The sequence below is a fragment of the Symphalangus syndactylus genome, chromosome 20 (genome assembly GCF_028878055.3).
Source record: "Symphalangus syndactylus isolate Jambi chromosome 20, NHGRI_mSymSyn1-v2.1_pri, whole genome shotgun sequence".
Classification (NCBI taxonomy): Eukaryota; Metazoa; Chordata; class Mammalia; order Primates; family Hylobatidae; genus Symphalangus; species Symphalangus syndactylus.
Genome location: NC_072442.2, coordinates 68,926,322 through 69,070,500, shown reverse-complemented (window position 1 = coordinate 69,070,500; position 144,179 = coordinate 68,926,322). Strand labels below are relative to the sequence as shown.

Sequence of the window (144,179 nt, the reverse complement as noted above, 5' to 3'; positions counted from 1 at the left end):
TCAGCAGGAATAGTAATTGCTTCCTCAAATCGGTGGGTCTTCTTTGAAAATTCACGTCAGCTACAACTCCTGTCTTTAGCTTAGGTGGACTTAGAGTTTTCATCAGAAAGTTCGGCCAGACGCGGTGGCTCACGCCTGTAATCCTAGCACTTTGGAAGGCCGAGGAGGGTGGATCACGGGGTCAGGGGATCAAGACCATGCTGGCCAAAATGGTGAAACCCTGCCTCTACTAAAAATACAAAAACTTCTCCCGGTATGGCGGTGGGTGCCTGTAGCCCCAACTACTCGTAAGGCTGAGGCAGGAGACTGGCTTGAATCTGGGAGGCAGAGGCTACGGTGAGCCGAGATCACACCACTGCACTCCAGCCTGGGCAACGGGAGCAAAACTCCGTTTCAAAAAACAAAAAACAAAAAGAATCAAGTAAGTTGAAGTCACACTGATGACAGCCAATTGTTGTGAACCAAGGAAGTGTCAATTCAAGAATTAACATAGATTTTGACTTTTGCTACCTCTTCTGTGCCAAGCAAGATACAGGCTCTGGAGAATCAGAAACAACAGAGACTCACTTGTTCCTCTCACAATACTCAGTACTTACTGAGATAAGGACAAAAGAAAATGTCCTGTCTGGAATGCAGGGAAACCGGAACTTCAGGTCAGGGGATATTTCCATTGAACTATATGGAGTTGAAGCTTAAAATAGTAACGAATGTATGGGAGATTCACTTGGCCTTGACTTTCCACAACCATCACAGAGAGATCACGCAGCGGGCACCCACAATAGGTTTCATCATCGCTCGCTTCCATTAGATCACCTAGAAATCAGCTCAGATGAGAGTGCTGAGTCTCAGAGGATGGACATCTCACCGCCTGCCACACACAGAAGTAGAAAGGGTGGTATTCCAAATTCATGGCCAGACTCTAAGTCCCGGGTACTCTACTTCATGGTCTTCCAACTCTCAAAAAGTTGTGGTTTGCGTTTTGCTTTTTGAGACGGAGTCTCGTTCTGTGGCCCAGGCTGGAGTGCAGTGGAGTGATCTCGGCTCACTGCAGCCTCCGCATCCCAGGTTCAAGCTATTCTCCTGCCTCAGCCTGCCGAGCAGCTGAGAGGACAGGCGCCCGCCACTACGCCCGGCTCCTTTTTTTCTATTTTTAGTAGAGATGGGGTTTCCCCGTATTGCCCAGGCTGGTCTCGAACACCTGACCTTGTGATTTGCCTGTCTCAGCCTCCCAAAGTGCTGGGATTAGAGGCATGAGACACCGTGCCCAGCTTCCAAAAGTTGTAAGCAGAGCTCAGAGGTCTTAACCACGGGCACGTCTGAGGAGCATTTTTTGAAACGCTTTCCAGCTTCCTCAGTAGGAATGGAAGCCAAACTCTGAATCAATGACTCCTTTGAGGCAGTCGAGAGCTGTAAGGAGAGCCAGGAACAGGGGCAAGGGAGAGATGCATCCCGAACGATCCTGTGCCCATTCTTTCTGGAACCTTTGATGTGATCTCAGCTGCCCTTTCTCTACTTGACACAGTGATTGTGGCACCCACTGGTCTAGCTGTGGTCTACAAGGAACCCCCAAAGGGAAGGGCACAGTGAGCAGGGGCATTGGCCTGAGTGACAAGGATTTGAGAGGGCAGGTTGGATGCAGGGAGAGGATCGGCCAAATGCCATGTGTCCGGACTTAGACTGCCTGGTTCAAATTGGACTTCACCCTTTTTGACTTCCTGATCTGGTACAAGTCCTATGAAAATGCGTTGCTCCTTCTCTAGTCTGTAAAATCATCATGAAATGTGCACTCGTAACTGGGAAACTATGCAGATGAAATGAAACAAGCTGCATAGAGCACAGAGCTCAGAGCCTAGCCTTTAGGAAGCCCTCAGTAAGGGTTAATGATGCCCTGGTGTCTGTCTTCATCCTCTTTATCCTCATCATCACCTTCATCATCTTTGTTGTTCTTAGGGAATAGTTTAGAGGGACTCATTCCCTGCTATCTTGGGTGAGGTGTCTATGAAAAGGACAACTCAGTGGGGGAGGAAGGCAAAAGTTTGAATAAGATTTCTGAGGCCCCCTCACCACAAGCAAGAACAGAAACTCCACAGTCTGCTGAGCTGACAGGTTGCACCTTGGTCTCCTCCCATCTGCCCACCGCACTGTCCTGTTTGTCCTGAGGATGAGGAAACAAAGTGAGGCTCCCGAACGTCCCTCAGCTGAACTGCCCTTCCCCCCTGCCGGGCCATGACCGCGGAGAACAGGTCCACTGCCCTCCCTGTGTGGTGCACGATGGAGGCTCAGACTCCGTCCTCAAGGCTGGCAAGAAGACAGGGTGAGACATGAGCCTCCTGATACAGGTGATGGGTGTGGAGCCCCCAGGACTGGAACCTCAGACTGCAGGGCTGGAGGCACAGACTGAGTATTGACTATTCTTTGGCCTGGGGGGCTCAAGGCACAGAGCTCCTCATTAGCCAAAGTCGCCCAAGCTCCCCAATCTCTAAAGATTTTCTCATAAGACTGCAGGAAGAAGAAGAGAAAAGGGAGTGTCCGTAGAAGCTTTGGGGCTCTTCCTGTAATCAGGAGGAAGCTTTCGTGTATTCTTCGCTTCTTTCTTTTCTTTCTAAAGATCCAACTGCTTTCATTTTCATCTTTTATTATGGGAAAATATACCACGTATCAATACTAAAAGTTGTAAATAGATATGATTGCATCTAGAATGGCCGGTATAAACATTGACAATTTCCACTATTTTTCAGTTGACAGTTGAATGACATTAAGTACCTTCACATTGTTTAGCAACCATCACCGCCGTCATCTCCAGAACAGTTTTCTTTCAAAATGGAAATGGCACCCATTCACCAAACTCTCCATTCCTCTCTCTCGCCCACCCCGGGGGCCACCATTCTGATTTGCAACTCTATGAGTTTAACTACTCTAGGCACTTGATGGAAGTGGAATCATACCGTGTTGAATTTGTTTTCCTGTTTTTTTTTTTGGTGGGGGGACAGAGTCTTTCTCTGTCGCCCAGGCTGGAGTGCAGTGGCGTGATCTCGGCTCACTGTAACCTCCACATCGTGGGTTCGAGCGATTCTTGTGCCCCAGTCTCCCGAGTAGCTGGGATTACAAGCGTGCGCACGCACGCCCAGCTAATTTTTGTGTTTTTAACAGAGACGAGCTTTCAGCATATTGGCCAGGCTGCTCTCGAACTCCTGACCTTAAGGGATCCGCCTGCCTCAGCCTCCCAAAGCGCTGGGGTTACAGGTGTGAGCCACTGAGCCTGGTCGTGTTTATCCTTTTGGGATTTCTTTATTTCACTGACGATGTCTTCAAGGTTCATCCATGTTGCAGCCTGTGTCAGAAGTGCCTGCCTGGTTTTCTTTTTTTGGTTTTAATTTCGTTTTGTTTTGTGTTTACATGGAGTCTCACTGTCGCACAGGCTGGAGTGCAGTGGCACAATCTGGGCTCACTGCAACCTCCGCTTCCCGGGTTCAAGCGATTCTTGTGCCTCAGCCTCCCAAGTAGCTGGGACTATGGGCACACGCCACCACAGTGGGCTAATTTTTTGCATTTTTTTTTTTTTTTGAGACGGAGTCTTGCTCTGTCGCCAAGGCTGGAGTGCAGTGGCACGATCTTGGCTCACTGCAAGCTCCACCTCCCAGGTTCACGCCATTCTCCTGCCTCAGCCTCCCAAGTAGCTGGGACTACAGCTGCCCGCCACCACGCCCGGCTAATTTTTTGTATTTTTAGTAACACGGGGTTTCACCGTGTTAGCCAGGATGGTCTCGATCTCCTGACCTTGTGATCCGCCAGCCTTGGCCTCCCAAAGTGCTGGGATGACAGACCTGAGCCACCACATCTGGCCAAGATTTTCTTTTGTTCCCACATCTAAGTGAGGACATGTAATATTTGTCATTCTGTGCCTGCCTTACTTCACTTAACATACAGACCCTGCAGTCTCATCCATTTTTTCTGCAGTGGAGAGCATTTTATGCCTTTTTAGGCTGGATAATACCGCATAGTGTGTGTATACCACAGTTTCTTCATTGAAACAAAATTCAAAAAAGCAAATATTTTTAAAATGTCTCGGAATGTGAAACTTTAGGGATACTGTGCCCATTTTATTCTTTTCTATTTCCCATTTTATTTATATGTAAGTGTAGAATAAAGCAGGAATCAATGTGTGTAGAGATCTGTGACTTCAACAAATGTAAAATGAAAATGCTAAGTGGTGGATGGGCACCGTCACTCACGCCTGTAATCCCAGCACTTTAGGAGGCTGAAGCGGGCGGATCACCTGAGGTCGGGAGTTCAAGACCAGCCTGACCAGTATGGAGAAACAAAGTCTCTACTAAAAATACAAAAAAAAAAAAAAGAAAAGAAAACTGAATGGGGCGTGGTAGCACATGCCTGTAATCCCAGCTACTCAGAAGGCTGAGACAGGAGAATTGCCTGAATATGGGAGGCAGAGATTGTAGTGAGCCGAGATCGTGCCATCGCACTCCAGCCTGGGCAACAACAGTGAAACTCTGTCTCAAAAAAAAGAAAAGAAAGAAAGAAAAAGAAAAAGAAAAGAAGAAAAAAAGAAAATATTACTTCCATTATCGCAGGGGGTGTTCAGCCCTGATGATATTGTTTTCTAATATCCAGGGAAGGAGAGTATGATATTACTCCCAGTATCACAGGGGGTGTACACCTTTTTGTGATATTGTGTCTAATATCCAAGGAAACAGAGGATGACATTACTCCCAATATCGCAGAGGGTGGACACCCCCCTGGGATATGGTTCCGAATATCCCAACGGGGAGAGGATGATATTACTCCCCATATCAACCCTGGAGGGTTATCTTCCGCCCCTACTCTTGGCCACCGCTTAGCCGGAGCTGGTCTTCTCTCTTGGCCCGGCTCAGTGAAGAAAAGTCTCCATTCCTCCTCTCCAGGGACCATAAGGCTCATAGTGACTCCCGTTCTGGGTAGCTTTAGCAGCAATGAGCCATGCTCTGTCAAAGAGACAGTGGCTCTCAGCTTGTTAAGCAAGTCCCTCCCCAACAAGAGCAAGGGACAGTCAGGCATGGACAAAAACTGATGAGTCACTGTATGTCCTCCTACAGTGCAAGTCCCAGGCAAGCATAAAGCTTGCTTTGCTGAAACCCCCGTGGCTCCGATGATGTCAATAGTCTTTCTGGAGAAGGGGGTGACCGGGGCGGTTACTAGCGAATGTCCAGCACCGGTATCTACAAGAAAATCAACGCCTCTACCCCCGACTGTCATTCTGACCATAGGCTCTTTGGGGACACTTGAGCCCACTCTCCCTCAGTCCAAGAACCCTTCTGCCAGGTTGAGCAGGGCCCCTTCCTCCTTGTCCGGGGCCTCCTGCTCTGAGTCACCTTGTTTTCTTTTAACTTGAGGGCATTTGTTCTTCCAATGTCGTATTTCTTTACAATAAGCACACTGGCTACGCTGCCAACTCTGACAGCCAAGCTGAGTTTCTTTCCCAGGGCCCCCCTTCCCTTGCCTCTTTGGGGGGAGCCCTCTGATTCCTGAAGCTAACAGGCAGCTCGGTGTCACCGGGCCTGACGTTCATTCTCTGTGCGGTGTTCCTTATGGCTTACTGCATCCCTGTTTACAAACACCTGCTTAGCTCTTTCTAATAATTGTGATGTATTCGTCCCTGCAAGCACAGCCTGTTTCTGCAGTTTTCTTCTCATGTCTTCTGCGCTTTGACGGACTCAAGCCATGTGAAGCATGTGCTGATTTTCAGGGCTATCGGGATCAAAGGGAGTATACATACGATAGGCCTCACACAATCTCTCATAGAATTGTGCTGGACTTGGCCGGGAGCGGTGGCTCAAGCCTGTAATCCTGGCACTTTGGGAGGCTGAGGTGGGCGGATCACAAGGTCAGGAGATCAAGACCATCCTGGCTAACACGGTGAAACCCCGTCTCTACTAAAAACACACAAAAAAATTAGCTGGGCGTGTTGGCGGGTGCCTGTAGTCCCAGCTACTTGGGAGGCTAAGGCAGGAGAATGGTGTGAACCCGGGAGGTGGAGCTTGCAGTGAGCCGAGATCGCGCCACTGCACTCCAGCCTGGTGGACAGAGAAAGACTCCATCTCAAAAAAAAAAAGAATTGTGCTGGTCTTTCTTCTTTTCCCCGAATGACCTCAGAGACCTCAGAGACCTTGTTAACATTTGTGGCCTTCTGAGCTCCCCTCTTGAATGCTTCCAAGAGAGCTTCCCTGTCTCGGTTTAGCCTTTGCATATCCTCTCTTTCATTTGGGTCCCACTGGGGGCCGGTTCCTGGTAACTGGGTCCTTCCATACTCTTGGGGGTTTTGATAATCAGCTGGTGCATGCTCCTCTAGCCACTTAGTTGCTGCTAGGAACACTCTCCGCCTTTCATCTCTGTGAAAGAGGAACATGAGCAACCGGTGGCAATCAGCCCAGGTGGGGTTGTGGGTCTGGATAATAGTTTGGAGCAAATCAATTCGAGCTTGTGGCTTTTCGGTATAGGACGGGGTACGGTTTTTCCAGTTGAGAAGGTCGGCACAGGTGAAGGGCTGGTAGAGAAAAACACGCCTCTCCACCACGTGACCATCCTCATCTATCCCAGTATACCGCTGCTGTCAGGGGCATCTGTATCGCCGTTTTGGGTCATCAACGAGCTGCCAAGGGAGGGGTTTCTCCCGAGGCATCACCTCCTCTCTTGTCTCCTCTGGGTGGCCTACGGATATGCTTGTCTTGCGGAGGCACAAGCACTGAGGGCTCAAGAGTGGGGAGCCTCTTTCCCTGGTAAGGGGAGGGCACCACTGGGATCACTGGTGCCATCTCCTGCAATGGATCTTCTGACGTTGGGTCAAACAGACCTTGAGGAGTTGATTTCCCTGGGCAGGTGGAGCGGGATCCTTCCTTAGCTGTCTGTCCCTTGGCTACTAGTATTGCTGCTGCCTGCCCTCTTAGCCACTGTGGGGGGTCTAGCACCAGCTGTCACCAAGTGTCTATGTATGGGAAGCGGTCTAGGTATCCTTTCCCAGTTACCTTGTGCCACACTTGAGAAACAAGGGACCTGTCCAGGCTTACTTGTGACGGCCAACCCACTTCTAATGTTGGGCAATCTATTTCCCATGAAGTTTGAAGTTCCCAGGTGGTCTGGTGGTTAGGAGTCGGCGCTCTCACCGCCGCGGCCCAGGTTCGATTCCTGGTCATGTGAACCAAAAACTGGAGCAGGACTCGTCGCGGACACAAACCCCTCAGACGCCGGATTCAAGAAGGAAGAGGTTGCTTTTAATCGGCCAGGGGCGTCAGAAGACTCGCGTCTTAAGAGCCGAGCGCCCCGAAGGAAGACAGACTTCCTAGGCGTTTTCTCAGGGCTTACAACTCTAAGAGTTTCCACCTGAAAGGCTCCCGATGGATTCAGAGCACATGTGCTTAGAGTAGGGGAGGGGGGGTTCATATTTTCACCTCAGGCCGCCTCATCAGTGGCAGTGGCTGGTCTTGCCACTGACTTCAATCTTCTTGGTTTTCAACTTTTACTTCCTCCTCCTCTTCAGAGACAGTAGACAGAAAGAGAAATGCCTTCTCTCCTCAGGGCCACAGGATGATATGACTCCCAATAATACTGTGAGGAAGGTCGCAATATTACTTATCAAAATTAATAATATCAATTATTAATTGATATTAATAATTATCAATATTAATAACTGATCGTATAATTTTTAAAATCAATACCGATAATAATGATAATTAATATTGAAGAGTCATACTGACGATAACAATAAATTATTAACTATTAATAACGCCTGATATTAATAACTGGGACTGATCATATTCATTAGAACACAGTAATATTAGCTCCTAATAAATATTAATAACCCGAAAACTTTTCACTAGCAATTATTTCTTAACATTAATATTGGTAATTCATATTAACGTGACTTGTAAATGAGTAACAAGTAATACTAATATGACTCCTAATACCGCAGTGGGTGTACCCCCACCTGCGATAGTGTTCCTAATGTCCAGGGACGGAGAGAGCATGGTATTACTTTCAATATCGCAATAGGTGTACACCCACCTGACGATATTGATCCGAATAGAATCTCCACGGGGTGGAAGACCCCCATCGCAGGGGGACAAGTCGCCCCCCGCGACGCGGTGCGTAAGAGCCAGCCCCTCTGCCCCCCGAGCTCTTAGGACCCCCATCGCACGGGGGCGAGGCGCCCCCCGCAAGGTGGGGCATAAGAGCCAGCCCCTCTGCCCCCAGAATTCTTAGGACCCCCATCGCAGGGGGGGCGAGGCGTAAGAGCCAGCCCCTCTGCAACCCTGGCTCTTAGGACCCGCGGTGGACTCAAAGCCTGTTTACCATATTGTGAGTAATATCATCTACCCCTCTGGAAATTGTCAACTATTGCACAGACGGGTGTACACCAGCATTATACAGAGGACGTACACCTGCCTGTATTTGAGTAATATCATCCTCTTCCTCCCTGAAGATTAAGAACAGTATCACAAGGGGGTTTCTACTCCTTGAGATATTGGGTGTCACGTCCTCCTCTCCCAGGTTGTAATTAGAATGCTAACCCTAACGCTAACCCTAAACCGACCCTACCCTAACCATAACCCTAACCCTTAACCCCAACCCCAACCCTTAACCCTAACCCTAGCCCTAACCCCTAACCCCAACCCCAACCCCAACCAAACCCTAACCCTACCCCAACCGTAACCCTAACACTACCCCCTAACCCTAACCCTAACCCCTAACCCTAACCCCTAATCCTAACCCTAACCCAACCCAAACCCTAACCCTAACCCCTAACCCTAACCCCAACCCCTACCCCTACCCCTAACTCTAACCCAAACTCTAACCCTAACCCCTAACCCTACCCCTAACCCTAACCCCAACTCTAACCCTAACCCCTAGCCCTAACCCTAAGCCCTAACCCTAACCCCTAACCCTAACCCTAACGCTAACCCCAATCCCTAACCCTAACGCTAACCCAACCCTAACCCTAACCCCTAACCCTAACCCCTAACCCTAACCCTAACCCCAACCCCAACCCTAACCCTAACCTGGGCCCTGACGACAACTCTAATCCTAACCCTAGGTTCCTTACTAAGTTTGTATGTACTTTGTTAATGTGGATTATTACGATTACTGTGTGAGGACTGCACAGCAGCATGGGGATTGCCAATCTTACATTAATTTTTTTTATTGAGGCAGTGCATTAGCATTACAGGTGCTTGTGACATGGGTAATGTGGGTGTCATATTTTGGGTGTCATGTCTGCATTAGCAGTGCTGCATTTGTGTTTCGAAGCTGCAGTGTGGACCTGGCACTGTGGCCCCTTGCCTTCGCTCGGGAGAACTTTGGTGGGCAGGATTCAGCGGGGCTTTTGGTTTCCCATTTTGCACACTGAACCCTTCTAACTGGTCTCTGAACTTGATTATTCAGGGCTGCAAACAGGAAGGATTTTACTCACCGTCGATGCTGCCCCGAGTTGTCCCAAAGCGAGGTAGGGCCCCCAACGTCTGTGCTGAGGAGAATGGTGCTCCGCCTTTGCGGTGTCCCCCAGGTCTGTGCTGAGCAGAACGCAGCTCCGCCCTCGCGGTGCCCCTGGCCCGCACGCCCAGGTCTGTGCTGAGAAGAACACTGCTCCGCCTTCGCAGTACACCGGAGTCTGTGCAGAGGAGAATGCAGCTCCGCCCTCGCGATGCCCTCTGGGTCTGTGCTGCGGCGAACGCAGCTCCGTCCTCGCAAAGGCACCGCGCCCGCGCAGGCGCAGAGAAGAGCGGCGGGCCGTCGCTCCGCGGCGCAGGCGCAGAGAGGCGCGGCGGGCCCGCGCCGGCGCAGAGAGGGGCCGCGCGCTGTCGCTCTGCGGCGCAGGTGCAGAGATGCGCGGCAGCCCGGTCCCCGTGGGGAGGCGCGCGCAGGGCAGAGATGCACAGCGGCGCGTCGCCGGTAGGGCGGGTGCGGCGCAGGCGCAGACATGCACGCCGCCGGGCCGGGGGTTGGGGGGAGCGTTGCAGGCACACAGGTGCACATTCACACGCCGCCGGGCTGGGGGGCGCGGGTGGACGCGGTGCAGGCAGAGAGACGCACGTCGCCGGGGGTGCGGCGCAGAGACGGGTGGAACCTCAGTAATCTGAAAAGCCGGGCACTACAGGACCTGCTTGCTCACGGTGCTGTGCCACTGCGCCTCCTGCTGGCGCCTAGGGCAACTGCAGCGCCCTCTTGCTTACACTGGTGGCCAGCGCCCCCTGCTGGCGCCGGGGCACGCAGGGCCCTTTTGCTCACAGTGTAGTGGCGGTATACGCCGCCTGCTGGCAGCTAGGGACGTTGCAGGGCCCTCTTGCTCACAGTGTAGTGGCAGCATGCTCGCGTGCTGGCAGCTGTGGACACTGCTGGGCCCTCCTGCTCCAAGTGTAGTGGCGGCTGACTCCCCTGCTGGCAGCTGGGGACACTGCTGGGCCCTCTTGCTTTTAGTGTAGTGGGGGCACGCCCTCTTCTGGCACCTGCGGACACTACAAGATCCTCTTGCTCCCAGTGTAGTGGCAGCACGCCCCGTGCTGGCAACCAGGGCACTGCAGGGTCCTCTTGCTCATGTTGTGCTGCCCGTGTGCCACCTGCTGGCAGCTAAGGACACTGCAGGGCCCTCTTGCTCACAGTGTAGTCGTCGTGTACCCCTGCTGGCAGCTGGGGACACTGCTAGGCCCTCTTGCTGGCAGTGTCATGGCAGCATGCCACCTGCAGGCAGATGGGGACTATGCAGGGCCCTCTTGCTCCCGGTGTGACGGCTGGGGTCTGCTACTGGCCACCTCCTGCACCACTTAAAGTCAGAGCGCCAGTTATTAAGCCCCATCAGTTCTGTAAATTCAAACTGAAATGGAGCTATTACTGGGGAGAGCTGATGTCCCAGTTCTTGTCTAACTTGGAAGAAAGATTTTCACCAAGAGGCAGTACAAAGATGGCAGATAACTTCATTCAAAAGAAATACAGTGTAAAGAGCTTATTGTAGAAAAATAGGGAGGAGTGGGCTGATCGTGCATGAAAACAGCCTAAGAGTCCTGTGCAGGGAATTTTATTGTAGACTTCTTCACATTCCTGCCTCTGTCTCAAGTCTCTGCCTGTTTTCTTTGTCTGGTTTTCCTGCTACTGCCTTAGGTCCCCGACTTGCCCCACTTAGGCATGTGGGACCTCCTCGCTGTTGGTTGAGGTACATGTGTGGTGATCAATCCAAATCCACTCTGGCACCAGCCTCTTTCCCGCCTCACAGGCCGGCTGACAGCGGTCATCTTTGTACCTACTGCACCTGCCCATCTCTTTTGAATGTCCTTCTCTGCCCTAATCTGTACTTATGGTGCCAGGTTTCTCTTAAGAATGTCCCCTTTGTTGTTCTTATCAGCATGTACCTAGCAATATTCTGACATTTTTATTGCAGAACGAATGATGATTGGGGCATCTTAAGAAGAGTTCTAGGGTGTTTCTTTCTGCATAGGTACCTCTTCTCCCTCCTACCCACAATTGACAAGTGCCCATCCACTCCAGCACTAGAGATGCTACTAACGTGAATTTTTGGTGGTCCCTCCAGGAGAGCCTTCCCAGGCTTTCCCTTTTTCAGGAGCTCCCCCTCCTGTTCATGTCTAGCTATCTATTCTAATGGAGCCCACTATCCTGTGTCCTTCCCAAAAATAGTGAGGGAATGATTAATTGGAAGCCATAAGAAATGACATCCGTGTAGATGAAAACTTTACAACTTACACAAATAGTCACTCAAAATCATCCTTACACTAAAAATCTAAAACTATACCATTTCTAGAAGAAACTATAGAAGAAGAGCTATGTGCCTTTGGGTTTGGTAATGAATTTTAACAACTGACAGAAAAGGTTGATATACACAGAAGAAATGACAATGTGGATTTCTTAATATTCAAAGTTTATACTCTGGAAGAGACATTGTTAAGAGAACAAAAAGAAAAGCCACATATTGAAGAAAATATTTGCAAAATACAGATCTCAGAATTTGTATTCAAAATATATAAAAATTGTTAAAACTAAACAATAAGTTAAACAGCCCAATTAAAAATGCACACAGATCTGAACAGACACCTCACCAAAGAAGATCTACAGATGCCAAGTAAACATACAAAAAGATACTCAACATAATAGAGAACTGAAAACCACAATGAGATAGCACAGCTGGTCTAAATGTCTTAGAACTGCTAAACTCTTTAAAAAATGACAAATTGCTGGAGAAAAAACAAGAACTCTTTTCATTGCTGGTGGAACACAGTGTGTAAGACCAAAATATGCCACCCCAAAATATAATGGTAGGAAACCAGAATATGCAACCCCAATATATGTCCCTTTGGCTTAAGAATTATTCCAAGCTGATTATTTTGAAAAAAAAAATTCTAACAAAGGAAGTTCTGAAAACAAAGTAGAAGTTACACTTGTGTAAGGAAAATTTACATCTATCAAGGAAATCCCCATTTAAAAGCTACCTCTCTGGACACCAAGAAGAGAAGGATAACTAAATCACTAAAGAGTCTTATCAATGGAGAACGCATGGACTTAACTCTGTGTAACAAACCTTACCCTTGTCTACTTGTGCTTTTGCTGGTTAACTCCCCAGTACTGCACCTCAAATCTTCTTTCTTTAAGTTAAAGATACTATTTATGCTTGAATTGAAAGTCACCTGTGGGAGATTTACTCATTTTTCTGTGAGTATCTCCCATGTATCCATAAGGTATACATGTTTTTAAACTTTTCTGTTTTTCTCATTTTAATCTGTCAGTTTTTACAGAGGGTCCCATCTAAGAATTCCAAAAACATAGAAAATTTTTTTCCTCCCCATTACAAGTTGGGCAGTTTTTTCTAAAGCTAAACAAGTCTCACCTTACAATCCAAAAATCACATTCCTAAGTATTTTGACAACTATTTTGATGTTATTTCCAAACAAAAGCTACCACGCAATTACTTACAGAAGCCCTATTCATAATGACCAAAGGAAAAAAAAGGAATCAGAAAGTCTTACAATAGATGACTGTGTGGGAATCCACTCAGACATCAAAAGCTGTTATAAAGATTATGTAAATGAAAACATTTGAGATACCGAAGATAAAGGAAGAAATCTTACCAGAACTTACTTTATCCAATTAAAGCAGAGCTCCCAGAAAAATACAACTGCCATTAACCCCATCCAAGGAGTTTCTTGCAAATTCAGCTGCCATGGAGACAGCACACTCTTTCCCATTAGCACTGACAAATGAAAATGAAATCCTAAGCTCCCAACTGACTGAATAGACCCACTCTTGGCTGAGGGGACCCCAGAGTAACTTTCAAAACTGAGTTCTCAGCTTTGCTAGGATGGGATGATGGGGGTCAGTTACACATCGTTATACCCCCCCTTTGCTAACCATGATGAGGCTCTCTTCCCTAAGGATTTACCAGAAACCAGCCCTTTCAAAGGCTCCACCACTGATGTCAGCCTCTCCTTTCTTGCCTGATAAGAGACCACCCACGACGGAGAGGTTCTGGCCAGTGTACAGAGGACGCACAGAGCGAGTTTTCATGTCCTCTGCTTCACCTTTTAATGTCAGAGGGCTGAAAATTCCACCCTGGGATCATGCTAACACTGCCATTTTTTGTACATGGGACCCATGAAGAAGCAAGAAACTCAATTGCGCATGCATGCATTTCTCCTTCCATAAATATTCATGACTCCTCCTAGAGGTTATTAAATAAATGTATTTGGCCATTCCACTCAGCATAAATTACTATTTCCTTTACCTCCTCCTTGAAGCATCTGTTTCTGGCTTCTGGCTGGAGGCTAGGCTTCCCAGCCTGTCAGAAGGACAACCCTGCAGGCTGCAACCCTTTATAGGAAATACATCTCTCACTGGGTGCGGTGGCTTATGCCTGTAATCCCAGCACTTTGGGAGGCCAAGGCAGGTGGATCACCTGAGGTCAGGAGTTTCAGACCAGCCTGTCCAACATGATGAAACCCTGTCTCTACTAAAAATAGAAAAAATTAGCCTACACTGACTAATTTAAAATTGACTAAATTCTCCATTCTCAAACCTCTGCTGACTATGTGTTCCACCAATATGGAATTAATTCCACTTCCTTTCCTGTTTGGATGACTTTACTAAGAATTATTTCAAACTTCAGTGGCTCCTTTGAGAAAATTTTTGTCTTCAAAATTGCCTCCTTTTAGACCTTTCCTTTCCCAATTGAGTCTCTCAACTCCCTATAATCACTGAAATTTTAGGCACCCTGCTCCACGCCTTGGAGGCTCTCAATGTGCTGAAGAATCTGCAAAAGCAAACACCTGGGGCTGAAAAATAAAATAGAAAAAAAAATTATTTCTCACCCTCCATAAGATTATATGTCAAAACAAACAAAAAAAAAAACCTTAAAAATCTCCAAAAATGCTGGTGAGAGAAAAGCTTTAGCCCTCATATGAAGAAGAAAAAAACTTGTTCCATTTTCCAGATACAGAGTTATAATACAAATGTAAAATGGGGCAAAGATAAAAACCAATTCTTCTATATAAACTAGTGAATTTTGTAGTTATTGTAATCACATTAGTCAGGGTTCTCCAGAAAGGCAGAATCAATAGGATATATGTAGATAGACAGATGAGAGAAGATTCATTAGGGGAATTCATTCACATAATTATGGAGGCTGAGAAGTTCCACAATAGCCTGTCTCAGAGTTGGAGAAGCAGGAAAGCTGGTAGCATGGCTCACTCCAGACACAAAGGACTCAGAATCAGGGAAGCCAGTGGTGTAACTCTGATTCTGAGGCCAAAGGTCTGAGACCCTGAAGTTCTGATGTCAAGGGCAGGAGAAGAAAGATGTTTCCATTTCAGAAGGAGATAATTCACCTTTCCTTTTCCTTGTTGTTCTACCTGGGCTCTCAACCAATTGGATGATGCCTGTATTCATCCATTTTTATACAGCTATGAAGAAATACCTGAGTCTGAGCAATCGATAAAGAATAAAGAGGTTTAATGGGCTGACAGTTCCACATGGCTGCAGGGGCCTCACAATCATGGCAGAAGGGGAAGCAAAGCCGTCCTTCTTCACATGGCAGCAACAAGGAGAAGTGCTGAGCCAAAGGGGAAAAACCCCTTATGAAACCATCAGATCATGAGAACTCACTCACTGTCATGGGAACAGCATGGCAGTAACCACCACCGTGATTCAATCACCTCCCACTGGGTCCCTCCCACGACATGTAGGGATTATAGGAACTACAATTCAAGATGAGATCTGGGTGGGGGCATAGCCAAACCATATCAGTGCCCATCCACATTGGGTCATGGTTATCTCAGTGTCTTCCGGAAACACCCTCACAGATATGCCCAGAAATTGTGTTTTACCAGCTATGTGTGTCTCTTAATCCAATTAAGTAGATGTCTAAAATTAACCATCAGAATATTTATGCCCGATTCATGGCTGAAATTTCAGGATGAAAGCTATGAAATCTCTATTTGTGTTTGTATATCTATTAATGTATGTTATATATATGTGATGTTTTCCTAACTCCAGATAGCATTGCAAAATTCATTTATAAAATCCTCTAAAAGTGCTCTATTCTAACTTGGCTTGGAAAAAAATAAGCATTTATAAAGAAATATTCACCAAACCCTAGAAATATAGGAAATGATCAAATGTGTTTTAAGTTAACACGATTTGGATAAAACTTAGTTAAATAAGATTAATATAATATTTTTGGTGTAATAAAACAATTATGTCTTCAAAGGTATCACTATTGAATATAAAGCAAACATAAATTCCTATTCTGCTTGAGTTCTAATCAAATAAGCTAATATTATACTTACTAGAAATGTAAAATCTTAAAGCTTATAGATTTGATTCTAATTAATTTGTCATTCTTATGAAAAACGTTATTTTCTTATGGTGAAAAGATACACATATATTTAGAGTTAGCCAGCTGGACTCAGTTTAGATGACCCCAATTTTGTTGTGACATCCAAAATATCATAATCAGGAGCCAGTCGAACATATGCCTTCTTCTCTTTATCAGGACAAATGAGGGTGGTGACCTTGGCCACATCACTGTCATAGCGCTTCTTCTTCACAGCCTGTTTGATCTGGCGCTTCTGGCTTTAACATCCACAATGAACACAAGCGTGTTGTTTTCTTCTGTCTTCTTCTGGCTGACTCAGCGGTCAGCGGAAACTTGATGACAGCACAGTGGTCAAGCTTGTTTCTCCTGGGGGTGCTCTTCCGAGGATATCTGGGCTGCCTCTGGAGTCTCAGTGTCTTGGGCTGCCTGAAGGTGAGTGACATGCGGATCTTCTTTTTGGCGTGTGGCTGTGGACACCTTTCAACGCTGCCTTCGTGGCCTTGAAAGCCTTCGCTTTGGCTTCGGCTTTAGGAGGGGCAGGAGCTTCCTTCGCTTTCGGCGCCATCTTGTGAAAAGCGAAAAGCATTATTTCCAAAATAATCTGTTTACAGTAAATCTGCCTAACAGTAGTTTCCAAAGTACTTTTGGTAATTTTTAACCTTAAAGTTAAGGTAAGTAAAAGATTTGCCTTAAATATCTAGACCATTTATAAATAAGATACAATACTAAAACGTTAATTACTGAACATAAATAATTCAAGTTTATATACTTTTGGCTTCCTATTTTTACAGAGAGACTAAAGATATTTTGGCCCATTAATAAATATCTTTCTTTCTGCCGCACTGAGAAATTGTATTATGAGGAAACACATCCCTCTAGATGTTGGGAGATGGTATATTCCTACATTTTCTAACCTACTATAGAATGCTAATATACGACAGTTTATAACTGTCTACTTCATAGTTTTCTCTGGAAAATAAGAGATTACTAAGTATTAAAATTATAATCAATATATGTAAATAAAACTACTAGACATAATAGAATAACTAGAAACAACTCTATGCAAAGCATGCAAGAAAAGTAGGGCATGTTTCACAAGTAGGTTGTATATTTTATAACGAAAATGATACATAAGATACAAATAAAAAGAGATACCTAATCTTCCCTGTGTTATATTTGTATGGGTAAAATGTTATGTTTTCAGAAATTATATAAAATTCCTGGAAATGTGTCAATGTCCTCCTTATCCATGCTATGTGCCAGTATAGAGTAATGAGTCATAATTCCAATTATTATTTTAAATTTTGTGCCAGGTGCACTGGCTCATGCCTGTAATCCCAGCACTTTGGGAGGCTGAGGCGGGTGGATCACAAGGTCAGGAGATCCAGACCATCCTGGCTAACCCGGTGAATCCTCGTCTCTATTAAAAATACAAAAATTAGCCAGGCGTGGTGGCGGGCGCCTGTAGTCCCACTCGGGAGGCTGAGGCAGGAGAATGGCGTGAACCCAGGAGACAGAGCTTGCAGTGAGCCAAGATCGCTCCACTGCACTCCAGCCTGGGTGACAGAGCAAGACTCTGTCTCTAAATAAATAAATAAATGTTGTATGCCACAGAAAAAATCGAATATCCTTGTCAGTTGTGGTATAATGAACTCTCATCAGATCTTTCATCACAGCCATTTCATACTGTATGTTATTTAGATATTACTTCCCCCTGATGCTTTTCTGAAAGCTCCTGCAATCAGCTACAGGTCAGAATGTTCATCTCCAACACAGGACTCCCTCTGAGACTCACGGAAAAGCCCATGACAGGTACTCTGGTTATAGGCTTCTGAAGATATTGCTTAAATAACTTTAAGACCATGCACTTGACTCAGCGAAGATCTCCAGAAGTCTGGTTGAGAAATTGATGGGTTCATGACACTGCTAACCCAAGATCCAGCAAGACTGGAATTGATTACATGGCACTGAATGAACTGATGAAAATTGATTATAATTTTATAGCTTTTTGGAGCACTGCTGGTCCTTTAATGTTCTAGTTTCTGGATATAAGAAATCTCTTTCTCTTAATCTAACTGTAACTTTTACAACAATTTAGTAGATTATACTTTTGTAAACAGAAATGAAGCATTTATCTTTTTTCCCTGCCTGATTTTTCCAGAATTTTGAAATCCTTACTGAATACTCTTATTTTCACAATGATATAGTTGTTAGCAAAAGTCCAGTAAGAATCTATTCGCCTTATAACAGGACATAATTGGAAATTTTGGTTATTTTACTGGAATATCATATTTAGGAAGTGTACCTAAGATCAGTTATGACCAGCAATTTTAAGGAAGTAAGGTTGACTTTTATGGAGACAATGCTTACAAAGCACTGTGAGAAATGGGAAAGTTCTTCCTCAAAGATTATAAAGTCACAGCTATCCACTATTTTTATGTGTGTGTGTGTGTGTGTGTGTGTGTGTTCCAAACCAGTTGTCCTAGCTTGCTCCAGCATGCCTGGACGGAACTAGACAAGCCCCAGCCCGTAGTACATGCTATTCCTTATTTGGAGATGCTTCCTTAACTATCCCTGGGCAACTTCCTTTCCTTTCTTTTTTCTATTCCCCTTACCTAATTAAGAAAGTTTTAAACTAACAGCCAATCAGGTAAAGTGTAAAATGTGAGGTCCTATTCCAGCCAATGGAAACTGGACACAGCACTAGGGTAGACATGTCAGGTTATAAGTAACTCTGTCTCCTTTGTTTGGTGTGCTCTTGTGGCTGGACAGCTATTGAGTAGCAGCCTTTATGCAGAAAGTAAAGCTCGCCTCGCTAAGAGATCATTTGTTTCCATGTTAATTCTTTTTTTTTTTTTTTTTGGAACACCAAAAACTTCATTCCCAACAGCACTCTGAGAAAAGCCAGCCTGATATCTAGATTACAGGGTTCGCAGCCTTACAGGTTAGTAAAGAAGGTCATTTCCTGGTAGGCCCAGGAATTTAGGGATATTTTGGGGGCTTCAAGAGGAGAGGAATTCACACAAAGCTATGAGGACTGCAGCTGAAATCTGATAGCATGTTCTTAGCTTGGCTTTTAGCCTGAATTAGACCCTTAAAAGTCAAATCTGAGATTCTGTATGAAAACTTCCAGCAAAGAAACTTGAAAGCACCTATGTGGTCATCTCCTGTTCTTGCTGCACTTATGTAAATAATCAAGTAAAATCTAACAAAACTAGACTGATTTTTAAAACAAGAATAGTCTTACTTTATGATCAAAAATGATGGTTACTACAGAGAGAAATTTCATGTTTCAATGGAAAACTACAACGTGGCCAGGCATGGCAGCACATGCCTATAATTCCAGCACTTTGGGAGGCCAGGAGTTCAAGACCAGCCTGGGTGAAATGGTGAAACCCCCTCTCTACCAAGAATACAAAACTTAGATGGGCATGATGGCATGTGCCTGTAGTCCCAGCTAACCATGGGGCTGAGGAGGGAGGATCGCTTACACCCAGGAGGTAGAGGTTGCAGTGAGCTGTGATTGCACCTTTGCACTCCAGCCTGGGCGACAGAGCCAGACCCTGTCTCAAAAAACGTTTTTTTAAAAGGAAAACTATAGCTATTGTGGACTATCAGATTCTAGTCTTGTTTCTTGTTTTGGGGCTATTTTTACCTCTTTATAAACTGGATCCTGCCATCTGATGAATTTTGTCCCACAATGATACTTGTGGAATAAGAAGCCAAGAATTGTCTCTCCTACTAATATATCTATTGTCAGTTAATTTGAAGGTCTCCAGCCCTGGAACAAAGTTAGAAGAGGAAGGTTTTGCTCCCCATAATGCATAACCAAATTGTGGTACATTCATGGACTGGAATACTATTTAGCGATAGAAAGGAACAAGCTATCAGCCCACACAAAGACATGAGTGAATCTTGCATGCACATTGCTAAGGGGAAGAAGACAGTCTGAGGAGGATACACACAGTGTGACCTCGTTTAATGAGACACTGGAGAAGCAAACTACACAGATGGGAAGCCATCGGCTTCATGAGGTGGGGGTTGAAGCATTCCATATGATACTTTAATAGTGGGATATCTGCCACAATGCATTTGTCAAAATATGCAGAATTTCATGGCCAAATGGGTAAATCAAACTCTATTCAAATTAAATAAAATTACTCAGGATGTGGAGTATCCCAGGACAGAATACATCATGTGAAAAAGAATTTATGCTACAAATTACTATGGTTTGGATGTAGTTTGTCCCCGCAAAAACTAGTGTTGAAATTTGACCCCCAATGTGGCAGTGTGGGGCTGTGGGGCCTAGTGGACAGTGTTTGGGTCATGGGGACGGATCCTTCATGAATAGATTAATGTCCTCCATGGGGGTGAGTGAGCTCTGCTCTCATAGGAATGGATTAATTCCTGCAGGAGTAGGTAATTAAAAAAAGTCTGGCTTCCTTGGCTTCCCTCTTGCTTTCACTTTTGCTATGTGATCTCTGGTGCACCCCTTGCTCCCCTTCCACTTTCCACAATGAGGTGAAAAAGACTGAGGCCACACCAAATGCAACTGCCCAATCTCAGACTTTCCAGCCACAAGTATTGGGAGCCAAATGAACCTTTTTTACTAATAAATTACCCAGCCTCAGGTATTCTGTTACAGAAGCACAAAATGGACTAAGACACAAATGTAGGTAAAAACTCACTGAAGGTGCAGGGAAAATGGTGTTGACCTAAGTCACTCTGAAAATGAATAGAATCTGTAGGCTGAAGGCAAATGAACTATACTTCATCATTGGATTCCATTTTATAAAGTTCTTTCCAACAGAAGCAATTGTGAACAATTGTAAAACCACAGTGTCTGTATCTGGAATAAAACAATGACTTACATAAGTCGCAGATGGTGGGAACCAGGTTTCTCACTGTTGAAGTGGGAGGTTACAAATTAGCAAGGCGAGAAGGCTAGAATGATCCCTGTGATAGTAGATCAGGGGTGGAGACATCAACGTAAACTTATGTTTAGTTTAATATAGATACACACAGTTCTACATAGAAAACTTTATAATTAGGTGTGTGTAGGTAGGTTAGATACACACATGTACTTCCTAGCATTGCTAATGAGGGACAAGATACAATGTGTTCATTCACCAGCCAGATGTAAGTTTTCCTGCCATTCTGAAAGGAATCAGGCTCTTTGAAGAAATGTCTGACACTAGAACTGGGACAGTAAATATAGGAGCCAGGATAATCTGGAAGTATCAGAAAGAAAGTAAGTACTAAAAAAATTAAAATATATCAAAGAAAAATAAGAGCCAATAAAAACAGCTACCGATGGCCAACACAGGAATGAATTGTGCAACATAATGCTGCAGTGTTGAATAATAACTAAAGCTGAAAGTAATTATCTAGGTGTCTGTATTTGTATACATAGGTGAATGAGCAAATGGAGTTGCATAGAAATCTCCTTTGCAAAAGAATTCCAAATAATTGATGTAGACACTCAGCCATCAAGAAGGTGGAGCCAACTCCTCACTCCGTAAGTGTGGGCTCTGCATAGTGACTTGCTCCAAAAGAACACATGCAGTGTGGACAAGGAGGAAAAATGACTTCACAGTGGAGAAACCTGACAAATGGTAGCTCTGCCAAATGCTCCAAGTGAACATCAAAGCTGACAGTTCACCTTGAGAACATGAAGCGACAATGGGGGACATTCTATAAAATTCCTGACCAATCCTCCCCAGTACTATCAAGGTCATCATGAGATGGAAAGCCTGACACACTGTCACAGCCAGCAAGAGCCTACGTGATGACTACATGTCATGCGGGATCCTGGATGGGATCCTGGGTCAGAGTAAGACAGAACTAAGGGAATCCAAATGAAATATGAACTTCAGTTAACAATAGTCTATCAGTATTGGTTCATTAACTGTGACAAATTATGTAAGATATTAATGAGCCATGTGAGACACACGGATAGGAGATGTTAATTAGAGGAAACTAGCTTGTGGCTACATGGGAAATCTCTGCTCTTTTTTTGGCAATTTCTATGTAAGTAAAAAAAAATATGTAAAATAAAACTTTATTTAAAACTGTTTTTTAACACTTCTTTGTTTAATTATTTATACCATGAATTACTAGTAATTGACACTGTTAACTAGTCCTGTTTTTTTTTTAAATAAGAGCGTTTATGACACAAAAAATTAAACAATGCAGACTGATATATAAATCAAAACATGTTCTTTACATGTTTTCTGTTACAGTAGTAACACATATGTGTTACTTTGTAAAAATATGTTCCAATGGCAAATTGATTCATTGTGATGGGATCACTTATTCCAAAGACTTCTTGTTTTGTTCCCAAATTTTGTTCACAAAATTTATTTTGCTGTATTATAGTTACCTTTTAGCCATAATACAACAGAATCAAATATTGGCCACTGGGAAAAAATATTCAAAGAAAGAAAGAATGTGAACAGAACTTATGACCATGGTGATTCAATGTTTTACCACAATGCTTTCTAAAACAGAAGAGTGAAAAAGGATATTCAAAGTCAATTTCCTCAGCGAGGCTTTGCAGAAAATAAGGAAACTACAAAAACAAAAATGGCAGGACATTCTACGGGTGATTTTAAATGTTGCTATGTTTTATGGGAAAAAAATACTTTACCTTTTAAAGAATCACAAAGAATTATTGGAAACCCAAACTCTGGAATGTTTGCAAATTTAGTTGAGCTTCTATGTAATTATGTCTGTATAGGTAGCCACGAAGTTGATGATTTTTTAAAAATCTGTGCCTTATTTGTGTAATAAAAGACACAATGAATAATTAATGCTCATAGGAAAACCTTATGAAGGGAAAACAAATCTTGGGGACCCATAATCACTAAGCTAAAGGGAAAAGTCAAGCTGGGAACTGCTTAGGGCAAATCTGCCTCCCATTCTATCCAAAGACACCCGTCTGCTCACCGAGATAAATTCATATCTGATTGCCTCATTTGGAGAGGGTAATCAGCAACTCCAAAGAATGAAACTATTTGTCTCTTACCTACCTATGACCTGGAAGCCCCCTCTCTGGCCTTCTCACCTTTCCAGACTGAACCAATGTACATCTTACACATATTGATTGATGTCTCATGTCTCCCTAAAGTGTATAAAACCAAGCTGTGCCCCAACCACCTTGGGCCCATGTTGTCAGGACCTCCTGAGGATGCATCACAGGCACACATCCTCAAGCTTGGCAAAATAAACTTTCTAAAAAATCAGAGAACTGTCTCAGATTTTCAGGGTTCACACATGTAAGGTAGGATGTCAATGTTTATAAAACAGACATTATTCTATCTACTATTAGAAATATGCTGCCAATTAACCTTAGACTTTCTCAACAAACTAAAAAATGTTGATGAGGTACAAATAATATATCTAAGCTTAAATAGTGTTGCTGGTTTTAATATACCCACTTTTCAATTTTTCAATACTATTTTTACTAATTTAACACTGTAAGTAAAATGAGTAATTAAAACATGAATAAAAGTGTTTACAGGGGGTGCACATGTTTCCTCCAGCCTCTGCCTATCCCCAGCTTTCATCCCAACTGTCCTGATGGTGGCTCTAAGCATCTCTCCTTTCTCTATACCAAGATCTCTCCCCAGAAACAAACCCAAATCTTACTATATGTTATGGCACGTTATGATGATGAGCAGCGATGAGCAGCCGAAGCCTCAAGGAAGGGATGCTTTTGTAAAACGAGACTTGTAGAATATAACATATGAAAGTAAAGCCCGTGGCAGAGCTCCCTCCTCAGCACACGGGGAGCAGGCAGGAAGCTTTCGCCTCACCTTCCTCAATGGCCTGCAGCCATGTTGGCATTCATGATAGTCATTGGTGCTGTTCTCCAAATGTTTTCAGTTCATTTTTTATGAATGCATTCTCACTGTTCCATCCCACCTACTTAAATTTTCCCATGGCCACATGACTTTTTTTTTTTTTTTGTCAGTGGAGGTGAGAAGAAATAACATGTGACTTTTTCAGGAGAAATCTCCAAGAAACAGAGTTCCATTCTGCAGGCTTTTTTCTCTTTTCTATAGCAATGGGGATCATATTGATGGTCCCTCCTTCCGTCTGGATTCCTGTGTTAGGATGGCACGGCACAGAGCTACTTCTCACCTGACCCGTGATGAGGTGTAAATAAATGACAAAGATTTTTGAGCCACTGATATTTGGAGGTTGTTTGTCACCACAGTTTAACCTAACCCCCATTGACTGATGCACGGCTGAAGAATGAGTCCGAACTGGATCTGGACAAGACGTGTGAAGAGCGCTCCAGGCTGAGTAACATTCAAGTGTTGTCTCAAAGATAACAGTGAGCACGACATGTTATTGGGGTGGGTGTGGGATAAATAAGGTATATCAGGTGAGAATAATAAGAAATGCAACTTTAAAAGACGGTGCGGATTTGGACTGTGGAGAGATTCAAATGCGCTGTTTAGCATTTAAGATTGTGATGGATGAACAAACTAATTAAAAGCCCAAAATGAAAGCTTGGGATAAATATCTGAGGGTGTCTAATATACCAATTTTTCATCCTAGAATGGGCAGAGTCCTTGACCCCATTCTAGGGAGACTTCCAAAAGAAAAAAGACCTGCATATCTTCAAAAACCCACACTGAAAGACTTGCCTGCACTTTTGACCTGTGGCTAACACTCCTCACCTTCCATTCTGTCATCAGTGTTTCAGGGAAACACCTTTAACTCTCTATGATTTACAGGTTATTAAGTGGCCCTTACAATTCTAATGATGAGGGTGTCTGAGCTCACAGCAGCAAGCAGGCATGTGTGCTCAGCAGCCACGTGGCTCATCTGCTAGGAGCTTACTAAACACGATGTTCTACAACATTGCTTAACACAAGGTGAGACGTTCCTGACTCAGTGTTTAATTGCTCACTTCTTTTTCTGCCCTCTGGGGCTTCTAAGATGAAAAGAACCCAGGGGTGATACAGTGAGTCAAAGGGGTGCCAGCCGCGTCACAGCAAAATAGATTCCTAAAAAATCCCTGGCCTAAGATGACAGCCTTGGCTGGATAAGTTTGAATGTGCTGATAGTGGACACGGTAGAATGAAGGTGGTTGAAATGTTCATATTAAAGAACTTCCACCCGGATTGCAAGAAAAGAGAGAGGAATGGAGATGGCAGCAAGAGTCCCTATAATAAAAGCAGATGTTTTGAGATCAGTTACATTTCTTCTGACAAAAATTAAAGACAGAAACAAAAGTTTAGCCTGAGGCTACAATTAATTGGGCAATAAGCCAGAGGCACATATGGCATAGACAGATTTAAACATTTCTCCCTTATATTAATACAAATACTAAAATTACAAATACTTTGATTCCAAATAAAACAAATATTTAAAAATTTTAATGAATAAACACTGGGGTCTACAGTAGTATTTGAAGGAGATCTCATAAACAGGTTTGTTTCTGAAGGTTAGAACTGATGGTCTAGAGAATTCAGTTCATTCCAGAGAGAGAAAGAGAGGAATTTCTTAGGTTCCTTCAGGAATGTGTCTAGTTTTGCCTCATCTTTGTTTGAACTATGGATACAGCAGAAGAAAACATGAGGATTTCACAGATTTAAGGTGCAAAAAGTCACTGGGTTCTCTAAGAAGTCTGGGATTTTTCTGCTGGAAAAATACGTTTGTTGAGAAAAAATGAGTTGGAGGAGGCTGTTATTGAAGTGAAGCAGAATTGTTTTTACTAATCTGCTTATTACCCACTCTGTAGTGTGGAAACAAATTATTCATACACAAGGTCCTCTTACTGTTCCTAGAATGCAGTGGAAAGAGAACAGATTAGTTTTTCTCCCTCAGAAAACAACCACTAGAAACATCCTACCTCAGATGAGACATTGCCTAATTATTTTAAAAAGACAGTGAAAAATCATGGATGTAAATGTTTGCTGCAAAACAAACACATGCTAGAAACAGAAGCATCTGGTTCACAGCTATATTAGAGCTACCTGTGTTCCCTGTCACAGAGATTAAAACAGAAATGTCCAATACAATCATTCACAGCGTGGGAGAGGGGAAGTTGAAGGATGGAAAGGCCAGGCATAAAAGGATTTCAGAATTTCAGTCCATAAGGACGTGGCTTTGTGCATTGTCTGTTACTGTGAGCAAGGTGAAGTTTGGAGAATGAAAACGTGCAGCAATAAGGGCTCCTTTGTCCATCTCACCTCTCCAGATGCCAAGTTTCACACATGTTGCATTTTAATTGAAAGGTTGATACAATGTTTTTTAAAGAACACTTGCGGTGTTTGAAATGACAAAGGCTGCTGTGACAAAAAAGCAGGGAAAGGGAATTTTTTTTAAAAAAAGCAAACAACAAACAAACAAAAACCCCACAGAAAAGCAAGCAACAAACAAAAAACAGGAAGAAGTCGAACACTCTGGGCTATGACTACTTCCAGGAAGGGGCTACAAGAGGCAGTTGGAAATTCTATTTGCTTTGCAACTGTGGGTTTTCCGGACTGCTTCCTTTCTAAACTGTATTACTCTGTTTTTGGTTCATGAAGTTATCCATTTCTGTTTTCTGGAACAGCTACGTATTTTCTTTATCTATCATCTATCTATCTACCTGCCTATCATCTATCTATCTATTTACTATCTATCTTTTCTACCTTTCGCTATCAAGAGCTTGGGTCAAGCAGGATAGAATTCCAATGTATGTTCACTCTACCATTTAAAACAAGAGCTCTCGTAGGCATTCTCCATCACATCATAAACCTGAGCTTTCTAAAACAGGGTGTGGCAAACTACCATGCATGGACCATGTCTGACAGAGTCTGCGTTTGTAAGTAAAGTTGTAATGGGACACAGCCAATACATGTGTTAGTGAAGCTATGTGAGCCTGGGCCACACTGATGAAGAGTTTTCATTAGTCTAATCTATTTACTTGCTGTATGAGTGCTCATATATTCTCTTTCTTCTTGGCTTTACAATTTGTGTATAGCAGGGAATTTGTTTCTAATTTGTAGTATTTCATACTTCTAGGTTATTTTCAAATTCCAGAGATAAATATTTTAAATATTGAAGTTTAAGACCTAAAAATGTATCACTGACTTCATGGAAGTAGATATTCACTAGGTGATATTTTCTAGGCTCTCTGAAATTACATCAGAAAAATGTGAATTAGAATATAACCCATAAATAATATCTGGCCACATACACAGTAATTGAAGATCAATTTAAATAACTATTGGATTAAGAAATAGAGACTGAGATAAATTTACAGGGTCAGGGAGGATCTAAGGAGGAAGCATTGGCGCTGGAGCCCAAGGACCTGGGATTACAGAACAGATTCTACCAGTGCTAACTTACTGCTCCAGAGAAAACATCAATTCTGTTCATGTGCAGGTACTATTCATCAAGAAAGGGATTACAACTTCAGAAATGTGTTCAAAATGTATCCATACTTTGACGTATTAATGAAGTAATCACATTCTACACATAACTACTCCATATGGAATATTGGGGAGGGGGTGTTCCAAATAAAGAGACTGAGGATTTCAATGTCTGCTAGAAAATATCTAAGTAAAATATTTTACTTATGTGGAAAGTGTGGATGTTTAGGCATCAAAAGTTTCAAGAATCCCTAAAATGTACAATGGAGATGAGGAGAAAATATCAGAATTCCCCAGCACCAGAAATGAGGCAAGAAAAACTTCAGAAGAGTCGTAAATGTGAAAAGCCAATGGCTGGTCCCACAGCAACGTTGATAACCTTGTGCCAGGACAACTGGAATAAATACATAAACATGAAGATTGAAAATATTTACAATATGAGATCTCCCTCATGTGAGAACTGAATTATAAAGATTGAAGCATATAAGAAAATAAGCTACCAGAATTTAAGCTACCAGAATAAATTCGATTACACATAAATTTCTGATATTGAAATTGTCACAAATGTTTGAGTTGCTAGTGGAAGACAAAGGACATATAATCTTGGGAGTCCTAGGGCCTTGCCCACTGCCGGTCCCTCTCCACACTACTACAGCTGATGCTTTCTGGAAAGCGCCACCTCCTGGCAGGAGGCCAACCAGCACAGATAGAGCATTAAACCACCAAAGCTAAGGACCCTCACAGAGTCTATTGCACCCTTCACGACCTCCACTGGAACAGGTGCTGGTATCCATGGCTGAGAGACCCATAGATGGTTCACATCACAGGGCTCTATGCAGACAACCCCTAGCACCAGCCCAAAGCCAGGCAGACCTGCTGGGTGGCTAGACCCAGAAGAGAGACAACAATCAATGCACTTCGGCTCACAGGAAGCCACGCCCATAGGAAAAGGGGGAGAGTATATGTCAAGGGAACACCCCATGGGACAAAAGAGTCTGAACAACAGTCTTCAGCCCTAGACCTTTCCTCTGACAGAGTCTACCAAAATGAGAAGGAACCAGAAAACCAACCCTGGTAATCTGAAAAAACAAGACTCTTCAACACCCCCCAAAAAATCACACCAGTTCATCACCAGTGGATCCAAAGAAGAAACCACTGATTTATCTGAAAAAGATTTCAGGTTAGTTATTAAGCTAATCAGGGAGGGGCCAGAGAAAGATGAAGCCCAATGCAAGAAAATACAAAAACTGATACAATAGGTGAAGGGAGAAATATTCAAGGAAATCAATAGCTTAAATTAAAAAAAAAATAAAAAAATAAGGAAACTTTGGATACACTTTTAGAAATGTGAAATGCTCTGGAAAGTCTCAGCAATAGAATTGAGCAAGTAGAAGAAAGAAATTCAGAATTAGAAGACAAGGACTTTGATTTAACCCAATCCAATAAAGACAAAGAAAAAATAATAAGAAAATATGAGCAAAGACTCCAAGGAGTCTGGCATTCTGTTAAACGATGAAACCTAAGACTAATCGGTGTACCTGAGGAAGAAGTGAATTCTAAAAGCCAGGAAAATGTATTTGGGGGAATAATCAAGGAAAACTTCCCTGGCCTTGTGAGAGACCTAGACATCCAAATACAAGAAGCACAAATAACACCTGGGAAATTCATCACAGAAAGATCTTAGCCTAGGCACATTTTCATTAGGTTATCCAAAGTTAAGACAAAGGAAAGAATCTTAAGAGCTGTGAGACAGAAACACTAGGCAACCTATAAAGGAAAACCTATCAAACTGACAGCAGATTTTGCAGCAGGAACCTTACAAGCTAGATGGGATTGGGGCCCTTTCTTCAGCCTCCTCAAACAGAACAATTATCAGCCAAGAATTTTGATCACATGGATACAAAACTCTTGGCTGATAGTTGTTTTGTTTGAGGAGGCTGAAGAAAGGGCCCCAATTCCATCTAGCTTGTAAGGTTGCACACATATGTTTATTGCGGCACTATTCACAATAGCAAAGACTTGGAACCAACCCAAATGTCCAACAACGATAGACTGGATTAAGAAAATGTGGCACGTGTACACCATGGAATACTATGCAGCCATAAAAAATGATGAGTTCATGTCCTTTGTAGGGACATGGATGAAACTGGAAAACATCATTCTCAGCAAACTATCGCAAGGACAAAAAACCAAACACCTCATGTTCTCACTCATAGGTGGCAATGGAACAATGAGAACACATGGACACAGGAAGGGGAACATCACACTCCGGGAATTGTTGTGGGGTGGGGGAGGGGGGAGGGATAGCATTTGGAGATATATCTAATGCTAAATGATGAGTTAATGGGTGCAGCATACCAACATGGCACATGTATGCATATGTAACAAACCTGCACATTGTGCACATGGACCCTAAAACTTAAAGTATAATAATAATAAAATAAAATAAAGAATTTTGTATCCAGTGAAACTAAGCATCATATACGAAGGAAAGATACAGTCATTTTCAGACAAACAAATGCTAATAGAATTTGCCATTACCAAACCAGCACTGTAAAAACTGCTAAAAGGAGCTCTAAATCATGAAACAAATCCTGGAAACACATCAAAACACAACTTCATTAAAGCATAAATCACACAGGACCTATAAAACAAAAATACGAGTTAAAAAGCAAAAACAAAAAAAAAAACAAAGTACAGAGGCAACAAAGAGCATGATGAAAGCAATGGTACCTCACTTTTTAATACTAACGTTGGTTGTAAATAGCCTAAATGCTCCACTTACAAGATACAGAATCACAGAATGGATAAGAACTCACCAACTAACTATCTGCTGCCTTCAGGAGACTCACCTAACACATAACGACTTACATAAACTTAAGGAAAGTGGTAGAAAAAGGCATTTCATGCAAATGGACACCAAAAGCAAGCAGCGGTAGCTATTCTCCTATGAGACAAAACAAACTTTAAAGCAACAATAGCTAAAAGAGACAAAGAGAGACAGTATACAATGGTAAAAGGTCTCATCCAACAGAAAAATATGACAATCCTAAACATACGTGAAGCTAACACTGGAGCTCCCAGATTTATAAAACAATTACTAGTGGACATAATAAATGAGATAGACAGCAAAACGATAACAGTGGGGGACTTCAATACTCCACTGACAGCACTAGACAGGTCATCAAGATAGAAAGTCAACAAAGAAACAAGGGATTTAAACTATACTTTGGAACAAATGGACTTAACAGGTATATACAGAATATTTCATCCAACAACCACAGAATACACATTCTATTCAACAGCACATGGAATTTTCTCCAAGATAGACCATACGATAGGCCATAAAATGAGTCTCAATAAGTTTAAGAAAATTGAAATTGTATAACGTACTCTCTCAGATCACAGTGGAATAAAACTGAAAATCAACTCCAAAAGGAATCTTCAAAACCATGCAAATACATGGAAATTAAATAACCTGCTCCTGAATGAGCATTGGGTGAAAAACGAAATCAAGATGGAAATGTAAAAAATTTCTTCGAACTGGATGATACAACCTATCAAGACCTCTGAGATACAGCAAAGGCAGTGCTAAGAGGAAAGTTTATAGCCCTAAACACCTACATCAAAAAGTCTGAAAGAGCACAAACAGACAATCTAAGTTCACATCTCCAGGAACTAGAGAAGCAGGAACAAGCCAAACCCAATCCCAGCAAACAAAGGAAATAACCAAGATCAGAGCAGAACTAAATGAAATTGACACAACAACAACAAAAAAAAATACAAAACATAAATAAAACAAAAGGTTGGTTATTTTAAAAGATAAATAAAATTGATAGACCATTAGCAAGATTAACCAAGAAAAGAAGAGAGAAAATCCAAATAACCTCACTAAGAAATGAAACAGGGGATATTACAACTGACACCACTGAAATATTAAAGATTATTCAAGGGTACTATGAACACCTTTTGGCACATAAACTAGAAAACCTAGAAGAGTTGGATAAATTCCTGGAAAAATACAACCCTCCTAGTTTAAATCAGGAAGAATTAGATACCCCAAGCAGACCAACAAAGCAAGCAGCAAGATTGAAACGGTAATTTTAAAATTACCAACAAAAAAGCCGAGGACCAGACAGATTCACAGAATTCTACCAGACATTCAAAGAATGTCTTCTTTCATTCAAAGAAGAAATGATACCAATCCTTTTACACTATTCCACAAGTCAGAGAAAGAAGAAACCCTTCCTGATTCATTCTATGAAGCCAGCATCACCCTAATACAAAAACCATGAAAGGACATAACCAAAAAAGACAACTACAGACCAATATCCTTGACGAACGCAGATGCCAAAATCCTTAACAAAATACTATCTAACTGAATCCAACATCAAATCCAATATCAAAAAGATAATCCACCATGATCAAGTGGGTTTCATACCAGTGATACAGGAATGGTTTAACATATGCAAGTCAATAAATGTGATACACCAAATAAACAGAATTTAAAAAAACTCACATGACCATACCAACAGATGCAGAAAAAGCATTTGACAAAATCTAGCATTGTTTTATGATTAAAACTCTCAGCAAAATAGGCATACAAGGGACATACCTTAATGTAATAAAAGCCATCTATGACAAACCCACAGTCAACATAATACTGAATGGGGAAAAGGTGAAAGCATTCCCTTTGAGAACTGGAACAAGATGAGGAGCCCACTCTCACCACTCCTTTTCAACATAGTACTGGAAGTCCTAGCCAGAGCAATCAGACAAAAGAAGGAAATAGAGGAAATCCAAATTGGTAAAGAGGAAGTCAAACTGTCAGTGGTTGCTGACGATATGATCTTTCACCTTGAAAACCCTACAGACTCCTCTACAAAGCTCCTAGAACTGATAAAAGAATTCAGCAAAGTTTCCAGATACAAGATTAGTGTACGCAAATCAGTAGCTCTTCTATACATCAACAGCTACCAAGCAGAGAATCACATCAAGAACTCAACCCCTTTTACAATAGCTGCAAAAAACAAAAAAGAAAAAAACACAAAACTTAGGAATATACCTAGCAAAGGAATCAAAAGACCTCTACAATGAAAATTACAAAACACTGCTGAAAGAAATCATAATTGGAGCCAAGCATAGTGGCACATGCCTATAATCCCAGCTACTCGGGAAGCTGAGGCAGGAGAATTGCTTGAACCTGAGAGGCAGAAGTTGTAGTGAGCCGAGATCACATCCTTGCACTCCCACCTCAGCAGCAAGAGTGAAACTCCCTCTGAAAAAAAAAAAAGAAAAGAAAAGAAATCATAGATGACACAAACAAAGGGAAACGCATCCCCCTGCTCATGGATGGGTAGAACCAATATTGTGAAAATTGCCATTCTGTCAAAGGCAATCTACATATTCAATTCAATCCCCATCTGAACACCACCATCATTCTTCACAGAATTACGAAAACAATTCTAAAATTAATATGGAACCAAAAGAGAGCCATGTAGCCAAACCAAGGCTAAGCAAAAAGAACAAACCTAGAAGCATCACACTACTTGATTTCAAACTGTACAATAAGGCCATAGTTACCAAAACAGCATGGTACTGGCTTAAAAATAGGCATATAGACTAATGGAACAGAAGAAAGAACCCAGAAAACCCAAATACTTACAGCCAACTGATCTTCAACAAAGTAAGCAAAAACATAAAGTGGTGAAAGGACACCCTTTTCAACACATGATGTTGGGATAATTGTCGAGCCACATGTAGGGGAATAAAACTGGATTCTCATCTCTCACCTTATACAAAAATCTACTCAAGATGGATTAAGAACTTAAACCTAATTCCTGAACTATAAAAATTCTAGAAGATAACACTGGATAAATCCTTCTAAGCATTGGCATAGGCAAGGATTTCATGACCAAGAACCCAAATGCAAATGCAATAAAAACAAAGATAAATAGGTGGGACTTAATTAAACTAAAGAGCTTTTGCATGGCAAAGGGAACAGTCAGCAGAGTAAATAGACAACCCACAGAGTGGGAGAAAATCTTCATAATCTATACATCTGACAGAGGACTAATATCCAGAATCCACAACAAACTCGAACAAATCAGTATGAAAGAAACAAACAACCCCATCAAAAAATGGGCTAAGGATATGAATGGACAGTTCTCAAAAGAAGATATGCAAATGGCAAACAAACATAAATAAAAACACTCAACATCACTAATGATCAGGGAAATGCACATCAAAACCACAATGCAATACCACCTTACCTCCTGCAATCCAAAAATAAAAAAACAGTGGATGTTGCCGTGGATGCAGTGCACAGGGAACACTTCTACACTGCTGGTGGGAATGTAAACTAGCATGCCACTATGGAAAATAATGTGGAGATTCCTTAAATAACTAAAAGTAGGACTACCATTTGATCCAGCAATCCCACTACTAGGTATCTACCCAGAGGAAAATAAATCATTATTCAAAAAAGATACTTGCATGCGCATGTTTATAACAGCACAATTCACAATTGCAAAATAATGGAACCAACCCACGTGCCCATCAGTCAACAAGTGGATAAAGAAACTCTGATATATATATATATAATGGAATACTATGTAGCCATGGAAAGGAATGAATTAACAGCATTTGCTGTGACCTGGACGAGGTTGGAGACTATTGTTCTAAGTGATGTAACCCAGGAATGGAAAATTCAACATCGTATGTTCTCACTGATATGTCGGAGCTAAGCTATGAGGACACAAAGGCATAAGAATGATGCAATGGACTTTGGGGACTTGGGAGGAAGAGTGGGAGGGAGGCGAGCAACAAAAGACTATGAATATGGTGCAGTGTATATGACTTGGGTAATGGGTGCACCGTAATCTCACAAATCACCAATAAGGAACTTACTCATGTAGCCAAATACCATCAGTACCCCAATAACTTATGAAAAAATAAAATAAAAATAATAAATGAAAAATAAGGTCAGGCGCGGTGGCTCACGCCTGTAATCCCAGCACTTTGGGAGGCCGAGGCGGGCGGATCACGAGGTCAGGAGATCGAGACCATTCTGATTAACATGGTGAAACCCCGTCTCTACTAAAAAAATACAAAAAATTAGCTGGGCGTGGTGGCGGGTGCCTGTAGTCCCAGCTACTCGGGGGACCGAGGAAGGAGATGGCATGAACCCGGGAGGCGGAGCATGCAGTGAGCAGAGATTGCGCCACTGCACTCCAGCCTGGGCGAAAGAGCGAGACTCTGTCTCAAAAAAAAAAGAAAAGAAAAATAAAATATAACACACCAAGAAAGTAAAGAGATAACCCACAGAATGGGAAAAAAATTATTGCAAACTATCCATCTGACAAAGGATTAATAACTGCAATATATAAGAAGCTCAAACAACTCTACAAGAAAAAAGTCTAATAACCTGGTCAAAAATGGCCAAAAAGATTTGAAGATCTATTTCTCAAAAGAAGACATACACATGGCAAACAAGCATAGGAAAAGGTGCTCAACATCATTAATAGAGAAATGGAAATCGAAACTGCAGTGCAGTATCATCTCACAGGAGTTAAAATGGCTTATATTCAAAATACAGGAAATAACAAATGCTAGCGAGAATTTGGAGAAAAGAGAACCCGCATTTACTGTTGGTGGGAATGTAAATTAGTGCAACCACTATAAAGAACAGTTTAGAGGCTCCTCAAGAAACTAAAAATTGAGCTACCACATTATCCAACAATCCTACCGTTGGGTATATACCCAAGAGAAAGGAAATCAGTATGTTTAGAATCTGTACTCCTGTGTTTGTTGCAGCACTATCTACAATAGCTAAGATTCAGAAGCGACCTGAGTGTCCATCAAGAATGGATTTAAAAATGTGGTACATATACACAATGGAGTACTATTCAGCCCTAAAAAAGAATGAGAACCAGTCACCTGCAAGACCATGGATGGAACTGGAAATCACTGTGTTAAGTGAAATAGCCAGGCACAGAAAGACAAACATCACATGTTCTCACTTATTTGTGGGATCTCAAAATCAACCCACTTGAACTCATGAACATAGAGAGAAGGATGATTACTAGAGGCTGGGAGGGATAGTGGGGAGCTAGAATGAGGTGGGCATTGATCATGGCTACAAACAATAATTAGAATGAATGAGAGTCGCCATTTGATAGCACAATAGGGTGACAATGGTCAATAATAATGTAATTGTACATTTTAAAATAGTGTAATTAGATTGTTCACAACTCGAAAAATAAATGCTTGAGGGGATGGATGTCCCATTCTTTGTGATGTGATTATTTAACTTTGCATATCTGTATCAAAACATCTCATTTATGTTATAAATATATACACCTATGTACCCACAAAAATTAAAAATTAAAAAATTATAAGACACGACTCAATTTGAATTTTGGGTAGGTAATGTTATTATTTGTATAAATATCTTCCACTACTTGCTTAAATATATTACACACAAATATGCAAATATTGCTTAGCTATACTAAAAAGTTGTTCATTGCTCATCCCAATTTTAAACTTTACTGTGTTCCTTATATTTTCTTTCAGTAAATCTGACACATTGATTTTAGAAGTATCATAGGATTTACAATAACATTGCACAGATGTGAGGAAAAAAGAATAAAATAAAAATCCTTAGAGGTCATATGGGTTGGTAAGAGTATAAAAGAAAACTGAGTCCCATATGATACATTAAAAACATAAATCAGGATGTACATCTCAGCTCCCACCAGGAGACGTGGCAACCAGATTGCCCTTGGGCTGAGGGTGAAGTCCCTGAGCACTCTCAGAGACAGACAATGCAAATCAAGTTCATTCTCATTGTGCTTGCTTGACCTTCAAAATTGTGTAAGTCCCTAAGCATATATATAATCATGAGTAGCTGTAGGGAAAATAACACCATTAAATGTACCAAAAGACTGATCACAAATACTGCAGATGTTTAGATCAGATGTCTGAAGCAAAGAAAGAGTGTAATAAAAAATGATTTAAAGAAAATAGAGCTTGATAAATCTGTTTCTTCATCTTCATAATGTCAAATTTGTTGAGATTTTTTTAAAATGGCATGATTTGTCTACATATCTTTGTACTCTGGCTTAAATTAAATGCATATACAACTTATATAATAAAATACTGGGCTGTTTTATTATTATATTGATAATTTCTTGGTCAACACTATTTTGATCATATTCTATAAATGGCACTGTAAGATCTATGACTGGTTATCAACAACATAAAGTGACTATGAGAATTTCATGTGACAGATGAAGGTTGATTAGTGCAGTGGCAATAGTCAGCAACCTGAGAAACTGAGCTCACAATTTTAGAAAAGTGTTATTCTTTCTAACTAGATATTTCCATGAAAAGAACCTTGTGAAATGCAGAAATGTTGAAAGAATAATTATAATAACCAAATAACTAAAATACGTCTCAATTTCTCTGACAATTTAACTTAATGCAGGGTGCAGCCAGAATCACAATGTTTACTAACATAGACATTTTTGATCTCGAGACATTTAATTCTTAGCTCGTTGAGGAAAAAAGTAGTAGAACTGTTATTGCAGAGATAAAAGACAGAAATCCTGCCTGGTGATAGGTTTTTCTTATCTCATTATTGAAGAATATATGAGCAGGCAGGGCATGGTGGCTCAAACCTGTAATCCCAGCAGTTTGGGAGGCCAATTTTGGAGGATCACTTGGGGCCAGGAGCTCAAGACTAGCCTGGGCAACATAGCAAAACCCTGCCTCTACAATTTCTTTTTAAACTAGCCGACTGTGGCGGCATATGCCTGTAGTCCCAGCCGCTAGGGAGGCTGAGGTGGGAGAATGGCTTGAACTTAGGTGTTTGAATCTGGAATGATCTGTGATTGTGCCACTGCACTCCAGCAAGAATGACAGGGCTAGATCCTGTGTACAAATATACACATATTATATATATTGTCAATGACCAAGTCACAGGTCTTACAATGCTGTTCGTACAATATGGTAAAAATGATGTTGATAAAGAAATTATCACAATAATAATAATAAATGCCCTGTGTGTTATTTTATTATTTAAGTTGTTCATAAATTTAATGTAAATGAGGTAGAGTAATGAAGATCTGCAGACAAATCATGTCATTTTTTTTTTAATCTCAACATAACTTTTTTTTTTTTTGAGAGGGTCTCACTCTGTCACCCAGGCTGGAGTGCAGTGGCTAGATCTCGGCTCAGCTCACTGCAACCTCTACCACCCTGGTTCAAGTGATTCCTCTGCCTCAGCCTCCCGAGTAACTGGGATTACAGGTTCCTGCCACCGTACCTGGCTAATTTTTGTATTTTTAGTAGAGACGGGGTTTCACCATCTTGACTAGGCTGGTCTTAAACTCCTGACCTCGTGATCCACCGGCCTCGGTCTCCCAAAGTGCTGGGATTACAGATGTGAGCCACCGCGCCCGGCCAACATTTCTTTTTTAAAGTGCGCAAGCTCTTTGACCATTATGTCTCTGTGCATCACCGCGATAAGATAACCAGAGCAACTGTTTCCACCGTGGAGTTGGGAGGAGATAAAGACACATCCTTTGTGCTTTGGGTGCTCTTATCAGGATCAGGGAGGACCCTGCACTCTGATTTTATCTCTCTTAAATGTGCAAAGTACAGAGATTTTTATCAAGAATAATTTTAAGAGAAATTAAAAATTCTATAATGTTCAAGGACATGCAGGTTTTCTATTGATCATGTTTCTTCTTGATATTTTTAGGCCCTGGCCAGCCGCAAATGAATAATCTCTATCATCATCATTGTGTTCCTTTGTGTTTTAACCTTTCCTGATTCCATTCTCTCTACCTTTTATTTTGAAGAAGAATTGACACAGAAAACCCTATCCCTACCAAATGCAAAAAAAAAAAAAAACTAAAATTATAAATATTAACATTTACAAGTCACATTTGTGAATATATATTTTAATTAGGAAATTACAATTTTAAACTTTCAGAGGCAATGGTAGTAATATAAAACAGGACATTTTTATAATAAGGAACTCATATTTTGCAAATTATTATTCTCTCATCATCAAATAGTTTTACCTAAAGTAATGTACAACCAATTTAATAAGTTTAGTTTTAAAAAACACAAAATTACAAAACAATTAATACAATATTTGAAATCATGATACATATTGCCTGCCTCTCTTCAGGTAAAGTTCTATTAACTCTACAAAAATTTTATAAATGGCAGATGTTACATTTCCAGATAGCTTTGTGGTAACCAAAAAAGGATTTATTAGCAATTTTTATATCACATTGAGACAAAATATTATTTGTGATAAACATTTTTATGTATTTAAAACATCTCATGTATTAAGAAATCATTCTTTAGATGGGGCCAAGCTGGCCGATTAGAAGCAGCTGTGGCCTGCGGCTCTCACTGAGCGCAGTGAAAACTGCGAGTGAATTCTGCACCTTCAATTGAGGTATCCAGGTTCTTGCATTGGGACTGACTAGGCAGACAGCTTGACCCACAGGGAGTGAGGAAAAGCAAGTGGGGTGATGGCCCACCCAGGTGTGGCACGGAGCTAGCCGAGCCCCTACTCTCAGCCAAGGGAGGCGGTGAGTGATTATGGGACTCTGCCCGGGAGACCATGCTTCTCCCGCGGATCTTTGCAACCTGCAGATCAGGAGGTCCCCTGCTGAGCTCAGCCATGGCCTTGGGTCTGAAGCACAGAGCTGTGTGGAGTCTCGGCGGAGTGCTCGCTGGCTCACTGGGGCACGTGTGGAAACCCGGGAGTTTTGCATCCTCTGCCCCGAGAATTCCAGCAAAGCGAGAGATAAATCCGTGCATTCCCCTAGGAAGGGGGCTGAAGCCAGGGAGCCAAGTGACATCATTCTGAGGCCCACTCCCACAGCACCTCATAAGACCCATTGGCTGGGAATTCCAGCTGGCCAGTGGCAGCAGGCTGGAGACAGCCGGAGATGGGCCAAGTTCCCGGGGGGAGGGCAGCCGCGATGTCTGTGGTTTGAGTTGGCCGCTCTAGCCTGCTGGCACCAGGGACCAGGAGGAGTTCCCCATAACACAGCACAGCTGCTGAGCCTGATCATGGCCAGGCTGCTTCTTTAAGTGAGACCAAAATCCATCCCTCCTCACTGGACAGGGTCTTCCCATCGGGATTTTAGCAACTCCATCCAGAGTTCTATGGACAGAACCCTGATTTCTCCCTGAGATGAAGTCCCCAGGGAGAGGGGTAGCTGCTGTCTCCCCAGTTCAGCCGACTGAGCCTTTCCAGCCTGCTGGCTCTGGAGAGTCCTGGGGATCAGCACAGCACACCTGCTCTGCCAAAGGGCAGCCAGACTGCTTCTTTAAGCAGTCCCTGATCCTGTTCCTCCTGACTGGGCAAGACCTCCCAACAGGGGTCTCCAGACACCTCCTACAGGAGCATTCCAGCTGGCATCAAGCCAGTACCCCCTTGGACTGGTGCTCCCAGAGGAAGGAACAGGCTGCTATCTTTGCTGTTTTGCAGCTTTCACTGGTGATACCTCCAGATGCAGGAGAGACCGAGGTGGCGAGGGTCAAGAGTAGACCCCCAGAAAACCACAGCACACCTAGGGAAGAGTGGTCTGACTCTTAAAAACAAATAGAAAGCAACAACATCAACAAAAAAGACCCCACAAAAGCCCCATTCAAAGGTCAGCAACGTCAAAGATCAAAGGTAGATAAGCCCACAAAGATGAGGAAGCATCAACACAAAAACGGTGAAAACTCAAAAAGGCAGAATGCCTCTTCTCCTCTAAATGAAGACAGCACCTCCCCAGCAAGGGCACAGAACTGACCCCAGGCTGAGATGGCTGAATTGACAAAAGTAGGCTTTAGGAGGTGGGTAATAACAAACCTCACTGAGCTAAAGAAGCACGTTCTAACTTAACGCAAGGAAGCTAAAAATCATAAAAGAAATTACAGAAGCTGATAACCAGAATATTAAGTTTAGAGAGGAACATAACTGACCTGATGGAGGTGAGAAACACAATACAAGAACTTCACAATGCAACCACAAGTATCACTAGCAGAATAGGCCAAGTGGAGGAAAGAACCTCAGAGCTTCAAAACTATCTGTCTAAGACAGGAAGAGAAAAATAGAGAAAAAAGAACAAAAAAGAATGAACAAAACCTTCAAGAAATATGGGATTATGTAAAAAGACTGACCTAAGACTGATAAGGGTACCTTGACCCACCATGATCAAGATGGTTTCATCCCTGGGATAAAAGGTTGGTTCAACACAGGCAAATCTATAAATGTAATTCCTCATATAAACAGAACTAAACACAAAAACAACATGATTATCTCAACAGATGCAGAAAAGGCCTTCAATAAAATTCAACATCCCTTCATGTCAAAAACTCTCAATAAACCAGCTATTGAAGTATCACACCTCAAAATAATAAGAACCATATATGACAAACCCACAGCCAATATCATACTGAATGAGCAAAAGCTGGAAGCATTCCCCTTGAAAACTGGCACAAAACAAGGATGGCCTCTCTCACCACTCCTATTCAACACAGTACTGGAATTCCTGGCCAGGGCAATCAAGCACAAGAAAGAAATAAAGGTATTTAAATAGGAAGAGAGGAAATCAAATTATCTTTGTTTGCAGATGACATGATCCTGTATCTAGAAAACCCCATCATCTCAGCCCAAAAGCTTCTTAAGCTGATGAACCACATCAACAGAATCTCAGGATACAAAATCAATGTGCAAAAATCGCTAGTATTCCTATATACCAACAACAGGCAAGTAGAGAGCCAAATCATGAATGAACTTCATTCACAATTGCTACAAAGAGAATAAAATACATAGGAATACAGCTAACAAGCGAAGTGAAGAACCTCTTCAAGGAGGACTACAAACCACTGCCCAGAGAAATCAGATAGGACACAAACAAATGGAGAAGTATTTCATGCTCATGGATAGGGAATTAATTCATGAAAATGGCCATACTGCCCAAAGTAATTTATAAAAGAATTCAATGCTATGCCCATTAAACTACCAATGACATTCTTCACAGAATTAGAAGAAACTATTTTACAATTCTCATAAACCAAAAAAGAGCCCAAATAGCCAAGACAATTCTAAGCAAAAAGAACAAAGCTGGAGGCATCACACTACCCAACTTCAAACTATACTATATGGCTACAGTAACCAAAACAGCATGGTACTGGTACAAAAACAGACACATAGACCAATGAAACAGAACAGAGAACTCTGAAATAAGACCATACACATACAACCATCTGATCTTTGACAAACCTGACAAACACAAGCAATGGGGAAATGATTCCTTATTTCATAAATCATGTTGGGAAAACTGGCTAACCATATGCAGAAAACTGAAACTAGACATCTTCCTTACACCTTATACAAAAAAGTAACTCAGGATGGAATAAAGATTTAAACATAAGACCTAAAACCATGAAAACCCTGGAAGAAAACCTAGGCAATACCATTCAGGACATAGGCATGGGCGAAGACTTTATGACTAAAACACCAAAAGCAATGGCAACAAAAGCCAAAATTGACAAATGGGATCTAATTAAACTAAAGAGCTTCTGCACAGCAAAATAAACTATCATCAGAGTGAACAGACAACCTACAGATCAGAAGAAAATTTTTGCAATCTGTCTGACAAAGGGCTAATATCCAGAATCTACAAAGAACTTAAACAAATTTACAAGAAAAAAACAACCCCATCGAAAACTGGGCAAAGGAAATGAACAGACACTTCTCAAAAGAAGACATTTATGTGGCCAACAAACATACGAAAAAAAAAGCTCATCGACACTGGTCAGTAGATAAATGCAAATCAAAACCGCAATAAGATACCATCTCACACCTGTTAGAATGGTGATTATTAAAAAGTCAGGAAACAACAGTTGCTGACGAAGCTGTGGAGAAATAGGAAAGCTTTTACACTGTTGGTAGGAGTGTAAATTAGTTCAGTCATTATGGAAGACAGTGTGACAATTCCTCAAGGATCTAGAACCAGAAATACCATTTGACCCAGCAATCCCATTATGGGGTATATACACAAAGCATTATAAATTATTATACTATAAAGACACATGCACTGTATGTTTATTTCAGCACTGTTCACAATAGCAATGACTTGGAACCAACCCAAATGCCCATCAATGATAAATTGAATAAAGAAAATGTGGCACATATACACCATGGAATATTATGCATTTATGTCCTTTCCAGGGACAGGGATGAAGCTGGAAACCATCATTCTCAGCAAACTAACACAAGAAAAGAACACCAGACCAGGAGCAGTGGCTCACACCTATAGTCTCAGAACTTTGGGAGGCCGAGGTGGGCAGATCACCTGAGGTGGGGAGTTTGAGACCAGCCTGACCAACATGGAGAAACCCCGTCTCTACTAAAAATACAAACAATTAGCCAGGCATGTTGGCACATGCCTGTAATCCTAGCTACTTGGGAGGCTGAGGCAGGAGAGTCACTTGAACCCGGGAGGCAGAGGTTGCGGTAACCCAAGATCGTGCCATTGCACTCCAACCTGGGCAAAAAGAGTGAAATTTTGTCTCAAAAAAAAAAAAAAGAAAGAAAAAGAAGAAAAGAAAACCAAACACTGCATGTTCTCACTCATAAGTGGGAGTTGAACAATGAGAACACATGGACACAGGGAGGGGAACATCACACACTGGGGCCTGTCGAGGGGTGGGAGGCTGGGGGAGGAAGAGCATTAGGAGAAATACCTAATGTAGATGACAGGTTGATGGGTGCAGCCAACCACCATGGCACGTGTATACCTATGTAACAAACCTGCATGTTCTGCCCATGTATCCCAGAACTTAAAGTACAACAAAGAAAACTTTACATAAATGCATAAAGTCTAGAACAGCTAACATATTATAATGAAATGTCAACTATAATCCCAGCTCAAAGAGAACACCATAAAATTATGAAGGGCTTTCCACCAATCTCTAAATTTATGTCCTCATAAGATTACATTTCTATTTCTTCTTGAATAATTTCCTTATTTTAGCTATGATTTAGTGATAGTAAGATGGTAATTATGAGGAGAACAGTCTAACACTCCGTTGAGAAAATTCTGCCTCATTTCACCACACACCTGAGTCTTAAGCAGTCACTTCTAATGTAGCTGAATAATAGATACTCACCCAGCTGAGTCTATGAGTTGAATCCATGTATGTGAGATAAGGCCCCCAAGGAGTGGTAATAAGCTGGGAATGCCATCAGCTCATCTTCCTTCAGTGCTATATTTGTCATTGTCACTAGTAGAAGCAGGACAGCCCTGGCATTGGGGTTGTTAGAAACAGAGAGTATCAAAGGGAAAACTGAACTTCCCTAATTTTGGGGAAACAGCAGATTGGAAACAGATGGGCTCCAGCGTTTTCCATGTGTGAGGTCATTATCCCAGGTAGCCTTGCTCAGGACCACATTTCTTGTCAGCAAAACAGAAGTCAAACGATATTTCTACCTTCCAAGAGAGTAGAATATAATGTCAGATTTTCTCATGGATTCCCACAAGTTCAAGAAAGTTTCATGGCCGTATTTAACTGCTTAAGCATTTCAATAAAAAATTATTTGTCTTTCAAATACACAGGAATCTGTTTGGAAAAATTTTAACCAGAAAAAGTCGGAATTCTAAAGTAAAAAATGCATAAGGCCATAAAAATTTTTTACAGCTTTTAATTTAGATGTCAATGGGGAAAAAAGAAAACATTCTCTGAAGTTTGTTTTTATACCATTAAATACTTATTTTTTATTACCAGCAATACAAGGTGACTCATTCAGGTTGAATCTTGAAGGTAAACTTTAACTTAATTTTAAGTTTTGGCTAATTTTTAAGCATTTTTCAGTCACCTACCATGATATCATCTCAGAAACCAAAATCTCAATTTCATTTAGACCTTCAAAATATTAAAACAGAAGGTTAAATGCTTCAAAATAATATTCATGTAGAGGCTTACATATGTGGAGCAGGAATCTCCATGTATTACAAAGTTTATGAGAACATAACAAATGTTGATACACACATTAATTCTGAAATAAAAACTTACAACAAATAAAACTAACAAATTAAGAAAATTTTGTAGGTTACACATTTTATGTCTAAAAATATAGGTATTAAACACTCAAGAATGGATAAAAGAAATCACAAGAGAAAATAGAAAATATCTAGAGACAAATTAAAAATATGAAATACCAAAAGAAATATATCAAAAACAATAGCATAAGGGAAAGATTTATAGCTATAAATGTTGATAAAAAATAAGATACCGAATCAACAACTTTACTTGTAAGGAACTAAAAACAGAGGGAAAAAGAGGGACAACTAAAAGAGGGACAACTGAAAGCTAGCAGAATCTAATAAATGATGAAGACAGCACTGGAAATAAGTGAAATCGAGAACAGAAAAACAACATCAAAAATCAACAAAACCAAGTTTGTTCTCCGAAAAAGATCAAAACTGACAAAATTTCATCTAGATCGACTAAGAAAAAAAGGGAATACTCAAATTACTAAACTCAAAAATAAAATGGGTACATTACTAACAAATTTTTGGAGTAAAAAAAGGATGTAGGAGAGGACCATAAGGAACTATACACTAAAAAATTGAATAACCTAAATAAAATGAACAAATTCCTAGAAACAAAAAGCCTACTAAGACTGAATCAGAAAAGTTGAATAAACCTATTCAGCAAGGAAATTCAGCAGGAAGATTGCATCAGCAATCAGAAACCCAGCAACAAAGAAAAGCCTGGACCAGATGGTTTCACTGTTGAATTCTACCCAACGTTTAAAGCAGAATTAACACCAGTTTTTCTCAAACTTTTTCAAAACGTTGAAGAGGAGGTAACATTTTCTAACTTATTCTATGAGGCCAGTATTACCCTGACACCAAGCCAGACAAAGGCACCATAAGAAAACTACAAACATCCCTTACAAATGCTGATGCAAAAATCCTCAACAAAATACCAGCAATTCCAATTTAGCAGTACATTAAAAGGATTATACCCTACAAATAAGCATAATTGACTCCTGAAATAAAAGTATGTTCCAACACATGAAAATCAGTGTAATATCACATTAATATAAAGGAAAAAACCCTCATGTGATCACCTTAATCAAAGAAGAAAATGCATTTGTCAAAATTTAACCCACATTCATGATAAAATGTTCTTAATAAGCTATAAAAAGGAATAAAGCACCTTAACATAAGGTTATATTAAAAAAAAAACACAGCTAACATTATAATGAAAGACTGAAAGCCTTTACCCTAAGAGCAAAATCAAGGATTCCTGCTTTTACTACTTCTATTTAATACAGTACTGAAGGTTCTAGTTAGTTAAAACAATAAGGCAAGTAAAATAATAAAAGATATTCCAATTTTTAAAAAAGTAAAATTTTCTGTTCACAGACGACATAATCTTATATATTAAAAATCTTTTAGTTTCTGTGAGATAAACTATCAGATGCAATAAATAACATTCAGCAAAACTGCAGGATACAAAATCAACACACAAAAATTGGTTGTATTTCTACAATAACAAACTATCTGAAGAAGAAATCAAGACAACAGTATCACTTATGATAGCACAAAAGAATAAAACACTTAGAAACCAACTTCACCAAGGAAATGAAAAACCTGTACAGCAAAACTATAAACATTGCAGAAAAGTATTAAAGATGACACAAATAAATGAAAAGACATCGTGTGTGTATGGACTGGAAGACAAAACCTTGTCAAGATGCCATTGTTATCTATAGTCATCTACAGATTCAATAAAATCACTACAAAAATTCCAATATTTGCAGAAATAGAAAAACCTATTCTAAAACTCCAATGACATCGCAAAAAACCCCAAGTAGCCAAACCAATCTTAAAAACTAATAAAGTTAGAGGACTAACAACTCCTGGTTTCAAACTTACTGCAGTGCTTCAGTACCCAAAACAAGGCTGTGCCAGCATAGAGACAGACATAAAGACCAATTCAATAGAAATAAAGAACCAAAGAACACAGTCATGATTTTTAAAAAGGGAGTCAACACTATTCAATGGGGAAAGGACAGTATATTTTAAATGGTGTTAAAAATGAATATTTACATGGAACACAATAAAGTTGGACCCTTACTTTACACCGTATAAAAAACTTAATTTAAAATGGACAAAACATCTAATTGTAAGAGCTAAAACTATAAAACCCTTAGAAGAAAACATATGAAAAATGTTTCATAACATAGAATCTGGCAATAACTTCTTGGATATGACAGTGAAAGCACAGACAACAACAACAAAAAAATACATAAAAAGATTCATCAAAGTGCCAAGCTTGTATGTATCTGAAGTTATAATCAATAGATTGAAAATACACTTCACGGAGGGAAAAAAATATTCACCATTATATATTTGATAAGTAATTAATATCCAGGCCACACAAAGACCTCAGCAACAACAACAAAACAATCCAATTTAAACATGAGCAAAGGTTTTAAAATACACGTTTCTTTAAAGAATATATACATATGACCAGTAAGCACAGTATAAGGTGCTGAGCATCACTAATCATGAGAAAAATGTAAATCCAAACCACAATGCAATACCAACTGACACATAAGTATAGCTGCCATCAAAAAAACCGCCACCAGCAAACCAAAGCAACAAAGCCCCCAAGAGCAGCAAATGCTGGATGTGGAGAAGTCAGGACTCCTGCACACTGCTGGTGGGAAAGTAAGATGGCACAGCCACTGTGGAAAACAGTAATCACCGTATGATCCAGCAATTCCACATCTGGGTATATACCCCAAAAAACTGAAAGTGGGAATTTGCACACCCCTGTTTATAGCAGCATTCACGAGAGCCAAAGTGTAGAAAAAGCCCAAATGTCCATCTTCAGATGGATAAGCAAGTATGATCAATACACACAATGATACATTATTCAGCCTTAAAAAGAAATTCTAATACATGCTACAACATAAACCTTGAAAAGGTTAAAACAAAAAAATGCAAATACTCCATGCTTTCCACTTTTATAGCGTACCTAGAGCAGTTAAATTCATAGACACAGAAAGTAGGATGTGGTTTCCAGGGGATGGGGGGAAGGGAAAGGGGAGCTATTGTTCCGTGGATACAGAGTTTCACTTTGGGATGATAAGACAGGTTTGGAAGGGATAGTGGTGATAGTTGCACAACAATGTATTTATACTTAACGTACTTACATTTTCTGTTATACATATTTTACCACAGTAAAAAAAATTAGCAAATATTTAAAAATCTGCATGTTTCTTTGAACTGTTTCTTTACATCCCTTGTCCATTTTTCAATTTGGCTGTTTGTCTTTTAATAATTTAGGATAGCTATATAGATATATATATAGATATATATATAGATATATATCCCAAATTAGCTTTATGTCTGTCATGTATGTTGCAGATCTATTTCCCCAGTCTGTTGACTTTGAGGCATTTTTCTCGCCTATAAAGTGTTAATTTTTATGGAGTCAAATGCATCAGTCTTCTATTCAAAGACTTATTTATGGGTTTGGTGTTTCAGTTTAGGACGATAAAGAAGTTTTAGATATGGATAAAGGAGATGGTTGTACAACACATTATACTGGACACCACTCAACTGTACATTTAAACATGGTTAAAATGGTAAGTTTTACGTTGCGTATATTTTACCACCAAAAAAGGGCCAAGCTTAGATGTTTATATGTTAGGGGTTTGGAGTACCTCTAACATTTATTCCCCTCCAGGGCTCTAATTTATAAAACACCCACACAAGAAAGTAGATACTGACTTCCCAAATCTCCTTACAAGTCCCACAGCAGGGGCTGTCTGGGAAAGCAGAGGTGGAAGCAGTCACATAAACTTGAGGTCAGTGTGAGACCTGCCATCTGCCACCCTGGAATCAGATGAAGGAAGGCATGCTGCAGGCTGAGCTGGAGGATGAGCTGGGCTGGCAGAACAGTCCTCCCACGACCCTAGACCTGAAGTGCTCCCACATGCTCTCATGCATGTGTCAAACCAAGAAAGCAGCTAGGAGGGTAACACAGCTACCTGTATACAGGGAGCTATGAAATATCTGAGCTGCGCAAGTGAGGCACAAGGAGACAGAAGCAGTCTGACCTTTACACAGTGACCTGGCTCAAATTATTTCAGGCTCTCATTAACCAGGCGAGCTCCGCTTTCTCTCTGAGGTAGGTAAACTTGAGGGGGTAAAGTGGGAGTTGGGGAAAATGGAAAAGAAAGCCTGGCAGTATTTCTTCTGTTATAAATAAAAAGTAAAACATCGATGCCGTTTCTCAGGGCCCAAATGTTAGGTGAAAAAATGTTTTTCATCTCAGTCATGTGATGTGGACTTAGCAGAGCAGGACACACATGGTCATTTATCCCTTCCCTCTGCATGTTGTGTGCTTTTTCAGTTTATAATGTACGTGATCCACTTGCCTCATCACGCTAGCTGCAAACAAGGCCACTGAATGTCACAACAGGTGGCCAGCATGTCTGTGAAGGGCAGAAACTGGGGCAGCCAAACAGCTGGCAGAGGCCAGCTAGTAAGTACCCAATCCCACTCCATACAGGACTCCACACTTAAAAGATAAGCAAGTGTCAGGCTGCCTCACTAGTTATCCCCCCAAATGAAAAAATAAAAGTAACCCCTCCAGGGAACATGTGTGTGTACACACAAAAGTACATGCACAGCTACATGCAAAGGGGAAAGGCTGGGAAGGAACCCAATCCACCTCTGAACACCAGTTACTTGTGGGGAAGGGGCAGGTGAAGCCAACTGTCAGCATTACTCACCTTTTCAACTGATGAGCTTGCATCAATTTTGGCAATTTCTCATAAAAAGGCCATTTTCACTCCTTGGGTGATCACCAGGTCCTGCAAAACTGAGCCACCAACAACTACCTGCACCACTTCCCATGAGGCCAAATAATGGCTTCCCTCAAAGCTCAGACCTCCCACCCACCTCCCAGTCCTCTCCCATGCAGGGGGCTACTGGCCTCCTGGGGTGCAGGGGTCCAGGCCAAACCCAACCCACAGATGCTTGGTGAAACCAGCATGTATCCAAGGGACTTTCCCCCACCTGGGCCGTGTGCCCACTACATAGATAGGCCTGTGCTTGCTCCCCTAGGACAATTTCTTCCGTTGGAATGAGGGATGGGGAGATTTGATGGTGTCCTCTACAGGCTGGATGTTAATCTGCTGTGGTGCTCTTGGAGAAGCTTGCCTGAGTTCAGCGCTTTCTCAGCACATGGTGTTTGCTGCCCCTTCAAGCTGCGGGAGTCCCAGAAGGTAAGTGCTACTGCAACCCCCATTTACTGGTGAACAGAGGTCAGGTGATCTGCAGCCGGCCAAGCAGCTGCTAAGTAGCCAACAGGCTGGATCTGCATCTCACTTGCAGAGGCCCTGCCTGGATGCTGGGGCTGCCCTGAGACTCCCTCCTCCTCTTCCCTCCACAGCTCTCCCTGCTTCTATCCACTGCTGTGCTCCAGGTGGGGAACACCTATGGATGCACCAGGGTGCAACTACTCAGAGTCCAGTGTGCAGAAGGGCCCCTGCTCTATGCTGTTTCCATATCCAAGCCCAAGCTTGTCTAGAGCTTCAGCAAATCCAAGCCTCCCTGAATTCCCCGCAAGACCAAACTGAGCCCTACAACCCCCACCACTCTGGTTAGCTGCCAGTCCCAGCTCCTGTTCCCTCCTGGGCCACTGTCTCTACAGTTCTGAAGTCCTACAAGAATGTTAAGATCCTAAGCCGACTCTCACCCAAAGACGTAAACAACCAGGGCCCTCCAGGGGTAGAGAACATACCCAGACAGGTTCTGCTGCCTGTAGGCTTGATGTCCTTCCCCTATAGCACGCCATGCTTGCCAGGCTGGAAGAGCGGCTCCAGAAACTTGGGAAACCTGGGCCTGTAGCTGGCATATGGAAAAGAGGCCTGGAAAAGCACCACTCCTGTCCATGAAGCCCCCACATGGAACCAGGTAATTGGGAAATACATGGGCACCAAGCCTGACCCCCACTCAGACCCAGGTGGGAACTGCAGCAGTGACTTGTCCCCTCTGCCACTCTGGCTGTACCACTACAGGAGGGAGGAACATCTAGCTCCACACGTGAGTGGAGACACTAGGTGTGAGCAGCTTCCAGTGGTTGCTGTAGCTGAACCTTCCCAACCAGGTCCATGCAAGGCCATCTCAGATGGGTGTGCACCTGGGTTGGGCAAGGACACCGCTCAGACAGTGAGCGCCACTGAGGAGGGCTGTCATAGAGGCCCATTTTCCTGCTCCTAGAACAGGTTGGGGGAGTATGGGGGACCTCTCCCACCTCCCAGCTGCTTCCAGGAGCCACTTCTTTCGAGATGAGACACTCTCCTGCCTGCCTGTTCCCATTTGGCTGAAATAGACCATTGCCAACATTTAGAGAATGAAAAGGGGCCTCACCTATTTTCCCTGACAGGTTGGAGGCAGGTGGGCATGCCCAGGGGACCTGGGGTAGATCCTGTACATCTGCCCACCCCCAGGCTATGCTGGCTTCATCTTATCTGTGGGGTGCTGGGGGGGGGCGGGGGGAATTACCAAGAGACCATCACGCAGGCCATGGACAAGTTCTACAAGAGCCAGGGAGAAGAGCACTGTCCGTGCATGCTGCCCAGCACCCAGCTCACAAACACATCTCTCATTTGACTGCTTTCCCAAAGCATACTTTTGCCGTCCAGGCTCCCCAAGAAGCCTGGGGAGGAGACTCTGCCAGGCTGAAGGGCCTGTCCCCAAACATGCCACCCTCACCAGGCTCATCCTGACAATCTTGGATTATTTTTGCCCTGAAGTTTTGGAGTGGCAGACAGGGAGACAGCAGACAGTACACATTAGCCACCTTTCCAGAGAGCATCAATCCTCCAGACTGAGGCAGGTCAGACCTCCACTCAGGCGTTTTTCTCACTGGTTGCCAGTTGGGGGAAACAGCATTTGTGAGCACCGGCCTGTCTCCCCAGGTCCTGTTCAGAAACCCCATCAGTGCCTTTGGAGAGACTGCCCTGAGCACACAGGCCCAGCAACCACCATCTACAGCCCCCAGGACCTAATCCCCTTCTACATAGGGTTCAGTGCATGTTAGCAGACACTGGGCTTGATTCCTGCCTAGTCCCTGCCAGATATCCCATGCCCACCTCATTAAGAGAATGAGGCCACACAAACACACTCAGGCCGTCATGGTGATGGAGTGGCTGGGGTCCCACTTGCCCACCCTTCATTACTGGTCCAGAGCCAGCTGTCTGACCACATTCCTACCCCGAGATGGGACTCTGGGGACATTGTCCACCAGGGTCACTGACCCCTTTTAAAATTCCAGAAACATGGCCGGCTGGTCCCCTAGAATTTGGCACATGGGATAAGCCAAGGCTTGCCTTCAGGAACAGGTTTTTCCACCATGTCGCTGCCCAAGGCCCAGGGCATCCCCAAGTTTGCGTGAAGCCTGCTTGCCACGTCCACAGCCCACGCCGACCCCGCCTGGAGCCACTGGAATGCTTGTTCCTGGGCGTGTGATAAACCCAGACAGCTTCAGCCTTGCAGGACAACTGTGCGCATCTGGCAACAGTAGCCAGAGGGCCCATAGAAAGAAGTTGGAGGGGAAACCAGATGCTGTGAAAATACTTTATTAGGCAAAACTACATACTATAAAAATGCTTTAAAAAATGCAGCAGGAGGAGATGGGAAGACACAAACGAACAAGCGCGTAGTGACACATAGCTGTCAACACAGTAAAGAATCCACACTGCTTCCCCCCCCTTTACCTAGAAAAGGAGAGTTCTAAGCCACCTCCTCCTCAGCATACTCCTCATCCTCCTCCTCCTCCTCGGCCGTGGCATCCTGATATTGCTGATATTCAGACACCAGGTCGTTCATGTTGCTCTCGGCCTCGGTGAATTCCATCTCATCCATGCCCTCGCCCGTGTACCAGTGGAGAAAGGCCTTGCGCCTGAACATTGCTGTGAACTGCTCTGAGACACGCTTGAAGAGTTCCTGGATGGCCGTATTATTCCCAATGAAGGTGGCCGACATTTTTAGCCCCCGGGGTGGGATGTCACAGACGGCTGTTTTTACATTGTTGGGGAGCCAGTCAGCAAAGTAGCTGCTGTTCTTGTCCTGAATGTTGAACATTTGTTCATCCACCTCCCTCATGGGCATGCGACCCCTGAAAATGGCAGCCGCCGTTAGGTAGCGGCCATGGCGGGGGTCGCAAGCGGCCATCATATTCTTAGCATCAAACATCTGCTGGGTAAGCTCAGCCACAGTCAAGGCCCGGTACTGCTGGCTGCCCCGGCTGGTCAGTGGGGCAAAGCCAGGCATGAAGAAATGCAGCCGCGGAAACGGGACCATGTTCACGGCCAGCTTCCGCAGGTCAGCATTCAGCTGGCCGGGGAAGCGCAGGCACGTGGTGACCCCACTCATGGTAGCAGACACCAGGTGGTTCAGGTCACCGTAGGTGGGTGTGGGCAGTTTTAGGGTCCTGGAACATATGTCATATAGCGCTTCGTTATCTATACAAAAGGTCTCGTCCGCATTTTCTATGAGCTGGTGGACTGAGAGGGTGGCGTTGTAGGGCTCCACCACGGTGTCTGACACCTTGGGCGAGGGCAGGATGCTGAATGTGTTTATGATCCTGTCTGGGTACTCCTCCCGGATCTTACTGAGCAGAAGGGTGCCCATCCCAGACCCAGTCCCGCCACCCAGGGAGTGGGTCAGCTGGAAACCCTGCAGGCAGTCGCAGCTCTCAGCCTCCTTTCTGACAACGTCCATCACTGACTCCATCAGCTCCGCGCCTTCTGTGTAGTGTCCCTTGGCCCAGTTGTTTCCGGCCCCACACTGACCTGTAAGACAGTACAGCCAGTCACGCGATGGCCAGGTGTACGGTCATCAGTGGTCACTACCATAATGCAGAAGGCACCAGTGTCACGTGTGAGGTGAGAGCACCATGCGCCCTGCAGGTGGAGCAAATGAAACCCCCTCCCCCGAGTTACAGGACAGCGGCTTCCCCTGTCAGGAATTAAGTCAGGAGTCAAACCTGAAACGGGCTAATAGACCTCGCTGCAGGCGGCTCCTGCCCGTTTTCAGGGAAGGCAGTAGCCACGGCCCCAGCTCAGCTCCCTGCTCCGAGTTTACATCAGCAGCTCCTCACCTTGAGAAGACACACGGGCCTTCCTCCCAAAGCCCGTTTAGGAGAAGCAGATGGAGCGACTCGACTCGGAGAATAGGAGGGGGTTTAGGGGCCCTGGCTCCACAGTGCCCACAGCGATGACCTTGGGGCACTCGTGGATTTTGAGCTGCCCTGACCCCAGTCCTCGCCCGCAGCTCACCGAAGATGAAGTTGTCCGGCCTGAAGATCTGCCCGAAGGGCCCTGAGCGCACAGAGTCCATGGTGCCGGGCTCCAGATCCATGAGCACAGCGCGGGGCACGTACCTGCCACCTGAGAGGGCGGGAGGGCATTAGCAGGGGAGGGCCTCGTTGCCAGGAGGGCGGTGGGGGAAGGACGGGGTCTCACCGCTGGCCTCGTTGTAGTACACGTTGATGCGCTCCAGCTGCAGGTGGCTGTCCCCGTGGTAGGCGCCAGCGGAGTCGATGGCATGTTCATCGGAGATCACCTCCCAGAACTGCCAGAGACGGGAGGGGCCAGACAGGCCAGGGCTGAGTCACGGAGGCGCCCCAGCCGCTCTCCCACCCCCACCCTCATCCGCACCCCCATCCTAGGCCGCCGTGTCCCTGGGGTCCACCCCGGCCGCCTCGCCAGCCGCCCAGTTCCACCGTCCCCGGCAGGGAGCCCAGGGGCCGCAATGCAGGGGCACCGCCCCGCCACTGCCAACATCTTCCCTGGCCACCCGGCAGGCCCGGGCCGGGCCCTCAGAGCCCCGGCTGCCAACCTTGGCGCCGATCTGGTTCCCGCACTGCCCAGCCTGCGTGAGCACAATCTCCCTCATGGCCAAGGCGGGATTAGGGCGGCAGGAGAAAAAGGAGAAGGAGGAGCAGACGCGCAACGACCCAGCTCGCCCTCCGCCAACGCTTAAATAGCCCCGCGCCCACCTCCCTCAGCCTCGGATTGGGCTCCCAGAATAAGCAACAGCTTTACTTCCACACAGGTGCACCCACCTGTGAATCCCTTGGCGTTGAGCGTCTTTTGGAGAGCTCAGGTGTCCTTCCTGTGGTCCTTTCCACGTTGGGGAAAGCTGCTCAGATGGAGAACTTCCTCCCGCGTCTTTAGTGAGACTAGATCCCTAGCTGAGCTGAAACTGAATTTTCCTCCCATGCGGGAGGGGAAGACTCTTGTTTCCATATTCACAGAGTGCCTTTGCTCCTGTCCTAGATTGATGACATATTTTTGTAATGGATGCGTCCCTTCATCTATTAGGAGATCTGTGGTTAGGAAAGGCCTTCCATATGTTAACTCAACGGGACTTAATTATACGTTTTACTTTGGAGCAGTTATAACCTGCAGTAAGCTATGGGTGTTAGAGACAGGCCTCTGATTTAGCTAGGGTCTTCTTTAGAGTAGGATTAGCCCTTTCACCTTTCCCGAGGACTGCGGTCTCCAGCAGAGTGAAGGTGATATTGGATTCTTAAAGCTGAGGATAGGTGATGGGTTACGCCTGCTGTGGAACATGGGCCATTGTCACTTTGCAGGCTTTTAGATTACCCAGACTGAGGAGTTATTTCTTCTAGTAAACATTTTTCAGATGGGGTGGGGAATGCCTCAATCTAACCAGTGACGGTATCAGTAAGCATTAGCAAATATTTGAATCTCCTGCAGGAAGGCATCGGTGTAAATTAGAGTTGCCAGTTCTCACCTGGATAGGTTCCTCAATTTTGGACAGGTTTAACTGGAGAAGGAGAAAATTGCTGGCTGTTTGGGTCATGTCAGGCACAGAGCTCACAGTGCTGTGTCACCTGTTTTACTGTTTTGAAAAGATTTACCCCTATAAACAAATGAGACATTAACGGAAACAAAGAATCCCTTCTAGGGTGAAAAGAATCATGAAAGTGCTGAATTATATCCCTATGATTGGTACTTGGCATTAGTAATTTATTACCATGATTCAGCCAGCCAGAGGGGCCCTGGACTGAAATGCAATCCCTGGCCCATTTTTGTTCTTCTTCAGAGTATTCTGGCCCAGTTCTACGTATGCTGACCAGCACGCCCATAAGCTTCATTGGCCCTTCCAGTGCAGGACCCTTGGCTGCGGCATCTACAAGGGCATTTCCTTTTACACAGTCAGTCTCTCTTTTGATGTCCTCTGCAATTAATTATAGTCACTTTTTGGCAGCAAAGCAGCATTCTAACAAGCTCAAAATCTGAATGATGTATGGAAAAGGCCTTGGGTGTCAGGAGTCCCTACCCATTCCAAATTGCAGCATAAGCATGAAGCACTAAAAAATCATACTTGGAATCAGTGTAAATGTTAACTTTTAAATCCTTTCCCAATTGCAAGGGCCTAGTAAGTTCAATTAACTCAGTTTTTTGAGCTGAGGTTGAGGCCAGCAAGGCTTGCGCCTTGATTCTCTTGTACTGACTAATAATAGCATATCTAGCCCTCCTGTTTTCCTGATGCATAAAACAACTTGCATCTGTTAACCACTCTTCCTTAGGATGGTCAAGGGGCTCATCTCTCTTAAGGCTGGCCTGCTAGAATAAATTTGTTTCATAACCTGTGACATGCTTTGGCTGTGTCCCCAGTCAAATCTTATCTTGAATTGTAGCTCCCCTAATTCCCATATATCGTGGGAGAGACCCAGTGGGAGGCAATCGAATCAGGGGATGGGTCTTTCCCATGCTGTTCTCATGACAGTGAATAAGCTTCATGAGATCTGATGGTTTATTTATTTATTTTTGAGACAGAGTCTTGCTCTGTTCTCAGGCTGGAGTGTGTTATCATGATCTTGGCTCACTGCAACCTCTGACTCCTGGGTCCAAGCGATTCTCCTGTCTCAGCCTCCTGAGTAGCTGGGATTATAGGCGCCCACAACCACGCCTGTCTAATTTTTGTACTTTTAGTATAGACGGGGTTTCACCATGTTGGCCAGGCTGGCCTCGATCTCCTCACCTCAGGTCATCTACTGCCTTGGACTCCCACAGTGCTGGGATTACAGCTGATGGTTTTATAAAGGGGAGTTCCCTACACAAGCTCTTTTGCCTGCTGCCATGTAAGAGATGTGACTTTGTTCGTCATCTGCCTTCTGCTATGAGCGTGAGGCCTCCCTGACCATGTGCAACTGTGAGTCAATTAAACCTCTTTTCTTTACAAATTACCCAGCCTCAGATATGTCTTTATTAGCAGCATGAGAACAGACGAATACAACCTATAGGCCAGAAAGGCTGGGAGCACCTGTGGACTCTGGCGGATAAGTAGCTGGGTTTATGGTTTGGCAGGCTTTAAGGGTTATGTCTGGAGTGTCCAGCAATAAGGCCTGACACTTTCATAAATGTTCTCCTATTATCTACTGGTGCCCTTTAGCTTCTAGGACCACCTTCCCTTGGTGTGGGGTCAAAACCTGTAGGTGCTGTTCTAATGTTAGTTTATTGGCTTTGCCAACTAGAAAAGTGGTAGCAGCAATAGCTCTAAGACATCAAGGCTAAAAGTCAGAGGATCGCTGAGGAAAGTAAAAGCTAAACTGTTTGGGGCCTCTTTCCTGGGGCAGCCTCCAGGCCACTACAAAACGGAGGTGGTGAGCAGAAAGGCAACAACATGCAGAGCACTCAGGTGAGGGAAAAAGAGCACAAGGTGGACAGTCAAAAAAGAGAAAGTGGCAAACATCTTGTTTAGCCAAATCCATTCTTCTCAACATTCCCCAGGGCCTCTAACCCTGTGGGCTTGGCCTCTAATCTGAGTATGACACCCCCAGGTCTCTAACTTTGGGATAAGTCTCTCACCCTAATGTTATACCCTAGGGCCTCTCACTTAAGTAATAGTGGATAATCATTCTTGCCAACCTGAATGCTTCACGACTCTAAAAGACAGCCCACTTGCCAGCTGACTGATTCTATGTGGATTGTTTTCCTTGGAGTAGGGGTCTTTTCTTGGTGTTCCTTCATGGTGTTGCTGACAGATGTTGCTGGAAAAGAGGGTCCTGATACAGACCACAAAGTAGGATTCTTAGATCTTGTGCAGGAAAAAATTTGAGGTGAGTCAGAGAACACAGTGAAAGAAGCAAGTTTATTAGAAATGACTCCATTACAGAGTTGGACACCCTCAGAAAACAAGAGCAGGAATGCATCATCTATTGTTAGTGTCTCCACTCTAACCATAAAGAGAAAGAGTTATAATTAAACTTGGAAGGTGCAGATGTACTCACTAATGTCGGGGCTATTGGTATTAACAATGACCATTAACCCATTGACCTAAGCTAGCTCATTAATATTATCTTTAAGAAAAAATGCTGCACTCTTAGGACATTTATACATTTTTCAGGCTTGGTGGAAGATGTCTTGTATGGCCATAAACATTCTGCAGTTGTAATTTGTGGCCAGTAAAAAAATGTGGCTATTTTCAGACCATAAATATTAACCTTCTAGATGCCCTGTGAGTACCTAGCTACTCATATTAAGATAGAGAATTCTAGTCATGTTTATTAAACCAGGAGCTTGATAACCATGAGTTCCTCTAACACAGCAAGTCTACTCCTCAAGGAGAAAATGTATTTCTCAGGAATTTTGTGCATTTTGTGTGATGGCATTTGGTATGTTTACCAAAATGTCAGAAAAGAGTGAAATTAGTCCTCAAAGATTTCTCAAGATTGGATATAAAGTAAACAAAATGATTATAGTTAATATGCAAGTTGACACAGTTAATATGCAAAAGAAATTTTGTTTGAAACACAATGAGATTTTTATTTATTATTATTATTTTGAGACAGAGTCTTGGTCTGTTGCCCAGGCTGGATTGCAGTGCACCATCTTGGCTCACTGAAACCTCTGCCTCCCAGGTTCAAGTGATTCTCCTGCCTCAGCCTCCCAAGTACCTGGGATTACAGGCATGAATCACCACACTCAGCTAATTTTTGTATCTTTAGTAGAGATGGGGTTTCACTCTGTTGGCCAGGCTGGTCTCAAACCCCTGACAACAAGTGATCTGCCCACCTTGGCCTCCAAAATTGCTGGGATTACAGGCATGAGCCACTGCTCCCAGCCACAATGAGGTTTTTAAGTAATTATGATTTCCTGCTGTTGAGCAGGGAGCTGAGCAAATTCAACAGATCATGGGCCTAAAGTAGGAGAAGACTGAGGACAAACTCTAGAACACATGTGATTAAATTAATTACAATGGAAACCAAATCAAATTTAATAAGGCCATACCTCTTAGTTTCAAGATGTTTCCCCTCGTTTTGAAATGTGGTGTTATTCAGTGGAAAAGAAAAACAGTGTTTATCTCCAGAGTAAAGAACAGGGTTCCCTGCAGGGACTGACTGACAGAGCTATGGCTCAGGATTAAAAATTCTTTTTTCCACTTATAAACTAAAAATTAATTTCTAAGCCCCTATTGACTAAATGGACCACTTTTCTTGGATAAGGACTTTCCAAAGTAACCCTGAAAAGCTAGTTCATGCCGTGGGTCACATCTGCCTCATTATACTCTCCTCCCTTTGGTTTTAATTTTAATTTTAAATTTATTTTTGTGGGTACATGGTGTATATATTTATGGGGGTACATGACATCCTTTGATACATGCATGTAATGAGTAATACATAATAAAAAACAGGGTATGCATCTCCTCAAGCATTGATAGCTTGTGTTATAAACAATCCAATTATACTATTTTAGTTTTTATAAAATGTATAATTATTTTTTACCATAATCACCCTGTTGTGCTATCAAATACGGTCTTATTCTTTCTAACAATTTTTTGTACCCATTTCACATCCCCAATAACCCCCTGTTCCCCCACTGCCCTTCTCAGCCTCTGGTAACCATGCTTATACTCTCTATCTCTATGACATCAATTGTTTCAAATTTTAGCACCCACAAATAGGTAAGAACATGTGACATTTGTCTTTCTGTGCCTATTTCCCTTAACATAAAGACTTTCAGTTCCATTTCTGTTACTGCAAATGACAGACTCTCATTCTTTCTTAGAGCTGAATAGTACTCCATTGTGTATATGTACCACATTTTCTCTATCCAGTCATCTGTTGATGGACATTTAGGTTTCTTCCCAATCTTGGCTATTAGCAACATTTGTTTTTGACGGGCTTCTGGATAAAAGCCACCTTAACTGAGGTGAAGTGATATCTCACTTTGGGTTTGATTTGCATTTCTATGATGATCAGTAATGTGGAGCACCTTTTCATTTGACTGTTTGCCATTTGTATGTCTTCTTTTCATAAATGTTCATTTAAGTTTTTGTCCACTCTTTAATTGATTACATTTTTTTCTTTAGAATGTTTTGAACTCAATATATTGTAGTGTATCAGTCTGTTTCTGCACTGCTATAAAAATACTGAGACTGAGTTATTTATCTATTTATGTATTGAGATGAAGTCTTGCTCTGTCACCCAGGCTGGAGTGCACTGGTATGATCTCGGTCCACTGCAAACTCCACCTCCTGGGTTCAAGCAATTCTCTGCCTCAGCCTCTTGAGTAGCTGGGATTACATGCACCTGACACCATGCCCAGCTAAGTTTTGTATTTTTAGTAGAGATGGGGTTTCACCATCTTGGCCAGGCTGGTCTTGAACTCCTGACCTCATGATCCACCGGCCACAGCCTCCAAAAGTGCTGGGATTACAGGCATGAGCCACTGCACCTGGCGAGACTGGGTAATTTATAAAGGAAATAGGTTTAACTGAGTCACAGTTCCACATGGCTGGCGAGGCCTCAGGAAACTTACAATCATGGCAGACAGGGAAGCAGTCACCTCTTCCACGACAGCAGGTGAGAAAGCATGTATGTGAAGCAAAGGGGGAAGAGCCCCTTATAAAACCGTCAGATCTCATGAGAACTCAATCATTATCAGAAGAACAGCCTGGGGGAACCACCCCCATGATCCAATCACCTTCTACCAGGTCTCTCCCTCAGCACCTGGGGATTACAATCCAGTATGAGGTTTGGGTGGGGACACAAAGCCTAACCATATCATGTAGCTATTAATTGCTTTTCAGATGGGTAATTTACAAATATTTTCTCCCATTCTGTGGGTTTTCTCTTCACTTTGTTTATTGTTTCCTTCACTTTAAAAAAGCTTTCTGACTTGCTGTAATTCCATTTGTCCGTGTTTGCTTTGGTTGCCTGTGCTTATGGGGCATTATTTAAGAAATTTTTGCCCAAACCAATGCCCTAAAGAGTTTCTCCAGTGTTTTCTTGTAAAATTGTGATAGTTTGAGGTGTTAGGTTTAAGTCCTTAATTCATTTTAATTTGATTTTTGTATGTGGCAAGAACTAGGGTTCTAGTTTCATTCTTCTGCCTATGGCTTGCCAGTTTTCCCAGCCCTATTTATTACAGAAACTGTCTTACTTTTTGTTGTATGTTATTGACACTTTTGTTGAAAATAAGTTTTGTTTACCTGTATGAGTTTGTTTCTAAGTTCTCTATTTCATTCCATTTGTCTTTATGTCTTTTTATTCCAGTGTCATGCTGTTTTAATTACTATAGCTTGATAGTATAATTTAAAACCAGGTAACGGGATTCCTCCAGTTTTGGTTTATATACTCAGAATAGCTTTGACTATTATGGTGTTTTGTGGTTCCATATATATTTCAGATTTTTTTTCTATTTCTGTGAGGAATGTCATTGTTATTTTGATAGAGATGGCATGAAATGTATAGCTTGTTTTGGATCATATAGATATTTTTTAAAATACTGATTCTTCCAATCTGTGAACATAGAAATAACTTTCCATTTTTTTGTCTTCTCTTTCATTTCTTTTATCAATGTTTTACATTTTTAATTGTTGAGAACTTTTATTTCTTTGGTAAATTCCCACACATTTTGTTTTATTTGTGGCTATTGCAAATAGGATTATTTTTTTGAATTCTTTTTCAGTTTGTTGACTGTTGGCATATAGAAATCCTACTGATTTGTATATGTTGATTTTGTATTCTGCAAATTTACTCAAGTTATTACTTCTAATAGTTTTTTGATGGATATATTAGGCCATTCTCACATTGCTGTAAAAATAATTGGTGACTGGTTAATTTATAAAGGAAATAGGTTTAATTGGCTCATGGTTCTACAGGCTGTACAGAAAGCATAGCACTGGCTTCTGCTTCTGGTGAAGCCTCTGACAACTGACAATCAAGGTGAAAAACAAATCCGGTGCTTGCACATCACATGGTAAGTGCGAGGGCAGGGGGGAAGGGCTACACACTTGTAGATAACCAGCTCTCATGAAAACTTACTATTGTGAGAATGGCACCAAAGGAAATGATGCCAAAATGTTCATGGAAATCCTGCCCTCATGATTCAATCACCTCCCCACTAGGCCCACTTCCCACATTGAGGATTACATTTCAATATAAGATTCTGGTGGGAACACACACCTAAACTATATCATTTTGCCCCTGGCCATTCCAAATCTCATATCCTTCTCATATTTCAAAATACAATCATGACATTCCAATAATGCCCAAAGTCTTGGCTCATTTCAGCCTTAACTCAAAAGTCAAAAGTCTCATCTAAGACAAAGCTAGTTTATTCCTCCTATAATCCTGTAAAATAAAAAACAAATTAAGTTCTTCCAAGATACAAATGGGGCATAGGCAATGGGTAAATACTCCTATTCTAAAAGGAAAAAATCAGCTAAAAAAAAAAAGGCCACAGGACCCATACAAGTCTGAAGCCCAGAAGGGGAGTTATTGAATTTTAAGGCTCCAAAATAATTATTTTTGACTCTATGTCCCATTTCCAGGGCACACTGATGCCTTGGGACGTTTAGACCTTGTGGCTTTGCATGATTCAGCCCCCACAGCTGCTCTCATGGGCTGGTATTGTGTGCCTCTGGCTGGTTTTGTGTGCTTCTGGCTTTTCCAGGTGCAAAGTGCAAGCTGTAGCTAGATCTACCATTCTGAGGTCTGGAGGACAGTGATCCTCTCCTCACAGATCTACTAGGCCATGCCCCAGTGGGGAACCCACATGGGGACTGTAACCCTACATTTCTTCTCTGCATTGTTTTAGTAGAGGTTCTCCATGAGGGCTCCCTGCAACATGCTTCCGCCTGCACACCCTGGCTTTTTTATACATTCTTTGAAGTAAAGGTGGAGGTTCCCAAGTCTCAACTCTTGCATTTTGTACACTCACAGGCCTAACACCATATGAAAGCTACCAAGGCTTATGGCTTGCACCCTCTGAAGCAGTGACTGGAGTTGTAACTGGGCCAATTTGTGCTACACCTGGAGCTGGAACAGTGGTCAGGATGCAGGGAGCCATGTTCTAAGGCTACCCAAGGCAGCAGTTCCTGGGCCTGATCCCAGAAACTATTTTCTTCTTTTAGGCCTCAGGGCCCGTGATGGGGGGCTGCCTTTTAGATTTCTAAAATGCCTTCAATTCCTCTTTCCCATTGTCTTGGCTATCAACACTTGCTTTTTTTTTTTAAGTTATACAAATATCTCTAACAAGTGATTGCTCCACAGCCTGCTCGAGTTCCTCTCTTGTAAAAGCTTTTTATTTTTCTGCCACATGACTAGGCTGCAAAGTTTTTAAGCTTTTACGCTATGCTTCCCTTGCAAGTAAATATAAATTACAACTTACTTTTTTTTGCTCCAACATGTGAGCATAGGTTGTTAGAAGCAGCCAGCCCACATCTTGAATGCTTTAGTGCTTAGACATTTTTCCAACAGAAACCCTAAATCATCACTTTCAAATTCAAACTTTTATATATCCCTAGGGCATGACAGAAATTCAGCCAACCACTTTGCTAAGACAACATGAATGACCTTTGCTTTGGTCCTAATAACTTTCTAATTTTCATCCGAGACATCCTCAGCTCAGCCTTCACTGTCCAGATCACTATCAGCATTTTGGTCACAGCCATTCAAAGTTAAGAAAATCTCAACTTTCCCTCATTTTTCTGTCTTCTTCTGAGTCCTACAAACTCTTCCAACCTCTGCCTGTTTACCCAGTTACAAAGCTGATTCCACATTTTCAGGTATTCTTATAACAATTTTCCACTCCTTTGTGACAATTTTCTGTTTTAAGCTTTTTTTCCATCACTATAAATACCTGAGACTGGGCAATTTATTTTTTAAAAAGGAGGTTTAAGTGGCTTATGATTCTACAGGCTGTAGAGAAGACACAGCACTGGCATGCACTTCTGGGAAGGCCTCTGGAAGTTTACAGTCATGGCGAAAGTTGAAGCAGAATCTTGCACATCATAGGGCAAAAAGCAGGAGCAAAAAACAGAGGGGTGAGTTGTTACACACTTTTAAATAACCAGGTCTTATGGGAACTCACTCACTATCATGAAGATGGTACTAAATGGGATGGTGATAAGCCATTTATGAGTAATCCACCCCAATGGTTAAATCACCTTTCACCTGGCCCACCTCCAACATTGAGAATTACATTTAAATATGAGATTTGGGAGGGGACACACATTCAAACCCTATCAGAGGGGTCTTTATGTTTTTCCAAATATAAGATTATATCACTGGCAAAAACGATAATTTGACTTCTTTTCCAATTGGGATGCTTTTTATTGCTTTCTCTTGTGATTGCTCCAGATAGGACTTTCAGAATTATGTTGAATAACAGTGGTAAAATTGGATATTCTTGTCATCTTCCAGATTTTAGAGGAAAGGCTTTTAGTTTTTCCCCACTTAGTATGATACTAGCTGTGGGCCTTTTATATATGACTTTTATTATGTTGAGATATGTTCATTCCATACTCAGTTTTCAAAGGGTTTATTATTAAAGAATATTAAATTTTATCAAATACTTTTTTAGCATAATGGAAATGATTATATGGATTTTGTCCTTCATTCTTTTTTTTTTTTTTTTTGAGATGAAGTCTTCCTCTGTCACCCAGGCTGGAGTGCAATGGCATGATCTCAGCTCACTGCAACCTCTGCCTCCAGGGTTCAAGCGATTCTCCTGCCTCAGCCTTCCAAGTAGCTGGGATTACAGGGGCCCACCACTGCACCTGGCTAATTTTTGTATTTTTAGTAGAGATGGAGTTTTGTCGTGTTGACCAGGCTGGTTTTGAACTCCTGAACTCAGGTGATCCCCCTGCTTTGGCCTCCCAAAGTGCTGCGATTACAGGTGTGAGCCACTGTGCCCGGCCCCTTCATTCTGTTTATATGATATATCACATTGATTGATTTGCATGTTGAACCATCCTTGTATCCCTGGGATAAATTCCACTTGGTCATTATGAGTTACCTATTTATGTATTGTTTAATTGAGTTTGCTAGGTTTTTTGCAAATTTTTGCATCAATAGTCTCAAATATGGGCCCATAGTTTGCTTTTTAAATGTGTCTTTGTCTTGTTTTGATATCAGTGTAATACTAGCCTCAAAGAATGAGTCTGGAAATGTTCTTTCGTTCTCTGTTTTTCAGTCTGGCCCTACAGACATTTTTTCATTATGGCTTTAATTTTGTTACTTGTTATTGGTCTGTTCAGGTTTTGGATTTTTTCCTAGTTCACTCTTGGTAAGTTGTGTGTGTCTAAGAATTAATTTCCTCTAGGTTTTCTAATTTGTTGGCATACAATTACTTAGCCACTAATGATGCTTTGATTTTCTGAAACGTTACTTGTAATGTCTCCTTTTTCACCTCTGATTTTATTAATTTGTATCTTCTCTGTTTTTTAGCTAGCCTGTCTAAATATTTGTCGATTGTTTTACTCTTCAAAAAATCAACTTTTTGTTTCATTGATCTTTTGCATTGTTTTCTTCATTTCATGTCTACTCTAATTTTTATTTCTTTTCTTCTAATTTTGAGTTTGGTTTGGCCTTTTTATTCTAGTGAATTAAGATGTATTGTTAGGTTATTTATTTGCAGCTTTTCTGATTTTTATATAGGCACTTACAGTTATGAATTTTCCTTTTATAATAGTACCTCTTTTACTATTACTATATTCCACAGGTTTTGCTATGCTATGTTTCTATTATCATTTGCTTCAAGAAATTTTTCCATTTTCTTTTTAGCATTTTTATTGACCTACTGATCATTCAAGAGCATATTGTTTAATGTCCAAGTGTTTGTATAGTTTCTGAAATTCATTTTTTAATGGATTTCTAGTTTGTTCCATTGTGATCAGAGAAAATGCTTGATATTACTTCAAATTATTTTAATGTTTTTAGACTTGTTACTTAACATATGGTCTATCCTTGAAAATATCCCATGTGCAGAGAAGAAGAATGAGTATTCTGCACTGTTGGATGAAATTTTCTGTATCTATTAGGTTCATTTGTTATACAGTGCAGATTAAGACTGATGTTTCTTTGTTGATTTTCTGTCTGGAAGGTCTATCCAGTGACTACAGTGGGGTGTTGAAATGTCCAGCCATTACTGTATTGATGTCTCTTTCTTTAGCTCTTATAGTATTTGCTTCATTTATCTAGATGCTTTAGTGTTGGGTGCATATATATTTCCCATTATATCCTCTTGAAGAATTGATCTCTTTATTACTACATAATGACCTTCTTAATATCTTCCTATAGTCTTTTGTTGAAATCTATTTTTGTCTAGTATAAGTAAAGCTATTTCTGCTCCTTTTTGGTTTCTATTGGCATGGAATAACTTTTTCCATCATTTTATTTTCGGTCTAAATGTATCTTTATAGGTAAAGTATTTTTTTTTGTAGGTCACAGATTATTGTCTTGCTTCTCTATCCATTCATCCACTATTTGTCTTTTGATTGGAGTATTTAGTTCATGTACATTCAATGTTATTATTGATAAGCACTTACTCCTGCCATTTTGTTACTTGTTTTCTGATTGATTTTTGTCCTCTCATCATTCTTTTCTTTCTTCCTGTCTTCCTTTTAGTGAAGGTGATTTGTCTTTTAATATTATCTAATTTATTGCTTTTTACTTTTTGTACATCTGTGGTACGCTTTTTGATTTAAAATTATACCATGAGGTTTGAATATAATATCTTATAACACATCATTTTAGACTGTGGACAATTTAACATTGATTGCATAAACAAAGAAACAAGCAAAGCAACTAATAAAAACTCTACACTTTAACCCCATTGCCATTCTTTTAAACTTTTTGTTGTTTCTCTTCCTTCCCTATTTTACTGTCTATGTCTTGGAAATATATTGTAGTTATTTTTTATTGGCTTATTGTTTATTCTTTCTATTTGAGATTTTTGCACACCATAATTATCATGTTATAATATTCTGTGTTTTTCCATGTGCTATTACTAGTGAGTTTTGTACCTTCAGATGACTTCTTATTGCTCACTCACTTTTTTTCTTTCAGGCTAAGAACTCCCTTTAGCATTTCTTGTAGGACAGGTCTGGTGTTAATGAAATACCTCAGTTTTTGCTTGTCGGAAAAAGTTCTTATTTCTCTGTCAAGTTTAAAGGACTTTTTGCCAGATACATTATTCTAAAGTAAAAGTCTTTTTTTCTTCAGCTTTTTTAATATGTAATGCCACTCTCTCAGCCTGTAAATTTTCCCCTGAAAAGTCTGCTGTCAGATGTATTTGAGTTCCACTGAATGTTATTTGTGTCTCTTCTCTCGCTGCTTTTAGAATCATTTCTTTATCCTTAACCTTTGGGAGTTCAGTTAAGTGCCTTGAGGTGGTCTTCTTTGGGTTAAATCTGCTTGATGTTCTGTAACTTTCTTGTACTTGAATGTTGATATCAAATGTTGGGGAATTTTTTAATATTATTTAATATGATTTCTTTAAATAAATGTTTAATTTTTTTTTGATGGAGTCTCGCCCTGTAGCCCAGGCTGGAGTGAAATGGCGCTATCTCGGCTCACTGCAAGCTCCCCCTCCTGGATTCACGCCATTCTCCTGCCTCAGCCTCCCAAGGAGCTGGGACTACAGGCACCCAACCCACACTCAGCTAATTTCTTTTTTTATTTTTAGTAGAGACAGGGTTTCACTGTGTTAGCCAGGATGGTCTTGATCTCCTGACCTTGTGATCCACCCGCCTTGGCCTCCCAAAGTGCTGGGATTACAGGCGTGAGCCACTGCACCGGGCCAACAAATGTTTAACTCTTATCTCTTTTTCTACCACCTCTTTAAGGCCAATAACTCTTAGATTCCTATTTTGAGGCTATTCTTTAGATTCTGTAGGCATGCTTTATTTTTTTTTTTTGTCTCCTCTGACTTTGTCTTTTCAAATAGTCTGACGTCAAGTTCACTAAATCTGTCTTCTCCTTGATCAATTTTTTTAAGTAACTCTGACGCATTCTTCAGTATGATAATTGCATTTTAAGTTCAGAATTTCTGCTTTATTATTTTTATTTCAGTCTCACTGTTAAATTTATCTGATAGAATTTTGAATTCCTTCTCTGTGTTATATTGAATTTCTTTGAATTACCTCAACCAGCTATTTTGGATTTCCTGTATGAAAGGTCACATATCTCTATTTTTCCAGGATTTGCCCCTGGTGCCTTATTTAGCTTGTTTGGTAAGGTCATGTTTTCCTGGATGGCCTTGATACTTGTAGATGTTCATCTATATCTGGGCATTGAAGAGTTCAGTCTTTATTGTAGTCTTCACAGTCTGGGCTTGTTTGTGCCCATTATTTTTGGGAACACTTTCCAGGTGTTCAAAGAGACTTAGGTCCCAAGCCCAATAACACAGGAGCAGACACGTAGAGGTACTGCTTTTGTGGCCTTGGATTAACATAAAGAAAAATTATCTTGATTTATCAGTAGAGGTTCTTGTTCTCTTCCCTTTTTTTCTCTGAAACCAGCAGTCTCTCTTTCTGTGCTGAGGCATGTGGAGCAGGAGTTGGGGTAACATAAGCACCCCTGAGGCTACCACCACTGAGACTGTGCTGGTTCACACTTGAAGTAGGCACAGAACTTGGTCTCACCCAAGGCCCATTGTAACCACAACTTGGCTACCATATAAGTTTATTCAAAGCCCTAGCCCTAGCCCTAACCCTAACCCTAACCCCAAACCCTAACCATAGCCCTAGCCTTAGCCCTAACCCTTACCCTAACCCTAACCCTAACCCCTAACCCCAACCTTTAACCCTTAACCATGACCCCTAACCACTGACCCCAACTCCCAACCCTAACCCTTAATCCTAACTCTTAACCCCTAACCCGAACCCTAAAACCCTAACCCCAACCCCAACATTAACCCCTAACCCTCACCCTAACCCTCACCTTCACCCTAACACTAACCATCTAACCCTTCTCCATACCCTAAACCTAACCATTACCCCAACGCTAAATCAAACTCTAAGCAAACCCTAACACACTAGGCACACAAGAACAGAGGTGTGCATATTCATTCTGTCATACTTATGTTTGCAATTCCTCTCACACACACACATCAACACACTCACTTATGCATACCCCCACACATACTGAAATGTCATCTGATTTGTGACCCAAAGAACCCTCAACTAAGAAATAAATGAAAAGTTGCTTACACTGACTAATACTGAAGGAAGTGCCAATTAAAAGAATATTAAAATATCTTTGCCTGCCCGTGTGCAGGCTGGGCGTGGTGGCTCCTGCCTATAATCGCAGCACTTTGGGAGGCAGAAGTGAGTGGATCACTTGAGGCCAGAAGCTTGAGACCAGCCTGGTCAACATGAAGAAACCCCTATCTCCACTAAAAAAAAAAAATAGTTGGGCATGTTGGCACACGCCTGTGTTCTCAGCTACTTGGAAGGCTGAGGCCTAAAAATTGTTTGAACCCAGGAGTCAGAGGTTGCTGTAAGCCAAGACTGCGCCACTGCACTCCACCCTGGGCAACAGAGTGAGAACCTGTCTCAAGAAAAGGACTGATATTTACTGTTGGCAAAGGCTACAGGCGCTCTCTTGCTAACCCTAAACCCGGACTTTGACCCAGACTTCATCATACTCTTCCCTGCAATTCCTCAGGTATGTTTTCTTTCTGCTAATTTTTTTCCCCTAAACTTCTAACACTTAATACACTGAATAGTAAATCAACCCATACCGAACCCCATCCCCAATTTAATACTAAACCACACTAGGACTTGACATCACAAGAATAGAAGTGTACAGATCAATGTCTAGTATAATTATTCAATTAATATTGCTCAAGAGGCGGGGTGCAGTGGCTCATACCTGAAATCCCAGCACTTTGGGAGGCCAAGGTGGACAGATCACCTGAGGTCAGGAGTTTGAGACCAGCCTGGCCAACATGGTGAAACCCCGTCTCTACTAAAAATATAAAAATTAGCCAGGCACGGTGGCGGGAGCCTGTAGTCCGAGCTAATCAGGAGGCTGAGGCAGGAGAATCGCTTGAACCTGGGAGCCAGAGGTTGCAGTGAGCAGAGATCATGCCATTGCACTCCAGCCTGGGCAACAAGAGTGAGACTCTGTCTCAAGAAAATTTAAAAATAATAAAAATAATGCTCAAGAAAATAACTGTAATTTCATACTAGCACGTATTTTGAGGATTACACAACATGATCACTACATCCTTTTCTCACAAAATCAAGCTGGTTTGGCATACTAAAGCCATCGCTGCAAATAAGCATCAAATACACAGAATAAAGAAGAAACCCACATACTAATTTCAATACATGCAGGAAGCACTTTAAACAAAGTCAACACCATTTCATCATAGAAACACCCAACAAACCAGGGGTAGGAATTTTCTAAACACAATAGGACTTCAGCACCATCTCCATTGTCAGGGCCCAGTGCTTTACTCCTAAGATCAGGACCGAGGCACCAATGCTCATTTTCATCACCGTATTCAACACTGTATGGGAAGTTCCATCCACAACAAATAGGAGAGAAAAAGAAGTAAAGAGCACTTATATGTGTTAGGAAGCAGTAAAAACGGCTACTCACAGATCACCGGAGCTATCTTATGTATAGAAATATCATGACAAACCCCCAAAATATTATTAAAACTAGTAAACTACAACACAAAATTACAACACAAAATGTCAATACACAATAATCTGCTGTATTTCCAGATACTAACATCAAACAACATGAGACTGTAATTATGAAAACCATTCCAGGCTGGGGGTGGTGGCTCACACCTGTAATACCAGCACCTTGAGATGCCCAGGTAGGAAGATCTTTTGAACCCAGGAGTTTCAGGCCAGTCTGGCCAACACAGGAAAACACTCTCTTTACAAATAACTTAAAAATTAGCTAGGTATGAGGGTGCATGTCTGTAGTCCTAGTTACTCAGGAGACAGAGGAGGGAGGATTGCTTAAGCCCAGGAGGTTTAGGCTGCAATAAGCCACGTTCACACCACTGCACTCCAACCTGGCCAACAGAGCAAAACCATGCCTTAAAAAAGAAAGAAAAAGAAATTACATTTTTAAAAATCAACAGGCTGGACATGGTAGCTGACACCTGTAATCCTAATGCTTTGGGAGGCCAAGAGAGGAGTATCACTTGAGAACAGGAGTTTGAGGCCAAATTGGGCAGGACAGCAAGACCCTACCTGTATAAAAAATCAAAAAATTAGCCAGATGTGGTGGTGCACACCTGTAGTCCCAGCTACTTAGAGGCTGAGGTGGGAGGATCTCTTGAGCCCCAGAGATACAGGTTGCAGGAGCCATGATTGTGCCACAGCACTCCAGCCTGGGAGACAGAGTGAGACCCTGTCTCAAAAAAATAAAAATGAAGCAATTGCTCATAGAAATATGGGTTTATTTCTCAACTCAAAATTCAGTTCCATTGATCTATTCAATTGATTGTACCAGAATCATGTTGATTTTATTACTGTTGCTTTGTAGTAAGATTTGAAATTTGGAACTGTGAGCCTCTGAGTTGTTTTTTGTTTTTTTTTTTTTTTTTTTTGACACTATTTTGGCTATTCTCCATCCCTTGAAATTTCATATAAATGACAAGATCAGCCTGTTGAGTTCTGCCAAAAGGACATTGGGACTGTAACAGGAATCACCAAGAATCTGTAGATGGCTATGTGTAGTACTGCCACCTTAAGAATTATTAAGTCTTCTAGTATATGAATATGAGGTGTCTTTAAATTTATGTAAGCTTTCTTGAATTTACTTCAGCAATGTTTTGAAATTTTCCATGTACAAGTTATTTTGTTGTTGTTGTTTTGATTTTTCCAGAAACGGAGTCTCACTCTGTCACCCAGGGTGGAGTGCAGTGGTGAGATCTCGGCTCACTGCAACCTCTGCCTCCTGGGTTCAAGCAAGTCTCCTACCTCAGCCTCCCAAGTAGCTAGGATTACATGCACATGGCACCATGCCCAGCTAATGTTTTGTATTTTTAGTACAGACGGGGTTTCACCGTGTAAGCAAGGATGGTATCGATCTCCTGATCTCGTGGATCCACCCAACTTGGCCTCCCAAAGTGCTGGGATTACAGGTGGGAGCCACCATGCTCAGCCTCATATACAAGTCTTGTACCTTGGTTAAATTTATTCCAAAGAATATTATTACTGTTGACTGTTTTTTGAGAGAGTCTCACACTGTCACCCAGGCTGGAATGCAGTGGCACAATCCTAGCTCTTCAGCATCAATCTCCTGGGCTCAAAAGATCCACCCACCCCAACCTCTAGAGTAACTGGAACTACATATGTGTGCAAGCACAGCCAGTTAACTTTTTAATATTTCTGTAGGGACAGTGTCTGGCTATGGTGCCCAGCTTTCATTCTAAAATTTTTAAAAATTCTAAAAGTTTAGCCATGAATCAGGCATAATTACTGTGATGGTTAATTTTAGGTGTCAACTTTACTAGATTAAGGGATACACAGAGAGCTGTTAAAGCACTATGTGTGGGTATGTCTGTGAAGGGGTTTTCAGAAGAGGTATCATACTGGTATAACACATCATGGCATATCGTAATACTGATATGACACCCACAAGACTGCTGTGACACCCGAAAGACTGATGTGAAGCCCACAAGATTCATGACACTCCTAAGACTCATATGACACCCATAATACTGACACGACACCTGTAAGGCTCATATGACATGATGGGACACCTGCAATACTGATATGACACACACAATACAGATAGGACACCCGAAATATTGATATGACACCCACAATACTGCTATCACACCCCTAAGACTCATGTGACACCCTCAATACTGATATTTCAGCCGCAATACGGATACAGCATCCAGACTCTCACGGGGTGCTTGGTACACAGCTTCCACTGACCTGAATTTAGATTGGGTTTGGCCTCTATAGTGAAGCTTGATGTCGTCTCTGCTTTACTGCCATGGTATTACTGTGGTTGTTTATAATTTACTTTACAGTAACTTCATACTTCTAGGAATCTTGCAATAGCAGTGTAAAGTGTAACTTATCCCTCCTCTTAGATTCCTCGGCAGTTACAGCAACTCCACACAAAAGAGTCCAGTGTATTTTACCAAAGCAAAGACAGCCTCCCAGCTAACCACCACATAACCCCCAAATCAGGAAATACAAGGTCTCTACCTGACAATCCAATCCACAGGCCCATTGCACTTCACTGCCTGCCCCAACTGGGAGAAAGGGTCTCTTTCCATTTTGGTTGGGTTTTCCTTTTTCTGGAATGTTCCTGAGCTGTCCCTCAGTTTCACAACTTTGGCAGGTAACTCCAAGCTGGTTCTGCCCCGTGTTTCCTCCTGAGCAGATGCAGACCCTGTGTTCCCAGCGGAAACACCTCAGCCCAATGCTTGCTCTCCTCAGTGCCACCCACCAGAAAGAGCACAATCCACCTGCCCACAACTGCTGATCTCAACTTTATAATGGCAAAACTCTCATTTTCAAACTGAAGGTTCATCATGTCACTCTCTGATTTAACTTTTACAATGGGTTCCCACTGGCCTTAGAACAAGGACCACAGGACCGACCATGACCTCCACACACTGTGTGCTCCTGCATGCTGCGCTTTCCAAGGCATTCAACCCCAATGGCCTGCAGTCTCGTATGCTCTGTCTTACGGGGACACAGCAGCTGCCCTTTCCAAGGCATCCAACCCCAATGGCCTGCAGTCTCGTATGCTCTCTCTTACGGGCACACAGCAGCCTCCTGGGTGTCTCAAGTATTTAATGCATGTTCCCTCAAACCATTCACCCAATGTCCATCCACCCTTAGGAAATTGTCTAAGACACTGTCCAGCAAAATCCTTAAAGTCACAGCAGTTATGGTATCTAACAGTAGTAAATTTAATAATGTGGTTTTTCTAAAAACAAAACAATTATTTCTTAGCTAATCTGCAAGAATCACCCGCAATTTGTAGATCAAGGAAATAATAGTTTAATGGAACCAAAGTCCACGTATGGGATAATTAGGAAAGAAAAACGAAATCTCAGTGTTGAACAAAAGGCAAATGGCATGACTAATTACTGAAATTTAGTAAGAACACACTGGGCCGGGCATGGTGGCGCACGCTTCTAATCCCAGCACTTTGGGGAGGTCTGAGGCCAGCCTGGGCAACACGGCAAAACCTCGTCTCTACAAAAAAAATAAAAAATTAGCTGAGCACGGTTGTATACACCTGTAGTCCCAGCTACTCGGGAGGCTGAAGTGGGAGGATGGCTTGAGCCCAGGAGGATGCAGTGAGCCGAGAAGGTGCCACAGCACTCCAGCCTGGGCAATCGGGCCAGACCTTAGAAACACTCTCCTCTTGACTCTTCAGGGAGCCAGAGAATTCTCTCTTCTGCTGCCTCCTGTGTTTGAATATAAAACACAAAAATAAAAGCTTTGTGAAATAAATTTAACCAAGCCAAACAAAACACCTGAATAAAAGCTTTGTCTGGGAAACTTGCTCATCTTGATGTCAATTTCCATTACTGGAGAGCCAAGAAACTCTGGTCAGTAACAAATACCACTGACAGCTGGTTCCTGCAAAAGGTGTTGCGTTAAGCAGGAATTATTTTAAAATAATTAAAGCTTGTCATTGGGTCATAAGAAATTGTTTAATATAACAATTCCTTCTGGCCAGGCGCGGTGGCTCACGCTTGTAATCCCAGCACTTTGGGAGGCCGAGGCGGGCGGATCACGAGGTCAGAAGATCGAGACCACGGTGAAACCCCGTCTCTACTAAAAATACAAAAAAATTAGCCGGGCATGGTGGCAGGCGCCTGTAGTCCCAGCTACTCGGAGAGGCTGAGGCAGGAGAATGGCATGAACCCGGGAGGCGGAGCTTGCAGTGAGCCGAGATTGCGCCACTGCACTCCAGCCTGGGTGACAGAGCAAGACTCCATCTCAAAAAAAAAAAAAAAAAAAATTCCCTCAATTGAAAACAAGAAAAACTAAGAAGCATATTTTTAAAATATTATTGATGGAAACAAATAGCAGAAATACACAGGATTAAGAATTCTGTTGAAAACTAGAAAGAGATAAATTAGAAGTCAAATAAGAGAAACTTATTGGCCAGGCACGGTGGCTCATGACTGTAATCACAGTACTTTGGGAGGCCGAGGTGAGCGGATCAGCTGAGGTCAGGAGTTTGAGAACGGCATGGCCAACATGGCAAAACCCAGTCTCTACTAAAAATACAATAATCAGCTAGGCATGGTGGTGCAGACCTGTAATCCCAGCTACTCAAGAGGCTGAGGACGAATTGCTTGAACACAGGAGGCGGAGGCTGCAGTCAGCCGAGATCTCCACTGCACCACTGCACTCCAGCATGGGAGACAGAGCAAAACCCTGTCTCAAAAAACGAAAAATAAAAAAAAGGAGAAACTTATTGAATCAAACTGGAAACCGAGAGAAAATGGGTGCTTTCCTAGTAAAAATACACATTAACAAAATGGACTCTAAAATAAGGAAAATTTAAATACACCGATTAGCATAGAAAAGCTTGGAGTGACCCTTAGAGATCCCCATTAAAAAAGGACCCCAGGGGCAGGGCGTGGTGGCTCACACCTGTAATCCCAACACTTTGGGAGGACAAGGCGGGCAGATCACTTGAGGTAAGGAGTTTGAGACCAGCCTTGCCAACACGGTGAAACCCCACCTCTACTAAAAAAAACAAAAACAAAAAATTACCCCGGCATCATGGAACACACTTGTTGTCCCAGCTACTTTGGAGACTGAGGCAGGAGAATCGCTTGAGTCCAGGAAGCGGAGGTTGCAGTGAGCGGATATCGCGCCACTACACCCTAGCCTGGGCAACAGAGTGAGACTGCATCTCAAAAAAAAAGAAAAAGAAAAAAAGAAAAATACCACAGGGCCGGGCACAGTAGCTCACACCTGTATCCCCAGCACTTTGGGGAGGCCAAGGCAGGGGGATCACCTGAGGTCAGGAGTTCGAGACAAGCCTGACCAATATGGTGAAACCCCATCTCTACTAAAAATACAAAATTAGCCACATGCTTGTAATCCCAGCTACTTGGGAGGCTGAGGCAGAAGAATCGTTTGAACCCAGGAGTCAGAGGTTGCAGTGAGCCGAGATCTCACCATTGAACTCCAGCCTGGGAAAAAAGAGTGAAAATCTGTCTCAAAAAAAAAGGTGGGGGAGACCTTAGGCTGGGTGCAGTGGCTCACGCCTGTAATCCCAGCACTTTGGAAGGCTGATGTGTAAGGATCACTTGAGCCCAGGAGTTCAAGACAAACCTGAGCGACGTAAAGATCCTGCTTAAATTAGCAGGGCATGGTGGCTAGTGCCTATAGACCAAGCTACTTGGGAGGCTGAGGCAGGAGGATTGCTGGAGCCCAGGAGGTTGAGGCTGCAGTGAGCCATGATCACACCACTGCATTCCAGCCTGGGTGACACAGCAGGCTCTCTTAAAAAAAAATCAATAAATAAAAATGTAAAGGCTGGATGCAGTGGCTCATGCCTATGATCCCAACAATCTGGGAGGCAGAGGCAGGTGGATCACTTGAGATCAGGAGTTAGAGATCAGCCTGACCAACATGGTGAAACCCCATCTCTACTAAAAATACAAAATTAGCCAGGCATTCTGGTGCACACCTGTATCCCAGCTACTCAGGAGGCTGAGGTAGGAGAACTGCTTGAACCCAGTGTTGTATCCAGGAGAGTTAGTGAGAACGCCACACTTTGAGATGAATTAAGAGTGCTTTATTAAGCTGGCAGCCAAAGAGACGGCTAATGCTCAAAATTCTCTCGGCCATGAGGAAGGGGCTCGATTAACTTTTATACCTAGGTCTAGGAAGGGGAGGAGGACTCAAATGTAATAATTCTACAGAAGTAAAAACATGCAAGAATCAAAAGAATCAAAATGGTTACAAAGTGATAAACAACTTAAAAGACAAATGGTTACAAGAAGAGCAACGGTACCAGGTGCAAGCTTCTAAATCTTTCATTATAATTAGATACAGGGTCTATGCCGGACACAAACTCAAGGTTTTATGTTGTTATCTCTTGGAGAAAATTCCTGGGAACTTCCTACATTGTTGGTGTCAGTACCTTATCAGTTAATTGGGATCCTTTGAAATGCTGAGGATCTGTTTACCCAGGCCAACTCCTCACGGAAGGGGGTTGAGTGAGGAGCCCTAGTGTCTTGTAAATTAAGGGGTAGATTGGAATTTGTCCGGCTTTCCTAGCTAGAGAGAGTCTTATTTACATGAGAAGCAAGGCTAGGTGATTTAAGAGACAAGCAGGACAAAATTCAAAGTAACAAGTTGAAGTAAAAACAAGGTTAGGCATTTCACCGGGAGGCAGAGGTTGCAGTGAGCCAAGATCCGGACATTGCACTTCAGCCTGGGCAACAGGAGCTAAACTCCATCTCAAAAAACAAACAAAAAAATTTTAAAAAAAAAAGCAGCCAGGCATGGTGGCTCAGGACTACCTGCAATCCCAGCACTTTGGGAGGCCAAGGCGGGTGGATTACTTGAGGTCAGGAGTTCGAGACCAGCCTGGCCAACATGGTGAAACCCCACCTCTATTAAAAACACAAAATTAGCCCAGCGTGGTGATGCAGGCCTGTAATCCCAGCTACTCAGGAGGCTGATGCAGGAGAAGTGCTTGAACCCGGGAGGCGGAGGTTGCAGTGAGCTGAGGTCGCGCCACTGCAGTCCAGCCTAGGCAACAAAGTGAGACTCCATGTCAAAGAAAGAGGCTGGGCTCAGTGGCTCACACGTGTAATCCCAAAACTTTGGGAGGCCAAGGCGGGTGGATCACGAGGTCAGAAGATCAAGACCAGCCTGGCCAAGATGGTGAAACCCCATCTCTACTAAAAATACAAAAAAATTAGCTGGGCGTTGTGGCAGGCACCTGTAATCCTAGCTCTTGGGGAGGCTGAGACAGAGAATTGCTTCAACCTGGGAGGTGGAGGTTACAGTGAGCTGAGATCACGCCACTGCACTCCAGCCTGGGAGACAGAGCTAGACTCCATCTCAAAAAAAAAAAAAACACAAGAAAAAAAAAAGATAAGAAAAGGCACTGCAGGGCCATACGGGTTTACAGCTCAGTATTAAGTAACCTTAACGAAATCTGATTTTATTTAAAATGGTCAAGGCCAAGGGAAAAAACAGTAGTGACATTCTTCAATTAATTTTATGGTATCATGTCAAAGCTTGATATAGTTAATACATTTCAACTAACTTAGAATGAGAATGTTTATAAAACAGACGTTATTTTACGTACCATTACAAATACACTGCAAATTAAACAGACTTTCTCAACAAAAGAAAAACTGTTGTTGATGAGTTCACTTCCATTAGACACACACAATGGTTTTTTTGGTTTTTTTTTCATTTGTTTTTGTTTTTTGAGACAAGATCTCGCTCTGTTGCCCAGGGCTTGAGTGCAGTGGGGTGAGCATGATAATGTGCCTACTTTTCCATTTTCCATGTTGTTTCCACATGTTAACAAATGAGCCTGAAAACAAGGAGCACTGACCAGGCCAGGTGGGTCACGCCTGTAATCCCAGCACTTTGGGAGGCCGAGGTGGGTGGATCACCTGATGAGGTTGGGAGTTCGAGACCAGCCTGACCAACATGGAGAAACCCCGTTTCTTTTTTTTTTTTTTTTTTTTTTTTTGAGACGGAGTCTTGCTCTGTCACCCAGGCTGGAGTGCAGTGGCGCAATCTCGGCTCACTGCAAGCTCCGCCTCCCAGGTTCACGCCATTCTCCTGCCTCAGCCTCTCCGAGTAGCTGGGACTACAGGCGCCCGCCACCACGCCCGGCTAACTTTTTTGTATTTTTTTTTTTTTAGTAGAGACAGGGTTTCACCGTGGTCTCGATCTCCTGACCTCGTGATCCGCCCGCCTCGGCCTCCCAAAGTGCTGGGATTACAAGCGTGAGCCACCGCGCCCAGCCTGAGAAACCCCGTTTCTACTAAAAATACAAAATTAGCCGGGCGTGCTGGTGCATGCCTGTAATCCCAGCTACTTGAGAGGCTGAGGCAGGAGAATCGCTTGAACCCGGGAGGCGGAGGTTGTAGTGAGCCGAGATCGCGCCATTGCACTCCAACCTGGGAAACAAGAGTGAAGGTACGTCTCAAAAAACAAAACAAAACAAAATAAAAAAATGAGCACTGATCGGGGGTGCCTGTTTCCTCGACCTCAGGCTGTGGCGCCTGCCAGCCCCCAACATCCCGACCGCCCGACGGCGTCTCCGCGTTCCTCCTCCTCTCCCGGTACCAAGGTCACTCCCCAGAAACAAACTCGCATTCGTAACCGGCATCTTGTCCTGCGCTGGGGGTGACCCGCCCAAGCCGCCATGAAGGGACGCTCGCACGAAGTGAAGTCCAGGAACAAACAGCCCGAGGGGAAACGCGGCCGCGCTCGCTCCGCTGCACTCACAGCGGGGGCAGGAAGCCTTTTCCTCACCTTCGCCTCGGCGGCCCCAGGTGTCCCGGAGCTGCAGCAGCGTCTCCCTGTCCTCACAGCGGACGCGGCCCCAGGTGTCCCAAGCCCCGGCCCCTCCTGGGTGGGTCCTGAGGAGAGGAAGCTCCGTCCTCACAGTGGACCCCCCAGGACGCCGCAGTGCAGATCGGACACGGTTCGCGCGCGCGGCCCTCCGGGTTTGGCAGGGCCGGGCGCCCCCTCGCGGCAGTTCTGGGGAATCTCTGGAAATCAGCGTCTGATTTTTTCCAGGCCGTGATTTTGGAAATTTCAACTGAACTGGAGACCACCATCCCGTGCCTTGACCGGAACGCATGGAGATAGCAATCAAAGAGGATGGCCAGTTCACGCCTGTAATCCCAGCACTTTGGGAGGCCGAGTCGGGCGGATCACTTGAGATCAGGAAATCGAGACCATTCTGGCCAACATAGTAAAACCCCATCTCTACTAAAAATACAAAAATTATCTGGGCGTTGTGGCACAGGCCTGTAGTCCCAGCTACTCGGGAGGCTGAGGCAAGAGAATCCCTTGAACCCGGGAGGCGGAGGTTGCAGTGAGCCGAGATCGCGCCACTGCACTCCAGCCTGGCGACAGAGCGAGACTCAGTATCAAAAAAAAAGAAAAAGAAAAAAATAGAAGAAGGAAGAAAGTAAGGGGAAGGGGAAGGGAGAAGGAAGTTAAGAGGAGACTCCAGGCTAGGTGCAGTGGCTCACACGTGTAATCCCAGTACTGTGGGAGGCTGAGGTGTAAGGATCACTTGAGCCCAGGAGTTCAAGACAAACCTGAGCGACGTAAAGATCCTGTTGTCTGTGCCAAAATTTTGTTTGTTTGTTTTTTTGAGACGGAGTTTCACTCTCATTGCCCAGGCTGGAGTGCAATGGCGTGATCTTGGCTCACTGTAACCTCCACCTCCCGGGTTCAAACAATTCTCCTGCTTCAGCCTCCCGAGTAGCTGGGATTACAGGCACGCGCCACCATGCATGGCTAATTTTTGTATTTTTAGTACAGAACGGGTTTTGCCATGTTGACCAGGCTGGTCTCGAACTTCTGACCTCAGGTGATCCCCCCCCCCCCCCACCAAGGCCTCCCAAAGTCATTCACACCTGGGATTACAGGTGTGAGCCACCGTGCCCGGCCAAATTTTTTTTTTTTAATTAGCTGTGCATGGTGGCTGGTGCCTATACTCCTAACTACTTGGGAGGCTGAGGCCGGAGGATTGCTGAAGCCCAGGAGACCGAGGCTGCACTGAGCTGTGATCACACCACTGCACTCCAGCCTGGGTGATAGAGCAAGACCTTGTCTCTTAAAACAAAACAAAACAAACCAAAAAAAGGCTGGGCGTGGTGGCTCACGCCTGTAACCCCAGCACTTTGGGAGGCAGAGGCGGGTGGATCACCTGAGGTCAGGAGTTCGAGACCAGCCTGGCCCACATGAGGAAACCCCATCCCTACTAAAAATACAAAAATTAGTCAGATGTGGTGGTGGGCGCCTGTAATCCTAGCTACTCAGGAGGCTGAGGCAGGAGAATTGCTTAAACCCAAGAGGCGGAGGTTGCAGTGAGCCAAGATCGCACCACGCACTCCAGCCTGGGCGACAGAGCTACACTCTGTCTCAAAAAAAAAAAAAAGGGAAAAAAGAAGATGGCCAGTAGACAAAACTCAATTTATTTTCTTTCTTTTCTTTTTACTCTTAAAAATGGTCTCGCTCTGTCGCCCAGACTGGAGTTTAGTGCCATGAGCATGATAATGTGCTACTTTTCCATTTTCCTGTGTTGTTTCCACTACATTGACAAATAAGCCTTAAAACACCAAGCACTGGCCAGGCGAGATGGCTCATGCCTGTAATCCCAGCACTTTGCGAGGCTAAGGCGTGTGCATTGCCTGAGGTCAGGAGTTCGAGACCAGCCTGGCCAACATAGTGAAACCCGTCTCTACTAAAAATAGAAAAAATTAGCTGGGCGTGATGGCGGGTCCCTGTAATTCCAGCTACTCAGGAGGCTGAGGCAGAAGAATCGCTTGAACCCGGGAGGCGGAGGTTGCAGTGAGCCGAGATCGCGCCATTGCACTCCAGCCTGGGAAACTGAAGCAAAACTCCGCCTCAAAAAAAAAAAAACGAGCACTGATCAGGGAGCGTCTGTTTCATCGGCCTCAGGCTGTGGCCCCTGCCAGTCCCCAACCTCCCGACCGCCCGACGGCACAACGGCGTCTCCACGTTCTTCCTCTTCTCCCGGGACCAGGGTCTCTCCCCGGAAACAAAATCGCATCCGTAACCGGCATCTTGTCCTGTGCTGGGGGTGAGCCGCCCAAGCCTCCACGAAGGGACCCTCGTACAAAGTGAAGTCCGGATACAAATGGCCATACGGGAAATGCGCCGCGCTCGCTCCGCTGCACTCACAGCGGGGGCAGGAACCCTTTCTCTCACTTTCTCCTCGGCGGCCCCAGGTGTCCCAGAGCGTCTCCCTGTCCTCACAGCGGACGTGGCCCCAGGTGTCCCAAGCCCTGGCCCCTCCTGGGTGGGTGCTGAGAGGATGCTCCGTCCTCACAGTGGACGCCCCAGGACGCCGCCGTGAGGTTCGGACACGGTTCGCGCGCAGCCCTCCGGGTTTGGCAGGGCCGGGCGCCCCCTCACAGCAGCTCTGGAGAATCTCTGAAAATCAGCGTCTGGATTTTTCCAGGCCGAGATTTTGGAAATTTCAACTGAACTGGAGCCCGCCATCCCGTGCCTTGACGGGAATGCATTGAGATAGTAATCAAAGAAGATGGCCAGTTCACGCCTGTAATCCCAGCACTTTGAGAGGCTGAGGTGGGCGGATCACTTGAGGTCAGGTGTTCGAGACCAGCCTGGCCAACGTGGTGAACCCGCGTCTCTACTAAAAATACAAAAATTAGCAGGCATGATGGCGCGTGCCTGTAATCCCAGCTACTCTGGAAGCTGAGGCAGGAGAATCGCTTGAACCCGGGAGGCAGAGGCTGCAGTGAGCTGAGATTGTACCCTGCACTCCAGCCTGGGCAACAGAGCGAGACTCCTTCTCAAAAAAAAAAAAAAAAGAAAGAAAGAAAAAGATGATGGCCAGTAAACCAAACTAAATTGATTTTCTTTCTTTTCTTTTTAAGAGACAGGGTCTCGTTCTGTTACCCAGGCTTGAGGACAGTGGGATTATCACAGCTCCTGGGATCAGCTTCCAACTCCTGGGTTCTAGAGATTCTCCAACCTCAGCCTCCCAAAGCACTGGGATTACAGGTGTGAACCACTGTGCCCAGCCTCACCTGATTTTCTTTTATTTATTTATTTTAATTATTTTATTGTATTTTTTATTGGGAGGGTGGGTCTCACTATATTGCCCAGGCTGGTCTAGAACTCCCAAGCTCAAGTGATCCTCCCAACTCAGCCTCCCAAAGTGCTAGGATTACATGCGTGAGCCACCATGCACTGCCTAACTTTCTTTCTAACAGCAATAATGTATAGGAATAATTTGAACTTGAAATTTAAAAAAAAATACCATTTACAATAGCACCCCCAAAGTTGAATTTATTAAGTATAAATGTAATAAAATACATCCAAATATGCATTCAGAAAACCTTGGATCATGATTGGGAAGAATAAAAAATATATAAATAAATGCAGATACTCCTTCTTTAGGAGCAGTACACTCATGACTGTTAGCTTTAACACAAAGCTAAAGTAATGAAGAGAGTGATATTAATGAAAGAATGGACAAACAGATAAACAGAATAGAATACAGAACCCAAAATACCCAAATAAATATAGTCAACTGCTTTTGTCAAAGGGGCAAATATATTCAATGGGGAAAGAAAAGTCTGTTCCACAGATGGTGACAGAACAATCGGAAACCATAGGGAAAAAAATGAACGTAGATACAAAATTCATAGCTCACCCCTAAAAAATCACTCAAGATAGTCTGTAGACTTAAATTTTCAAACATAAAATTGTAAAAGTTATAGAAGAAAATCCATATGACTTTGGATTGGTGATGAGTCTTTAGATACAATACCAAAAGCCAGTTCATAAAATAAAAAAAAGATAATATGGACTTTATTAAAATTTAAAATGACTACTCTGTGAAACATCCCATTAAGAGAATCAAAAAACAAGCCACAGACTGAGAGAAAATATTTTAAAAACAAACCTGAAAAAGACTTGTGTGCAAAATATACAAACAAATTCTAATAACAAAAAGAAAAACAACCCAATTAAAAGATAGACACCTCACCAAAAAAGATCTACAGACGGCATGCTGGGTGCAGTGGCTCATGTCTGTAATCTCAGCACTTCGGGAAGGGGAGGCAGGCAATCACTTGAGGCCAGGAATTTGAGACCGGACTGGCCAACACGGCAAAATCCTGTATCTACTAAAAATACAAAAATTAGCTGGACGTGGAGGCTCGTGCCTGTAATCCCAGCTACTTGGGAGGTGGCGGCAGGAGAATCACTTGAATCGGGGAGGCAGAGGCTGCAGAGAGCTGAGATCACGCCACTGCACTTCAGCCTGGGCGACAGACCAAGACGCCATCTTAAAAAAAAATAATGGAGTTTTGCTGTCACAAGCCAAGAAACTAACAGAAGCTGAAGAGAGGCCCAAATGGATCCGTCCCTAGTGCCTTCAGAGGGAGCATGGCCCTGCTGAAACAGAGTAGAAATGGGACTCGGCCCACCCCCACTAACGTGTTGTTCCATACGTGCCCACTGACCACCAGACCTTGCAGCACCACCCTCCAGGTGCCATACTCGCTGGCCAGACCTTGCCAACTGTCTGAAATAAACTAAGATAAGCAGCATCTGGCTGTAAGTCCTACTCAAGGGAGTTGACTCTATCACCCACTTGTGCACAAGGCCAGGAGAATGACTGATCCTTACCCCTGGCCTCATTATAATACTAAAGTCCCCACCCAGGTATAGCTTATCTGCTATTTTCTGATCACGCAACGTATGTGTTAGCACAATTCTTTATTGCATCTGAGCACCCTTCACTCCACCCTGTAGGTGTAACGACACTCATCTAACTCATAAATTATGCATGTCACCCTCCTTAAGACACCACAATGCACTCCCCTTGGCGAGCCAGCCAAGAATCCTTCCTCCTGGCCAACCTTTAGGGAATAAGACTTAATATGTCGCTTTTCTGCCCAACCTTTAGGGGCATAAGACTCAATAAAGCCTTGTCTGGGAAACTTGCTTGGCCTTGTATCAACTTCTGTTTCATGGGAGCCTAAGAACATATAGTCGGGAATACTGCCAACATCTTTATTTCCGACTTCTGGACTTCGGAACTGAGACAACAAATCTCTGTGGTTCTGAGCTACCCATTTTGTGGCACTTTGTTACGGCAGCCCTAGGAAACAAATGCAGGCACGTTCTGCTCCATCTGCCGTTCTCTCCAGACCACAGCTCTTCCCCAAGCCCACCCCATGAGAGGCTGAGGACAGAAGCAGGACCCTTCACAGGCCACCATCACTGCTGGATGGTCACTTCCAGCACTGACTGTCTGGGAGTTCCAGCCTCAGCTCTCAGTTTCCAGGAGCAAGTGGGAGGATGAGGACAAGGAGGAATGAGGGCTCTGGCCTCCCAGGAACTGTCCCTGAGCCTCCACCCTGCTGTCCCCAGAGCTGCCCCTGAGCCTCCACCCTGCTGTCCCCAAAACTGTCATTGAGCATCCACCGCGCTGTGCCTAGAGCCCAGAAAGCCTAGGACTGGCCAAACCTCACCCCTCACTCCTCCTCTGGCCCCTCTTCCCAGCCATCAGCACTTTGGAACAGCCATGAAGCCCCTTTTAATCTCTAGAAAGGTGGCTCAGGAAGGCACAGAGAGGTCACAGCAGGTGGTCATGGTGCCTTACCTGTGTCCACTGGGCCCAGGCTGGCCCTTTAAGGGGATGATGGTGGAACAGCTGAGAAACCACCCACCTCTTCTTAGAGAGGCCAGGGAGAAAGAAAAGGGACAGCGGAAGGAGGAACCTGTGGGCAGGATGCGGAGGGTGGAGGTTCCTCCCTACAGGCACTGAGCGGAGGGATCCTTCCTCCCTGAAGCTGCCCCTGAGCCTCCATCCAGACAGGCCCTCCGACCCCTGCTGGGGCCCGTCCTCAGGAGGTTCAGTCCCAGACAAGGGCTCCGGAGACTTCAGTCCATTTTCCCAAAACGGACATGATGCATCTGGCAAGTCAGGGACCGAGAACATCCAGGACTGAGCCTTGCTGAGGACGGAAGGGAGTAACGTGCCCTGGTGGGGACGTGGGGGCCCAGTCCTCCTGTGGCCGATAGGCAAGTGGCTGTGCCCTCCACTCCGTACACCCTGCTGGCAGCACATGCTCTGAGCTCAGGTCCCAGTGCCTTCCTGCTCCTCCTCCAGGCCCCCAGATTTCCAAGGACCCATTGGGCCACAGGTGAGCAGTGCAGTGGCCTCCTGGACGCAGGGCTCTGAGGCTCGTCGGGTGCCAGCACAGTCCTGGCTCAGCAGCACACCAGCCCTGTGGGCCCCCATCCAAGTCTGGAACAGAGTGTGGGAGGAGGGAAGAGCTCGGGTAGCATGTTCAGAACTCATCCGGGGAGCAGCTGCCTCCTTTCTGGCAAGCCCAGCATCCCGCCTCCTCCAGGAAGCCCACCTGAGGTCCACACCCAGAGGCCAAGCAGCACCTGTGTTTTGGACATTCTGTCTTTCCTCCATGTGCCAGTCCATCCTCATCATGGGACCCTGAGTCCCTTCAGGCTCCTCGCCACTCCACCAGCACAGGGCCTAGTGCTCACGGCAGCCTGAACCAAGGTACAGATGGTGATATCTGCCCAGGACAGAGCCAACTCCTGACAGCATGTGCCTCAAGGCCTTTCAGCAGCTGCAGAGACTGGGCATTCCCACCACACATAAACACACACACACACACACACACACACACACGAGTCGCTGTCAGGACTGGTGACTTTCAAAGCACTGGGCTAAGGCTAGCAGACCTGGATCCTTCTATGGGGCCACAGGAGGCCCCCGCCTCCTAAAGGAAACTGTTCCCTTGGTGAGACCAGGAACCTCCATCCTGTGCACAACACACAACACACCCTCCATCACTGCACTGCTCCCTAAACACACAACACACCCTCCATCACTGCACTGCTCCCTAAACACACAACACACCCTCCATCACTGCACTGCTCCCTAAACACACAACACACCCTCCATCACTGCACTGGTCCCTGGAGACAAACCTACGACACCAGATCCCCACCCAAGGGTCTAAATAACCCCTGGCAGGTGCCCTGATTCTCTAGGGAAGGGCTGGTGCCTGCAACAAGATGACAGTCCAGGGGACAGTCATGATCTGTGCCCTGCTCAGCCTTGTACTCGGCTGCCCAGACTCTTGACGGTCACACCTACCACCTTGGGGAAAGGGTGAGACTCTGCCAAGAGCCAGGTGCCCGGTTTATGGTTCAAATTGAACATTTGGACAAAAATCTTGAAAACTAGGCTCCTCATTGAGAGAAAAAAGGATTTTTCTGCATAGTAAGTTGGAGCCACAGTGTGGAAGGGACATCCTTGCCACACAGGGCCCAGGGATGCCCTAACGCACAGGGAGGGAAGATCCTGGAGAAGAGGGGTCAGCTTGGCCCAGAGCCCAGGAAGGGGCCCTCACTGCTTCTTGTCCTTTGCCCAAAGTGAGGAGTCAGAGGGGAATAACCAGAGACCACTCACTGGAGTCCTTCCTTTCCTCGTCCTCCCACCCAGGGGGCATGAACCGCCAGCCCAGCAGGGAGGGGAGGGGCTGATGCAACCCCCAAGTTGCTCTCTGGATCCTGGGCTGTGGGGGCCTAACAGGGCCACAGAGGGGGACTTGCAGAGCCCACTCCACAGCTGTGGTGCCAGCATGTGATCTGTGGGGACCAGGGGACCAGGCAGAGCAGGAGCCCAGAGGCAGTGAGAGCCCCAAGGGCAGCGCACACATCACAGACCCTTCCCCACGGCCACAGGACAGACACCTTCGCAGAAGGAGGAGGTGAGGCACATGGTGCGTGCAGACAGCTGCAAACCAGAGGGGACAGAGATAAGTCATAAGAAATTTACATTTTTCCATCAATAGTGGAACTGGAGACATGAGAACAAAAAGAAATCAGTAATGGAGAATAAAGCTAGTTTTCCCCCACTTGAGACACAGCGTATAAATTGAAATACACTGAATATACGAAAAAGGCTCCAGGCACTGACAAGGTTCCCATACTGGCCGCCAACCCTCATGAAAGCCAACACCTCGGGCAGGCCAGAGCTCTGGGCAACCCCTGCCCCCGACGCCCTGCCGTGGTCTCTGCACACACGTTGAAGTTCCCATTGTGCACACCAGAGAGGGGCTAGAAGAACACCGCTGGAGAGGGCACGTTCTAGTAGAAGGTTCTCTCCACCCTGAGGCCAGGAGAGGCCAGTGGGAACCCAGGTGGCCTGAGGTCACTGCAGAGGCTGAGCTTCCTTCCATCAGCAGGAGGCCCGCCCAGCTCGTCCCCGCCACTGCCTCTCTCCCATCTCATCACATCCCAACCCACTCTCAGGGCAGGACCCAACTGGGCCTCCCTGCCTAACGGCCGCATAGAACTGACTGATACTGAGGCGCGCGTCCTTTACGGCGTGAGCTGCGATGGTGGGTTCAGAACGGGGAGTTACCAGCTAGATCCTCAGCCCACAGAGGGAGCCGCACCTCCAGGAACTCCGTCTTTGCCATCAGCACATCTGTGGCTCCCACCCCACCCAGTGTCTCCCTGAGCACCTGAGTTGCTGCCAAGGATCCCCTGACCCTCCCATAAGGATGTCACCTGGGGCTCCAACCCAACAGGTGCAAAGAGACCTCGCCAACCTCCCCGCAAGGCTGTGCCCCATTTCCCCACCTCAGGGGTCACCACTCAGATCTCATCCAGCCACACGTCCCCTCTATTTCTCCTCCTAAGACCCTGCAATTCCCTCTGCTTTGCTCTATCTCCACTTCTTTCACTGGCTCATGCCAAATCATCTCCCTGTGGGCACCCCACTGGCCCCCACTGGGCCCCAGCAGGTCCCCCATGTCCCCGTTTCCCAGCAACCCATTCCTCAAAACATAAACTAGGTCGTGTTACACAGTTTCACACTTTCCTTTGCTCCAAGGAGAAGCCAAGCACCCTCCTGCTTAGCCCCATCCAACACCTCTCTCCCCACACCCGCAGCCTGACATGGCCCCTGCACCCCCTCTTGTAACCTGACATGTGGTGCATGAGGCATGACGGTTTATTTAAGGAGGGCCCTTGTCCATCTTGTTCTCTAAGGCACCTGCCAGGGTGAGAACAGGGTCCCGAGCACACCAGAGGCCCCAACTGTCCTTTCGTAGAACATGTGAACAAATGAACAAACCAAGCTCCTCCAGAGGCAGGAGACTAGGACCCCGGGCTCTTGATCTCGGTGACTCCGGGTCTGGTCGGGACCAAGCTGCCCTTATCATCAGCCTCTGCCTCAGATCCCCCTTCCCTTCTCTCCCCTGGCAACGTGACAACTCTCTACTGGCCCAGAGCGGAGACTTGAAAAGCCCACCCCATCCAGGACCAGGCAGTGGAGAGGGGACGGGAGGAACCAGACAACACACTCACACATGCACACAGTGACACATCTGCACACACAAACATGTACACTCTTACCCGCTCACACGTGTACACACACACACACACACAGCTACCTACCTGGGTGACAGCTTGAACAGGAGGTAGGTCAGGCCAGTCAGCAGGAGAAAGATGGACACAGCGACAAAGGTGTTGCCTGGCCGCCCCCAGGGTAGGATCAGAGGGCCCGTGGGCAGGAAGGGCCCAGGGCTGTGAGCAGCCTCCGTGCCAGGAGGCTCCCCCAAAACCTACCTGGCAAAAGTGCACCCTTTAGTGCCCTGGGCCAAAGTGGAAGGTTTGTGATGGGCCTTGGAGGTTTGTGTCACCTGCTGAAGGACCTTGTGTGAGCCACACTCCTGGGCCTCACTCTTCCCATCTGCCACACAGTGGGTCATAAGGTCCATGGGCTGTCTCAGCACTGCAGTGTGCAAGGGTCAGCCCAGCCCTCATTAAGGACACTGAGGTCATGTCCAGCCTCCAGGCAGGAGCACCAGCCCTAGTGTGCAGCCCTGCCACCCTCACTGCTAACAGGAGCCACTGACTACGGGTTCCCAGGAAGCCCCAGAGTTGGCAGGTGTTTGTGTCCTCCCTACAGACCTCAGACCTTCAGAGGAAGGGGGTCAACTGGGTCATGGCGGCCTCAGGGAGGGGCTTCCATGAGGCTGAAAGGGTGTGGGGGACACCCAGCCCAGACTCTGGAAGTGCAGCCCAGACTCTGCAAGTGCAACAGCCATAGCAGCGCCCACCTTGTCTCTGGGGAGCCTGGAAGCACACAGGCTGACTCCACTTGCTCCACTGGCCTGTGTAACGCTCTTCCTGTGCCATGTCATCCTCCAGTGTGGCCATCTGGACACACAGCCTGGCCTCATGGATAAAGCCAGGATCCAGCTCAAAGGCTTCCAGTATGAGCCAGGTCACCCCGACAATGTGATCCCTGTGCTGGGCCCACTGTGGGGGTGGGGACAGTTGGCAGGTGCTGAAGGTGGGGCTGGGTCCCTCAGCCCTTGAGAATACACACATGTACACGCTAACACACACATGAACTCACCTGTGTTCACACAGGCACACTCACCATGTTCAAGTGCACACACAGAGAGAAGGCACATTCACACTCACACACAGATACAGCTGCATTTGCCCACAAATACACATATGCACACACAGGCAAACATGTCTACGGGCACACTTTCACACTCATCACGCTTGCATCCACACTCATATACACAAGTATGTGCATGGAAGCACACTCACACACTCATACACAGGCATGCCCATGTGCACACTCACACATACAAACACAAGGCACAGACACACTCCTATGTACACTTACATACAAACACAAACATGGGCACACTTGTATGTGCGCAAACACATGCACACTTACACTTATGTGCACACACTCACAGAGACACAGGCACACTCACCCTATTCACATGCACACACATGAAGCACACACATGTGCATGTCAGCATGTGTGTGTGCACACACACACCTGGCTCCAGTTCCTCCCCTCCTCATCACTCCAAGTTGACCTCGCCTTATGTGGAGTGGGGAGTCTGCCCTGGACTGCTGCTTCCAGGAGAGAGGCCCCAGGAGAGAAGCCAGCCAAATTGTTACCTCCCAGGCCTCTTCCTGCCTCTTGAAGTCCAGCTCATAGTTGAGAAGTGTGGTCATTGACTCCAAGGCAGGACTGGGGCTCCAGGTCAGGATGCAGTGGCCAGAGCTGACCTGCTCTGCAAGTCAGAGAGTGGGTCCAGCTTCACTGGAACAGAGAGAATCCATGTAAGGCTGAAGCCCCATGGGTCTGGGTGTGTCAGTCAGCACACCCAAGACTGGGGATCTGAGAGATTCCCAAGGGGCATGGTCAAGACCCTCTCAGACCAGACACCTCACTGGGAGACTGGTCCAGAAAAGCCCCAGGTGGGACAGGACAGCAGTGACTTCCTCTGGTCACTGCAGTAACCACGTGGACCCTCCCTTCCCAGGGGCCAAGCCTGTCCCCAGCCCTGGATCTCACTTGGCAGGGACTGAGAACACTTACTGGGCCACAGGGGTCACAGGCTGCAGGGCCTTTCTCCCAGCCCCCAGGCAGCCAGGATGTTCTTGCCAAGGGGCCCTGCTCCAGGCCTATAGCTGCTATTCACCATGTCTCCAGGGCAGGTACTACAGGTCCACCAGGCTGACATGATCCCTCCCGGACATGTGGTGGTAGAAAGTGATGATGAAATTGTCGGATGGCACGAGCACTGCCTTGGGCGGCAGCACTACGGTGCACTCACTGCCCTGCCAGATGCACTTCTGTGTGCCACCAGGAGCCTGGTTGCTGAAAAGGGCATGTGTCAGCACCACGGGGCCACTACACTATCCTGGTGCAGCTGCTGTAATCCTCACCCTCATCCCTGTCCAGGTAGGCATGGCCCTCCACCATCACCTGATGAAGGGGAGCCAACGGCAGGAGCCCTGGCCTAGCTCTGGGGCAGACCAGTGGCAGTCAATCCTGAGAATGTTGTTGGCCCAGCTCTGGGGCAGACCAGTGGCAGTCAATCCTGAGAATGTTGTTGGCCCAGCTCTGGGGCAGACCAGTGGCAATCAATCCTGAGAATGTCAGTGAGGCAGGTAAAGGTTCCAGCCCTTGCCCTGGAGACAGTGACGGCTGGGAGCCCACAACGAGTGCTTCCGAAGAGAGCTGAGTTGGGGGGTTGGGGGGATCCGACAGCTGACATCCTAGCAGGGCAGTCACCAGTGAATGATCCCAGAATCTGTCCAGGGAAGCACTGGGAGGCCTGCGAAGTGATGGTCTCTGACCTACATGGGCAAGTCAGAACCAGAAAGGTGTCAAGAGGGTGAAGGAAGGGTTGATCCAGGGACCGGAGGTAGGGAGGTAAAGGAAGGGAGACTAGAGACAGAGGTCAAGGCTGACCCCTAGAGGACATGCCCCAGCACGGTTTGGGCCAAACCTTTCCCTAGGGGCTCGGCATCGGACAACCCAGTCCCCCAAACATACCCTAGTTCTCCACCCACCTCATACAGACACGAGTGCCCAGCCCTCACCTCATCCATCCCCTGAGACAGAGACTCCCAAGCAGACACAGGTGCAGGCCAGGAGCCAGGTGCCCATGTCTCACCTCAGGGCCTCACTCTCCAAGGTCCAGCCTGCAAGGGACTGCTCTGAGGGCCCCATGCGAGCCATCCATCTCTGGAGGGGTGCTCCCCATGAATTGCTCCCCAGCAGAGTGCTCAGTGGGTCTCCATCTGCACTCACACGGTGTCTTGTGAAAGACGCTGGGCACCACTGCCCAGGGTTTACTGACAAGGAACTGAAGCTCAGAAAAGCCGCTTGACCCTGCCAAAGACTCATGATTGCAGGCTGTAAGATGCACCCTCCAACTTAGATCCTGGACTCAGCTAGATCTCCACGTCTGCCAAGAAGGCTCCTCTCTGGGACAGGCATCCTCTGCCAGCCCATCCCCTGTCCCTGGGCGCAGGCCCCACCCTGCAAGGGAGTCGGGATTGGGGAAGCCAGTCACTACCAACAACCACCACAGGTGCATTTTCTACTTTAATTCTCACAACAGCTCTGTAAGGGAGAAGCACTGTCTCCGTTCACAAGCAAGGAGCTGAGTCCCAAGAAGGGAAGGAGGAGAAATCACTTGCCCAGGGTCACATAGACAGCCTCTACGCATTTATTTATTTATTTATTTATTTATTTATTTATTTATTTATTTATTTTTGAGACGGAGTCTCCTTCTGTTGCCCAGGCTGGAGTGCAGTGGCGTGATCTCGGCTCACTGCAACCTCCAACTCCTGGGTTCGAGCAATTCTCCTGCCTCAGCCTCCCAAGTAGCTGGGATTACAGGTGCCCGCTGCCACACCCAGCTAATTTTTTTGTATTTTTAGTAGAGGCAGTTTCACCATGTTGGCCAGGCTGGTCTCGAACTCCTGACCTCAAGTGATCCACCCGCCTCGGCCTTCCAAAGTGCTGGGATTACAGGCATGAGCCAACCTGCCTGGCCTCTATGCATTCTTTCTCCCTTTTGTGTTCTTACATAAAGACCCATCCCAGGATCTGCCCCAGGAAGATGGACAAGGGTGGCAGCAGGGTATATATGCAACAGATGGCACTTCCTGAATTCTATCTGTTGCACCCCTGTTCGAAGGTATCCCCAAAGGAGAGCACCACCAGAAGGACGAAGACCCCCCCCGCTGGAGTGTGAGGCCGGGGTCCCAGGATCTCTGGGGGTGCCAGAGGTTGGCTGGAGATGAGGCGCTGGGTGTCAGGAAGTTCTTGGGTGTGAGAAGGCTACTGATGCCCCATCACCCCATTTGCAGCTCCAGATGATACACCCACAGCCTGTAGGCAGGAAGCAGGGCCAGCCTGGTTACAAAAGGCTGATTAGTGATAAGGAGAAGAAAAAAAACCAGACATACACGCAGGCTACACTCTTAAGGAAAAAAAAACCAGACATACATGCAGGGTGCACACTCTTAAGGAACCCGCACACCCTCAATGGGCATCAGGCACTACTCTAACCCCACCCTGCCCCACTCCCATTAGCCTATCCAGGTACCCATAGGACAGTCCCCTGTTAAGACTGATGATCAGGAATCCTCACCCTTTCTAGAATGGAACATGCAGCCTGGAACCACCAGCCGCAGCATGAAACACCATGGCAAGTTCTCTGCAGCAGTGTCTGTCCCTTCTTGCAGCAGGTACTGGAAAGGTAGGAATGGGGAAGACAGCCTACTCTTGGGATATGTGAGGGTAGGGCTGGAGTGACCACCAGGACCTGGGGAAGCACAGGAACAACAGCCACAGCTGAGAGCTGGCCCAGGCCCCAGAATGGACAACCGCTGCCCTAACAGTGGAGAAACACCCACATCTGTGTAGAATCAGGCCAGGCCAGCCACAAGCTAACCCAGGAGCAGATGGCTTGAGAGCAGGGAATGGGTGGCTCCAAGCTCAGCAGGCCTCATTTCTAGACAGGGAGAAGGGATGATAGGGCAGGACCCACATGTGACACCTGAGAGCTGCAAAGGAGGAGGCCAGGACACCCCCTGGGGAGCACTGGAGAGTTGGGTACAGCAACAAGGCAATATGGCCATCTGAGGGGAAGGTCTCTGCTTTTCCTCTGCACTGAAAACTCACAGCTGTACCTGGTAAGCTGAGCAGGGCAGGGTTACCACCCTCCTACAGATGAAGAAACTGAGGCTCAGAGACCTGGGACCTGCCCAATATCTGGCTCCTGACACCTCTGTTCCTAGTACATTCCCACCAGCTTCTACACAAGCCTGTGAACTTCCCGAGGGCAGTGCCTGCAAGGCACCCTCAGCACATGCCCCAGCAGAAGGCAGCACAGTGCTTTATAAATGGGGTGGAGCTACAGGCAGACCTGCCTTTCCCTATCCTTGACCACAGAGCCAGGCAGCCAGGGCAGGTGCACACACCCCCCACCCACACGCTCCCTGCTCCTGGTTGTCACCAGGGAGGCCTCACCACAGCTCAGACAACACCCAGTCACAGGACAGTTGTGAGAGCAGGAGGGGAAACCAGTGTGTGCCACCTGGGACTGAGCTGCCCCTGACATCCCTAGACCTGCTGGGGAGCCTGGCTGACATCACTGCCTGGCACAGCTTCTCCCACATTGGGTCTGTGGACATAGCCTTCAGCCCATGGTCACTCTGGTCCCTTCTCAGAGCCGCACCTATTCCATGGCCTCAGCATCAAGGCCTGGCCCAGAAGGCACTGGGTCTCATGGCCTGCCTGCCCTGGTTCCCTGGCCCCTGCGAAGCTGTGGGCTGCTCTGCAGCTGGACCCCTGCCTCAGACCACAGGCTCTGCCACACCCACGGGAGGGTCTTCAGACAAGCTCAGCCCTTCCCTCTCCATTAGCCGGGCATGGTGGGCCCACGCCTGCAGTCCCAGCTACTCGGGAGGCTGAGGTGGGAGGACCACCTGAGCCCGGCAGGTTTAGGTTGTGGTGAGCCATTATCACACCAGCTTACTCCAACCTGAGTGACAGTGAGACCCTGTCTCCAAAAAGAAAACCAACAACTGCAGCAAGAATATTCCCAAAGTTGAGAAAACTAATGCAGCAAAACAGGAATCTACTAATACGTGTTAAAACTGGCAGTGGTAAAAGCATGTGTGGATCAGGAACAAGCTTAGGTGGACAAATGTATGAAGATTGTGAAACCACAAAGTGCTTAAGGTGTATGGTTTTTCACTGCATCACCATCATTATTATTATTTTTGGACGGAGTCTCACTCTATCGCCCAGACTGGAGTCCAGCGGCGTGGTTTTGGCTCACTGCAACCTCCACCTCCCAGATTCAAGTGATTCTCCTGCCTCAGCTTCCCAAGTAATGAAGGGGGCCTGCCCCTCCACAGCTGTTGGTATTTCTTGCAAGGTGGAGATGAGAGACTGAGAAAAGGAAGTAAGACACAAAGGCAAAATATAAAGGAAGAAAAGTGGGCCCAGGGGACCGGCGCTCAGCAAGAGAGGACCTGCACCGGTGCTGGTCTCTGAGGTCCCCCAGTATTTATTGATCACCATCTTTACTATCTCAGCGAGGGGGATGTGCCAGGACTATAGAGTAATGGTGGGCAGACGGTCAGCAGGAAAACGTGAGCAAAGGAATCTGTGTCATAAATAAGTTTAAGGAAAGGTGCTGTGCCTGGATGTGCACGTAGGCCAGATTTATGTTTAACTCTACACAAACATCTCAGTGCAGTAAAGAGTAGCAGAGCAGCATTGCCGCCAGCATGTCTCACCTCCAGCCACAGGGCGGTTTTCTCCTATCTCAGTAAATAGAATGTACGGTTGGGTTTTACACCGAGACATTCCATTCCCAGGGATAAGCAGGAGACAGATGCCTTCCTCTTATCTCAACTGCAAAGAGGCCTTCATCTTTCACTAATCCTCCTCAGCACAGACCCTTTATAGGTGTTGAGCTGGGGGACTGTAAGGTCTTTCCCTTCCCACAAGGCCATATCTCAGGCTATCTCAGTGGGGGGAAAACCTGGACAATACCCAGGCTTTCTTGGACAGAGGTCCCTGCAGCTTTCCACAGTGCACTGTGTCTCTGGTTAATCGAGAATGGAGAACGGCAATGTCTTTTACCAAGCATACTGCCTGCAAACACATTTTTAACAAAGCGCATCCTGCCCAGCCCTAAATTCCCTAAACCTTGAGTCAATATAGCTCATGTTTCTGTGAGCACAGGGTTGGGGCTAAGGTTACAGATTAACAGCATCTCAAAGCAGAAGAATTTTTCTTAGTACAGATCAAAATGGAGTTTCTTATGTCTTCCTTTTCTACACAGACACAGTAACAGTCTGATCTCCCTTCCTTTCCCCACAGAGTAGCTGGGATTACAAGCATGCACCACTATGCCCAGCTAATTTTTGTATTTTTAGTAGAGATGAGGTTTCGCCATGTTGGCCAGGCTAGTCTCGAACCTCTGACCTTAGGTGATCCACCCACCTTGGCCTCCCAAAGCGCTAGGATTACAGGCGTGAGCCACCATGCCTGCTTCACTGTATTGTTCATCAGCAAGACCTCTGTGGGAAATATCTGAATCCATTATCAGTGGCAAATCTATTGACTCTTTCAGTGGTGTCAATGTTATACTTCATTTGCTCTCCTGCATGTAACCAGCATTCACAGATGCACATTTGCAATTGATTTCAATGACAGGGAACATTAACTTTGAACCCCAATTAAGCAAAATGGCATCCACTCTTCTAGACCCACATTACAAAAATTAAACTCAATTATTATTACGTTTTGAATTTTGCCTATAATCACATTCTGAGGTTAAATTCAAAAAAATTAAAGAAGAAGTATAACATTTTTTTAAAATTGCCTATAAAAAACATATGGAAGTTGACAGCCTGGGCAACATGGCAAAACCCTGTCTCTACAAAAAAAAAAAAAAAAAAATTAGCTGGGCATGGGGTGCACCTATAGTCCCAGCCACTAGGGAGGCTGAGGTGGAAGGATCACTTGAGCCCAGGAGATCCAGGCTGCAGTAAGCTGAGATCATGCCACTACACTCCAGCCTGGGCAAGAGTCAGACCCTGTCTCAAAGAAAATTAAAAAGTAAGTAATTATACTATTCACCCTCGGACCCTTAAGAAAACAGTTTGCAAACCCCTCAAACAGGTTATTATTATATCCACTTTATAGACGAGGAAATGAGGGCAGAGGTTCTGCAACTTGACCAGGGTTTCATAGCTAAGGTGCAGTCAGGGACGCTGGCTTCAGAGTACATGATGTGTACCACAGATCCATGCAGCCTTCCAACAACAACATTGAACAGAAGAACTGTCGCCTGAGGAAATAAAACTAACAGCATAAGCAGAAGACGTTGCAGATAATGCCCACATGATAAAATCACATTTGGGAAACCAGAACAAACTATTCTGAACTAGAGCCAATTAGAGATAATAGGCTCAGGAACTGGTTAACATGTTCAAACAATACGAAAACAATCATATTAAATGTAAAGATTGGCCAGGGGCAGAGGCTCACGCCTATAATCCCAGCACTTTGGGAGGCCGAGGTGGGTGTTATCACCTGAGGTCGGGAATTCAACACCAGCCTGACCAACATGGAGAAACCCCATCTCTACTAGAAATACAAAATTAGCCAGGTGTGGTGGCACATGCCTGTAATCCCAGCTACTTGGGCGGCTGAGGCATGAGAATCGCTTGAACCTGGGAGGCGGAAGTTGTGGTGAGCCAAGGTTGTGCCATTGCACTCCAGCCTGGGCAACAAGAGCGAAACTCCATTTAAAAAAAAAGAAAGAAAAGAAAGAAAAATAAAGATTATACCATTACTGGGAAAGATACCAAATCTCAAAAGAGTAAAAACTGTGCCAAAAGCAGAAATTTAAGTACCACAATTTCATAAGCAAGAATACACCATTAAAAGATTCGGAGGCCGGGCGTGGTGGCTCACACCTGTAATCCCAGCATTTTGGGAGGCTGAGGCGGGAGGATCGCTTGAGGCCAGGAGTCTGAGACCAGCCTGGCCAACATGGCGAAACCCAGTCTTTACCAAAAATAAAATAATTTGCCTGGCATGGTGGTACATGCCTGTAATCACAGCTACTCAGGAGGCTGAGGCAGGAGAATCGCTTGAACTTGGGAGGCAGAGGTTGCAGTGAGCCAAGATCGTGCCACTGCATTCCAGCCTGGGCAACAGAGCAAAACTCTGCCTCAGAAAAAAAAAAAAAAAAGGATTTGGAGTGGGGAGTGGTGGCAGCTACTTAGAGGCCAAGGCGGTAGGATCACTTGAGCCCAGGTGTTTGAGGCCATCCTGGGCAACATAAACAAGACCCCATCTCTTTCAGAGAGAGAGAGAGAGATTGATTTAGAAAGCAATTAAGACTGGGGCCTTGACCAAGAATCAATTATCAATAACCTAGACCCAGCTAGTCTGAGGTGTCCTTTCTCTTCTGAGAGTTGAATGATTAACACAGAAAATATAAAGTATAAAAACATAGTGCCGGGCACAGTGGCTCATGCCTGTAATCCCAGCACTTTGGGAGGCCAAGGCAGGTGGATCATCTGAGGTCAGGTGTTTGAGACCAGCCTGGCTAACATGGTGAAACCCCATTTCTACTAAAAAGACAAAAAATTAGTTGGGCATGGTGGCATGCACCTGTAGTCCCAGCTGCTTGGGAGGCTGAGGCAAGAGAATCGCTTGAACCAGGGAGGCAGAGGCTGCAGTGAGCCGAGATCATGCCACTGCACTCCAACCTGGGCGGGAGAGCGAGACTGTGTCTCAAAAAAAAAAAAAAAAAATAGAATCTTATACACTTAATACAACCCTAGGAAGCAATCAGGGAAGGTTCAAAAAATGAATAAGGGAGTAAGAATAAGAGTAAAGAAATAAATTGAAATACCAGTGATGAGGATTTTCACAGCCTGTTCAAATCTAAGTATGTAGTCAATTTTGGGATCACTGTGATTTGGGGTTTGCTTTCTACCTAATAAGCTATTTAAAACACTGAGAAGGCAATATTAGAACTTTCATTTTAATGAAATATTCAGAATTTTGATTAAAATAAATACTAAATTAAGTTTACAATAACAGTTCAATATTTAGAGACATTTAATGTACTAAGTTTTGTGAACAGTACAAATATTTAAGAGTGTTGATTGAGGCTGAATGCGGTGGCTCACGCCTGTAATCCCAGCACTTTGGTAGGCTGAGACAGGTGGATCACAAGGTCAGATCGAGAGCATCTTGGCTAACATGGTGAAACCCAGTCTCTACTAAAAATACAAAAAAATTAGCCAGGAGTAGTGGCGGGCGCCTGTAGTCCCAGCTACTTGGGAGGCTGAGGCAGGAGAATGGCGTGAACCCATGAAGCAGAGCTTGCAGTGAGCAGAGATCGTGCCACTGCACTCCAGCCTGAACGACAGAGTGAGACTCTGTCTCAAAATAAAAAAAAAAATAGTGTTGATTGGGAGTAAGGGAATGCCAACTGCCAATAAATGTAGAAGATGAAAGAACAGGACTTTAAACAGCACATACTTAGTTATGGGTCTCCGTCTCCTACCCATACAGAAAAACTCCCCAACATTCATGACTTCATCCACTCTGACTAGCAGATAGGCCACATTTCCTGACACCCTGGCTCTTCACATCAAAAGGTTTATCTTTCCACCACACCAGCAAAGACCCTCAGGATACATGATTCACACTGCCAGCTAAGCATATATCCAAAGGGACAAGGTAAGCACACACTGAAGCAGCTGGGCCATCCTAGTCCTAATCCCTACAGCAGTGTCCACCCTGAGAATTGCAGCACCTGTAGAAGGTGGTCATCAGCTTGTCTGCAGAGCGAGTCTGAAGCTGCATGAAATAAACATGAGGATGTTTCCATTGGAGACAGGGCTCTAGCAATCAGAAAAATGAAGAAGTGATGAACATTTTTTAAAAATGTTGCTCATGACTGTTAAAAGTAGGTATTACTTAATATATATTTTTTTTGAGACAGAATCTCCCACTGTCGCCTGGGCTGGACAGCAGTGGTGCACTCTCAGGTCACTGCAACCTCCGCCTCCCAGGTTCCAGCAATTTTCCTAACCAAAACCCTAGCCCTAACACTACACAAACCCAAACCCAAACCCAAACCCAAACCCAAACCCTAACCCTTAACCCTAACCCCTAATGCTAACCTAACCCTAACCCCTAAAACTAACCCTAACCCTAAATCCTAAACCCTAAAACGAACCCTAACCCTAACCCTCACCCTCACCCTAACCCTAACCCCAACCCAACCCCAACCCCAACCCTAACCCCTAATCCTAACCCTAACCCCAACCCTACCCCTACCCCTACACCTAACCCTAAGCCTAACCCCAACCCCAACCCCAACCCTAACCCTAACCCCTGACCCTGACCCTGACCCTAACCGTATATTTTTGTTACAGAAATTGTAACCTTGGGCATTGTAATTAACATTTGAAGCCGATAAGTCTAATTTGAATAATGCCAACTTTGTTTCCAAAGCATACAATAACTGTGCTCCTATACATCTCTGTCCCTCTCCCTTTATGTTATTATTGTCACAGATTGCATCTTAACTCATTATATGCTCACTAACATAGATTTATAATTATTTCTTTTGCGTATACCTTTTAAGTAATATTAGAAAAGGAGAGAAGGTATAAGCCAAACCACAAATGTAATAATCCTGGCTTTTATATTTACCTATAAAGTTACCTTTACTATTGTTATTTTTTTATTACAGCTTCAAGTTACTGTCTAATGTCCTTTAATTTTAGCTTGAAGGAGCTCCTTTAGCATTGTTTGTTGGGCGGTCCTCCTGGTAATGAACTCCCTCAGCTTTTGTTTATCTGGAAATTTCTTAATTTATCCTTCATTCCTGAAAGGTAGTTTTGCAAAATATAGAATTCATGGTTGACCATTTGGTTTTATTTTCCTTTGGGGACTTTAAAAATGTCATCACACTGCCCTGTGTCCATGTGTTCTCATTGTTCAACTCCCACTTACAAGTGAGAACATGTGGTATTTGGTTTTCCATTCCTGTGTTAGTTTGCTGAGAATGATGGTTTCCAGCTTCATCCATGTCCCTGCAATGGGCATGAACTCATTCTTTTTTATGGCTGCATATTATTCCATGGTGTATATGTGCCACATTTTCTTTATCCAGTCTATCATTAATGGGCATTTGGTTTGGTTCCAAGTCTTTGCAATTGTAAATAGTGCTGCAATAAACACATGTGTGCATGTGTCTTTACAGTAGAATGATTTATAATCTTTTGGGTATATATCCAGTAATGGGATTGCTGGGTCAAATGGTATTTCTGATTCTAGATCCTTGAGGAAGCATTACATTGTCTTCCACAATGGTTGAACTAATTTACACTCCCACCAACAGTGTAGAAGCATTCCTATTTCTCCACAGCCCTGCCAGCATCTGTTGTTTCCTGGTTTTTAAATAATCACCATTCCAACTGGTGTGAGATGGTATCTCATTGTGGTTTTGATTTGGGCTTCTCTAATGACCAGTGATGAGCTTTTTTTCATATGTTTGTGAGCCACATGTCTTCTTTTGAGAAGTGTCTGTTCATATACTTCACCCACTTTTTGATGGGGTTTTTTTTTCTTGTAAATTTAAGTTCCTCATAGATTCAGGATATTAGACCTTTGTCAGATGAGTTGCTTGCAAACATTTTCTCCCATTTTGTAGGTTGCCTGTTCACTCTGATGGTAATTTATTTTGCTGTGCAGAACCTCTTTAGTTTGATTAGATCCCAAATGTCAATTTTGGCTTTTGTTGCAATTGCTTTTGGTGTTTTAGTCATGAAGTCTTTGCCCATGCCTATGTCCTGAATGGTATTGCCTAGGTTTTCTTCTAGGGTTTTTATGGTTTGGGGTTTTACATTTAAGTCTTTAATCCATCTTGAGTTAATTTTTGCATAAGGTGTGAGAAAAGGGTCTAGTTTCTGTTTTCTGCATATGGCTAGCCAGTTTTCCCAGTACCACTTATTAAATAGGAAATCCTTTCCCCATTGCTTGTTTTTCTCAGGTTTGTCAAAGATCACATGGTTGTAGATATGTGGTGTTATTTCTGAGGTCTCTGTTCTGTTCCATTGGTCTATATGTCTGTTTTGCTACCAGTACCATGCTGTTTTGGTTACTGTAGACTTGTAGTATAGTTTGAAGTCAGGTAGTGTGATGCCTCCAGCTTTGTTCTTTTGGCCTAGGGTAGTCTTGGCTATATGGGCTCTTTTTTGGTTCTATATGAAATTTAAAGTAGTTTTTTAATTCTGTGAAGAAAGTCACTGGAAGCTTGATGGGAATAGCATTAATTCTACAAACTAGTTTGGGCAGTATGGCCATTTTCACTATATTGATTTTTCCGATCCATGAGCATGAAATGGTTTTCCATTGTTCTGTGTCCTCTCTTATTTCCTTGAATGGTGGTTTGTAGTTCTCCTTGAAGAGGTCCGTCACATCCCTTGTAAGTTGTATTCGTAGGTATTTTATTCTCTTTGTAGCAATTGTGAATGGGAGTTCACTCATGACTTGGCTCTCCGTTTGTCTGTTACTGGTGTATAAGAATGCTTGTGATTTTTGTACATTGATTTTGTATCCTGAGACTTTGCTGAAGTTGCTTATCAGCTTAAGGAGTTTTTGGGCTGAGACAATGGGGTTTTCTAAATATACAATCATGTCATCTGCAAACAGAGATAATTTGACTTCCTCTCCTCCTATTTGAATATGCTTTATTTCTTTCTCTGATTGCCCTGGCCAGAACTTCCAGTACTATGTTGAATAGGAGTGGTGAGAGAAGGCATCCTGGTCTTGTGCCAGTTTTCAAAGGGAATGCTTCCAGCTTTTGTCCATTTAGTATGATATTGGCTGTGGGTTTGTCATAAATAGCTCTTATTATTTTGAGACACGTTCCATCAATACCTAGTTTATGGAGAGTTTTTAGCATGAAGGGATGTTGAATAATGTTGAGTAACTGAACACCAACATGGCTTCATCTCACTCCAACAGTGAAATTGCTCATATGAAGGTCACCAGTAAGCTCAAAAGGTCCCATCTGCCTTCATTATTTGACCTCTCAGCAACTTTTAAAGTATCAGACCAGGCTCTATGATCAAGACATTTTCCTTTCTCACTTCTTGATGACACCACATAAAACGTTTTCCTCCTTCTTCACAAGCCAACTTTTTGGGTTTCTTTTTTTGTTTGAGACAGGGTCTCACCCTGTAACCAGGTAATACAACCAAAATGATAGACTTGAATAGGAATAGTAACTAAAAGTCCAAGACTTCAGCTCTGTCGGTAGATAATCTTGGACTCAAGCCTGGAATATGTCACTTGCTAACTGGGAATCTAGGCAAGATATTTTATCTTTCTAATTCTGTTTCCTCATGAGTAAAATGTGGGCACTATAGTCATCAGTTGGTAAGGATTAAATGAGCTGGTACAGTAATAGCTTAGTCACATCACACAGTTCTCAGAATATTTTAGTTTAGTTTAATGAATACGGGTCCTTATTGTACAAGGGATTTAACACTCAAAGATAAATTTATAGAATAAATAAATTTTCTAACTGCAACTTCTCACCATCATAGTTTTTAACCTCCATGAGGAATATAAGTTCAACATCTCTATAACTCATAATATAAAATATTGAACTGATGATATGGTTTGGCTCTGTTTCCCTACCCAAATCTCATATGAAATTTTAATCACCACCCTAACCCTAACAATCGTAACCTTATGCTATCCATAACCTAAATGAAAATGATAAGAGCCTAACAGTTCAGTGAATAAATGATGGTTGATCCTAAAGGAATTAATAATTCATCAGAGAATTATTAAAGAATTAAGAATTACTGTTCCACCAACACTCACTGTGTCTCAGTGGTGCTCCTTGGTGCTGCCAGGCTTTGGTTAACCACCCACGCTTAACCTTTGCAGCCACCGCATGGCAGGTCCCAGCACCATCCCCATCTTACAGGTGAGAGGTTTGTGAACCTGCCTAGGGTCACACAGCTGGGCAGTGTCAGGCCTGAATATGAGCAGGCACAGGTGGTGTCAGGAGAGACGCTGATGTCATAACAGTACAAGGAAAAGAAGGAGCAGGAGTGAGCATGGCATGATGGCCAGACATGCCATGGGCTGACCCCACGTGGATCCAGCCTCACAGCTGGCCAGGATACACTTTTCCTGTCCTTACATGAAAACTTCATGTAAGAGTACAGAGTGCAGGGAAAGGGTTCAAACAGCACTGGTACGTACTAGGAACTAGAGATGTTGGCTGTCACTGACTCAGTGAAAAGCAATCAGACAAAATACTAGAAACGAACCACAGGGACAGCTGGCTTTGTCTTTAGGTGTCAGGCCTGCATGTGTTTCCTTCTAAGTCTGTCCCCTCATTCTGCAAAACACATGAACTCAGGTGATGAGTCGGGGAGCAGGAGCAGTGTGGGGTCAGAGGAAGCCCTGGACCCTGGTCCCTGATGTGGGCTCCTTGTTGGTGGCTTCCCCGTCCCTGGGGTCTGACCTTGTCCCCGTGTCGGGGCCCTGGCACCCGCACGCCCACTCCATGCTCCAGTCTCCATCTGAGGAGGGAGAGGAACTGATCACGAGAGCTGGTCCCATGGCCACGGGGTGATAGTACCTGGCAGCCAGTGGCTCTGAAACCGTCTCAGCTCCAGGAAAGTCCAGGGCTAAGACCAGCGGCTCCCACGGTCCTTGGGATGTCTCTGGGGATTGTGGAGGCCCCTTTTCCTCACGTCCCTCTGCAAGTCATGAGATGGGAGGGGAGGCTTAGTGAGGCTCCGTCCAGGTCCCAGTCTCCTTCCCAGCAGGCAAGAGCAGCCCTGCTGGCTGGAAAAGGCTGTTGCCACGGGGCCATCCAAATATTCTTTCTTGGCAGGTCTTTGGTCTGAACCAACAATCCATTACCACCAACCCAAGACACCCCAAATCCTGGTGCCTGGATCACCTCTCAGATATACTCACTGAACCCTTCTCTGGCCACACGATGCCCTCATCTCCAGCTCAGCTCCTGGCCCAGCCACACGGTGACCTCGAAATGCAAAGGGGCAGCCACAGCTCCGTCTTCCAGCCGGGCTGGAGGTTTTGTTGTTTGGGGGCAGGAGGACTTGTCCTTCAGATGAGCTTGACAGCTGAGCAGGTGTGCAACTGGTTTGCCAGTCGCTGGTGGTGCCAAACATCCCCTTCCCGGTGCATGGAGCCAGCCCAGCTTCCATTCTTTGAGCACAGGAGTGCACAGAGGCGGCTCTGACAGCTCATTCCACCGAGAGAGGGAGCGGGAGCCTGGCCGAGCCTCTGTGCGGACAGCGGGGATGGCACTCGGTGCACGGTGCCCTGGAGTCCAGAGCAAGCGCTCGGGGAGGCAGCGAGCGCTCGGCGTGGGCGGGACCCGCAGGCACCGCCTCCCCAGGCTGCCCCCATCCCCGGCCCGCGCGGTGCCGGCGGGGCCGTTTGCGCAGCCGCCCACACACGTCCCGCCGGGCGGGCCCTTGCTCCACCCGGACAAAGCGCCCAGGGCCACCCTGAGTCCCTGCAGGGTCAGGGCCTGCGGAATCGCGCGGCCTTTGCCCCACAAAACCACTGTGTGGCGGAAGAGCGCTTTGGCCGCGTCGCCTCGAAACTGGACCCGCACATCTGAGCCTGCGTTTCCGTTTCCCCCAGAGACCCCGGGCTCCCTCCTCCAGGGACAGGAACGCAACGCACTGGCAGAGCTCGCTGATTGGATGGGGGAGACAAGTGGGCGGAGTGAGCACTAGGAGATCCTGTCATTGGATAAGAAAGAGAAGCGGGCGGGGTGGGCACTGGTAGAGTCTACAGGTTGGATAGGAGCGAGAAGCGGGCGGAGCGAACACTGAGATCCTGCAATTGGACAGGCATGAAGTACGTGGGGCGAGCGCTGAGGAGACCCTGCCAATTGGACAAGAGAGAGAAGTGGGCGGAGTAAGCATTGGTAGAGCCTGCTGATTGGGCAAGAGGCAGGAGTGGTAGGAGCAAGGACTGCGGAGAAGGCTGCTATTGGATGTTACGGAGAAGAGGGCGGAACAAGAAGGTGGAGAGCTCTGCAGATTGGACAGGAAAGATAAGCAGGAGGAGCCAGCAATGAATGGAGCCAGCGGTGAAAAGAGCCCTGACAATTAGACAGGGGAGAGCAGTGGAACCAGAATTAGGGTAATGGTCACGGTGACAGCCAGAAAGGAAATTCCAGCAGGGATGCCCACCGCACCAACCCAAAGCTATGACCCGAGTCCTAACCCACCCTAACTCAGCCAAAACCGAACTCCAAACCCTGACTAAATGCAAAACGCTGACCCGGACCCGGAACTGGACCTAGTGCGAACCCAAGCCTGAACCCTAACCCCTAACCCATAGCCCCTAATCCTGATCCTAGACCCTAACCCCGACCCTAAACCCTGACGCTGACCCTGAGGGGAGACATAGAGGAAAGAGATGGAGAGGTTTGCACATTCAGTGACGTACACTTTCTTCGTTAGTCGATGTTAGAAAGCAAAGGCTTTTATCTCTTGAGAAGTTTCTGACCTAAGAATGATGTACAATAAACTGTATTCAACAACTGATCAACATTTTCTAACAAGGTGGAATGAAAATATAAAGTGTGGAGATTGCTACTAGTCCTCATACACTTATCTGTGGTTAGGAAGGTTTTTTTTTTCCCTCGAAACCTAAGCAGTACATGTCTTAAATTACCTTCCAAAATTTAAGACTCTTGGAGCCTCAGACGGGCTGGCGTTAGAGTCAACGCTGTTTGTTGGATGAGTGGACAACAGCATGGCCACCAGGTCCTGGTGTAAAAAGTCTTGGGCTGCCTCAGTTTGAATCCTGCTTCTACCACCGACCAGCCGTGTGATTCTGTAAAAGTATTTTAACCTCTCTGGGCCTTAGTTTCCCCATCTGTAACTTGAGGGCCTACCTCAAATGCGTTCCTGGTGAAGAGTAACAAGACTATATCCGGAGTAGGTTTCAGTTGCCTTTTCCTCCGTCTTTCCACCCTCCCCTCCAACCCTTCCAAATCTTTTTTTTTTTTTTTTGACAGGGTCTCCCTCTGTTGCCCAGGCTGGAGTGCAGTGGCGTGATCTCGGCTCACTGCAATCCCCACTTTCCAGGCTCAAGAGACCCTCCTCCTCCTACCTCAGCCTCCTGAATAGCTGGGGCTACAGGTGTGTGCCACCATGCTAGGCTGTCACTGCGTGTGTGTGTGTGTGTGTGTGTGTGTACAGATGTGATTTCTCCATGTTGACCAGGCTGGTCTCGAACTCCAGGCCTCAAGCAATTCTCCCACCTCGACCTCCAAAAGTGCTAGGACTTACAAGCGTGAGCCACCGCCCCCACCCCCTTCAAATCTATTAAAAGGTGAGAGTCTCGCCAAGGCAATGAGATCGCAATATGATGTTTCCATTTACTTTGGATTATATGTCATTATAAATATTAACAAATAAGACTTAAAAAGGACACCTTCGGGTAGGTCAAAGTACAAAACCTGTGTGTGGGACTGCAGTTTGAGGACAGTGTCTGCAGCCGTCACATGGCAGCAAAACGGTGTTAAGCAGTGCACGAGAGTCTGCGTCGACGACAGCCAGAGTCCATGCATCGGGAGGTTCACTCGGTTTGCGAAGGAACAACGGGCAGGGCATGCACGGCCCGGGCTCGGCGGGCGGACAGGCCGGGCGCAGTTCCCCGCGCTCGCCACTAGAGGTCAGGAGGTGACCGCTTCGGGGCTGGAAGACGGGCCCGTCGGGGATTGGCGCTGGCGGCGGGCGGGGCGGAGAGCGGGGCGGGGTTGGATGCAGCGCCTGGTTACTGACACCTGGAATGGTTTTTTTTGTTGTTGTTGTTGTTTTTTTTTGGCATCAGATTTCCTGTCTTTGTGGGGCTGATGGACCCGAGTAAAGATGCACATTTGGGGTCAAAGGCAGAGCCGCTTCTGCAGCTTCTCAAAGCGTTTTTTTTTTTTTTTTTTCTGAGACGGAGTCTTGCTCTGTCGCCCAGGCTGGAGTGCAGTGGTGCAATCTCAACTCACTGCAACCTTCACCTCCCAGGTTCAAGCGATTCTCGTGCCTCAGCCTCCCTGAGTAGCTGGGACTACAGGCATGCGCCACCACGCCCGGCTAATTTTTGTATTTTTAGTAGAGACGGGGTTTCGCCATGTTGGCCAGGCGGGTTTCGAACTCCCGACCTCAGGTGATCCGCCAGCCTCGGCCTCCCAAAGTGCTGGGATTACTGGCGTGAGCCATCGCGCCTGGCCTCAAAACGCATTAACAGAAAGACAATCTGCACGGGATCTAGAAGGGTGCTGAGATCCTAGGGAAGGCAAGTTTCCAAACTTCCTGGTGAGTTCCTGCCCGAGTGCCCGTGCCGCCCCTGGGCCGGCCAGTAAACCCGCCTCCCAGCCTGACTGGCCCCATCTTTCGGGCCCAGCCCCATTTGCACAGCCTGGGCAGTAGAGGACCCTGGACTGGGGGGCCGGAGTTCTGGGTTCTTGTCCCAGCTGTGCCCCTTCAGGCCCCTTTCGCCCACTGGGCCCCACATTCCCCAAGTGCCTAATAAGGAAGTCGCGCTAGGTGGAGGGTGCAGCCTCTTCTAGCTTTGCCATTCACTTCTGTCTTCAGAGAGGCTGTCAAGTCTCCTCTCTGAATCAGACCTCCAAAAAGCAAAGCTAAGAAGATACCCAGAGCTCACCTAGACACCAGGCCTTTCAGAAATAGACCACCTCTTACCTTAGGCCCCCAGAGGGTGCCCATTCTGTGTGGAGAAAAGAGGAGCCCTTGCCTCAGCCCCCAGAGGCTAGGGTGGGGTGGCTGGGTTTTGGGGCCGGGTTAGGCACCTCTGGGGAAGCCTGAAGCAGCACGGATGGTTTCAAAGCCAGCAGACGAGGTGGCAGGACAGTGGCAAGACCCCAGGTCTCCATCATGTACCTGAGCTTCCTGAGCCTTCACCTGGGGTCTCCGCTGAGTCTCCGACAGACCAGGAGGGAAGGGACTGCGGGTACCGACCCCCAGGGAGAGAAAGTGGCAGTCAGAGGACCTGGGTTTGAGTCCTGGCTCACCCTTCCTGGCTATGCGGCCTTGGCAAACTACTCAGACTCTGGGAACCTGTTTCACCTGCAAGATGAGGATGAGAATCAAACCCACCTTGCAGGGCTGTGAACATGCGTTCAGGCAAGTGCATGCATAAACCTTCACACAAAAACCCTCCCTAAAGGTGGGGAGACAAGGCTCCATGAGCAGCAGGCGGCCAGGGACTGTGTGGGGGCTGGGGTCCTGTTTTCCCTGCAACCTGGGAAAGGCCTGATGGGCACTTGGTGGGATTCAAATCATGACCCTGGACCTCAGGTGGTGGTGTGCTTTGTGTCGTGCCTGTGAGTCCCTCTATCGGTGTTGAAGGGGTGGGCAGCAGGCGGGTGAGCCCCAGGCTGGCAGCTAGCAGGACCTCTCTTGTGTGAGCTCAGCACGCCAATTCCCCTCAAGTGTGGTGTCCAGCACTCTGGGCTGGGGGTTGTGGATCCTGGTTCCAGCTGTGTGGGGGCTGGAAGACCCTGGGCAGGTCACCTGACCTCTCTGGGCCTCTGTTTCCACCACACACTGATGGGCTGAGCACACTGGGACTCTGGCTGTGCAACTCCTTGGCTCTGCATTTGTTCACCCAGCGTTCCTGAGGGGCCCTTGGTAGGCAGGGAAAGTTTGTGGGCTTCAGGCATGGGCCCCAAGATTCAGATACTCTGAAGCCTCCTGGGGAGTCTCACTCAGGGGAGCAGACAGGACCACCAGGCAGGGTGATTCTTGCTCAGCTCCTGGAGGGTGGAGCCGGCCCCACAGGCCTCGCCAGAGACAAGGCCGTGGACTGCCACCGATTACTCCCAAAAGGGACATCTGTGGCAGTAGTGGGACCAAGATGCCATGAGCAAGCACCCGGAGGCCCCCAGTGTGAGCTAGGGAGGGGCCCCCAGTGTGAGCTAGGCCCCCAGTGGAAGGGAAGGGAAAGGGCAGAGTGAGGACGGGTGGGAATGGGGAAAGGGCAGAGTGAGGATGAGTGGGAATGGGGAAAGAGCAGAGTGAGGACGGGTGGGAATGGGGAAAGGGCAGAGTGAGGATGAGCGGGAATGGGGAAAGAGCAGAGTGAGGACGGGCGGGAATGGGGAAAGGGCAGAGCGAGGACGGGCGGGAATGGGGAAAGGGCAGAGCGAGGACGGGCGGGAATGCTTTTGCTGTTTTTCTAAGCACAAGGGACCCTTTCCTCCATTGCAGCTGACCTGATGCTTATGCCAGGAAGGAGGAGGGGAGGGCTCCATCTTCGAGGTCCCTCAGGAGTAGAAAGAGATGGAAGTGGGAGACTTGGGTCTGAGGTCTGAACTTGACCCTGCACCAGCACCAGTTTCTCCATGCTCCTCCCATCACTTCCCCCACCTCCTGCCTCGAGCCTCACACCTTCCTAACAAACCCTCCCCCGGAGAGGAGACCCTGGGTCCACAGCAGCCCGGCCCCATTGGCTTTCTCTCTCCAGGCCTTTTTAGACCACTCCCACTGCCTGGACTGCTTTTAGATCCCCCCACTCACCCTCCAAGGCCTTACGGAAGCACCGCCTGCTCCAGGAAGCCTTCCCCGACCTCCCGACAGAGTCAGCAGAGCCCACGGTACTTGCAGACTGGCCAAGCTGGTCTCGGTATTTCTCACCCCAGTTGGAATGGTTTGTTCCCAGCTTCCTGACTAGATGGGAACTCCCTGAGGGCAGACCCTGTGTCCCATTCACCCCCAGGCCTTGTGGAATCATTGAGTGAAGCATGTGAGACTCCGGGAACTCTGGCAGACTTTCGGCCGGCAGGCCCGCTTCTTCCGTCTGCCCAGCAGCGAAGGAGATGAGGGATGCAGTCAGCTTTTCTTGGGCCGGAGCAGCCAGTCTTCAAGGTCCCGTCGTCCACCTGTCTGCTCACCACCTCCCTCCTCTGTTCGCACTGTCCCCCAGGGCGCCCCCACACTCTTGTCCTCTCAGCCTGGGCTGGCCTCTAGAAGGGTCTTTGCTCCCAGACGGGCCTGTCCCCTTCCCCTGGGCAGGTGCTGAGGTCTCCTTCCACCACCGGCCTCTTGGGCCCCAGAGGGCTGAGAGCCACCCCCAGCTCCCTGCCCTCCCCATCCCAGAGTGGCTGAACCCTCCACGTCCTCCGAGCGGGGACTGCAGTGGCTCTGTGTCCAAGCAGGGGTTCTGGATCTCCCCCTTTGTGGGGGCCACAGGCCTTGGTGGCTGCTGGGGAAGCCCGGGGCCGGCCGTGCTGGGCGCAGGCGGCGGCAGGGGTAGCGGTGGGGGGCGGGCGTCAGTCACTGAGCACGGCCCCCGGGAGCTCGCTGGTGAGTGTGTGCCAGCGCTCGATGCGTTTGTCCCTGTTCTTCAGGCAGTCAAACCAGTGCTTCAGGCGCTCCCCCTTGGCGTTGATGCCCAGAACCACGCCACCTGCGGGAGGACAGGAGGGGCAGCTGGGGTACCGGGACCCCGACTCCCAGGCGTGGGCTCCAGGGCCAGCCTCTCCCACTGCCCGCTGGGCTCTGAACATGAACAGGACCTGACCTCCATGCCACACTCTGGCCCCGTCAGGGCCCAGCCATCCCGTCTCTCTTCCACCAGGGCAGGGATAGGGGCAGGGTGCAGAGGCAGCATGAGGGGGTCAAGGAATGGGGGCCCGAGGAGGGGAGAAAGGGCCGGGCAGCCCCACTATGCACAGCCAGCAGGCCCACCAGGAATTTGGGGCCTCTAGGGCTCAGAGTCCAGCCCGAGGCACCGAGCGCTGTGTGACCCTCCCAGAACTCCTTCTGTCTCTGGGCCTGTCTCTTCCTGGGGCACAAGGGTCAGGCTGCAGAAGGTCTGAGGCCCCTGACCTGGGGGCAGGTGGTCTGAGGCTCCAGCTTTCCCCAGGGGCCAGGAAGGAGGGGCTATGGCCTGATCCAGGACAGGCACACAGCGAGACGGCGTTCCCACTATGCCCCCTTACCAATGAAATCGTTGGATTTTCCAATGTCGTAATCCCAAACGGTGACCTCCAGGGACTTCTTGGCCAGGTCCCCATGCTTAATCTCATAACAGAACTCCTGCTGGCAAGAAGGGAGTGTTAGGGCTGATGCCACGAGGCCTGGCCCTCGGCCGGGGGCCAGGAGGGGTATGAGGTGTAGGGAAAGAGGAGGGATGGGGGTGAGCAGTGCTCAGGGTGGACGATGGGTGGATGCTCACGTGTCTCGCCCACTTTCCCCTGAGCTCCAGTGGGGTCTTCAGGGCCCCTGTCCCCCCGCCCGCTTGCTCCTTGTCCCTGAGCCTGCTCTCTCCACACCCCAGGAGCCTCCTGACTGCAGAGGCACCGCACGCCCCACAGTCCCTGACATCCTGGGCCTCTCCAGGGCCTGGCTTTGCTGACCCCTCCCTTCTCTGTGGGTGCCTCTTTCTCGCAGGTTCTGGGACCCTCCCTTCCATCCGGGGTTCCCCTCACTCTCTGGAAGCATCTTCTCGACCTCCCCTGCCTGCCTCGGGATCACTGGTGTGGCGTGGGCTCTACCCAAGGCCCCTCTGCTCTTCTTTCCTTCTTGCTCCTTGGGGGGAATCCGCATTTCCAGCTGTACTTGCCGCCTTGGGCTGAAGATCTTCCTGGGGCCCCAGGGTGTCTCGAGTCCCCTTGCCCCACACAGAGCTTCTCCCCGTCTTCCTCACCCCCTCTTTGCCCTGTTGCCTCCATGAGGAACCCCGGACTCCCCTCGACACTTCCCTCCCCCCAAGCCCTACATCCGACAAGTCCTGCCAGGAGCTTTCCAGGGGTCCCCCCCAGCTCCCCTGTGTCTGTGGCTTGGTGCGGCCCCTCCCCACCATCTCTGACCACCCTCCCCATCCCGCCATGACCTTTTGAAAACACAGCCACACCCTGGGGGCAGAGAAGTGGCCTTCATGAAGCTTCACCAGCCCCTCATACCTCATTAAACTCCGGGTTCAGGGTTTTTTTCTTCACCGCTGTCTTATGTTTGGATTTCTTGTCCACATCTGGCCTCAGGTATCTGGAATTACATCCAAGGGACAGGCAGAGGATGGGGACATGCTATGGGGTATAGATCAAGCCAGCAGGTATTCGAAGAGCTTTCTGTCCCTGGAGAGAGATTCCTGGGCCCTTCTTCTGTCCTAATCACTGGATTTTCCCAACGCTATTTTGTGGCAAAGGCGAGACGTTGTTTTCGAGAAGAAAGTGGTCCCTTCATCCACCGCACTTCTGTTCACACACACATTCCTGAAGTTAACCCTGGGGGCGCCCTCCATCCCCCTAGGAAAGGGGTTTTTCCTCGTTTCTGGAAGTCTAATTTTCATAAGGCTCACGTTTCCCATCAGAACAGAGTTTTTAGCAGAGTTGGTCTCTTGTTCAAACTTTTTTTTTTTTTTTGAGATGGCTCACTGCAACCTCCGCCTCCCAGGTTCAAGCGATTCTCCTGCCTCAGCCTCCAGAGTAGCTGGGACTACAGGCACGTGCCACCATGCCCGGCTAATTTTTGTATTTTTAGTAGAGACGGGGTTTCACCATGTTGGCCAGGATGGTCTCAATCTCTTGACTTTGTGATCCACCCACCTCGGTCTCCCAAAGTGCTGAGATTACAGGTGTGAACCACTGCGCCAAGCCTTTTTTTTTTTTTTTTTGAGATGGAGTTTCGCTCTTGTCACCCAGGCTGGAGTGCAGTTGCGTGATCTCGGCTCACTGCAACCTCCACCTCCCGGGTTCAAGTGATTCTTCTGCCTCAGCCTCCCAAGTAGCTGGGATTACAGGTGTGTGCCACCACGCCCGGCTAATTTTTGTATTTTTAGTAGAGATGGGGTTTCACTGTGTAGGCCAGGCTGGTCTCAAGCTCCTGACCTCAGGTGATCCACCTGCCTCGGCCTCCCAAAGTGCTGGGATTACAGGCGTGAGCCACCACCCCCGGCCCCAAGTTTCTTTTATAAAATAGCAGATTTATTGAGATATAATTCACATACCATAAAATCCATCCGTCTGAAGTGTAAAACACAGGAGCCTTTAGTAGACTCCCAGAGTTGTACAACCATCACCACTACCTCCATTGGAGCTTTGAGGAAGGACAAGACCTTTTGTGCAGTAACAGGGAGGCCACCTAGATGTTCTTCCCTCCACAGCCACTAAGGCCTTAGGCGTTGATGCAGAACAGCTGTCTTCCTCTGAGGCTCAGAGAGGTGGAGTGACTTGCCCAAGGTCACACAGCCGGCAAGCACAAGCGTGGTGCTTGGAAGCCAGGCTCAGGCTCCTTTCTCTATGACAGGGAGGTCATATGAAGGCTGGAGAAGGGGACAAGAGGTCCCCAACTTCTTTGCAAAGCTTCTCACCCTGTTCCTGCATAGATAATTGCATGACAATTGCTTGTCCCTGCTGAATGTGCTCTGGGGTCTCTGTGGTCTCACCCACTACCAACTCCCTGGGCCTGGCACCAGGGAGCTTAACAAACATCTGTCCAACGAATACGTGCATCCCTAGAAGTGAAGGCACCACCCAAAGGCACGCCCATGTCCAGCTTATTCTGCCCAGTTCCTCTCCAGAAAGCCTGCCTGGTTGACACACAGTGCCTGCGACGAAGCTGAATGCTATTATTTAAAAAATCCTTGCTGGTTTGAGAGGCAGAAAATGATATCTCACAGTTGCTTCACTTTGCATGTTGTAAAATTGTGACTTTCATGGCATAAATAATACTGGTTTATTACAGAAGCACTAGAAAATGCATGAGGACAAAAGTTGGGATTAGGAGAGAGAAATGAAGACATATGTCCACACAAAAACCTGTTCATTGCAGCTTTCTACCATCACCAAAAATTGCAAACAACTACACGCCCGTCAACTGGGGAGCTCATCAACAACAAACTTGTGGTTTACCCACACAATGGAAGACCACTTAGCAACAAAAAGGACTGAACTCCTGGTACATGCAACTGACAGATGAATCTCAAACGCACTCCTCTGTGTGAAAGAAGCCGGACTCACAGGGCAACACACTATCTGACTGTTTCATGGGAAAGTCTGGAAACGGCAACACTGTTGGGACAGAAAACAGGTGCGTGGTTGCCTGGGGCTGGGGAACTTTCAGGGGTCACATTCTCTGTGTTGACTGTGGTGGAAACAAGACTGTACCAGCCTGGGCGATACAGCGAGACCCCACCTCTACCAAAAAATTACAAACTAGCTGGGCATGTGGTGCATGCCTGTATCCCAGCTATTCCCAAGGCTGAGGTGGGAAGATCGCTTGAGCCCAGGAGTTCAAGGCTGCAATGTGCTATGATTGCACCACTGCCCTTTGGCCTGGACGACAGAGCAAGACCCTGTCTTAAAAAAAAAAAAAAAGAAAAGAAAAACTCACTGGATATGAATGATACAGGTTGAGGATCCATTATCTGAAATGCTTGGACCAGATGTTTTGAATTTGGGGTTTTTTATATTTACCAGTTCGGCATCCCTAGTTCAAAAATTCAAAAATCTGAAACCCCAGATGCTGCAATGAGCATTCCCTTTGAGCGTCACGTCGGTGCCTGGAATGTTTGGGGTTTTGGATTTACGGATTTGGGGCGCTCAACCTGTACCTCAATAAACCTGATTAAAAACAGTTTGGGGGGATTCCCCTAAGCCCGCCACCCGGAGACAGCGGGCTTCCTTAGTTACTTACTACCCTCCTTGGCCATTTCGCTACTTATTGGTATTGTGTCTGCTGTGAATTGTCCTTGGTCTGTTTGGTGATGGGTGAGGAGCAGGGACAGAAGGGTCCCGCATGCCCTGCCTTCAAAAGCCCCTGGAAGGAAAGTTGTTTTGGGATCTCTGTGCCCTCAGCCTGGACAACTTGTGCCCATCTGGTGACCCCTCACTCAGCCACCAGACTTCCAGGACAGGCATCAGCCTCGGCACCTTCAGCCACGGACAGTTCCACCAGCGCTGCCCTCTGTTCTGCTGTTTTCTCTACCAGAAGTGCCCTTCCCTCCTCACCTGACCACCCTGGGGAGATCCCTCAGCACCCTCCCTGAGCACACCCTGCTCTGGCACAAGCCCACCCTGCAAAGCCCCTGAGGCCTGCCCTGTGGCGTCTCTCCCTCCCTTGCTGTGAGGACAGTGGTCCTGGCCACCGGAGCTCATGGAGGCACCCTGTGCCATGTACCTCTGGGCCCTCTGCACAGTGCCTTCTGCTTGCCCGTGGCTTCGAGAAGAAACCCCTTCTGGTTATACATAAGAGAGCAGAGAAGGGAGTTGCCCAGGGTGGCACAGCAAGTTGCTGCCAGTTACTGCCATTTTCGCTGGCATGAAATGGAGATAACAGGAGCGACTGCACAGGCTGCTGGGCGTGTCACAGGCATTCCAGCATTCCAGCCTGGTGACAGAGTGAGTCACTGTCTCAAAAATAAGGAAGAAATAAAGAAAACAAATAAAAATAATAGTGCAGACAAAAGGCCTTGACCCATCTAGCTTTGGCCCTCAGCATCGACCGCTGGACACGTCCCTCCCTCTCTTCCAGGTCTAGGATACAGCTGAGGGGTGCCCCTCTTACCATCTAACCTGTGCCCTTATTTCCTCTGCTTTTAGTGAGGAAGAGGCCCCTGGTCCATGAAGGGGCCTTTCAGAGATGGGGACCCCTGAGGAGACCTGAGCAGCAGCCCTCGTGTCTCACCCACGGAGTCTGCAACAGACGTGGAGGTCTCAGGTGAGGCGTGGCTCAGATACAGGGAGTGGCCCACAGCTCAGCCTGGCTTTGAAAGGCCACGTGACCTGGCCCACGGCTGGCAGGTGGGACCCAGCTGCAGGGATCCAGCAGCACACACAACAGCCACCTGTGGCAGGGAGGAGCCTGTGGTACAGTGGACAGGCCCTGCCCAGATGGCCCCCCGCCTGCCTGTGGAAGCCAACCAGACCATCTGTCAGCTTTCTGGGCAACCCAGCAGGTGACCGTGGAATTCCTGTCCATCTGGCAGGTGGGCATTGAAACTGGTTTAAAAATTTCACACCATAGGCCGGGCACAGTGGCTCACGCCTGTAATCCCAACACTTTGGGAGGCCAGGGTGGGTGGATCACTTGAGGTCAGGAATTCAGGACCAGCCTGGCCAACATGGTGAAACCCCATCTACTAAAAATACAAAAATTAGCCGGGTGTGGTGGCGCATGCCTGTAATCCCAGCTACCTGGGAAGCTGAGGGGCGAGAACTGCTTGAACCCGGGAGGCAGGGGGTGCAGTGAGCTCAGATCACACCACTGCACTCCAGCCTGGGCAACAGAATAAGACTCTGTCTCAAAAAAAAAAAAAAAAAAAATCACACCATTTTGGCTTCAGATTGCACATCCTTCTGCAAGGACGTACACGCGTGAGATTCAAGTCAGTGAAGAAAAACATACGCAAGCCAGTATCCTACTGTGTGTGCTGTTTGGTGTGTTTTCGACAGCTGTCCATGTTATAATAACTCATCTAGTTCTAATTGATTCATTTTTAACTGCATAGTACCACATTCTACACATAGGCCACATTTTATTAATCTATTCCTCTGAGGATGAATGTTTGGCTATTTCCAGTTTATAGCTATTATACGCAATGCTGCGATAAATAGCTACCTGCCTGTGCCCAGGTTTCTAGGAAATAAAGCTGGAAGGAAAGTAACGTGGCCACAGGGCACACACATTTTCCACGTTGACTGGATATTGCCAACTTTCTCTCCAATGGTTATTGTGGGAGCCTCCCGAGTGTCTTCTAAGCATTCACAGAGCTTCCCCCAACACTCGGGTCTACGGTGCACTGGGATACTTTGTTTTGCTAAATTGTTGAGGCTGGGGCCCACTTTAGTGTTTTCCACATAGAAAACCAGTGGTCCCTGCACTCTTTGGGAGACTAACTTCCCCCAAAGATGGAGCAGGTCCTGGGCTCTGCTCCTGGAGCCTGGTGTGATTGGATTTTTTAAAATAACAGATTTTTTTTGAGACATAATACACATACTGTACAATGCACCCTTTTCGGTGTATAATTAGTGTATAACTTTGGTATATTCACAGAATTATGCAGCCAGCATCACAATCAATTTTAGAACATTTTCATCACCCCAGAAGGAAACCTAGGACCCTTCAGCAACCACTGCCCATGTCCCCTCAAGCTTCCCCCGGCTCCTGCAACCACAAATCTACTCTCTGCCTCTGTGGGTTGACCTATTCTGGACACTTCATAGAAATAGAGTCCTGCAATACGTGGCCTTCTGTGTCTGGCTTCTCTCACTTAGCATCTTGCTTTCAAGGTCCTCCCACAGTGTAGCACGCACCTGCTACACTCCTCAGGGCTGATCTTCCACGCACCTGCTCCACTCCTTCTTAGGGCTGATATTCCACGCACCTGCTCCACTCCTTCTTATGACTGATATTCCATGCACCTGCTACACTCCTTCTTAGGGCTGATATTCTACGCACCTGCTACACTCCTTCTTAGGGCTGATATTCCACGCACCTGCAACATTCTTTCTTAGGGCTGATATTCCATGCACCTGCTACACTCCTTCTTACGACTGATATTCCACGCACCTCCTACACCCCTTCTTAGGGCTGATATTCCATGCACCTGTGCTACACTCCTTATGGCTGATATTCCACACACCTGCTACACTCCTTCTTAGGGCTGATATTCCACTGCAGGGACAGACTTCATTTGTGTATCCATTCATCAGTGGATGGACGCTTGGGCTGTTTCCAGTGTTGGCTGTTGTGAATAGTGCTGCTATGAACATTCCTGCACAAGTTTTAGGATGGACATGTTTTTCTTATCTCTTGGGTATATAACTAAAAGTGGAATTGCCACATCAAATGGTGGCTCTGTGTTTAACTTTCTGAGGAACTATTAGCTGCTTCCCAAAGTGGCCATCCCATTATTGTCATATTATTTTTATTTGTTTATTATTATTTTGAGACAGTGTCTCACTCTGTCACCCTGGCTGGAGTGCAGTGGTGCGATCTCGGCTCACTTGCAATCTCCACCTCCCAGGTTGAAGTGATTTTCCTGCCTCAGCCTCCCAAGTAGCTGGGATTACAGGTGCCCGCCACCATGCCCAGCTAATTTTTTTCTTTTTAGTAGAGACGGGTTTCCCCATATTGGCCAAGCTGGTCTCAAACTCCTGACCTCAAGTGATCTGCGCACCTCGGCCTCCCACAGTACTGGGATTATAGGCATGAGCCACTGCACCCGGCCTAATTTATGACTATTTTTAACTGTAGAGACAAGGTCTCAGTATGTTGCCAAGGCTGGTCTGAAATTCCTGGGCTCAAGCAATCCTCTCAAGTAGTTAGGACTACGGGGACACGCCACTATGCCCGGCTAATTTCTAATTTTTTTGTAGAGATGGGGGTCTCACTATGTTGCCCAGGAGGGTCTCAAACTCCTAGCCTCAAGCAATCCTCCTGCCTTGGCCTCCCAAAGTGTTGGGAATGTAAGTGTAAGTCACTGCACCTGCCACATGCAATTTTTAAAGTGACAGAAATGTGATCATGGCCATGTGAATGGTGCCCCTAGAGCTGTGCCACGAGCAGTACTGGCCTCTTCATGGTGCCAAGATGTCCCTGAGGCCTTAGTCACCTGGGTCCTTGGTGTCCCCTAGGTCAGGGCCATCCCTCTGTCATTCCCCCTCCCTGAAGCAGCTGCCCCTCCTTTCTGCTGAACTAAATTCCTCCCCAAGTCTCACTTTTCCAGAGTCTCACTGTGAGCTCACACTCATACCTACCTGGTTTCTGAAGAGCCCCAAGCACTGATGGGAGTCACTGTGGCACCCCTCTCCAAAGGGTCGCCAGCTCCTGCCTGGCTCTCAGAGCTACACAGCCTCTCCTGACCAGGCTCACAGGTCCACAGCTCTGGACCCAGGCCACCTGGCATGGCCCCCTGAGTTAGTGTCTCTCCCCAGGCCCACCATCAGCCCTGTTGGAAGAGCTGGGTGGACTCTTATCCATATCTGTGGCCCCAGTATAGGGCTGGGCACATGTGGGCAGTTGCCAAGGCCTGGCAGAGTTCCTCTGAAGCCTCTCCCAGCCTCCTGGCTACCCCTGGCACTGGCCCCGCCTTCTGTCCCCTCCTCCGACTCATGGCCCTCCTGGGCCCCTCAGTCACAGAGAGGCCTGGAAATAGTATCAGGTGATAACTAATATCTGCATGACCCTGGGAAGCCACTCAGCCTTTCTGGGCCTCAGTTTCCCCATCTGTGAAATGGGCTGGCCATGCTTAACCCCTGGAGTTGCCAAGGTAGCCCATCAGGGAACATGGTGCCCCTGTACCTCAGGTACTCCCTGGGTGCCTGCCACCTGAGACCACGGAGCCGGCACACGGACCCCCGTCCTTGGAAGTGAAGAGGTGGCAGGTGGGCACATGCACGGCACACTCACGTTTTCACGTAGGGGTCCGAGTAGCCATTGGCGTCCATGGCGGCCAGGTGTGCGCACCGCACGATGCCCACCAGCAGGCCCTGCTTCTGCGAGCTGTACTTGAGGGAGATGAGGATGCGGCCCCGCTCCTCCAGGGACTTGTCTTCGGTCTTGTCCACCTGTTGGACGGGACGGTCACTCAGTCCTCACCTGCTCCCACCCCTCTCTTGGCCGTCCTTGGCCTCGTCCACTCCGGCTGCTGCAGCCGGGCCTGGTCAGGGTCCCTGGTGAGTGGTCACACTGTGAACTCACAGACCTTCTGTCATCTCTTCCCTCCCAAGCGTTCTTCCGGGGGTGGATCTGACCCTCACCCTCCCTGTTCTTGGCTGCATGGCCTGCGGTGGCCTTCACAGCCCAGCAAGGGCCAGCCCAGAGCTTGGCAACTGCAGCCCGGGGGCCAGATCAGGCCCAACGCCTGGCTCTGTGTGGGATGTGAGCTAAGAGTGGCTCTTACCCTTATTTTAAACAATTTCTTTTTCAAAAAAATAGAGACGGGGTCTCATTATGTTGCCCAGGCTGATCTCAAACTCCTGGGTTCAAGGGATCTTCCCACCTCGGCCTCCCAAAGTGCTGGGATTACAGCCATGAGCCACCGTGCCCAGCTGGTTCTTACTGTTTGGAATAGCAGAAGGAAAAATGAAATAAAAAACATTTTGTGACACATGAAAATGATATGAAATTCACACTTCAGCTTCCATTAATACCATGTTATTGGAACACAGCCTTGCCGGCTCCCTGATGCTTCCCTATAGCTGCTTTTTCCCTAAGGACAGAGCTGCATGGCAGCCACAGACTGCATGGCACACAGAGCCTGACATTAGCGCTAACCGGCCCTCCACGGGTCTGCAGTCCCCGGCCTGGCGCGCTTGGCTTCTGCAGATGGTCTTCCGCCAGGCCCTCCTCACAGCCTGCCCTGACTTTCTCTGCAGTCCCTGGGCTTTGAAGCTGGGTCCCACCTCCACACCTTTGCACACGCTGAATCCACAGCTCCAGCACCCTCCTCTGACCTCCTCAGTGTTCACCGTTGATAGATTCCTGGTCCTTCTGGGCCTAGGGGGCTTTGCTGACCATCCTCGGTGGGTTGGCCGTCCCCTCTGTGCACCCACTGCCTCGGGTTTATCCGGTCATGGCCCGGTGTGGCCCCCTGCTTCCTCAGGGGTCTGCCCCAGCCTCTAAGTTCCTTGAAGTTGGAACTCTGCCTGTACATTTTGTTTTTGAGACAGAGTCTCACTCTTGTCACCCAGGCTGGAGTGCAGTGGCACGATCTTGGCTCACTACAACCTCCGCCTCCCGGGTTTAAGCGATTCTCCTGCCTCAGCCTCCTGAATATCTGGGACTACAGTCTAATTTTTGTATTTTTTGGTAGAGACAGGGTTTTGCCATGTCTGCCAGGCTGGTCTCGAACTCCTGACCTCAAGTGATCCACCCACCTCAGCCTCCTAAAGTGCTGGGATTACAGGTATGAGCCACCGCATCCAGCTAATACCTGAGTCATCTTTAATACCTCAGGGCTGGGCAAGGGCCTGGCACTAGGGGCCCACTGGAGGCTTGTACTAGTGAAGGCAGGAATGGAGGGACAGATGGTCCCCTGTGCGTTCAACCTCATACAAGCAACTCCAGCCTGGGGGGGTTCAAAGAAAGGCAGAAAGGTCTGCCCATGCCAGTGGAGCCTGGTGGATGGAAAAGGGTCACCCTGGCCCCAGTTCCCTGAAGGTGCTTACTGAGGCCTCTCAGGGTGCTGGATGTGGCTCCCTCAGGAGAACCCTGAAGACAGAGTTCTGGTACGTTCCTTACCCTGGAGAAGCTGGGAGCCAGGTAGGGAGCCCATCCAGTCCCTTCCCCTGCCTCAGCAGCTGCCCGGTGCCTGCCTCTCAGGGCAGATCTCAGCTCCAGGCCTCCCCATCCCCAGCCAGCCTGATGCTTCTCCATTCCTTGCCCTCCCGAGACTACCCAGCTTCTTCCTTCTGGCTGCTGCACACCCCAAACCCTCTCTCCTAGGCCCTCAGCCCACCCAGACGTACCCAGCTTGAGCCCTGTGTCCCCCTGGATCCCCTCAGGACTCTACCGGGCTCCTCTCCTAAGCAGCCCCAGCCACCTCCTTTTACTCGCAACTGTGCCCCCTAAGCAGCCCCAGCCACATCCTTTTGCTCACAACCGTGCCCTGCCTAACACCAAAGTGAGTCCCTCTGGCTACATCTAACCCTTTCTGGAGCTGAGACTCCTGTGAGGTGAGCAGGGATGTCGAGCAGGGAAGACATACATGCCCGACCAGCCATCTTCGCCACCTCCCATGCCCAGAGCAGACATGGCTAATCGATCCTAGCGTTTGCCTTGAGCTCCAATGCCCCCTCAGAATCCTTTTCGACACAGTGCTCAGGCAGCCATTCCTGGTGGATCAGGCCAGGCCTGCGAGATCTCGCTATCTGCCCCTCAGGCCTCGATGCACTGTGCTGCTTGTGTCAGTGTGTGTGGTGTGAAAATTAAACAATATAAACCAGCAGGGGCCGGGCACGGTGGCTCACACCTGTCATCCCAGCACTTTGGGAGGCCAAGGCGGGCAGATCACCTGAGGTCAGGAGTTCAGGACCAGCCTGGCCAACATGGTGAAACCCTGTCTCTACTAAAAATACAAAAACTAGCTGGGTGTGGTGGCAGGCGCCTGTAATCCCAGCTACTGGGAGGCTGAGGCAGGAGAATCACTTGAACCCGGGAGGCAGAGGTTGAAGTAAGCCAAGATCGCGCCACTGCACTCCAGCCTGGGCAACAGAGACTCCATCTCAAAAAAAAAAAAAAAACAAAAACCAACCAGCAGGGATATTTTTAGCTCTTTTTTCAGGGGTGGGATATTGTACTTCGGGTTGTTTCCTATGAAGACCACTGGGTCTTGCTCAGTATCAACTGAGCCTCGCTCTGTCACCCAGGCTGGAGTTCAGGGGCACAATCTCAGCTCACTGCAACCTCCGCCTCTCAGGTTCAAGTGATTCTCCTGCTTCAGCCTCCTGAGTAGCTGGGATTACAGGCATGCACCACCACACCTGGCTAATTTTTGTATTTTTAGTAGAGACGGGGTTTCGCCATGTTGGCCAGGCTGGTCCTGAACTCCTGACCTCGTGACCCACCTGCCTCCTAAGATGTTGCCTTTCTTAAGTGACATAGGTCATGTGGAAAAACTGGGTTACCTGTGGTTAGTGACTAATAATAAAACAGAAAAGGTTATATCCACCACACAAATGTCTGAGTGGGAGAGAATGTGACAAGGGAATAAAATTGGATCAAATTATGCAAAAATAACTGGGATTCTGGGAAGAAGCCCTGGCCACAGGCTGACTCACCCCAGGGCTTGACTTGGGCTAAGCTCGAGGCGAGTCCACGTCCCCGGGCCCCACTGGGGCTGGGTACACTGGGGACGGCCGCTGGGCTTTGTCCTCCTGAACTTGCCCCTTGCCCAGGCCTCTAGGGGGACAACGTGCCAGCGAGGGGACCGTGCCTCTGCCTGTGTCCTGAACACTGGGAGGCTGAGGCCCCAGCATTTCTCTTGACCCCAGTGGCACTGGGGACCCCTGGCTTCACCAGCCCTATGAACCAGGTGAAGGTGAGTCCAGAGACAGGGGAGGATGGGGGAGGGAAGAGGGACACAGAGACCGAGACTCGGGAGGGCGCAGCCGCTGGAGCAGGGCCGGGGGCAAAATCTGTTCTGACAACATTGAGACAAATGCCATGTCTAGGAAGGGACACTCTCCCGTCTCCTCCGTGCATCTCACAGGCACTCAGATCTAACACGTTCCAAGCGTGCTCCCTGCTGCAGTCCTCTGCGCACAGCGAACAGCCCCTCAGGCTTCAGTGGCTCAGGCCCCAAACCTCGGATCTGCCCTTCCCTCACCCAGCGACGTCATATCTGCTGCCTGCACATCCGGTTCAGAATCAAGCCCTCCTGCCGCTGCCAAGGTCAGGCCAGGGCTGCGCCCATCTCTCCCCATCTCCGCAGGCCTCCTGCCCTCTCCTCCCTCTTCTTCAAGCCATCCTAAGCCCAGGCCAGCGAGCCTGGTAAAATGTCATCTCTCGCGCTCCCTCAGCTTAGCACCCTCCCGTGGCCACTCAGAGTGAAAGCCAGAGTCCTTCCTCACCTCCACCCCCTTGACTCTCCACATTCACCTCCCCGGTCTCTCCTCTCACTCTGCCCCTCATTAGCCCCATCGCAGGCAGGAAGTTCCGCCTTCCCAGCACCTGCCACCGAGCCAGGTACACAGCAGGTGCTCAATCAATCCTCTCACCGGCAGCTGCTTCTCCAGGCAGATGCTGAAGGTCTTGGTGTGGTTGGGTTTCAGCTTCTTCAGGGGCACACGTGTCTCCCCGATGAACTCATTGTGCCGGAATTTGTCCTCATCACACACAGAGATCCTAGTGGGGGCGGTGGCGAGAGGCACAGCCAGCGTCTCAGGTGCACTGGGCGTGGTGGGGATGTGCGCAGGTAGGGCCAGCCCTGGCTTGTCCTGCCCCAAGCCCGGCCCTGGTCTGGGGTGGGAGATGCACGAGATGCCTGGGCCCTGACAGGGCCGGAGTGTGGCATGATATCAGGCACTGTCCTCACGGACGAGTGTCCTCAGGTTGGAAGAGGGGACAGGAGAAGGCAGAGCCAGCGCCAGGAGTAGCCAGGGGCTGGGAGAGCTGGTTCTCTGGAGGGAACCACCTCCAGCACCCTGAGAGGCCCCAGGAAGCACCTTCAGGGGACTGGGACCAGGGTGACCCTTTTCCACCCACCATGTTCCATTGGCATGGGCAGACCTTTCTGCCTTTCCTCAAGGTCCCCAGGCTGGAGTTGCTGGCATGAGGTTGAACCCACAGGGGACCATCTGACTCTCCAGTCCTGCCTTCACGAGGACGAGCCGGGTGGGAGTGGGGGTTGGGGAGGGAGCAGGCGGCCCGGGACCCTCACCCACCGCAGGGTCTTTCGGATCATGTCTTCGTCTGTGATCCCATAGTAAGTGAGGGTCTCGTTCCACGTGGGGTTCAGAGTGTTACGGAGAGTTTTTGTTCTGAGCTTATTTGCCTGGAGAAGAGAAAAACGACCTTATTAGCATCAAAGGGTGTGTCAGACAGAACAAGGGCCCCCAGAGATGGCCACGTGCTCATCTTGGGGCCTGTGAATGTGTTACCAACATGGCCAAGGGGACTGAGGCTGCAGGTGGAGTTGGGGCTGGTAACGAGCTGATATTAGAATAGGGAGATTATCCGAGATTGCTGGGTGGCCCAATGTGGTCACGGGCTTCTTAAAAGCAGAAGAATGGGCAGAGAAGAGAGTCAGAGTGAGACGTCACCAAGGAAGGGGGCCAGAGAGATGCAATGGGGCCCGCTGTGAAGGTGGCGGGAGAGTCACGAGCCCAGGAGGGCCGATGGCCTCTAGAAGCTGGAAAGAGCTAGGGAACTGTGGGCTCCCCAGGCTCCAGAAGGAACGCAGCCCTGCGACACCTTGATTTTAGCCCAGAGAACACTGTTGGACTTCTAACCTGCAGAGCCGTCAGAGAGTAAGCGTGCTGCTTTACGCCACGAAGTTTGTGGTCATTTCTTGCAGCAGCCATGGGAGGCTTATCCAAGGAGGACCCCACCTCCAGCCCCTGATGCCACGGGGTAGGTTCTGCAGGAGGCCTGTGTGGAACTGGAGTCTCCTTCCCAGGGCATTCCCCTCTGCCTGGAACCCATCCCGTCCTCGGGCCTGCCTCGGGGGTGGCCTCTCCGGGCTGGAATATTGCCGCCACTCCCTCCTCCTGTGCCAGCGACTCTGAGCTCCTTGTCTGAATCGGTCTGATGCCTGCCACACCCGGCTCAGGCTGGGAGGTCAGACAGCCTGTCTGTGGCAGCATCAGGTTCCCCACTGTGAAAAGGGCACAGGAATCCCTCTCTCCCATTGCTTTCGGGAGCTTGTTTATAAGGAGACTGCTCTTTATAAAAAACACTCAGGAAAGTCCTGGGACTTTCTACAACTCGGCAGCCAGGCACTGCCGGCTCCAGTCCCACAAATGAAGGGTCACTGAGCTCCCGCGTGCGGCATACTTCCCGGGTCACACTCGCCCTCAGCCCTCACATCCCTGAACCCCTGTTGCAGCATAAGCACATCAAGACCTGGCATGGGGAGCCCATCTCTTCCCCAGGAGTAGGTGGTGGGGCACTGCCGTTTCCCCTACAGCCCTGCCTTCCCTAGAGAAGGGGGAAGGGCCCCTTCCGGGGTGGGCCTCCTGGACTGCTGTGGGCCCCAGGCCCACCCATTTAGACCCCCACATAAACTCAGACTCTGCCCCATGAAATTCAAAATAAAACAGCACTGAAGTGTAGGATGCACAGAAGGAAGTCTAATTAAGTTCTGATTTTCCATGGCTCAAGGTCACCTTGATGCTTTTATTTAACAGCAATTTTTCTCCCTCCTCTCCTAGATGCACCTGTTGTGCTGGTGCCCTGAGCACTGTTGTGGTCGGACTCTTGGGTCGTCTGGCGTAGGAATGAGGATCCTGTGGTCAAATATATGGGGCAGATTCCGCCCACTTCATTCCCCTTACGGAGAGTCAAGGAACAGCCCATCAACACATTAAGTGCTCTGATAAGTCCTATGGTACAGAAACCTGTTTAACAATGTTTCCCAATGTTATTTAACCACAGAGTCCTTTTGTTCGCACCTAATAGTAACTTCCAGCTGAGAATGCTTCTCATAAAATGCTGGCCTGGAAATTCTCCGGGGGTTTCCCCAGATCAGCAGGTAGGTAACGCTGACTCGTGAGGTCCCCAGGAGGCAACAGGGTGTGGGGCAGACTGGGTGCTCTGCGTGCAGCTGAATGGCTGAGGTCCCATCAGCTTGCTTGGGCTCTGAGCGGAGTGGCAGCTGTGGGCCTCCCTGGGTGCCCCCAGCCCAGTCCAGGCCCCAAAGCAAAAGGACCAGAATGCGTTGCCTGAGGTGGTGGACGGGTGCAGCTGGTGGGCGGGCCTGGGAGAAACCCCTCACCTTACTGGCTCCCGGCAGCAGGTGCAGCTTGACGTAGGGGTCTGCCAGCCCATTGTGGTCCATCGGCTTCAGGCCCTGGGCAGAGAACAGCAAAGGGTGTGAACTGGAAATCGCGGAGCTGGAACTGACAGGGCCTGCAGGTGCCCTTGTCCGCTGGGTCTCCTAGCTGGGTCCATTCATGGCGCCTTTCTCAGAAGCCCCCGGGCCCCACACCTCCAGAGGGAGGGCGTGAGGATGGCTCAATGCCGGTGCCTTCTCCCCTCCCCAAAACACCCTGGCCCAGGGCAGCTGTCATGCGGCCTCTTGTCAGGACAGACTTTCTCTTTCTCTTCTCCTCATCCTGGAAGCCAGTGGCTCGCCCTCCTCTGAGCCTCCCTCTCCACCCGGCTTTGCTCAGGCCCTTCCATCATCCTGACTCCCCTCCCCCATCTTCCAAGCATGGCCTCCTGAGTGGCCACACCCCTCACTGACCCTAAATCCACATAACCCCGGGACATGGTCCGAGACTAGGCCCCATTTCTGGCCATATTGGCCACAACTCCCAGCCCGTCCACAGAGATCACACAAGCTGACTGGCCACAGAGGGTCCCTCCACAAGATGGCACCCCTCTCTCACTCTGGTTCTTTTAGAAAACCCAGCCACGCGTGCACAGCCAGAGGCACACAGAAGCATGGACAGATAGGGGCTTTCTGACCTCAGCAGGCTCTTGTCTCTGAAAATTGCATTTGTTTCCTTCTAGGATGTGCACAGGGATGCAGGGAGGCAGCTGCAGCATCTGTAGGGGTGCAGCCGGCAACCCCAGGACAGTATTCAAAGGTGCACCACAAGGCTTCCACCCAGCCGGGTCAGGGAGGCAGCGTGGCGGCTCACACCAGGCCCATCTCCAAGGCGAGGCTGGGGCTCTCTCCCAGGCCCAGCCCACCTTGCTTTGACAGAGCTCTGGGGCTTCCAACCACCTACTTCCCTGCCACTGGCAAAGGGCAGAGGTTTGGGGGCCTGGCTGGCTTGGGTTCCAGGCTCAGCTCCTGTGTTCACCAGCTGGGAAGTGGATGAGTTACTTTGCATGCTAAGCCTCAGCTTTATCATCTGTTAAAGGGGTTGGCCGGGTACGGTGGCTCACGCCTGTAATCCCAGCGCTTGAGCCCAGGAGTTCAAGACCAGCCTGGGCAACACAGTAAGACCGTCTCTTCCAAAAACTAAAAAATTAGCTGGGTGGGGTGGCACGTGCCTGTGGTTCCAGCAGCTAGGGAAGCTGAGGTGGGAGGATCGCTTGAACCTGGGACACGGAGGCTGCAGTGAACCATGATCACACCACTGCACTCCAGCCTGGGTGACAGAGTGAGACCCTGTCTCAAATTTAAAAAAAAAAAAAGGGCAGGGATGTAATACTCCCATCTTCTTAGGGCTGGAGTGAGAGGGAGTGAGACCGTGTGGACACAGGGCCTGGCAGGCAGGGTTTGCTCCCTTCCCTGCACGCCAGGCCCCCGTGAGATGCCGGAGAAGTGGTTGAGGTCTGGTGGGTGCATCTGAGCTGTGCCTGCACTGTGGGGCTGCCTCTGGGACAGGGCCTGGCTCAGTGGCCCAACACGTGCTCAAGGGGACAAGGCTGCTCCAAAGCCAACTCCCTCACCCTGGCCTTGCGCCTTTCCCACCAAGTGCCTGAGGCGCAGAGTTCTGGGAATCTGGGGGCCCAGCCTGACCGGGGGTACCTGACCGCTGTGTCTTATTCTTACAGTTCTTATACGCTTGTTTGTTGTAGCTTAAAATGTTTCCATTTGGGCCACGTTTCTTGACACATTTCACTTACAAATCTTTGGGCCACCAGAAGTTCTGGCGTGTCTTTCCAGTGGCCCTGGTGGTCCCACCTCCATACCCCAAGACACCCGTGGGAGCTAGGCTGGGTCGAGAGGCGCTGTCATGCTGGGACAGGAGTGACGCCTGCTCTGTCCTGCAGACCCCGGGACTGTGACGAGGCCCCTGCTGCTGCCTCTCTACTCCTCCACCGGGCAGGTCCCTGAGCACCCTGGGCAGCCACACATTTGGCCAAAAGCAAAAGGACCAGTAGGCACTGCCTGAGGCTGTGTCACTGTGCTGCCACCAGCTTCTGTGCCCAAACAGGCAGCTTCCCTGGCCCCGACCCGGGGTTCCACCAGTGCCTCCACCCTCTGTGGGTGGAGGGAACCTGACCTCTGTCCACGGAAGGGGAAGGGCAGGAGGCTGTTTCCAGGGCAGGGAGCTGTTAGTGGGGCCCCTGTGCACACCCTCCCCACCTTGGGAGTTGGCAAGAGACGTAAACTGATCCCATGGTTCAGGGGTGGGCCTCACGGGAGGTGATGTGGTTTGGCAGTGTCCCCACCCAAATCTCATCTTGAGTTGTACTCCCATAATTCCTACAGGTTGTGGGAAGGACCCAGTGGGAGATAACGGAATCACAGGGGGAGGTTTCTCCCAGACTGTTCTTGTGGTAGTGAATACGTCTCACGAGATCTGATGGTCTGATAAGGGGAAACCCGTTTCCCTTGGCTGTCATTCTCTTGCCACCAAACATGTGAGAAGTGCCTTTCACCTTCTGCCACAATTGTGAGGCCTTCTCAGCCACGTGAAACGACAAGTCCAATAAACCTCTTTCCTTTATAAATTACACAGTCTCAGGTATGTCTTTATCGGCAGCGTGAAAATGGACTAATACAGGGGGGATGGGCGGAGGCGGCCCCTGGGGAGGCCCTGGCTGGTACTGGCACTGAGGGAACAGATGGGGGGTCTGGCTTTGAGAGGACAGCCTCTCCCCAAAACCCTAGCCCTGCCCTGCCCTGGACCTCTCAGAGGCTGTTGCTGGTGAAGTGTTCAGAAGAGGAGCTTTCTAGTCTGAAGTATCATTCAGCCTGAAAAAGAAGTTTTGACACGTGCTGCAATGAGGATGAAGCCTGAAGACATTCTGCAGAGTGAAAGAGGACAGACTCAAAAGGACCGATCCCGGGGACTGCAGACTCAAAAGGACCGATCCCGGGACTGCAGACTCAAAAGGACGGATCCCGGGGACTGCAGACTCAAAAGGACGGATCCCGGGGACTGCAGACTCAAAAGGACCAATCCTGGGGACTGCAGACTCAAAAGGACGGATCCCGGGGACTGCAGACTCAAGAGGACCAATCCCGGGGACTGCAGACTCAAGAGGACGGATCCCGGGGACTGCAGACTCAAAAGGACGGATCCCGGGGACTGCAGACTCAAAAGGACCGATCCCGGGGACTGCAGACTCAAAAGGACCGATCCCGGGGACTGCAGACTCAAGAGGACGGATCCCGGGGACTGCAGACTCAAGAGGACCGATCCCGGGGACTGCAGACTCAAGAGGACCGATCCCGGGGACTGCAGACTCAAAAGGACCGATCCCGGGGACTGCACTTATATGAGGTCCCTAGAATAGTCAAATCCATAGAGAAGGGAGCCAAATGGCAGCCTCCCCAGGGGCCAGGGGAGGAGAAAGGGGGAGCTGTTGTTTAATGGGTCCAGTTTAGTTTTGCAAAAGCTGAAGAGGGCTCTGGAGATGGGTTTCACAGCAGTGTGAAGGTAGAAGGTACTTAGCACAACTGAACTGTACGCTAAAAATGGTTGAGCGCTGAGGGGAGGAGTAAAAAAAAAAATGGTTGAGATGGGAAATTTAGATCTGTGTATTTTACCACAATAAAAAAAAAGTCTCCCAGAACTGGCAGTGCCAGTGGCCACGTGTTAACTCATTTAATGCTCACAACAGCCATGTAGGGCAGGGACAACCAACCCTATTTACAGATGGGCAAACTGAGACTGACCCTTATAAGGGGGAACAAGCAAGGGTACACCCCAGGGTGTCCAGCCCCCACCCTGGCCCTCCAGAGGCCAGCCCTCCTTCAGCTCGCCCACCCTGGGCCCCTCCCCACACCCCAGCCCAGAGCCCCAGCTCTTCCCCAGCCTGCACCACCCCTTCCCTACAGAACTGGGTTTACACAGAGAAGGAACTGGGCCTCCCACCCCCACTTCTGATACCTGAGGGTTACAGCCCAAAGTGGACACACACTTACACGTGTGCATGCACAGTACCCACACGTACACACAGAGACACACATACAGCTATGTACGTGCACACACACACACACCTGGAGCTGGGAAGGGAAGGCCCTGGTGTCTGGCATGGAGAGAGGAAGGGGTGGGCTTTGGCCAGAGTGGCCTGGCAGCCAGCACCTCTCCAGTCCCCAGGCCTGGACCACCTCTGCAAAGTTGGACAGAGGGAAAGGAGGAAGGGTCTAGCTTGGTCTCTACCTTGGCACAGCTGGGGTTTGACAAATGCTCAGTTCTGCTCCTAGGGGTGGGCTGGAGCCCCCGCCAGGCAGGGCTGGACATGCCCCGAGTCATAGCATGGGTGGTTCTAGAGGGGAAGGCAGGGGTGGGATGGAGCGTGCAGGCCTCTCAGTGCCCTACCAGGGCCCTGAGGCTGGTGTGGATGGCACTCACACCTACCCATGGCAGTCCACATGTGGTGGCCCAGGCTGGGCTGGAGGACAGCCTGGGGTGGCACGCAGTAGCCTGTCCTGCTGGGTGGGCATGGTGCCAAGGGCAGACCTCGCTGCCAGGCTGGGAGGAGGGGCAGGGAGCCTGCAGGTTGGGAGGCTGGGTGGGGCCTGGGCCCAGGCAGCTCTGCGGGAAGCCGCTGGATCTGAGCTGGGCTGGCTCAGGCCCTTCCATGGGGCTACTAGAGGGACTCCACTGGCCATGCAGGCCCTTACCTTGCGAGAGAACATCAATTTTGGCACCTTCCTCCCACAGGGAGCGATGGGGTGAGGGGGAAGGGAACAGGACAGTTGAGAACATGGAGCTGACACATGCTGGCTGGAGCGGCAGAGCCAGAGGGCAGCACCAGGGACCAGGCCAGGCTGCAGAGGGGTCCACAGGCACCCACAACCCCAGCCCATGTAGTGAGGCTCAGAGGGCCTCTGGGCTCAGGCCCTGGACGCCCTGCCAGGAGTGGCATCGGCCTCCTCCAGTGGCTCGGCTTCCAGGGTGCAAAGTGGCATCCCCACTCCTCAGGGTGTCTGGGAGGCCTGGAGGCACCAGCACCCAACCCGCCCTCCCTTGGCCTGCAGGGCAGACATCACCCTGCTCCTCTCTTTCCCTCTCAGCAGCCCCTCCGCAGGCTCAGGGGTCCTCGGTCCAGGCCTTCATCTTCCCATTCTCATCTGTTTCTTTGCTCCCCACAATGCCTGACTGTCCAGGGCGTTTCTTGGGGTTGGGTATTCAAGAAGGTTTTAAACAAGAATTCCTTCCTGGCCCCGCACCCCACACAGCGCAGACATCTAAAAGCCTGGACAGGAACCTGGGGGGTGGTGTGGTCTGGCCTCCCTGACCTAGGCCATCTCTTGAGGACCCCAGGGCAGGGAATTTGGGGGCAGGTTGCGGGGCCTACCTTGGCCTTGGTGATGGTGCAGTGGAGGGCGTTGTTCTCCTGGTCGTACAGCAGGCTGAAGTCCAGCGTGCCCAGGGCGGCTGCGGACAGAGGAGGGCACGGGTCCCACCCTGGCCGCATCTTGGAGAGGCTTCTCCTGCCCCTGTGAGGCCGGATGAGCCTGGCCTGGGCAGGTGCCACCATTCCATGGCGGCTGCCGCCAACCAAGCAGCTGCTGTGTGCCAGCCCCTCACCGACCCTCCCAGTCCCATCCAACCCTGGGAAGTCACAATATTCTCCCCACTTTCCAGAGGAGGAGCTGAGACTCAGAGAGGTCAGGTGGGTCACTCCAGTTCCCTGTCTGGCCCAGTGTGTGGCCCACCTGAGCTGGGCACCCAGCCAAAGGACTTCCTGCCCTCCTGGTACAACTGCCAGTCTGGGCCCCGTGCCTCAGTTTCCCTCACCTGTGAAATGTCACGAGGATCACATGAGAAAGCAGAGGAGATGAGGCTTTGAGAGGGACAGGCCCTGGCCAGGAAGATCAGCTGATTTGCTCACCAGTCCCCCGGCCAACACACAGGACTGCGGCTCCTCCATCTCTCTGGCCCCTTGGGGACCCCGAGCAGGCTGTGAGGAGCCAGCTGGGTCCTCATACTGCTGCCCCCAAGTCTCTCAATGGCAGTGGTAACTCCCAAAAGCCAGGGGGGAGGGTGCAGCCATAATTGGGTGCAGCTGCCTCCCTCCCCGGGGGCAATCATTCACAGCAGCTGTGGCTTTCCATGCAGACGCGGCTCCCAGCATGAAGGCCGAGGTGATGGTGGGGGGCAGAGCTTGGGGGCAGTCCCCAGACAGCAAGATGCACATTCACAGATGGCTTCAGAAGCCCAGAGCCTGCTCCCAGGCTGCAGGGCCGGTCAACTGGTGTCACATTCCTTCATTATTTACCAAGTGTTTATGACATGCCAGACTCTAAGGGATGGACATCTGTGAGGCAGCGTCCCTACCCCAAGGAAAGTACAGCTTAAGGCGAGGAACAAACGGAAATAATTTGCTGCAGTAGAGTCTGGTGAGCCAGGAGCCATGGGGAGCCCGTGTGAATTGGGACCATCAGGGAAGGCTTCCTGGAGGAGGTCATGCTTCACCTGAGCCATGAGGGACGAGTAGGAGTTGGCCAATGGCACAGAGGGGCTGGGGGAGGTGACGATTCCAACCACAGGCCAACCAGCAGGTGCGGACTTAGCGGCTGGTGTGATCCTGGGATAAGGGAAAGCCAAACTTGAAAGACGTTATTCTTCAGGCTCTGACCTACGCTCCCAACATGGATCTAGATCCAACTGTGGCCACACCTGACCGGGCCCATCATTTACATCTTGTCTGCGGCTGCTTTCCTGCTTCAGAAGCAGACCACACGGTCTGCACAGCTGAAAATATTTACTATCCGGCCCTTTATAGAACAAGTTTGCAGATCTCTGGGCGAGTGCTGGGCCCAGGCATAACAAAGTTTCTTGGGTCTGCAGGGAAATTGGCTAATGAAAGGCCACGAGTGTGGAGTGTCCTTTATTCTGAGCTGGTGATGGGAGTGGCGTTTGTCTAGATCATCCCCTTCTAACACGAATCAGGCATATGTCTCTGTCTTTGCAGCAGTGTGGGGTGCAAGACCTGCCCTCTGACATCAGTCTCCTCGGTTCAAATCCCAGCGTGCCCTTCCCTGCTGTGTGACCAGCTTATCTAACGTCTTTATGCCTCAGTTTATTCATCTGTAAAATGGAGACAACAATAGTATCCACCTCGCAGCACACAGTGTGGCTGGGGTGTGGGAGGAGCTCAGTAGATCATTAGAGAAGGAGCAGATCCCTATGGTGGGTTTTCTAGCTAACGGTACTGGCTTCTATGAGACCCATTCTGGAATGAAACTGTCCTAAACTGGATCATTTCCCTCCCTGCCTTTGGGAGCAGAACATACAACTGGTCACTTAAACTTGCAAACAAATGGTCCAGATGCAAAAGGGGACATGAAGCAACCCCTCCACCAGAGGGTCCCGGGTGGCCCTCTTTTCGGTTTTCTTCATTTTTCTGCCTCTTCCTTTGACATCGGCCTGAAACTCCTATTAGATTACTTGTCTGTGGTGGTGCAGACAGCTCTCGCCTATTCAACAATTGTTTCTCCCATGAGACCAGGTGATGATACTTGTTGGAACTGTGTGCAAACTAAGAGCCAACAGGTCTTCAGTGGCTGGTGTGGTGCTCATGCCTGTCATCTCAGCACTTTGGGAGGCTGAGGCGGGTGGATCACTTGAGCCCAGGAGTTCGAGACCAGCCTGGCCAACATGGCAACACCCGTCTCTACAAAAAATACAAAAATAGCCAGGCATGGTGGCACATGCCTGTGGTCCCAGCTACTCGGGAGGCTGAGGTGGGAGGACCACTTGAGCCCAGGAGGTTGAGGCTACAGTGAGCGTGATTGTACCACTGCATCCAACCTGGGCGACACTGCGAGATCCTGTCTCAAAAAAATAAATAAATACTAGGTCTTGAGTGAAGCCTGGGGCGCGTTCTCCTGAGCAGGGTATGTGTGCCGCAGCAATAGCAATAGCTGCCTGCATGCTAGCTGCCATCTCCACACCAGGCAAGTGAGGCTGCTGGAAGGGAGGTATATCCCACTGCTCCTGCAACAGTGAACACAGCCACAGTCCAAGACGCACCAATCTGTGCTTTTGTAACAATATTCTCCAAAGCCGTTGGCTTTACGTGATAGTAAATGAATCTGCTGTTCAGGTCAGGCCTACCTGGGGTTTGTTCCCCCAAAGAATTAGCCTCCTGAGCACAGGGACCATGCCTTGGCCACACCTGTGAGACCAACAAACAGCAGAGGCAGACACACGTGGCTGGTCCATTCAAACCAACTTGCCCTCCAGGTGCTCCCAGGAGCTGGGATCTGGTGTGACACCCACATGTACAAATGCACACTCTGATTTCTGCCTGTTTCCCAACCCCAGAGAAGGACAGCCAGAAGACAGAGCGGCTGCCTGCTCCCCCTGGGACACCCAGCTCCTGGAGGGGAGGAGCCCCTGCACTGGCTCTACAGAAACCCCTGTCCAAGGAGGGCAGCGATCTGCTCCAACTGCTTGGGAGGAACACTGACACCTGTCACCACCTCCTGGGAAGGAACAGCACACCCAATGTGTCACCAGGAAGGGACTGATGAATTTCTTTGAACTCCACTGGAATGTCTGTAAGAAATGATAGTTTATAAACAGAAGCTCGGTCACAATTTTGAGAGGCTGGTGAAACTCTCTTACAGAGCACATGCCCCAAACTCTTCATTTCCCTTTAGAGAAATGAGGCTCAGAGAGGGGAGGTGAGCAGCTCATCGTGGCCCAGCAGACCCGGGCACACAGTCTAGGCCTCTTCACTTCCATCCTGATAGTTTCTCCCTTAAAGCCTAGTGGCTCCCAAGAAGTTTTTTTTTTTTTTTTTTTTGGAGACAGGGTCTTGTTCTGTTACCCAGGCTGGAGTACGGTGGTGCGATCACGTTCAGCCTCCCAGGCTCAAACCATCCTCTCACCTCAGCCTCCCAAGTAGCTGGGACTACAGGCGCCCACCACCATGCCCGGCTAATTTAAAAAAATATTTACAAAAAAAAGAGACAGTGGTGTGTGTGTGTGTGTGTGTGTGGCGGTGGGGGGTCTCACTACGTTGCTCAGGCTGGTGTGGAACTCCTGGGCTCAAGCAATCCTCCTGCCTCCACCTCCCAAAGTGCTGGGATCACAGGCACGCACGGGCCACTCCGCCCTGGTCCAAAAAGCTTTTTTCTGGCCACTTTGTTTAGCTGAAATCTTAGGAGGATGCAACTAAGAAACAAACAGAGAGAAAAGCAGAGTCGCTCTAGGGGAAGGAGAGTGGGGGCTCAGCCGCTGCCCTGGAGAGCCCCCCGCACTGGAAAAGCACCTCGGGCTTGTGCTGGGAGTGGGGCGGGCCCTAAGGGCAGGAGAAGGTGCTTCTCTGTGAGCCACAGTGCCCTGCCCTTGGAGCGCTCAAATCACATGACCCCACCGAAGTTTACGTCTTCGGAAAAATAATGAGAGTTGGTCACTAATGGGCCTTTGAGAGTTGTCACCCGCTTGTCGATAATTATAGAGCTTTAATGGGGCTAATTCAGAGAAAATCAAGCTCAAGCCCCTGTTGGCTCCTCTGAGGCCGAACACCCCTGCTTGGCTGATGGAGACCTGACAGCATCGTCATAACCTTGGTTTGCGCCTGGACTTTCCTGACACCCGTGGGAATAGGAAATCTGCCCTGATTTTTTTTTTTTTTTTGAAGAAAAATGTCAGGCTCTCAAATAGCTTAAAAAAAAAAAAACAAAACAACTGTGGCAAGGACCATAGAAAATCATCAAGCTTGTGTTGAAAGCATTTCATAGTTGGGGAACCTGAGCCACTGAGCCAGGCCGGCACTGCAGGGGGGACAGAGAGAAACGAGCCATCATCCTGCTTCCCAGGAGCTCAGAGACGAGTGTTGAGATTCTTATAAACATCTTCATTCATCTGCTTTAATCAACTCCTGGACTCAGTTCAGCCTCCTTGGTGTGGCATTCAAGACCTTCTGTGATATGACCGCTTTGGCCTCCTCACAGGTCTCTTCCCGTTCTTTGAGCCACTTGGCTCTATTGTTTTGCCTACACTGGGCTGAGTTTCTGACACTTCAGGACCTGTGTACACAGCCGTCCCTCTGCCAGGAGCACCTCCCTTTCCTCTTTCCCCTCTGCCAGCCCACCTCCTCCCTCCTCCCAGTCTTAGAGCTGAGCCCTCTCTGTGAGTGACCTCTGCCAGCCAGAGCTTTCCATCTGGGTTCTTGCCTGCCTGTCCCTCGCTGTGGGGTCACCTGTTTGTCTTGGTTTGGATGAATACCCTCAGGTCAGAGGTTGCCTCTCAGCATTCTTCTATCTCTGTGCCTAACACAGAGCCTGCCACAGAGTTGGTGCTATAACGTTGAGTGCATTAAAAATGTCACAGGTCCAGGTAGAACATGACTGGGGAAAAAGAGGTTCTGGGCTCAAAGGAAGGGGCACCACAGCTAGTGGGGGCTGGAATATGCCCCCTGACAAGGAGAACCTTTGTGGTGGATTCAACACTTTGTCCTTGCTCCAGACCTGCATGGGCATCAGTCCTGACCCGGTCTCGGGTGAACCACACAGGGCAGGTTTAACACAGGCATGTGATGCAATTCTGGCCAGTGAGACAAAAGGTCAGGTCTCCTGGGGACTTCTGGGAGAGGTTTCCTCGCTCTTACACTGAGACACGAGAAAAGGAATCGGTCCTTACCCAGTCGAGGACCTTATCGTTACACGTGATGCCTGGACCTGCTGCAGCCACCTTGGACCTGAGGGTCCTGCTTGGCTGATGGAGACTGACAGCGTCATTCTGACCTTGGTTTGCACCTGAACCTTCCTCACCCAGACACCCCTGGGAATCGGAAACCGCCTTGATTTTGCTCTACAAGGAAAAGCGCACAGCCGTGAGCAAAGACGGACGGAACCCTCACCCCTGACAGTGCCGAGGGGCTCCCGCATGGGTGCACCCTGGCGCGGCAAGACCTCAGCTGTCCTCATTGTTTCAGCCACTCTGAGTTGGTTTTCTGTCACTTGCAACCCATGGCACTCTAGTGATTACAGCTTTGAAGAACGAACTGGGCTTCATCTCCGGTAGGGGCAGCATGTGGTGTGTGTGGCCCACGGCCCACCTGGAGGGCAGCACGCCACAGAGGCCACCCCAGGAGAACTGGCAGGGTGGACACTGGGTCCTGTTCCTCATTAGGACATGCACTGCCTTTCCTCCCTGTCATCGCCCCTCTGCGAGATCTGCTGGGAAAATGCGAGTTGTGCGCTTGTGCTTTGACATGACTGAATAAAGGAAGGGCTTTAAAGAGCCAGGAGAAAAGGCTGAGTAAATAAACAGCACTTCACTCTCTGCCTTGGACAACAGAGCAACCGCCCTCATTTCTTTTTGTCAGAACAGAGATAATCCAATAATTAGGGCAGCAAATAGCATAACCCTGGCTAAAGCCATAATGAACCATCTGGCTTGAATCATTTAGGCTTATTCTAGGGATCTGGTTGTCACAGCCCAGAGGGGGGCACGGCCTGGGGTACTGGGTGGAAGGCAGTCCCACCCCAGAACCTGTTCCCCCACCATGGACAAGAGCCAAGATTTCTGGGCTCCTGTGCCTAGGATGTTTGTCAGCCACCCACAGGATCCAAGCCTAGGGTGGGGCCCCCTCGAAGGGGGCGGCAGGGGCCCAAGCTGACCCTAGCTCAGTGGCACACCGTCCTCCTTGGCTCCTCTGAGCCCATTTTCAGAATTTCTTTGGCGTGTCCTGGTAATATGGGTGTGGCCAGCCCACAGTTCAAGCTGGCAAAGCTGCATCCAGCTCTGCCCTGCACTGCTGACCCCATGCGAGTCTGGCCCCTGCACGGCATGTATCTCAGGCCAGGGACCCAGCCCTGCTGCCAGGACATGCTCCGTGAAGGGCTGCTGAGCTGATGGATTGGAGATGGGGCTGGCTGGCCTGAGTTTCTAGCTTCCTGGTCCCCTCCTTGCTTTGTGGGTTCAGAGACAGCAAAAAAAAAAAAAAAGCCTCTTGGCCATCCGCCATCCAGCGGGCCCTCTGTGGCACCAGGAGGGTGGCCTGAAGCTCTGCCCTCGCCTCTTACTTCCTTGGTGCCGCAGCAGAGATGCCGGAAATGGGAACAACTTTCCCATCCCTTCTTCTGGGGGAGGCTTTGGATTCAGGGCAGCCAAAGTAGTGACTTGGGTCCCACTCAGGGCCTGCCCAGGGGATCAGCACGTCCAGGGTGAGCTTCGCACAGGGTGCCAGGAGCAGAGGGGAAGGGGGTGGATCTAGGGCACAGCCCCGAGGGCGAAAAACTCTTCCGACCCAATTTCCCCAAGCTGGCAGGAAAGTGGAGGGACAAGACTGCTCCCCAGCCCCCATGCCCCAGGGCAGGGCCTTCAGATGCCAGGCGCTGGCCCGAGGGCCGTGGTGCAGGCCTCGAGAAAGTGCATAGCAGGCAGTTTCCCCTACAGGGGCCCTGCTGTAACCAGCCACTGCTGATTGGCCTCCGCAGTTGGGGCGATGGGGGCTCTGCGCCCAGGGGGCACTGGTAATCCCTACCTTCAGCTTCTGGTGGCACATTTGATGCTTGGGAAACTCCAGGCCCGCAGCCCACAGGCCCCGGTGAGTGCCCAAGCCGGGCGCAGACATCCCTGCTGCGCAGGGGAGGGGCAGCCCCAGCCCTGGAGAAGCCGGAGCAGGACTCCTGCCCGACAAGGGCCACATCCCGGGAAGGGCTGCGGTTTGATGCTGGTTTTCCAGGTCTCAGTGACAAGTCTGGAGCCCACAGCGGGGCTAGGAGGGGGTTCTCACATCCCATCCCCAACCCGCGCAAACCGATTCCTCACTGGACTGCGACCTCTTCCGGCGTCGGTTTCCCAGCCAGTCCCGGCTCGGGCCGGACAGGCACCCTCGGGGACGGGAAAAGGCGCCAGGAGCGCCCACCGGCCGGGCCTCGGTCCCGGGACTCCGGCGCTTGCCTGCTCCCAGGGGCTCGGGGCTCAGTCCCGGAGGAGGGGGAGCGGGCCGGGGGGCCCTCTCTGCCCGGGGGCCGCGGGCGTAACAGGTGGGCGAAGGTGCGCGGCCCTGGCGAGCGCTGCGGCGGGGTCCATGGACACCGGAGGAGGAACCGCCAAGGTTTTTCCAAAGGACAAGCGGCCCCGCTGTCCTCCTGGTCCTCGGCCCGCGCGCCGGCAAAGCAGCTGCGCTCTGCGGGCCGCCGGGCCCACGCGGGAGGCCGGGCCGCTCCCAGCCTCGGGCCCCTCCGCAGCTCGCCCCAGCCCTGAGCCTCGGCCGCGAGGCCCTCCCGGAGCGGCTGGCGGGCGCGGAGCCACCGCGCGGCCGGCAGCAACTGGTGTCTCCCCGGGACGCAGCTCCGCCCTTCCCGGGAACAAAAGCAGCCGCCCGCGCCGGAGCTCCGGGAGGGCGGGCTGGCAGGGAGGGGGCGCGGCGCTGGCTCCGGGGAACCCGGCCCCGGAAATGGGGCTCCCCCAGGGGGCGCCCCCAAGCGTCCCTCCTCTGCAGTCTGGGTCTGGGTCGGAGGGGGCCGGTGGGCAGGGCGCGGAGAGCGCACCGAGAGCGCGAGGGGGACCCGCCGAGGGAACCCGCGAGGCCGTGGGTGGGCCGAGCCCGAGCCAGGGGAGGGGGCGCGAAGTCGGCGAGTTGGAAACTTACTGCAATCGTCCGACTCGTAGCCGTCGGCGTCCGGCTCGTCCTCCGGCGGCTTGGCTGGCGGCCGCGCGGGGCTGGGACCGGGGCTGGGGCCCGGGCTGGAGCCGTAGGCTCCGAAGAGCTGGTCCACATCCTCGTCGTCCTCGCGGGCGCCGTCGGAGGGGCTGCGGCGGCCGGCACCGGCCACAGCCGAGCGCGCGGGGGCGTCCGGGGGTGCAGCGGCGCGGGGCCCGGCGTCCGGGGGCAGGCCCCGCGGGAAGCGGGGGAAGTAGTCGGAGATCTGCTTGATGGGACGGATGGGGCCGGGGCACACGTCGATGGCCATATGCTCCTGGATGCTGATGGTCGCCTTCTCCCCGCGCCGCCGGAGGGTCATGCAGGCAGCGCCGCCCCGCCCCGGGCGCGGCCCGGCCCGGCGCGACCCCGGCCCGGGGGAGGCTCAGCAGGCCCGGCGGGGCGCGGGGGAGGCTGCGGGCATCGCCGGCCGCGCCCCCGGACGGCCCTGACTTGGCTGCTGCCCGCTCCGCTGCGGACGGCGCGAGTGAGTGCCAGAGGCCGGCAGGCAGGGGGCGGGCCCAGCCCGCGTCACCCGGCAGCAACCAAGCAGGGTGAGTGTGCGGGCTGCGCGGGCGGCGCGGAGCGGAGGGAGCCGCGCGGCGCCACATTCACTCGCACTCGCACTCACACCGGCGTGCACGCCGGCCCGGGACCCCGCGCGCGCACACTCGCGGCCAGGCAGGGCCGCCGGGCGCCTTCCGCTCATGCACGCCCGCAGTACAAGCTGGGAGCCAGCTGGGCAGGGACCCGCAGGACGCGCACCCACACGTTCCCGCGCGTGCCAGCCCACGCTGGGCTCTGCTGGCTCTCTCGGGACACACGCAGGTGTGCAAGCGCACACCTCCGTGTGCAGAGACACGTGGTGGAAGCATCCGCTCGCTCACACCGTAGGACACACACACAAACGTCTGCATGCGCACATAGTTGGTTTAGGATGCTGTGACACAGTACACCCCCAATGCACAGGCGTGCACACCTAATGGAGCACACACACAGGTGATCAAGGGCACCCAGGGCACAGGCTTCCACACCCCCAAGCACCCCTAACAAGACGCACAAACATGTGCCCATAGAAGTGATCAGAGGACGCTGAGCACAACTGCCTCTCTCCTCCCCCATCTAGCAGGACATGGAGTCACACTCCTAGCGTGTAGGGACAGGCTGCCTACACACGGGCAGGACATGTACACGCTCAACTGTACAAGGACACCGGGGCACAGTCTGTGCACACATATTCTCAGGTCACATACAACACAGCACTCTAACCGCGGGTCAGTCCCTCATTTGGTCAATGAGTAGTCCGAAGGACCCACCGGGGCAGGGTGGCTGAGAACCTGCACAGGGCCTGGTCAAGAGGGGGTAAGGGCAGGGCCTGGGCGGTGAGTGATGCAGTGAGGCTGGGCGGCACCCTCCCCCCACCCCCACTCCTACTCTAAGCCTCCCACATGGTCAGATCACTAAACAAATCCCACAGGGCCCAGTCCCGGCTCTCCCGCTTTCCAGGACCAGAGCTCTGTTGGGAACTGCTGCTGCTTGGACAGGTGTGTTCCCGGAAAGCCCTGGGCATGGATGGAATCCTGTTTACCCTCTAGTTTCCACTGACGTGTAAGACACTGAGCTTCTTAGCTGGTGCCTTTGGTGAGTCTGAACGAGAGGCTCCAAGCCTCTCTTGTTCCCCCACCATAACCCCTGCAGAGTGATGGGGAGCAGAGGAAAGAGGCAAAGCCTTGCCCTATGGCTTCCAGCTGCACAGTTCTGGCAGGGTATTTGACCTCTTTGAGCCTCAGTTTCTTCATCTATGAAATGAGGCTATTTCCAACTGCACAGCATTGTGGCAAGGCCCCATCCAGCACAGAACGACAGGTAAGAGGTGCTCACTTGGCTTTCCTTTCTCCCTTCCTTTGGAAAGACAAGACTCATGGTGAGAAGTGATGAGAAATTCATGTTTCGTGGTGAGTTCTGAACTGGGTGGTGGCGGGCACTACCGGCCTTTGAAAACACTGGAGAAACACATGGCATATGTTGTACTGTGCCAAGAACATTCACAGCTGTCATCTCATTGATTCCTTAAACCACCCCAGGATGTAGGCAGGGCCTGCTGTTCCCATTTCACAGGGGAAAAAATCAGCGCTCAGGCACAAGGATGTGCCCAGGGTGACCTGGCTGGCGACAGAGCTGCGATGAGAGCCCAGTGTCCTGACTTTTCCATGCTTCCACTTTCCCTCCCTTCTCCCTTTCCTCCCCTCCACTACAGAGCTCAGGGGCTCAGAGCAGAGTTGGAAACACAGGTAAAACCTTGTTCCCAAAGCTCATCCTGAGGCTTCTTGGACAGGGGAAGCCCAAACTGAGGAGGAGGGGAAGGAGGGAAAAAAAGGATGGGGAAGGGGAGGAGGGGAGGAGGCCAAGAGCCTCAGGGGTTACAGTGGGAATGAACCGGCCTGGGGGTTCCCTAAAGATAGTCTGAGGTCCTGGTGGGAGAAATATTCAGCCTTCCAAGAGCCAAAGGGAAGGACAGAAGAGCTTGGTAAGGGCAGCCTGGCACAGAGGGGTTCTCGTTTCCAGGAATGCTTAAGGGGATTAATTCTTAAATAGGCACAGAGTGACTTTTTCTGTGCCAGAGGTGGCTGCATCACAAAATGATTATATAATGACACAGGTATTAAAATACAGACAGTGAACTGTCATTTTATCATTCCTTTACTAAGGAACTAGAGGGTGTCGTGATCATCTTACAGACGGGGAAACTGAGGCTGTGGGAGGTCAAGTGACTAGCAAGAGGTAGACTGGGGATGAGACCTGGACGTCCTGACCGCTGAGTCTGCCAAGGCCCTGTGCCTGTGTTCACCGAGAGCTGGCTGCTCCCTCCTGGCCTCTTGTCCTGTGGGTCTGGTTTCTGGAGGATCAGCTCACGGCTCTTGGCTCTGCAGGAGCTGGCTCTTGGGGAGGGTCTGGAAGAAGTCAGGTGGAGGGCCCAGCCTCCTAAGCATGGAGCCAGGGAACCCCAGGATGCCCACTGGAGAAACACATGGTATGTTGGGGTCTAGCCTTTGGCAGGTGGCAGAGTTGAAATCCACTCTAGGTCTGAATTTGCCCAGCTCTGAGCCCAGCTGAAATGGTGTGGGGCCTCCCCAAGGGATGGAAGTGGTGTTATCTGGGCAAGTGTGCACTTTCTAGAACGAGCATAGGTCAGGGAGTAGGCAGACTTAG

General features: G+C 47.8%; 2 protein-coding genes, 1 long non-coding RNA gene and 1 pseudogene across 12 annotated transcripts in view; all 4 read right to left on the bottom strand.

Moving 5' to 3' along the window:
* Nucleotides 1-51,915: 51,915 nt before the first annotated feature.
* LOC134735290 (tubulin beta-8 chain-like) lies at nucleotides 51,916-54,275 on the bottom strand. Of its 9 annotated transcripts, none has more exons than XM_063629734.1 (5): nucleotides 54,195-54,266; nucleotides 53,819-53,927; nucleotides 53,633-53,743; nucleotides 52,798-53,146; nucleotides 51,916-52,323 (listed from the first exon to the last, which is right to left on the bottom strand). In XM_063629734.1, exons 1-5 carry the CDS (start codon nucleotides 54,249-54,251, stop codon nucleotides 52,086-52,088), a joined length of 864 nt encoding a protein of 287 aa, XP_063485804.1. In that variant the 5' UTR covers nucleotides 54,252-54,266; the 3' UTR covers nucleotides 51,916-52,085. The 9 variants fall into 9 exon arrangements, with proteins under 9 accessions (XP_063485804.1, XP_063485805.1, XP_063485801.1 ...); XM_063629735.1 differs by having other exon boundaries at nucleotides 51,916-52,328; nucleotides 52,830-53,146; XM_063629731.1 differs by having other exon boundaries at nucleotides 51,916-52,771; nucleotides 53,018-53,146.
* Nucleotides 54,276-82,619: 28,344 nt separating this feature from the next.
* On the bottom strand, nucleotides 82,620-99,890 carry LOC129469517 (interleukin-9 receptor-like; annotated as a pseudogene).
* Nucleotides 99,891-111,021: 11,131 nt separating this feature from the next.
* Nucleotides 111,022-141,380, bottom strand: DOC2B (double C2 domain beta). Its single transcript, XM_055257016.2, has 9 exons — nucleotides 140,919-141,380; nucleotides 132,657-132,736; nucleotides 127,219-127,293; nucleotides 125,168-125,277; nucleotides 124,502-124,628; nucleotides 120,192-120,349; nucleotides 112,745-112,826; nucleotides 111,782-111,878; nucleotides 111,022-111,246 (listed from the first exon to the last, which is right to left on the bottom strand). Exons 1-9 carry the CDS (start codon nucleotides 141,289-141,291, stop codon nucleotides 111,110-111,112), a joined length of 1,239 nt encoding a protein of 412 aa, XP_055112991.1. The 5' UTR covers nucleotides 141,292-141,380; the 3' UTR covers nucleotides 111,022-111,109.
* A 2,378-nt stretch (nucleotides 141,381-143,758) lies between these two features.
* LOC129469858 (uncharacterized) overlaps nucleotides 143,759-144,179 on the bottom strand; it is an 8,963-nt gene continuing 8,542 nt past the window's right edge. For both annotated transcript variants that reach the window (XR_008653110.1, XR_010118382.1), the window contains exon 3: nucleotides 143,759-143,920. This is a non-coding gene — a long non-coding RNA (uncharacterized lncRNA). The remainder of the gene's footprint in view (nucleotides 143,921-144,179) is intronic.

Bases quoted from the DNA above. Each gene is read 5' to 3' on its own strand.
- LOC134735290 (XM_063629736.1), bottom strand. From the start codon at position 54,251: ATGAGGGAGATTGTGCTCACGCAGGCTGGGCAGTGCGGGAACCAGATC. The intron at 53,744-53,818 runs GTGAGACCCCGT...CCGCCCTCTCAG, and splicing joins GTACTACAACGAGGCCAGCG to GTGGCAGGTACGTGCCCCGC. The intron at 53,147-53,632 runs GTGAGCTGCGGG...ACTGTCTTACAG, and splicing joins GCCGGACAACTTCATCTTCG to GTCAGTGTGGGGCCGGAAAC.
- DOC2B (XM_055257016.2), bottom strand. From the start codon at position 141,291: ATGACCCTCCGGCGGCGCGGGGAGAAGGCGACCATCAGCATCCAGGAG. The intron at 127,294-132,656 runs GTAGGCCCCGCA...TTCTCTGCCCAG, and splicing joins GCACCATCACCAAGGCCAAG to GGCCTGAAGCCGATGGACCA. The intron at 112,827-120,191 runs GTGAGTGTGCCG...ATGTAATTCCAG, and splicing joins TCGGACCCCTACGTGAAAAC to ATACCTGAGGCCAGATGTGG.